The 121896-nt window shown below is 49.5% G+C and overlaps 5 protein-coding genes across 8 annotated transcripts; 4 read left to right on the forward strand and 1 right to left on the reverse strand.

Moving 5' to 3' along the window:
- Positions 1-28765: 28765 nt before the first annotated feature.
- EIF4B (eukaryotic translation initiation factor 4B) lies at positions 28766-58890 on the forward strand. Of its 2 annotated transcripts, none has more exons than XM_047065183.1 (15): positions 28766-28868; positions 37249-37386; positions 38430-38638; positions 42029-42145; positions 44241-44295; positions 44945-45079; positions 48320-48457; positions 48559-48732; positions 51690-51918; positions 53103-53215; positions 54432-54645; positions 55270-55325; positions 55886-55991; positions 56276-56348; positions 56743-58890. In XM_047065183.1, the coding sequence occupies exons 1-15, from the start codon at positions 28856-28858 to the stop codon at positions 56821-56823; spliced, it is 1851 nt and encodes a 616-aa protein (XP_046921139.1). In that variant the 5' UTR covers positions 28766-28855; the 3' UTR covers positions 56824-58890. The 2 variants fall into 2 exon arrangements, with proteins under 2 accessions (XP_046921139.1, XP_046921140.1); XM_047065184.1 differs by having other exon boundaries at positions 53103-53200.
- Positions 58891-65889: 6999 nt separating this feature from the next.
- Positions 65890-79157, forward strand: TNS2 (tensin 2). The gene is made up of 29 exons (XM_047065679.1): positions 65890-65964; positions 67574-67682; positions 68179-68216; positions 69101-69139; positions 69455-69493; positions 69647-69696; positions 69902-70073; positions 70357-70407; positions 70718-70840; positions 70928-70992; positions 71850-71933; positions 72395-72507; positions 72601-72661; positions 72930-73005; positions 73259-73388; positions 73469-73534; positions 73609-73722; positions 73909-75120; positions 75261-75411; positions 75528-76117; positions 76233-76322; positions 76666-76791; positions 77014-77106; positions 77209-77286; positions 77456-77533; positions 77936-78104; positions 78186-78254; positions 78402-78431; positions 78563-79157. The coding sequence occupies exons 1-29, from the start codon at positions 65890-65892 to the stop codon at positions 78699-78701; spliced, it is 4230 nt and encodes a 1409-aa protein (XP_046921635.1). The 3' UTR covers positions 78702-79157.
- A 259-nt stretch (positions 79158-79416) lies between these two features.
- SPRYD3 (SPRY domain containing 3) lies at positions 79417-94085 on the reverse strand. The gene is made up of 11 exons (XM_047065680.1): positions 94003-94085; positions 92365-92511; positions 91303-91378; positions 90670-90794; positions 90215-90350; positions 89193-89378; positions 82669-82818; positions 82155-82212; positions 81347-81466; positions 81090-81262; positions 79417-80753 (listed from the first exon to the last, which is right to left on the reverse strand). The coding sequence occupies exons 1-11, from the start codon at positions 94023-94025 to the stop codon at positions 80619-80621; spliced, it is 1329 nt and encodes a 442-aa protein (XP_046921636.1). The 5' UTR covers positions 94026-94085; the 3' UTR covers positions 79417-80618.
- A 12469-nt stretch (positions 94086-106554) lies between these two features.
- On the forward strand, positions 106555-110287 carry IGFBP6 (insulin like growth factor binding protein 6). Of its 2 annotated transcripts, none has more exons than XM_047067362.1 (4): positions 106555-106882; positions 108863-109002; positions 109188-109307; positions 110102-110287. In XM_047067362.1, the coding sequence occupies exons 1-4, from the start codon at positions 106555-106557 to the stop codon at positions 110222-110224; spliced, it is 711 nt and encodes a 236-aa protein (XP_046923318.1). In that variant the 3' UTR covers positions 110225-110287. The 2 variants fall into 2 exon arrangements, with proteins under 2 accessions (XP_046923318.1, XP_046923319.1); XM_047067363.1 differs by having other exon boundaries at positions 106555-106880; positions 108855-109002.
- Positions 110288-111516: 1229 nt separating this feature from the next.
- On the forward strand, positions 111517-121332 carry SOAT2 (sterol O-acyltransferase 2). 2 transcript variants are annotated; one of them, XM_047066190.1, is made up of 15 exons: positions 111519-111801; positions 112280-112335; positions 112860-112996; positions 113349-113408; positions 113691-113798; positions 115265-115541; positions 115974-116043; positions 116819-116903; positions 117409-117454; positions 117661-117790; positions 118771-118868; positions 119298-119396; positions 119903-120038; positions 120527-120672; positions 120875-121332. In XM_047066190.1, the coding sequence occupies exons 1-15, from the start codon at positions 111726-111728 to the stop codon at positions 120923-120925; spliced, it is 1575 nt and encodes a 524-aa protein (XP_046922146.1). In that variant the 5' UTR covers positions 111519-111725; the 3' UTR covers positions 120926-121332. The 2 variants fall into 2 exon arrangements, with proteins under 2 accessions (XP_046922147.1, XP_046922146.1); XM_047066191.1 differs by lacking the exon at positions 120875-121332 and having other exon boundaries at positions 111517-111801; positions 118771-118843; positions 120527-120620.
- Positions 121333-121896: the final 564 nt, after the last annotated feature.

Here is a 121896-nt window from a genome sequence, read left to right on the forward strand (position 1 = left end):
ATTTAACTCACCACAGTAGAGTCTAGTGGCTAATGGCTGCCATATTGCACCAGTGCCATTCTAGACTGTAAGCTCCCCATGGGCAAAGACAAGGCTGTTTTGTTCACTGTTATACTCCTAGGACTTAGCATGGTTCTAACATAGGCTAAGTCACCAATAAATGGGGGGGGGGGGAGGAAGAGGAGACACCAAAGAAAAATGTAGCCCAGCCCAGACCTATAGAATTTTCCAATCTCCATGGTATAAATACTCCCGTGGTGGTCAATTTCATGCTACTAGGGGATTCATTCTGGCAAGCAAAATTTCTGAACTTAGTGATCAGCTCTCGTTAGCCTTGGAATGAATGAACAACAGCAACAACAACAACAACAACAACAACAAAAATGAACAAACAAGCTACCAGGATGGAACTCTGCAGGCAGAACACCCCAGGGAAGGAGACATCAGGAGAGTGGATGGAACGGATATTTTAAGCAGTCAATAATCATCTTTCTCCCTTTGTGGCTCCTCTCTGTACCAAGAGATAGAACGTGGTGGGGGGATGGCTGACCTTCCTCATTCTGTGGCCCCACTCCACAAACCCCACAACTTTAAGAAACCCCAAGGACTCTCCAGCAGGCCTAACTAAGTCATTGTCGCCAGAGGAAAATCCTATATGCCACAAAAGCTATTGAATGAATATCAAAGCACGTGGAATGAACCCTACGCTTAGTGTGAGGTAGTCGCTACCATTTTTTTAAACATGCCCCAGGTCCAGAAGTTACACAGTCTCCCTTGGTCACTTGGACAGCCTCTGTAGTGGGGCGGGGGGGGGGGGTGCTAAAACTATAAATCTTGCTGTCATTTAGGAATGCTTAGTGCAAATGTTTATGGGCCCAAGTCACCTTTTTCCACCTCTCTTTTGAAGGGCGTTACAGTCCCCCCCTGGGGTCACGCCTGCATTCCACACATGTCCAAGGAAGGAGGGGCAGGTTGCCTACTTTGGGGATAGCCAGGACCCAGGTGGAGACCCTTGGTCTTAGCGTTCAATGATTCGGAACACAGAGCGTTCAAATAAAAATTCAAGTAACCAAACCGAAGACAAGGATGCAGGAAAGCTCGGGAGATGAATTCAGAGCAAAGGAACGGTGGGGCAGTAAACGCTACAGGCGTTCAGAGGAAGGATGGTGATCATGAGTCACGGCGGAGGCGGAATTCGAGGGAGGCTAGGGTTTGTGCAGTGGGAAAGGTGTGCATTCCAGATGAGAGAATGAGAACATAGCCCCCGAGGCCCAACTACCAGCCTCGCACATAATAGCGACTCCATAAACACGTGTTCATAGGGTCCCAGAAAATCTGAGTCTGCTCTTGGCCGTAGCCGTAGCAAGGGAGCACAGGTGGGCAAGTGCCAAGCCTCAGGCACTACATTACCAGGGAGATAACCTTGAGATGGCAGGAGCAGCAGAGGCATACAGGGAACGGAGCTGAGCCAAAAGCTCAGAACAAAAGGGTCTTGTCCCTGCAGCCACTCTCCAGGATTGCAACCCTCCGGCTGCCCCAAGGCTCCAGGCCTGAATAAGGAAGTAACACCCTGCCTGCAGAACGTTGCTCTGCCCAGCTGGGGTCTCAAAGGCCTGCTGCCCATCTTGGCACTGCCTTGAGCCCTGACTGGCACCAGGCCCAGCCACACTTCGCTCCTCAAAGCTATCAGATTCCTCTGTTGGCAGGGCTGAGGGGGGCTGGACGGTCGCAGCCCCGGTCTAATCAGAGCCTTCCCAGGGTTCCCTGGAGCTCTCTCATGTGCCACCACTTCCAGGCCTCGGTCACCCCACCCAGCCCTTCTCAGCAAGGTCTCTGGCTTATCCAAGCTCCCACCATATAACACAATCATCCTTAAAACACAGAATCTGGCTATTCAATTCCTATCCCAACAATTCCAAATTCTAGAAGCTCTGAAGACCAAAAGTTCTCTGTAATTCACTTACATGTTAAACCTGACATGGAGCTATTTAGTTTAGTTTTTTTTTTTTTTTTTTTTTTTTAATGCTTATTTACTTTTTGAGAAACAGAGAGACAGAGCATGAGCAGGGGAGGGGCAGAAAGAGAGGGAAACACGGAATCCGACGCAGGCTCCAGGCTCGGAGCCATCAGCACAGAGCCTGATGCGGGGCTCAAACTCACAAACCATGAGATCATGACCTGAGCCAAAGTCGGATACTTAACCGTCTGAGCCACCCAGGCACCCCGAGTTTTTACATATCCAATTTAGTGTGACTATTCCTGGATTTCACTGCAGAAATAAATGTTCAGTGTCTGATTCCATAATTCCAGGGGCCACCTCAAAGCCCACTGTGGTTTTCGTTATACATTATACATTTCATTATACATTATACGCACTACATTTCCTTTCTAAACTCTGAAAGTCAGAAAAAGAGTCATCTGGACCCAAGGCTTAGGTTAAGGGATTGTGTACTTGCAGCCTAAGCCCAGGCTTAAGCTCCTACTGAAAGGATTTTGAGCCTGGGTGCCTGCTCCTTAGAGTTGATGGTGGGGAGGAATCCCAGGAAGACAAGCCAGGGCAGGGGGCACTTCAACAGCTCAGGCAGTGACAATTTACCAACAGGGACACCAGTGCAGTGTTTTGATGCTTTAACAACACGTAGCAGCCCAGAGGCCTACTGGGAGCCATGCGGCCCGGAGCCATGGCTTCTCCCTTCCAGCCACCAGAGTTTGAGACAAACTCCTATCCTCACCTGGGTTTCTTCCTCATTTGAATGAACCCACCTCGGCGCCCTGGGTGGGGGTGAAAGGAACAGAAGCATGCGGCACACTTAAGGAACTCAGTGGGTATCAGCTACTTTGATTGTTCTTTCATCCAGTATTTCTTGACCTGCTAGGCCCCTCTGGGCAAGACAATGTGTAATTTACAGGGTGAACTCAAGGAGAGAAAGAATGTGCACGTACAAGTAAAAGCAAGATTGGACTGAGCAGATTAAAATCGGATTTCGGACGAGAGGAGAGTCTGGAGAAAAGGAAGTGGGAAAGGTAAGAAACATGTCCTGGGCAGTGGCAGGAGACCCGATCAGGTCAGGCTGATACACTGGACAACTTTCCCATGGTTCTTTCCTCCCTGGGCCCAGTTTCCCCCTACATTTAGCCTTCTATCTCCTCTGAGTTCCTTTCCACTTTTTGTGATGCCAAATACCTGAAGTAAAATTGGACCAAGTCTTTACGACCCCTAGGGGTACAACCAGACCCAAATGTGGAAGCCACGGGAGGCCGATTTCCACTCAAATGAGGTACTTTCCCCAGGCAGTCTCCTGCAGAAAGGAGGTCTGGAAGGCTGGTCACCTCATCCTCATCCCAGAAGAGGGCCTGGGTTTGGGCCTTGGGCAGAGTCAGAGCAGATGGCCACTCCCACCCAGAGGGACTGGGGTGCTGTAAGCTGAACCTCAAAAGGCCCCATGTTGGGGCCCCTGGGTGGCTCAGTCAGTTAAACGTCCGACTTCAGCTCAGGTCATCAGCTCATAGTTCGTGAGTTCAAGCCCCACGTCGGGCTCTGTGCTGACAGCTCAGAGCCCAGAGCCTTCTTTGGATTCTGTGTCTCCCTCTCTCTCTCTGCCCCTCTCCTACTCCTGCTCTGTCTCTCAAAAAAATAAATAAATAAATGTTAAAAAAATTTTTTTTTTAAAGAGGCCCCATGTTGGCAGAGCTTACCAAACGGGTCCATCTAATTCCATGCCTGCAGCAGGTCTGAAGATAGTGGGGGAGGAACTCAAGTCCCAGTCCTTGGGACTGGGGGTCTAGGACCCTGGGTGGAGAAAAGCAACATCCCCTGGGGTGCCGGATGTGATGTACATTGCACTTTTTTTTTTTAATTTTTTTTTCAACGTTTATTTATTTTTGGGACAGAGAGAGACAGAGCATGAACGGGGGAGGGGCAGAGAGAGAGGGAGACACAGAATCGGAAACAGGCTCCAGGCTCTGAGCCATCAGCCCAGAGCCCGACGCGGGGCTCGAACTCACGGACCGCGAGATCGTGACCTGGCTGAAGTCGGACGCTTAACCGACTGCGCCACCCAGGCGCCCCATGATGCACATTGCGCTTTAAGGGAGGGGAATCTATCTATGCACATAATATACAAAATGCAAATTATACATCAAAGAGCAGAATATAACTGGTAGGGGCTTAGCTGTGACAAGGGCTGGCAAGGGTTCAGGGGACAGTCTGTGTCCTCACAGCCTCTCCATTTGGGCATTCCTGCCCCTGCTCTCTTTGTCTTTCTCCGCCTCTCTGTCTCTGTCTCTGTCTCTCTCTCTCTGTCACACACACGCGCACACACACACACACACACACACACACACACCATACTTCTTTCCTCCCTCTGACCCCTCACCCCATCCTCTCTCCTACCCCATCCCCACCCGCCCACCCAGGAGGGGATGCAGCCATTGCTCTTGATGAATGTAAAGTGTGGCCAGACAAAGCAGACAAAGCCATCCTCAGGAAACCACAGGGGACCAAGGTCCAGCAGAGTCTGCCCTGCTTCATTACTGGAGAGTAGAGGCACACCCAGGACTACAGAAAAGGAGGCAGCCAGGGGGAGGGACTGAGGGAGAGGGGTTTCCTGGAGGTGGTGGGCATCTTGCTGATAGCTAAGGATGAGTGCAATGTAGGTGGAAAAAGGAGGGGGGCAGGGAGTGGTGACGGGAGCACCATAAGTCAGGGCTTGGAGAGTCATTTGCCTTGATCCATGGAAAATTCCCCTTCCGGAAGTAAAGGGGCCATTTTGGGAGAGGACCTAGGGATTGTGGAAGGGGGGACATTGACCTAATAATATGAAAATACCTCTTTCTCCTTGACATTAGGAAGCATAAGAGAGAGAGAGAGAGAGAGAGAGAGAGAGAGAGAGAGCGCTGGAGGCATCTCTGGTTCCAGAGCCATCCCGGGGCCAAATTACACCCCCACCCCAAGACTGAAGCACCTGCAGACAACACCCCGGCACCGAGCTCAGAGCTGAGCTGGCATCCCCCACCTTTCCAGCCCTGACCTGAAGGTGAAACAGATGGGTGGGGGGAACCAGGGCATGAAGAAAGGCAAGTGGCCTACGTTGGGACAAAGAGAGCCCTTCCTGTGAAAGCAGCCCCAAACAGCACGGTCCCAGATTCCCAGACAGGGAAGCCCAGGCTTCCCAGGCTATTAGCTCAGCCAATGCCCCTACAAGAACAATCCTAGGGAGGTCACTGCCCCCCTCCCCCTGTCTCTGGGACATTCTCCCAGACCCAAGGCTCAGCATGGCTCTCTATTCCAGTGGATTCTTGCCTAGATCTGACCCCTGAGAGAGGAGGGAAAGCAGTGGGGGGCAGCAAAGCTTGGGTCTGGGGATCACAAGGAGAGAGAGGGGACACTCTGGCACACCTCTGTAGGGGTCCCCAGAGACCCAGCGAGCTTGTTCCAAACCATCCCCCTTTGCTCTTGAGGCCTCGGTGAGAGAGCCCAGAGGCACACGGTCAACTGAACCCTTCCCTGGACAATGCCACGCCCTCAGGCCCAGAACAGTTCATCCTGTCCCATGCTACCAGAGATGCAGGGAAGGCTTTGAGGCCCAGGCTTTATTGTGGACAGAACCCCTAGCCAAGTGTGGACCCTGTGTCCGAGAGTCCCCAGACTGAGGCTTCTTCAGTTCCACTGATTCTAGATCTTCACTCCAGGGACTTCTGGGCTGGCTGAGACAAGGGTCCCAGCTGAGGGGAAGAAGTGGGGGAGATAAGAAAGCATGGGGCCTTTGCCTCTCTGCCCTGAACAACAGTCCAAACTTTGCTTCCAGAATTATCTTTAAATCTGCATCTGTCCCCCTATCACCAATCCCTCCCCAAATAGTAAACAACTTTAATGGCCTCCCATTGTTGAAGGTCTAAAATCCAGTCTCCTTAAGCCTGCATTCCCTCTCTCCCACCACCCCCTCACTCCTTAACTCTTTCTCCAAGCTCCTCCTTCTCTAAACCACCCCCTCCACCTGAGCTGATCCCAGACAATGTCTCCTACGCTGCCTCCGGCCCATGCCTTGTCTCCTACATCCCAAGGTTCCCTCCAAGAGGCAAACCACACCTCGTCCCTGAGGCCTTCCTTGTAACTATGGCACCGACTGGCTGCTGAGGCTCTCCTCCTCCTTAGCACCACCTGCCGAGACCATTCTTTCGGTACTTGGGGTGCCTGGCCCCATATGTGGGCTGGCCTTGGTTATTTGCATGGACATTGTATCGGTCCAGTGACAGCACCTGCTCCACCATCCCTGAAGAGACAGGGTAGAGAAGCCCACAGCAGGGGTCAAAACCCCACAGCACGAACCCAAGAGATATCCACATACTGATTAAAATCAGAGGGCTCCCAGGGCATCTGGGTGGCTCAGCTGATTGAGCATCCGACTTCGGCTCAGGTCATGATCTCGCCATTCATGAGGTCGAGCCCCACACGGGGCTCGCTGCTGCCAGCACGGAGCCCGCTTCGGATCCTCTGTCCCCCTCTCTCTGCCTCTCCCATCCCCTCTCTCTCTCAAAAATAAATAAACATTAAAAAACAAAAAAACAGAGGTCTCCCTCCAGTTTCAGAAGGCAGAACCCGGCCTGAGACTGCTAAGCCATTGGGGTTACAAAAAGACCCAAATATGGAGACCAAGCCTAAGGTAGGGGGCATGGAAAGCACTTGGGAGGTAGACTCCTTACCCCCAAGGAAGAAAATGAACAGCAGGAACTAGAGGGGGCAGAAACTAGCTCTTGGGAAAGAATGTTCTTGGGAAAGAACTAGCTCTTGGGAAAGAAGCTAAAAGAAAGAAAATGGAAGCTTTCCAGAGAGGAGGGGGGCCTGGTCTTATCTGATGTTTACATTCCAGAGGGCCCCTGTTGCTTTTCCTCGTGTTAATTAGAAAATACCTGAGGATCCATGTGTGCTGGGAGACAGGAATTCAGGCCCCTCCCCTGACCCCCACCCCATCCTGCTCCCCTCACCTCTGACCTCCCAGCTTGCTGTGTGGATGGACTGATTGGGGGTGGGGCCCTTCTCCACTTCTGTTTCTTCTTCTACATTGGGCAGATCCTCTAAGCTAGATTCCTTGGGTCAATTAATGTGAGAGAGTCTGGGAGCCATCAGGGCTCCGCTCCTGCAGGGGAAAAAAATTAGAAATAGCTGCTGAAATAGCCAGTTCTCTCAGTCAGCCTACCGTGACCCCCAGCGCCCTTACCCACCATCAGGATGGCCAGGGGGCTGACACTTCATCCATTCATCCATCCAACTGTTCATTCAAGATCACATATAAGGGCCTGCTATATATGTGTCAGATGCTGTGCTTGGGTACAGACACTTCTGTGGGAATCTCTGTGCTCAATAATATATGATAAAAGCTATAATCCAGGGGCGTCTGGGTGGCTTAGTGGGTTAAGCACCCAAATCTTGATTTCGGTTCAGGTCATGACCCCAGGGTTGTGAGATCAAGCCCCCACATCCAGCTCTGCACAGAGCTTAATATTCTCTCCCTCTCTCTCTCTCTCTCTCTCTCTGTCCCTCTCCCCTGCTCCTGCTCCTGCTCTCTGTCTCTCTCTCTCTCTTAAAGAAAAAAAGCTATACTCCAGCTATAAACATGCTGTGCAGGGTTGGAGACAAAGTTGTCTGGTAGGACTAGAGAAAGGTCCCAGAAGCAGTGACATCTAAGCTGGTTCTTGAAGGAACATACAAGGTGAGCCTGTGGTAAGGCAGGGAAGGCATCACAGGCAGAGGGAACAGCATGAGCAAAGTCTGGATCCCATCCTCCCTCCCTCCCCCTGACTCGCACACCTCGGCTGACCTTCTCTCTGCTACATCACCTTTCTCTCTCACTCTGCTAGATCCTTCCCGTTAGCATTCGAACATGTTCTAGTGTTGCCCACTTTAAAACAGGCTCCCCAGATCGCCTTGCCCTGCAGCTCCTCCCCTGGCTCTCCGTTCCTCTCCATAGGCTCTCCTCCTCCTCCCCCTCCTTCTCTCCTCAGGCCACACCAGGCTGGCCTGGGCTCCACTGCCCCATGGAAGCACTAGGCAAGGTTCCCAGAGACTCCACACTGTTAAAATCAGTGGACATTTGACATTCCCTATGTTCCTTGACCACTGAGCTCTCAGCAGCTGAATGCTCCCTACTTTTTTTTTTTTTTAAGTTTCTTTATTTTGAGAGAGAGAGAGAGAGAGCCGGGGAGGGGCAGAGAGAGGAGAGAGAATCCCAAGCAGGCCCTGCACTGTCGGCGCAGAGCCCAACGCGCGGCTGGAACTCACAAACCATGAGGTCATAACCTGAACCGAAGTCAGACGCTTAAATGACTGAGCCCCCTAGGCGCCCCTACCTCCTTCTTGAAACACTCTCCTTCCCTCCTCTCCTTGACACCTCACTTCAGGCTTTCCTCCGGGTGTAGCTCCTCAGTCGCTGTCTCCAGTGCACCCTCCTTTATCTGATCCATCAATATTAACATTCCCCAGGGCTGGGCCCTGAACGCTCCTCGACTACTACCATGCACTGTCTCTTTGAGTAATCCCATCCATTCCCAGGGCTTCAATAGCACCTTCTGTATGGCAAAGGCTTCCACATTTAGGTGTCCAACCCAGATCTTTCTTCTCAGCTCCTAAACAGCCTACGGAGCTTTTTACCTGCTGCCCGCTTTGGGATGTATCTTTTTTGGCATCTCATTTAAACCTGTTCAAAATAGGGGTACCTGGGTGGCTCAATCGGTTCAAGCGTCCCACTTTGGCTCAGGTCATGATCTCATGGTTCATGAGTTCGAGCCCCGCATCCGGCTCTGTGCTGACAGCGCGAAGCCTGCTTGGGATTCCCTGTCCCTCTCTTTCTGCCCCTCCCCCACTCGGGCTCTCTTGCTCTCTCTCTCTCTCTCTCTCTCTCTCTCTCTTTCTCAAAGATACATAAACATTTTTGGGCGCCTGGGTGGCTCAGTCGGTTAAGCGTCCGACTTCGGCTCAGGTCATGATCTCGCGGTCCGTGAGCTCGAGCCCCGCGTCGGGCTCTGTGCTGACAGCTTGAGCCTGGAGCCTGTTTCAGATTCTGTGTCTCCCTCTCTCTGACCCTCCCCCGTTCATACTCTGTCTCTCTCTGTCTCAAAAAAAAAAATTTTTTTTAAAGTTAAAAAAAAAGACAAATAAACATTTTTTAAAAAGATTAAACTGTTCAAAACAGAAAACAAACTTTTGACCTTAGCCCCCCACCAACTCCTTAATCATTGCTCATCTTAGTAAATGACACACCATCTATCTGCTTGCTCATATCAGAAACCAGGGACTCATATTTGACCCCTTGTTCTCTCTTACCCCACCCCTTCTGCATCTAAGGAATTACTAGGTCTACTTCCAAAATATAGCCAAACCTATCCTCTTCCCCCCGTCTACATGCCATGCACAGGCTGTGGTCATCCTTCCTCTGTACTCTTAACCCCTCCCCAGCAGAAAGTCCTTCTCTTGGCCACCTTAGCCTTTCTCCACACACCATCCAGTGAGGGCTTCTTTAAAAATCAATCTCATCATGGCCATCACCTACTTAGAATCCTTCCGTGGTCTCACAAAATGTCCAAACTGCACAGTCAGTCCCCTGACTCTCTCCAGCCCTATCTTTGTCAGTCTTCTCCTTCTTGACCAGCCTTCGGCCACACTAGGCTTCACTTGGTTCTTCTAACCAGTCCCATCTCTCCAGCGCAAGGACGTGGAAGCATGGTCCTCTCTGCCAGTCACACATGACGTGTCTACTCCATCCACATACATGGCCCTTTAGGTAGCTTCCTCCCACCTCATTCTCACGGGTCTTTCCCTTACCTTCCCAGGATCTGGTTAACTGCTCTGATGCCCAGAAGGTGCTCAGTGAATATGGGAAAGGAAGGGAAGACACAGGGAGGGAAGGAAAAAAGCATGGTAGGAGGGTGAGGCTCAGAGCAAGGAGGTGTTGGATGCGAGCCGGGGAGGGCTAAGGGAGGAACTTGGAGAGGCGCCCTGAGCTGATCCTTGGAGCGTTTGGTTCCAAGGTCCATGCCTGTTTGAGTGATTCTGTTTTGTTCCTGGCACTTCATTGTTATAATGATCCATTTTACTGAATGGCAGCTGAGGGCATTGTAGACTGGTGACTCCAGCTGGCCTTGCAGAAGCCGCCCTAACCCTCCTCTGCCCCCTGGTGGCCTCATACAAGCAGACGACTGACTGTTCCAGCCTAACCCAGGACGGCTAAGCTGTGCTCTGATCTCCTGCCTTTTAGCACCACCATTTGGCCAAAACTGCTAATAGCTTCTCCACCGGCACTCACTAGTTTCTTATCAAACTTCCTGCAGTTCAGAGTTCATATGGACAAAGTCCATCCAGAACTTCATCCCAGCTTGCCATTTATTCTGGAGGGCCATCTAGAGGTGAGGGTAGAGTGGCAAATGACCAGCAGTCAAGGAGCCAGCAAGATGAATGTCAGGTGTGGGGCCCCGACCCCTGCCATCTCCCCTGTGCCCAAGCTATCCCAGTTTTCCTGCCCTGCCCCCACCTGCCCATCGTCCCCCCCACTTACCTCTCTTTCTCCTTTCCCTTGCCAGGAAAGTCTCCGACCTCCTACCAGATGCTTCTCCAGATTAGCTAAGTCCTATTTACACAGTCTTTGATCTCTGTCCCTCTAACTGTCACCATGCTTTAAAACTAAATGCCAGTTTTCGGGGTACCTGGGTTGCTCAGTCGGTTAGGCGTCTGACTATGTCTCAGGTCATGATCTCCGGGCTCATGGGTTTGAGCCCCGCGTTGGGCTCGGTGCTGACAGCTCAGAGCCTGGAGCCTGCTTCGGATTCTGTGTCTCCCTCTCTCTCTGCTCCTTCCCCGCTCGGCTCTGTCACTCTCTTGGAAATAAACATTTAAAAAAATGTGTTTAATTAAAAAAAATAAATGCCATTTTTCCTCATTACAAAAGTGGAACACGTTCACTGTGGACAATCAGAAAACACAGATGAGCAGAAAAGAAAATTTTAAAGCCTCCCGAACACCACCACCTAGAGATAACCATTCCCAATACCTTGAGGTGTACCCTTCAGGATTTTTCTTTTCTTTTTTTTTTTTTTACATTTACTTATTTTTGAGAAACAGAGTGAGACAAAGTGTGGGTAGGGGAGGGGCAGAGAGAGAGGGAGACACAGAATCCGAAGTAGGCTCCAGGTTCTGAGCAAGCAGTCAGCACAGAGCCTGATGCGGGGCTCGAACCCACAAACTGTGAGATCATGACCTGAGCCAAAGTCGGACACTCAACCGACTGAGCCACCCAGGCGCCCCTTCGGGATCTTTTAACATGTACTTGTTTTCATTTCACAAAAGTGAGATTGCATTGTACCCACTGTTTTGCAGTCTCCTCTTTACACATAACCGGCATTTCTTTTTTTTTTTTTTAATTTTTTTTTTCAACGTTTATTTATTTTTGGGACAGAGAGAGACAGAGCATGAACGGGGGAGGGGCAGAGAGAGAGGGAGACACAGAATCGGAAACAGGCTCCAGGCTCTGAGCCATCAGCCCAGAGCCCGACGCGGGGCTCGAACTCACGGACCGCGAGATCATGACCTGGCTGAAGTCGGACGCTTAACCGACTGCGCCACCCAGGCGCCCCCATAACGGGCATTTCTGTCCTTGACAATTAATATCCATCTACATAGATTCTCATAATATTAGTTTTCAGGAGTGAATCGTATTCTCTCAAGGAATGGATATAGCATGATTTGTTTAACCAGTCCCCTTCTAGTTTTTTTTAAAGACATTTTTTTTACGTCTTTTTTAAGTTTATTTATTTATTTTGAGAGAGAGAGAGAGAGCAGGAGAGGGGCAGAGAGAGAGAGGGAGAGAGGGAGAATCTCAAGCAGGCTCCACACCGTCAGCGCAGAGCCCGATGCGGGGCTCCAACTCACCAAATGTGAGATCATGACCTGAGCATAAACCGAGTCAGATGCTTAACTGACTGAGTCACCAGCACACCCCCAGTCCCACTCTAGTTTTAAATATTTATGTTGGTTTTTGATGTCTGCTACCATAAATGGAACTGCAACGTACAGCCCTCTGGCTATGTTTTTTAAGTTGTTTCTTTTTTTTTTTTTTTTAATTTTATATATAGAGAGAGTGCGAGTGTGAGCTGGGAGAGGAGAGGAGGGAGAGAGAGAGAATCTCAAGCAGGTTCCACGCTCAGCACGGAGCCTGACACAGGGCTTGGTCCCACAGCCCTGGGATCATGACCTGAACCGAAATCAAAAGTTGGATACTGAAAGAAATGAGCCACCCAGGTGCCCCCCTCTAGATATTTTTAAATTATTTTTTTTATGTTTATTTATTTTTGAGACAGAGCATGAGTGGGGGAGGGACAGAGAGAGAGGGAGACACAGAAACCGAAGGAGGCTCCAGGCTTTGAGCCGTCAGCAGAGAGCCCGACGTGGGGCTCGAACCCACAAACCGTGAGATCATGACCTGAGCCGAAGTTGGTCACTCAACCGAGTCCCCCAGGGGCCCCAATTATTATTATTTCTTAATGTTTATTTATTTTTGAGACAGAGAGAGACAGAGTATGAACGGGGGAGGGTCAGAGAGAGAGGGAGACACAGAATCTGAAACAGGCTCCAGGCTCTGAGCTGTCAGCACAGAGCCCGACGCAGGGCTCAAACCCACAAACCACAAGACTGTGACCTGAGCCAAAGTCAGATGCTTAAGTGACTCAGCCACCCAGGTGCCCCTAAATTATTTCTTTAATTTTTGTTTGTTTTTTTTTTTTTTTTTTGTAGAGAGAGAGAGCATGAGCAGAGGAGAGGGGCAGAGGGAGAGAGAGAGAATCCCAAGCAGGCTCTACACTCAGCTCAGAGCCCAACACGGGACTCAGTCCCCAGACACTGGGATCTTGACCAGAGCCAAAATCAAAAGTCAGATGCCCAACACACTGAACCACCTAGGCGCCCCTGTTTTTAAAGTAATCTTGCATTGCAAGTGCTCCCGCAGGCAGCACACTTACCCTATTAAAATGTGAGGACCCTGCCCACCTCTTTCCCTCAAGCAGAGCCACATTGCCAACTGGACAGACATTCCGTCCCCTTCTCTCCCCCTGCACACAGGGCTATCAGACTCATTTCTCATCTGAACCCGCCCGCCTCACCTCTCAACTTCTCCAGGACGCCCAGGTACCTTACTCTCTTCTTACCTCAGACATAAATCTGTACCCATCTATGAATGCATCTAAAAGGTGGTATTTTCACCCTGCTGTTTATGTCCCTTATAATAATACCTACTATTTGTATAATGTTTTGAAGCTTATCAACTATTTTATTCAGAGCTACCACTCTTTGAGTGCTCACTGTGTGCCAGGTCCTGGGCGTGGAATTTGACCTAAACGCTCCCAGAGCTTCTCATGATAGGCAAGTATGAGTGGCCCTTTGTAACCGGAGAGGAGACGGGCTTAGGGCAAAGCCAAATGACATGGTGGAAAGGGGTTTGAAGGATTGTTTGGATTGTTAGCTGTGAGTGTCACAGGCTGTCAGGAAAATTGCTTGTGAACACCTCTAGGCAGGACATGCACTCTGTAACTTACACCACTTCGCAGGGTTCCTCTCGGAACCCTGACGGCTTTTGAATTTGAGACCCCTGAACATATCATCCCAGGTGATCTTTAACAAGGACCTTGTGAGGGACGCCTGGGTGGCTCAGTCGGGTAAGCGTCTGACTTCGGCTCAGGGCATGATCTCACGGTTTGTGAGATACATATAGTTTTAATCCCATTTTGCAAATGAGGAAACTGAGACTCGGCGAGGTTGCATGACTGCCTGAGATCACACAGCTCATGGAGCTAACTGATACTAGATCTTTTCCCTGATGCCACGCTGCTACCCAGGCATCATCCTGTGCTCATAGATATGTCCTTAGTGTGTATCCTGGATTGAGGACCCTTGAAGAGAAAGGGCTGCACACGGACGCTGCTCAGGGAAGTACCCAGCCCTGGACCAGTGGGCACTGCAGCAGGAGGCCTGGATTTGGCCCACAATTAGATGGCTGTGTGGTGCCGGGCAAATCTCTTGATTTCCTCACCTGGCCTCCTTACTCACTGCGCTATGCTGGGACTGAAACAAGCTAGGTGGAAAGAGGTTTGGGAAGTAAAAGCATCATAGAGATTCAAGGAAAGGAGGGGCGGATGTTGATGACAGGGTTAACTTTGTACTTTAATTTGGACATACCTGTCCTTGTTCAGATGTCAAGTCTGTAGAAGAGTGTTCTTTGCTGCCTCTCTTCTTTGAGTACCCAGCCCAGTGCAGATAATGAGCCGGTCAAGGGCCCTGCATGGGCACCTAGAAGGTTTGGAGCCACACCACATACCCAGGTAGTGACACTTCCTTCAAGGAGCAGCACAAGCATCCCAACCAGCTGGGGTGCAGGACAGCTGAGCCAGGAGATTCAACCATGGTGAGCAACCTATATCCCCAAAGAAGAATCATTTGTCCTCTGCCCCTGGCTGACATTCTATGAGCACACAGACAGGACTCTGCTAGTTGAGCCATTGCTGCATAACAAAACACACCAAGACTTAGAGGCTTAAGACAGTAACCATTTATACGGGTGTCTGGGTGGCTCAGTCGGTTAAGCATCCAGCTTCGGTTCAGGTCACGATCTCATGGTTCATGAGTTTGAGCCCTGCATCGGGCTCTGTGCTGATAGCTCAGAGCCTGGAGTCTGCTTTGGATTCTGTGTGTGTGTCTCTCTCTGCCCCGCCCCTGGATGTGCGCCCTCTCTCTCTCTGTGTCTCTCAAAAATAAACATTAAAACGCACGCACACACACACACACACACACACACACACACACACGGTAACCATTTATTAGCTCACAACTTTGCAATTTTAGCTGGGCTGAGCCAGACAGTCCTTCTGCTGGTCTCACCCAGAGTTGCTCGTGTGTCTGCAGTCACTGGGACCAGTATAGTCCAAGTTGGCCTCATTCACAAATGAGGTGGTTAGCCGGGGCAGTCAGCCAGGTGCCTTGGTTTTCCTCCATGTGGCTCTCCAGTCAAGATAACCTGGGTTTCTTACATGGTTACAGCAAGTCCCAAAAGGGTGCAAGTGGAAGTTTATGGAGGTCTCTGGAAGTCTGGGCTCCAGAAGTCATACGTTGTCATTTCTGACATACTTATCAGCCAAGGCAAGTCACTAGGCAGTTCCAGATTCGAGGAGTAGGAAAGTAGACTCCACCTTTGATGAAAGAGCTAATATTTTGGTCATGCTTTCCCATCTACCACAAGCTTTATATTTCATCATTCAGTAATTCTCATCAGTTCAACCAGCCTGCACTGATCAAACACCTGATATGCACTAGATATGCAGCTAGATGCTGAGGTATAAAAGAACTCTAAGACCAGGCTACGCAGGAAAAGTCGTGAAAGAATTTGAAATGAGCAAAAGTTTACTGGGTGCCTTTCAGTGGAATCCTGGGCTTTGTCTAGGAATCCTTGGGTGTTGTTTGATTCTGTAGGGGTCTGCGCCTTTGTTTATTTTTAATTGTAGAATAGTTTATTTTCAAGATTTTTAGAACTTCCACTTCTTTTTTTGATTTTTATATTTTAGAGAGAGAGAGAGAGAGAGAGCGAGAGCATGTGAGTGGGGGAGAGGGGCAGAGAGAGAGGGAGAGAGAATCTCAAGCAGGCTCCACACTCAGCGTGGAGCCCCATGCAGGGCTTAATCCCATGACCCTGGGATCATGACCTGAGCCAAAATCAAGAGTTGGACACTCAACTGACTGAGCCACCCAGGCTCCCCTAAAACAGGTTATTGGAGTCTGGAATAATCCAGGAAGGCTTCCCAGAGGAAGAGTGGTTTTAGCTGGCCCTCGAAGGCCAGGATTTGCAGAAGGAAAAAGACGGGGGAAGAGACCAACCCAGGCAAGGCAAGGTCATGGTGGGAAGAAGATAACTTAGCCAGGCTCTGTGGTGAGTTAATCCCTAGCTCCTTCCCTTTTTGCATTTAGCTTTACCTTTGATTTGTCTATTGGAGACTACTTCACTATTCATTTCTCATTTATCCACCAACATACAATAAAAACATTAAACGGGGCGCCTGGGTGGCTCAGTCAGTTAAGCGTCCAACTTCAGCTCAGGTCGTGATCTCACGGTCTGTGAGCTCGAGCCCCATGTGGGGCTCTGTGCTGACAGCTCAGAGCCTGGAGCCTGCTTCGGATTCTGTGTCTCCCTCCCTCTCTGCCCCTCCCCCACTTGTGCTCTGTCTCTCTCTTCTCAAAAATAAATAAACTCTGGAAAAAAATTTAAAAAAAAACATTAAACAGGTGAATTATTTCTTTGGCAATACTTGCCAAGAGCACACAATTAACCATAGATTTGTAAACTGCTGAGAGGCAGGGTTCTGGCTTTTAGTTGTTTCTTAAACACACCTCAGCATTAAAAAGTTTGACCTGCTAAGTGAGAAGGAAAGAGGGAGAACCTGAGCCTGCTGATGTCAAACCAGGCCGTCCTAGCAAACAACCCCAGACTGCCCTCCTGCCCAGCTCCACAGTTGGGTTCAGGTTTGAAACAGTACATGGCAAATTTTTAGCCAAAGTATTCACCCGTCCCTCTTCTGACTAATAATCACCAGCCCAGGAAGTGGTAACCATGGCATCTTTCATAGCGCAGGTTGGATTTGGGGAATAAAAATAAATAAATAAAATAATTTTTTTTTAAAAAAAAGACCACCTACACTCCTCAAGCAGAAATTCTCATCAAAAAGAATATTACAGGATACATGGCCTTGGAAGAGAGGAAAAACAAACATGTATAAAATACCTCCTGGAGTTTATAATCTAATTAGGAGGATAAAATAAACCAATTACAAAACTAAATAGGAGACCAAGCCAAGAGGATGTCTTAGGACACTGATTGGAATAGGTAGGCTTCTCCTGCAAAGGAGCTGGCAAGACTGAGAAGGTACAGGCTATTCAAGGCGAAGAGAATAGTAATACTGGGAAAACTCAGGGCAAGACAGAAGTTGGGAGTGACAGATAAGGTTAGAGAAGCAAGATGAAGGCAGATTACTAAGTGCTTTCAATGCTAGGGAGCAGTGCCTTGGAAAGAGATGGGATGTGTGTTAGAGTTCTCCAGAGAAAACAGAACCAACAGAAGAGAGAGATTCTTTTAGAAATTGGCTCACATGATGACGGACACTGAGAAGTCCCATGATTTGCCATGTGCATGCTAGAGAACCAGGAAAGCTAGTGGTATAATTCAGTTGAGCCCAAAGGCTGAGAAGCACAGATGTCTGAATTCAGGAGTAGATGAATAACTTAGTATAAGCAGAGAGAGCAAATCTGTCCTTCCAGCTGCATTTGTGGTCTATCCAAGTCCTCAGAGGATTGAAGGATGCCCACCAGCATCAGTGAAGGTGATCTCTATTCACCCTATCAATCTAAATGCTAATCTCTTCCAGAGATACCCTCACACAAGCACCCAGAAGGAGTACTTTACCAGCTCTCTGGGCATCCCTTATCCCAGTCAAGTGGACAGAATTAACCACCACAGAGCCCAGGAAGGTGTAGGCGTGTAGGAAGATTGCTTCAGACACCATGTGCTGGGTGGACAGGGGTAAACTGGGTGGAGATGAAGTGGAGATAGTCCAGAATGGAAAGGAGAATCATAACTAGAGCAGAGGTAGTGAGAACAGATTGGAAGGGAAGGATGAGCTAGGTGGGCAACGACCCCTACCACCCTCTCCCTTGCTCACCCAGTTCCAGCCACAGTGGTTTCCTTTTTGGACCCCAAACATTGCCATGCATGCCTTCACCTGAGGGTCTTGGGCTTTGCAGTGCTCATCCTGGATATCTGTCATCTCAGTTCCTCGTTTCCTTCATCTCTATTCCAGTCCCCACCACTGCCAAACACAAAATAACACCCTTCCCCTCCATGGAGCCCCCTAGCTCTTTTACCTGGCTTTGTTTGCCTCCATGGTACATATCACTACCTGAACTAACATATATTTATTCGCTGTCCGTCCATTCCCAATAGGATGTAACCTCCGTGAGGGCACAGATTTTCTTCAAGTTCACCATTGTATCCCCATTGCCCAGAACAAGGCACACAGTGTAAATACTAAATGAATATTTGGGTTGGTTCTGGGTGAGGAGGTTAATATGATACCAAGGGTTTAGACTGCGACTTGGAAGACAGTAGCACCGCTAACAGAGATAGGGAAGCTGGGATAGAAACATGAGTATGTTCAACTTGGAACAGTTTGAACTTAAGCTAAGAGATAACTGAAAACTCAGGACTAGTCAGAGCAAACCCACAGGGCCAAGGAAGGCAGAATCCAAATTTCTGGATCCAAAGAGAGAAGAAGAAGGAGAAGGAGAAGGAGAAGGAGAAGGAGAAGGAGAAGGAGAAGGAGAAGGAGAAGGAGAAGGAGAAGGAGAAGGAGAAGGAGAAGGAGAAGGAGAAGGAGAAGGAGAAGGAGAAGGAGAAGAAGAAGAAGAAGAAGAAGAAGAAGAAGAAGAAGAAAAAACTGAGAAAAAAAAAAGTTTAATGCCAAAGAAGTGTCCAGTATAAGGGGAACAATGTGAGGCCACAAAATAGGAAAGTAAATCACTAGGTTATAAATAATAAAGAAATGATTAGGTCGAATATGAAATATGTCAGAAAAAGGAGATGGGGTCAAGACCACGAGAAAGAACCATTAAGCCTTTTTACAAGGCTGCATTTGGGGGGTGCTGGCTATAGAGGGCCAGATGGGACAGATCATTTAAAGTACACATAGGAGCTGCCCTCCAGAATTTAGGCCAAGGTGAGAAACCCAAAACTGGAGGCATCTATTGAGCCCATTGGGAACTGTGATACAAAGATAATGGACTTTGCCCCATCTGAACAGGAGTGACAACAGAAGCTTTGGGAACTGGTGAGTCACTAGAAAGAAAATGTAGAGCACAAGTTGCAACGTGCCCTGGGGGCTACATTGGCCCCCAGATGGGTTTTATGTGGGCTTCACAGGGTTTTAATTTTCCAAATTAAGTCCACTTTTAAATGTTGAAATTTCTTTTTTTTAATATAATTTATTGTCAAATTGGCTTACATACGACGCCCAGTGCTCATTTAAACGTTGGAATTTTCACCCAAAAATCCTTACTTCTGGTATATCTCGTAAAAACTGCAAGATCTAGGGGTGCCTGGGTGGCTCAGTCGGTTGGGTGTCCGACTTCGGCTCAGGTCAGGATCTCACGGTTTGTGAGTTCGGGCCCCACGTCGGGCTCTGTGCTGACGACTCAGAGCCTGGAGCCTGCTTCGGATTCTGTGTCTCCCCCTCTCTCTGCCCCTCCCCTGCTCATGCTCAGTTTCTCTCTCTCTCTCAATAATGAATAAACGTTAAAAAAAATTTTTTTTAACAAAAAACTGGAAGATCTAGCTGACGTCAGGCCCCCATTTCACTTGTTAGTAGATGCCTGGGCTGAAGTGTGATTGCTGCCTATAAAGGCAGTATGTAGGGTAGCCTAGGCTACAGTACCAAAATAGAAGGGCCTCAACAGAATGAAGATTTGTTTCTTGTTCAAGCAAAGTCCAGGGTGAATTGGGCAACTCTCCAAGGTGGCTTTCCTCCTAGCAATGACTCAGGGTCCAGGCTGCGGACACCTGATGGCTCTATTTTACCTTGCATTCTTCACGATCAGCAGGGAACAAGAGCTGTTGAGATCAGGCTACTCAGTAGCTTTTACGTGCTTCCCACCTGATGTGACGTATATTACTTCCACTGACAGTCCATCTGCCTGATCTAGTCACATGCACCCCGGCAGGGGGCTGAGAAATGGGGAGCTCACGGGTATTGGGTAAGCAGTAAATGTCTCTGCCACAGGGATCATGTGCTTTGCATGTAATGCCTACATGCAAACGTAGTGCCTATATTAACCATTTCTTTATTATTTAAGGCAGGCTGCCTTAAATCATTCACTTCATCTTCCTGATTCCTGGGGGCATTTGCATTTGTAGCTTTTGCTGCAAAAAAGAGAGGAGGGCTTGGGAGAGAACCTTGTGGAATGCAATGAGGGAGTAGCTTCCCACAAAACCTGACATTGGCAGGTGTCTTCCTGTCTTTCCTCTCCTCCCCAAGGTAGCTGCTATAGACAGAAACTGGAGAGTGACCCAGCCATATTTTCCCCACTCTCCTGGGCACACCACTCTGGGATTGCCTGCTTCTTCCCCAAAGGTGAAGATTCTAAATGTTCTTGTGCTACAACCTTTTGCAGACATCAGATTCCTCATGGTCGAGAAGACTCTTCTATATTCGGTCCACTTCTCCCCACATTGTGTTTCTTCTATCTACCCTTGTTCTGCAGAGCTGACGAGGAACAGAGCTGCAATGAGAATCTGCCTTACTATGCTCCGGACAGTACCAATCCCAGTGCAAAATGTTTTTCAGGAAGACTCAGTTTATGTGTTGTCCCTTGAAAGTGCTTGTTTTATACATCGTATTTTTCCCCTGTGTTTTTCAAAATTATTACCATCATCTGTTCCTCCTTTTCTGCCTTCTTTTGGATTAAATATTTTTTTAGAATTTCACATTGACTCATTTATTGTATTTTTAGCTACACTTCTTTGCATCATTTTTAATTCTTGCTCTAAGGCTTAGAATATATACCCTTAACCTTTCATAGCCTACTTAGAGTTAATATTGTATCTCCCCAGTTGGAAGAACCATCATCTTTTATGCTATAGTTGTAATACACACATTACATCTAAAGACATAAATCCCACAAGATTCTAATATTTGCTTTCAATGGTCAAAAGTATTTTAAAGAAATTAAGAGGGAAAAACAGCCTTTTGTAGTCACACAGCAAGTTCCTATTTTTGATACCCTCTATTCTTTCCTGAAGATGTGAATTTCCCTCTGGTATCATTTCCCCTCAGCTTGAAGAACTTCCCTTGGCTTTCATTGTAATGTAGGTCGACCCACAATGAACTCTTAGTTTTCTCACATCTGAAAATGTATGCATTTGGCCTTCATTTTTTAATTTTTTTTTAATTTTAGAGAGAGAGAGAGTGCACAAGCAGGTGAAAGGAGCAGAGAGAGAGAGAGAGAGAGAGACCCAAGCAGGCTCCACGCTCAATATGGAGCCCAACGTGGGGCTCAATCTCATGACCCTGGAATCATGAGTCAGATGCTCAACCCACTAAGCCACCCAGGCACCTCTGGCCTTCGTTTTTTAAACAGCTTTGAGACATTACATACCGAACAATTCACCCATTTGAAGAATTCAATTCAGGAAACGCAATGGAGTTTAAAGTTCATAGTGGACCAAGCATCATACAATCACTTTTAGAACATTTCTGTCCCGCCCAGAGAAACGCCATACCTTTCAGCAGGCATCCTCCCATCCCTCTCATTCCCCACCCTGCCCCACCCCCACTAACCAACCACTTTCTGTCCGTATAGATTTACCTACTCTGATCGCTTCACAGAAAGGAAAGCACGCAATATGTTGTGTTTTGTGACTGGCTTCTTTCACTTAGAATAATGCTTCATCCGTGTTGGATAGCATGTATCAGCACAGTCTTTTTTAGTGTCAGATGATATTTTCTCTGGATACAGAATTTGAGAGTGACCCATTTTCTTCATTTGGCACTTTAAAAATCTTGTTTCTTTATCTTCTGGCCTCCATCGTTTATAAGGAGCCCATGCCCATTCAAATTGTTCTCCTGTAGGGGCACCTGGGTGGCTCAGTCGGTTGAGCGTTCGGCTCGGGTCATGATCTCATGGCTTGTGAGTTTGAGCCCCACGTCGGTCTCTGTGCTGACAGCTCAGAGCTTGGTGCCTGCTCTGGATTTTGCATCCCTCCCTCACTCTACCCCTCTCTCACTCGCTCACTCTCTCTCAAGGATAAATAAAACATTAAAAAAATTTTTTTTCAATTGTTCCCCTGTATATGATGGGTTACTTTATTCTGAATGTTTTCAAGACTTTCTTGTTATCATTGGCTTTCATCATTTCAACTATGTAATAAGCCAATGCAGTTTTCTTCATATTTATACTGTTCAGGGTTTGCCGAGCTTCTTGAATCTTAACCAAATGTGGAAAGTTTCTTCAAGTATTCCTCTGCCCCATCTTTCTCTCCTCTTCTGTTGAGATTTCAGTAGTATATCTTTTTATATTGTCTACAGGTTCCCTGAGGATCCGTTCACTTTTTTCCCCATCTTTTTTCCCTTCCCTTCACAGATGTAATCATTTCTATTGATCTACCTTCAAGTATAGAGACTCTTTCCTATTATCTGTATTCTGCTCTTAATCCCTTCTCATGAAATTTATTTCAGATACTGTATTTTTCAATTCTAACATTTCCATTTGGTTATTTTTTTAATGTTTATTTATTTATTTAGAGAGAGAGAGAGAGAGAGAGAGCAGCAAAGGGGCAGAGAAAATCCCAAGCAGGCTCTGCACCCTCAGCACGGAGCCCAACACGAGGCTCGATCCCACAAACTGTGAGATCATGACCTGAGGTCAAAATCAAGAGCCAGATGCTTAACCAAATGAGTCACCCAGGTGCCCCTCCATTTGATTCCTTTTATATTTTATATTTCTCTGCTGAAATTTCCTACCTTTTCATTCATTACAAGCATATCTTATTTTATCTCAATGAGCACGGTTATAACAGCTGCATTAAAGTCCCCCTCTGATCATTTCAACATCTGGGTCATTTTCAGATTGGCCCTTGTAATCTTACCCCTTGGGAATGGGTCACACTTTCCTTGTCCTTTATGTGCTGAATAATTTTGATTGTATCCTGTACATTGTAAATGACATGTTATAGGACTCTAGATTCTGTTTCACCTCTCTGTGGTAGGCAGAATAACGGCCCCTCAAAGACATCGACATCTGAACCCCCAGAACCTGTGAATGTGCTGTCACGTAGCAAAGGAGAAGTAAAGCTGCAGATGAAATTAAGGTTGCTAATTGGATGACCTTAAAATAGGAGGATTATAGCGGATTATCCAAGCGGACCCAATGTATCACAGGGGTCCTTAAAACGGAAAGAAGGAGGCAGTGCTTGGCTGGTTCAGTTGGTAAAGCATGCAACTCTTGATCTTGGGGTTGTGACTGCAAGCTCCATGTTGGGTATAGAGAATTACTCTTTTTTAAAAAGTGAAAGAGGGAGGCATAAGGTAAGTCATAATAGAGTGATCAATATAAGAAGGATTTAACCTGGTGTTTCTGGCTTTGAAAATGGAAGAAGGGGACCAGGAGTCAAGGCATTATACAGATTCTCCTGGAGAGCTTCCAGAAGGAAGGCAGTCCTGCCAACAGTGTGATTTTAGCCCAATGAAGCCCATTTCAGACTTCTGACCCAGAGCCACAACAGAATAAATCCATGTTGTCTGAAGTCACTAAGTTAGCGGTAATTTCTTAGAGCAGGAACAAGAAACAGATGTATCTTCCAAAGATGTTAATGTTTTATTTAAGCAAGCAATGAAATTGGTTAGACCCAAACTGCAAACTCTCTCTCTCACTTGAAATAGATAAGCAGCTTAGATCTTAGTTCAGTTCTCTTTTTTTTCCTTTCCTCAGCTGAACTGTTTACAGCCTGCTTTATGTATTCATGGTACAAGGACCAGCCAGAGACTTGGACAGAATCAACACCAGAACTCTGCTCTCTTCTTTATAAGATTCCTCCTCACTTTGTGACAGCAGAGACTGTCCTGGGCAATGCCTTCCTCATGGCAGAAATGTGGCAGGTTTCTTCAGTACCCTGGTCCACACCAGGCTGTAATATCCCATGTTGGTACCTTTTTTCCAAGTTTCAGCTCTCCTCCAAAATGTTTGCCTTTATTCCACAGCTTTCAGATAGTTGTGGGTTTTCTAAATTTTTGTCCAGAGTTTATCTATGAGAGAGTTGATCCTCTGCCATTTACCATGCCAGAAACAGAACCCTGTATAATGTTGATATATATATTTAAAGCTAACCTGGGGCGCCTGGATGGCTCAGTCGGTTAAGCGTCCGACTTCGGCTCGGGTCGTGATCTCGCAGTTCGTGGGTTTGAGCCCCGCATCAGGCTCTGTGCTGACAGCCTGGAGCCTGCTTCGGATTCTGTGTCTCCTTCTCTCTCTGTTCCTCCCGTGCTCACACTGTCTCTCTCTCTCTCAAAAATAAATAAAGATTTAAAAAGTAACTTAAAGCCAACCTGACACAGTCAACACTCAGTGATAAAAACTTTTATTTTGGAGAAATACATATCTTTAAAGCACTGATATATTTTGCTTAGATTGTGAGGACATAAAGCAGCAAACAACGATAATTTGATTATTTCAGCTACCCAAGATTAACAAAACAGAAGTAACTGGTATATGAACCATATTCCATTACTAATGGATTGGCTTAGTCCTGGTTATCTGAGGAATGTTTTTGCCAGTTTCCCTAGGAGGAAGATCATAATATCCACAATCAGCATCACAGATTCATAAAATGACAAAATTAAAAAAAAAAATCTTTGAAATCATCTAATTTAATGCCTTTGTTTTACAGATTAAAAAACTAAGGCTTGGAGAAGACAAAGGGAATGCTTTAACTAAAGCTTATTAGTGTAATTGAGATTTTAAAAAGGTCAAGCTTCTATATATAATTATTTATAAATATATATATTAGAAAAAGGGTAGTTTTCCAAAAAAAAAAAATGTAGACAATTTCAATGACAATTGTAAGGACAATCGTAAGAACCTCAAATACTAAATTAAGCCAACTAGTTTAGTGAATTCAGACTCCAGAAAACAAATATAAACTTACATGCATTTGCTTGTTTGTTTTATTTTTAACTTAGTCTCCAAACATTTTTCAGTTTCGACTAGTCAGTCTAAAGGGAGAAATCTTTTTTTGCTTTTTTCCTGTGGAAGAAGCCACTGCTTTTAAGGGCTATGTTTTCCAGTTCAGTGAACAATAAATATATCCAGGCATATAAGTGCATAATATGCATTATGAGAACTTCTTGAAATCTCCTGAATGAATGTAAATTTCTTGAAAATCTGACTTTAGCACCAGCAAATACATATTGAGCACCAAGAGCGTTCCAGAGGGGCGCCTGGGTGGCTGTCGGTTAAGCGTCTGATTTCAACTCAGGTCATGATCTCACTGTCTGTGAGTTCGAGCCCCACGTCGGGCTCTGTGCTGACAGCTCAGAGCCTGGAGCCTGTTTCAGATTCTGTGTCTCCCTCTCTCTCTGACCCTCCCCCGTTCATGCTCTGTCTCTCTCTGTCTCAAAAATAAACGTTAAAAAAATTTTTTTTTAAATTAAAAAAAATAAAATTGTTAAGGTGTGTTTAAAAAAAAAAAAAAAAGTGTTCCAGATGCTAATGCATGAAAATCGCAAAGATAATCAAAATGGATGCAACCTGGAGGAGTTGATAGACCAGGAGAGAAGGCAGTTCAAGAAGGAAGGTGACAAGTGTCAAAAGGAAGGTGCAGACAGTCCTGGTGGGGTTCTGAGAAAGGCTCAGGAAAGGCTTCCTAGAAAAGGTGACATTTGAAGAGCCCTTAAAGGATAGATTTTATTGGTGACCCATTTGGTAGTGAAAGAGGAAAGAGTATTCCAGGCAGAGAGAAGAGCAAAAAGACTCAACATTAGGAAAGCACTGGGTATCCACGACTGGAACATGACCTTAGACAAAGAAGGATAATAGAAAGTAAGTATGAACCAGGAATTTGTGACTGGAGTATATACAACCTTGCATGTCTGCCTCGGCTATAGAGTCATGGAAGGTAGTCAGCAGGGGAATGTTTTCAGACCAATGCTTTAGGAAAATAAATTTGGTAGCTACTTATCACATGGACTAAGGCAGGAATGTCTATAGTCAAGAAGACTCATTAAGAACTAATGTAGTGATCAGGGTGAGAAATGACAAGGGAAACAACAGGAATGTGGAAAAGAAGATACGAACATGAGACGCTGCAAATGTCAGGACTTGGCATTTTTGATATCAAAACAAGTGATTTCTGACCCACAGAAACTGAGACAATAAATGTTTATCATTTTATGCCAGTAAGTTTCAGAGTAATTCATTATAGAGCAATGGATAATTAACAGTTTATTCCTTCTGGATTTCTTCAGAACAAATGATACCAAGTGGTTGCCATAGACTTATTTTTTTTAACAGTTTTATTTTTTAAGAAGTCCTTGGGAAACTGGAAAGAACATGGACCTGAGAGACAGCTCTGGGTTTGCAGCTCTGCCACTTGTTGGCTGTGTGTACTTGGGTTAGGTACACATTGTTTCTGAGCTTCAGAGTCATTATCTAAAAACAGGATTAAGGGGCACCCGGGTGGCTCAATCAGTTAAGTATCTGACTCTTGGTTTCGGCTCAGGTCAGGATCTCCCGTTCGTGGGTTCGAGCCCCATGTCGGGCTCTGTGCTGATGGTATGGAGCCTGCTTGGGATTCTCTCTGCTCCTTCCCCAGCCAAAATAAATAAGTAAACTTAAAAAAATTAAAACAGGGTTAATATTTACCTTAAAGGGCCACCGTGAGGACTAAATAAGCTAGCCTGTTAACTGCTTGATATAACCCTAGGATATATTAGGTGCTTGGTAACAAAAAGTCTCTCCCTACCCCCCATGTCCCAACCTCATCTAGCTTTTCTGTGAACTTTCCGAAATCTACAATCCCCAATAGCCAAAGCATTTTTCCATAATTCCTGAATATCATTCCCTTTTAGTGATCCGAACCAGAAGAAATACAAAATCTCAGGCTTACCCCAGTCCTACTGAACTGGAATCTGACTTTTAACAAATTCCCCAGATGATATGTGTAAATTCATCAAAACATGAGAAGTACTGGACTAGTACATATCTCAAACTTAATATGGGCAAAACAGAGCCCACGCACCTCTCCAAACCTGCTTCACCACAGGCTTTGCCACCTAAGTAAATGGTATCATCCGGGTGTTCATGCCAAAAACATGAAGTCAGATTTGATAGTTCCTTCTCCTGTGCTCTTCACATCTAATCAATCCTCAAATCTAATTCCAAAATATATCTGCATCTGTCTCTTTCCATCCCCACACTCACATCTAAGGCACCAACTTCTGTCACCAGGATTACAGCAACCAGGTCAACTTATCCAGTAGGTACAGCAGGCACAGTGCCTGGGCTCTACTGTACTTTTAGGGGCCCTCAAACACATTTTATTGTAAAATTATAATAAAAAATAAATGTTTAGCTCAAAAAATGTTTCAACATATAATATTAGTATACTGGTCACTACCCCAACAGTCATAAAATGTAATTTTATCAATAATTCTGATAAGTTCTTACATATACACTCATGTAACTACCACCTACAGCAAGACACTAAGTAATCCTTTTCAAAATTTCATTTCAAGTCATGACATTCCTTTGCATACAGTCTTTCCATGCTTTCCCAACCCACCTGGAATAAGATCCAAACTCCTAAACCTCGTTTACAAAGGCTCACATGATTCAACCCCTAACACTGTCTCAACCTTCACCTTGTACCACTCTTCTCCTGCCCCTCTCATACCCCAGCCTTTAAATTCCTCAGCTTGCCAAGATGGTCGTGCCCTGGAGCTTATGACCTAGCTGTGCATCCTCTACCTTCTCCTAAAGCTCTTCCTAAAGACATACACAGGGCTGGCTATTTGTAATCCAGATGTTTAAATGTCAATTCCCCAGAGGCCTTTCCTGACCAGGCAATATAAAACTGTACCCAGGAGTGCCTGAACAGCTCAGTTGGTTGAGCATCTGACTCCCACTCAGGTCATGATCTCACAGGTCAAGTTCAAGCCCCACATTGGGCTCATTGCTGTCCGCACAGAGCCTGCTTCAGATCCTCTGTCCGCCTCTCTGCTCCTCTCGTGCTCATGCTCTATCAAAAATAAACATTAAAAAATAACAATAAAATTTTAAAAATTCAGTTGCACCCAATCATCTTTTAATAAAATCACCTTAATTATCTGCAGGGTGCTTATCATTTATAACATTTTTTCACTGCTTATTGTCTGTCTTTCCCTCAGTGGACCATTCATTACATCCTTTGGAGCTGTGCTTTCTGTTGTATCAAAAAATGCCAATAAACAGTGCCTGACAGAAGGTAGTCGCTCAATGATAATTCTCGTTGAATAAAATACTAATACAGCATATAAATAATATGTAATAAAACGTAGCATTAACTAGAGAAAGCACGGATAGCACTTGGCTGTGAAATCATAGCGCCTGGATTTGACTAAACCTAGCCCATAAAATGAAAGACTAAATGAGGTAAAAGTTCGTGGTACTTAAATGTTCGATATTTGTTATTCTTATTTCTTCTAAACATGCCCAATTAAAACCATCCTTATGCAAGATATTGGACTTGTTTTGCTTTACCAGAAAGTTACTTTTTTTAAAGCTCAGTAAATTAACCACATATGTCTTCACACGTGGAAAATAAAAAGAAAACAAACTTAGAATCTCCCCTTTCATAAAGTCAATTGTGGCACTCCCATTCCGGGTTCCAGCCCGCCTCCATTCGGTCCCAGACAACTGGGGCCCGGGGGCCCCGCCCCTTCCGCTTACCCGCCTGGCAGGAAGTCGGCCGATCGGGAAACCCGCCCCTTCGCGCGCAGTCCTACGTAAAGCGAGAGGGGTTTCGCGACAGCCCAGGCCCCCCCGCTTTGGCCACATGTCGCGAAGGTCTTCCCGTCGGACGTCGCACCACCTCCTCGCGCTGCTTTACGAACCTAGAGCAGCACCGCCCCGCCTCCTGTCTCCCTCCTCACTTCCCCGCCCCCTCCCAGTTTCGCGTCTCCCAGCCCGACGCTCCCGCTATAATCACGTGATTGCCTCATCCGGGTCCTTTGCGTTCTCTCTCCCTCTCCCAACATGGCGGCCTCAGGTGAGTGAGCGGCCGAGCGCGGCCAAGGACCAGGCTCATTAGCTACTCTCTGAGCCTGATCCACTGATTCCCTGGAGTCGGGGAGCGGGCGGCACCGCTTTCCTTCGGACTCTGGGGCTGCGGCAGGCTGGCGGCTTGGCCATGTTAGGTTATCGCCTCGGGATGTTTGGGGGGAGGGGAACGTGTCCTTCCCCTCCCCCCTCACACTCTTTTCACCCCGTCAGCGCGAGGTTGGAGCGGGGAGTCATGGCTTGAGTTGGAGTGATGAGGCGCAGAAAGATCTGTGGGAGGCGTGAGGCCTTCTCATAGACGTGAAGCACTGTGTCCGCGTGGAGGAAGGAAGGAGGCGGTTGGCGCGCGGACGGGTGCACACTAGACTACGTCTCCGAGGCGCGAGGCCGTAGCGGACGGGAGTGGGGGCAGGGGAATAAAGAGGGGGGGCAGTTAGAACACGAGCGCGAGTCGGTGGAGGGGCGGGGGAAGGCGACGACGCGCGTGCGCGGTGAGAGAGAGGAGGGTAGCGGCGACCGGCGCGCCTTAAAAGCACGCGCGAGAGTCCAGATGGGAAGGTTTTACGTGCATGTGTTGCCTTCCCTTATGTCCTTCCACTCTTCTGCTGTTCCCTTTTTAGAGTGTGGCCCGGCCCATGTATTCTTCTAAGGGTAAATCTGTAAGGCTTGGAGGTTGAAGCCGCTAGAGTTAGGTGGGGGTGGGGAACCCAGTGTGGCGCGCCCACGTGTTGGAGGAGAAAAAGCAAGGATGGAGACCTGTATTTCCTCTAGGGTTTTTTTCTTAGTACGTATTTACTGACCGCAAACTATAAGCTAGGCATAGTTCTAGCTTGGGGATGGATAAAATGGTGAACAAGGTTAGATCCCTTGACAGCTTCCATTTTGGTTTATTTGGATAGCTCCGACGGTAGAGTTCAGCTTTATTTATTTGTTTTAAAGATAACTGCACAACTCCTGGGGAGTAGTTTTAAAATAATAACTAGTGGATAGAGTAGGTTTCCTTTTTGGACGAGTTTGGAGTAAGGAATACCAGTGTCCTTCAAGTCCGCTTGCTTTTCTCATTGGCATTGGGGGATGTGGAGCATTTTCAGCATTCATTTTAGTTTGGGGGATAATATGGTTTCTTTCCCCCCCATGATCATATATTGTATGAAACATTGCTCGAACCCCTGCTATCTCTGGACACTCCTTTCTCACCAAGAATTTCTTCTCTATTAACCTAGGCTAAGAATTATGTGTGTTTTTGGAATATGTTGAGGGTATTGAAGTGCATTTGAACATAATGCCTTTTATTGATGTAGCACTTGACAGTTGACCAGGCATTTTTGTGTTGTGTTGTCTCATTTGATCCTCTGAGATAATGTAGGCAGATGGTGGTGTCTCCCAGCTGAGAGAAATGAAATTATTTGTTCAAGGTCACATGGCTGCAGGTAGCAGAGCAAGGTTGAAATCTTTGAGACTCCTGACTCTTATCTGCTGTCAACTTGGAAGTAACAAGATTGGCTTCTATGTCATCACATTTTGGGGATCTACCCAAAAACTTCATCTAAATTAGAGTACTTACTTGGCCTGAATTTGCCATCTTGGCAGCTGTCATAATTTAGTGAAAAACTTGTATTCCCTTTCACCATAACTTGTAGCACTTTTAGAGTTGGAAGACATATTAGCAATCTGTGCCCTTCATTTTACAGAATTGAGTGAAATCTGGACTGGTTAAAGGAATTTGCTTAGTGATGTCCCCTTCTCCTGTTCTTCCACATTTACTCTATCCCCTTTGAAGCCCTCATCTCCTGTCTTTAATTTGGTTCCGTAAATCTTTTTAGCTTTGTAGTATGCGTAAAGGGACACTATACTAGTATCTGAGAGAACAAGGTTACATCTGACAGTCTGCCCTTGAGGAATTTGGGATTTGTCAAATTTCTTTTCCAACTTTGAAACTTTTCCTGTCATTGATTTTGTTGAGTGGCCAATGTTCCCAGATATGGCTGTGTTAATGAGACTATTCTTGGGGCACCTGGGTGTCTCATTTGGTTGAAGCATCCAACTTCGCTTTAGGTCATGATCTCACAGCTCCTGGGTTCCAGCCCCACATCGGACTCTGCCGGCAGCTCAGAGCCTAGAGCCTGCTTCAGGTTCTGTGTCTCCCTTTCTTTCTGCCCTTCCCCAGCTCACGCTTTGTCTCTCTCTCAAAAGTAAATAAAAGTTCACAGTCCTCTTGTAAATGAGACGGAAAAATTCTTCACAGCAATACCAGTGTCCACTTGAACCATTATTGATTTTCAAGAGCTGAAAGTGCCCAGGAGCAGGTTACTGAAATGCTGTCTTTACTGACAGGGAATCAAATGTGTTTGATATAGGTTACCATTTTTTGAGACAAATGCTTTCAAATTGGAAATCGTGCTTGTATGCACAGAACACCTTTAATTTACCTAACTTAAAAATTCCATGTGTGTCATCTTGTTTATTTTCACAGGGAGAGGATGGTGTCCCAATAGTTTTTTCATACAGTGTTGGTCCTTATAGTTCAAAATAATTTCATTATATGCTGTTCACATACAGGTTTCCCTTGCTACCCAAAAGTAAAGTAGAGCATTTTGTGTTTTGTTTTAGTTTTATTTTTATTTGAGAGAGAGTTGGGAGGGAAAGGGGCAGAGGGAAGGGAATCCCAAGGAGGCTCCATGCTCAGTGCAGAGCCCAACACGGGGCTCGATCGTATGACTCTGGGATCTTGACCTGAGCTGAAATCAAGAGCCAGATACCCCAAAAGTAGAGCATTTTGTAAGTTGAAGTAAAATAAAGCAAAGAAGCAATTACCATTAGTTTTTAATGATTTTTTTTTTTTTTTAGCATTCCCGAACCCAAAAAATAATCTCAAGGTTTACTGATACCTTAGGACATGTCTTGCTAACAAAATAAAGCGCAGATGATCACAGACACAGTTCAAAGCTATGGTGGCTTGATGCTGAGTATAGTTCTGAGGGAACAAGCTTGGATGTGCCACTCTCAGTTGGAAGTGTGCTCTGCCTCTATAATGGCTCACTGGAAAACAAATCCTGAAAGCTATTTTCGCTTTTTTTTTTGTAAACAGGTTTAGGTTTTTGTTTTTTAAGTTGTTTTTTTTTAATGTTGAGAGAGTGTGCAGCACAAGAGGGGGAGGGGCAGAGAGGGCGGGGCCACAGAATCTAAAGCAGGTTCCAGGCTCTGAGTTGTCAGCACAGAGCCCAAAGCAAGGCTGGGTCTCAAACTCACAAAACGCGAGATCGTATCCCGAGCACTCAACCAACTGAGCCACCCAGGTGCCCCTTTGCTTTTTGGGTTTGTTTGTTTTGTTTTTGTAAGAGCAAAAATCCTCTTTGGATTTCTTTTGGTTACGGAAAACAGGTAACATTCTAAATCATAAAGGCAAAGTGACATAATGCAAACTTTTGAAAAGTGAGGGCTACCTGTATTACCTATCTTCAGATCCCATCCTCTACCATATATTTGTTATTCTGGGAGTAGGATACCCAGATTCAGAAGGCCAAGATTAAAACTCATAAAAATTCAAGGACAAAAACAGGAGGTAGTGTCAAAGTAATACATAGTGTTTCTTTCTAACTAATGTCATTTTAAAAATATATATATATACACATATAAATACATGTATATATATGTATACATATATAAAGCTTGAAACAGCTTTAAGGTATAATTCACATACCATATGTGTGGCTTGATAGACTACTCTGCCACTTTGTATTAGTCTCAGAACATCCTAGAATGCATTCACTTTTCATGATGGAGAAAGAATTGATGAGTATTATTTTTAAAAAACAAGTGCATGTTTCTAATTATGTGTAAGTACACTTAAAAGTGCACGCACCAAAGTCAATTTGAATTTTTATAGCTCTTCACTTACAGAAAGGTTCTAAGTTCTTTGTGTAGTGGTTAGCATGATGCGTATTGGGTGCTTGCTTTATATATTTTATGTAAATGACCAAATTTGAGTGTGGAAAAGTAAGGGGAAGATGATAGGGCATTTTGCTAGGATTGTGCCCATGTGAAGCAAGTTGAGTCATGTAACAACTGGTGGTTGAGGTGGTGAAGCTTATGAGTTCTGACTTGGTTTTTATTCTCTACTATGCTCAGCTATAGTGCAGTAAAGGTGAGGCTGCTTAACATCATGATATTGCATTGTATGAAACCTCTTGTCATGGGTGGGCTCTAAACAGCAGTGGAATTAGTCTAGTTCTAGGCACTCTGGTTTAGGTGTTCTGATTGCATTTGTACAGTATTGTTTCTTTAAGGAAACATTTGTTAGTCACTAATTCATTTTTAATTTTGGAGGGTTTGGCAAGACTCACTACCCAGAAAGAAATGCCTTGCCTATTAGAAGTCATTTCTCCCACCATCTGTTTCTTGGTATTTACAACTATTCTGAACATTTCATATAAATTAAGTCATATAATACAGGGACTTCTGTTACTAACTTCTTTCATTTAGCATATTTCCAGCATCTATCCATATTGGTGGATGTATGGGTACTCATTCCTTTCTGTTGCAAAATCTATTGTATGGACATCTACATTTTATTTATCCATTCATTGTTTGATACGAGTTTGGGCTATTTACAGGTTTTGCCTATTATGAATAATGCTGCTGTGATCTTGTACAGGTTTTTATGACACTTTCTGATTTCTTAGTCTGTAGCTACTAACATTCAGAATTGATAACCCTATAAAATAAGTGGGTTATAAAATTAGTCTGGCAAGATCTAAAATTAAGAAACTTAAGTTTTGACAGAGCCTTATCTGAACATTAAGAGCTTTCTGAATTCTCCTTCCTAAATAAGAAATAAGAGTTAAAGATGCAGAAGTAGGACTGCATTGTATAACAAATAAGCTTTATTGCTTATAGTGCTTTAAGGTGTCCTTTTTTGAAATAAAGATGTAGCAGCTAGTCAGTAATTTTGTCACTTCAGTATCTGTGAGTTGGTATTTTTAGTAAAAGAATGGAGTGATAGCAGGAAGACATTCTGAGAAAACTAAAGGAATCCTGTTTGTTTGGGTTTTTTTTTTAATGTTTTTATTTATTTTTGAGACAGAGACAGCATGAGCAGGGGAGGAGCAGAGAGAGAGGGAGACACAGAATCCGAAGCAGACTCCAGGCTCTGAGCTGTCAGTACAGAGCGTGACGCAGGACTCGAACTCACGGATCATGAGATCATGACCTGAGCCGAAGTCGGATGCCCAACTGACTGAGCCACCCAGGCGCCCCAAGGGATCCTGTTTTTTATATGGGGCTAACATTCCCTTTAGTTTGTCCTTTTATTTATTGATGTACAACCCACTTAACCCAGTGGTTCTCAATCAGGAGACAATTTTGTCTCACCCACGCAGGGGTAATTTGACAGTGTCTGAAGGCATTTTTGGTTGTCACAGCAGGGTGGGGGTTTTGGTACTGGCATCTGATGAGTAGAGGCTGGAGATGCTGTTAAACATCCTATAGTACACAGAACAGCCCCACCCCAAAGAATCACCTAGCCTAGAATGTCAATGGTGTAGAACTTGAGAAACTCTAAGAGTTAAGTTGATCAGTTGTATTATTTTTTTTATTAAGCAGGCTCCCCATCTAGTGCGGTGCTTGAACTCACAACCCTGAGATCAAGACCTGATCCAAAATCAGAAGTCGGATGCTTGACCGACTAAGGCACCCAGGCATCCCTAGTTGTATTTATTTATTATAAGAAACCCTGTTTATCAAGGAAACAAATGTTTGGTTTCTTGTTTAAGGACTTGTAGACTTAAACGTTTTTGAAAATGCTTTCTTCTAAGCTCTTTTATTTAATCTCTATGAGTATATAAAGTACCTAGTGCTTGTTCGGTAAATTGTAGTAGTAATTAAGTCAGCAGGCAGAGGATTTAATAACATTTTTGAGATGTGTGTTTTTCTCCCTTAATCCATGTAGGTTTGGCCTTAAATAATTGGGACACTTAATTGTCTATTACTTGAGGTGGTTGGTTTAACTTTTTAACCCAATTCACATCAGATTTAAAGGAAATTAAGAGTTGGACCAGTTCAATCATGTGGCAAGGGATTGATAAACCTGGAACATTAAACAATGCTTTACTTACACAGAGAATGCTGTTGAAATCCTAAACATGTCATGGGCCCAGGTATTGGATGAGCAAAGGGCATGGAGGATTTAGATAACATCGTTTCTCAGTTAGTGGAATAAAATAGTGGAACAAACATTGGCACCCACTTTAGTTGACTGATTTTACTTCTTAAGGGCCAGTTAATTCCTTTAAATCTGTTTATATTTTGACTAAGTCAGTGCTGCTACTAGATTTAAAGAAAGATGAATTACAGATCTTGTGAAAGAATTTTAGCCTGTCTTTAAATGAAGACCATCCATAATCTGGTGATTTCTCAACCAGAATTTTTTGGAGGGGACAGCAAAAGAACCCAAGGGAAAGAGAGATATGTGATTTAAAAAGACATTCTGAAATAAACAGTGCTTTAATTATTTTTAGTTGTGATGTTTATTTTGAAATTTCCAGTAACATTAAAGTAGAGTATGAGATGTGTTGGTCAAGAGTCACGGGTTTAAAAAAAAAAAGTCAAGGGGTAAAGTTGAGAAACTACGATCTAGAAAGTTGGTATAAGCCAAAATCAGACCAAAGAACAGGCTAATTCCAGATTTCTGCTGTTTTTGGTATTAGATATACATACAGAACAAAGGGGACAGAGATGCTTTAACCAAATTATTTTTATGTTGAACTTTACTTCATTGTATGGACTGACCATCAGTTCTATTTTTATTTCCCCAGTGACCAGTCAGATTAATAATTTGGTATTAGCTGATGATACTAGGTTAAACCCCATGAGAGTAACAAGGATCTCTAGCTAGCATCATATTAGTCCCCAACACTGTTTTGAATTACAGGATATGGAAAAGACAAAAATAAGCATTCCACCTCAGAGGTATGCTTTCTGTCTTGTTCAAATTTGCTTGTTAAAATTTTTCCTAGGCCTTTTGCATAAAGCTAGGGGCAATATCAATGCTATAGGACCCTTCTTAGTGCGTCCAGAGGCTGTTCATAACATTCATAGCAAACAGGTCATCTTTATTTCCTGAAAGTTGGATTTTAAAGAAAGGTGCTGGGTGAGAGCAACCTTCAGTTAAACAAATGGTTGCATCATGTTACAAATTTTTAGTCTTCTTGGACTGAAAATTAGATGAGAATTGGAACATGGAGGAGGAACTCATGATTATAAAAACCATGAAACTGATCTTTGTTACAACAAAAGCTGCTTGCTTTTTTCGGTATGTAGGGGCTACTCTCAGGAGCCAGTCTTAGAACTTTATTTAGTCCTTTTGGCTCTTCTGCATTAGCTGTTGATAGATGCCATCTCAGAAGAGGTTCTGAGAACTAGATGGAGAGCCAAGGTTAGTCCACTAAATAGAACCATTTGGAAATTCCTAAAGATTTCATAAACACAGAACATTCAAATGTGTTGGGTCTTAGGGGCTTCTTATGTTTTATCTTTAGTGCCCTATCTCATCTTCAATGTGGTGTTAGGGTAAAGAAGGAGAGAATTTTTTTTCCTAGAGGGCAGGGAGATCCAATTTTGTATAGTCTTAATCATACCCCCCCCCACCCCATTACACACACGCACACACAATAGAACTACTAACAGGCTTCTTAGAGGCTGGGGCTCCTGTGGGAAGAGCCCTAGATTTGGTATCCAAAGCCCTGGGTTTAATTCTAGCTCTGCTATCTAATATCTCTGTAACTGTAGGATAGTCATGTAACCTCTCTGAGACTTAGTTTTCTTTTTTGTAAATTGATAGCAATGATTCCTACTTTGTGTGGTTATTTTACAAGTATCAAACAATCCTCATAAATCCCATTCAGAATATGTTATTAGGGGTAGGAGTTTTGTTTTAGTTCTTTGTATACCAGAAGCTACAAATGTAGTTACCTGTCTTAAACCCAAGTAGTTACTAAATTAAAATTTTCAAATGATACACGAGTGAATATAGTAGAAAATAAAAGGTTGCCCCCATCCCAGTCTTAATGTTGAAAATCTTTTGTTGTTGTTGTTTTGTTTATTTTTGAGAGAGACAGTGCAAGCAGGGGAGGGGCAGAGAGAGAGAGGAAGACCCAGAACCCAAAGCAGGCTCCAGGCTCTGAGTTGTCAACACAGAGCTCTATGTAGGGCTCGAACTCACGAACTGCAAGATCATGACCTGAACCAAAGTACGATGTCTAACCGACTGAGCCACCCAAGGCGCCCCTATGTTGCTTTCTTTTCACAGCGCATTGTACAACTCTTTTAAATACCCAAGTAATGGTAAATAATCTTTTGCTTTTTTAAAACAGCAAAAAAGAAGAATAAGAAGGGGAAAACTATCTCCCTAACAGACTTCCTGGCTGAGGATGGAGGGACTGGGGGAGGAAGTACTTATGTCCCCAAACCAGTCAGCTGGGCTGATGAAACAGACGACCTGGAAGGAGATGGTAATTTTTTTAGTTTCCATCATGCTTGAAATTTTCATTCTCTTCTGAGACAAAACTCATTCCATAATAATGGTTCACACATGTAATCTGAAAGGAATTTAATCGTTTTGTAGAACCTTAGGTCTAAGTTTGTGTATTTCATAGAATTTTAGGTTTAGGCAATAAGAGTTCATGATGAGGGACTGAAATTGTGATTCAGGAGAACTTAGTACTAGTTCTCCCTCTTGTTAACATACTTTTCTCAAGGCTTTTAATCCTCATTTTCATTGGAAAAGTTAGGGACTAGATTACTAAAATTGTATGATATCCTGTTATTACAGCATAATCTATAAGCTGTTTATACCCAGAGTTAAGGAATAATTTGTTCTAGGAACTATTTTTATGAAGGCATGGGTAAACAAAATGGTCTGAGGAATAGGATGGAATTGAGTTGTTTTTTGTAAAGAGGGGGATCAACCATAAGGAAAACACTTTGTCCCCCCAAAAAGTTAGGAATATGAGAGTTGTCAATAATGTTTAAATACATTTGGAATGAGAGGGACCTTGGTTTGAGTCCTACCTATACTAGGATTACCATCTACTACTCTGCCATCTTTGTAATCTTGGGCACGTTACTAAATCTGAAATCTGAGTTTCCTTTTCTGTAGAATGGGAACAACCTCACAGGGTTGTTATAAAGATAAGATGGGATATAATGAATATAAAATACCTGCACACAGTAACATTCCATAAATAGTTGATACTTTTCTTTGCTGTATAAGGAATAAGAGTTACTATGATTCTGTTCATAAAAAGCCTGGGTCTTTAAAGGTCTCTAGAAACCAAGAGACAGTGAATACTGAGTTTTTTGCATTGCTAATCTGATACTGACATTTCAGAAGCATTTTCTCTGTGTAAAATGCATTTATTTAAGTGCCTTTTTATCTGTTTTTTTCCTGGTGTGGCTTATTTAATAGCGGGTACTTAGCATGGATCTTTTTATTCTCCAGCAGCAGTGAGGGGAGTTTGCTCTGATTTCTTAAACATCCACTTTTCTATCCTAGTTTCAACCACTTGGCACAGTAATGATGATGACGTGTATAGGGCACCTCCAATTGACCGTTCCATCCTGCCCACTGCTCCACGGGCTGCTCGGGAACCCAATATCGACCGGAGCCGTCTTCCAAAATCGCCACCCTATACTGCTTTTCTAGGGAACCTGCCCTATGATGTGACAGAAGATTCCATTAAGGAATTCTTTAGAGGATTAAATGTAAGTGTAAAGGTTTACAGCAATTAACTCAATATGGAGAGTAGCAAATTGGCAGTGACCAAGTCTGAATTTCTAAGCTGAGAAAGATTCTGAGGTTGTGTCTAGACTTGGAAGAAATGGGTATATAATTGACTAAGTGGTGTTTAGACCCTTTGGCTGAAAATATTCTCCTCCCACACCAATCATAATCTCAGTCTTATATCTTATTGATACAGAAAGAATCTCTCAGGAACCTATACCTCTTCTCATTAAGAATCTTAAAAGTGATGGGGGGTGGGTATTGAGGAGGGCACCTTTTGGGATGAGCGCTGGGTGTTGTATGGAAACCAATTGGACAATAAACTTCATATATTTGGAAAAAAAAAAATCTTAAAAGTGATATACCCAGAGGCACCTGGCTGGCTTAGGAGCGTGGGACTCTTCATCTTCAGGTTGTGAGTTCAAGCTCCACATTGGGCACATACATTACTTTTTTAAAAAATGATATACTCAGTTGTTTGGAAAGGTGGAAAGCTCCTCTGAACTCAGTCATTCTTCAGGCTTCTATCAAAATCCTTTTTTTAAAATTTTATTTTTAAGTAATTTTTCCACCCAACATGGGGCTCAAACTCACAACCCCAGAATCAAGAGTCACATGCTCTACTGACTGAGCTAGCCAGGTACCCCTCAAAATCACTTTTTTTTTTTTTAATTTTTTTTTTTCCACGTTTATTTATTTTTGGGACAGAGAGAGACAGAGCATGAACGGGGGAGGGGCAGAGAGAGAGGGAGACACAGCATCGGAAACAGGCTCCAGGCTCTGAGCCATCAGCCCAGAGCCCGACGCGGGGCTCGAACTCACGGACCGCGAGTGGTGACTGCCTGGGTGGCGCAGTCGGTTAAGCGTCCAACTTCAGCCAGGTCACGATCTCGCGGTCCGTGAGTTCGAGCCCCGCGTCGGGCTCTGGGCTGATGGCTCAGAGCCTGGAGCCTGTTTCCGATGCTGTGTCTCCCTCTCTCTCTGCCCCTCCCCCGTTCATGCTCTGTCTCTCTCTGTCCCAAAAATAAATAAACGTGGAAAAAAAAATTAAAAAATCACTTTTCAATGTTTGGTATGAATACTTGCAGCTAAGAAGGTGTGTAATTTTTATTTTTTTAAGTTTTAGTGTTTTTTTAACGTTTTTTAACTATTTTTGAGAGAGACAGAGACAGCGTGAGCGGGGAAGGGGCAGAGAGAGAGGAAGACCCAATCCTAAGCAGGCTCCAGACTCTGAGCTGTCAGCACAGAGCCTGATGTGGGGCTTGAACCCACAAACCACGAGATCGTGACCTGAGCCGAAGTTGGAGATGTGTAATTTATATTAATGATAGTGTGCTAAAATTATTAAGGGTTCTGTGAGCTTGGTGCCACATATAGTGGAATTCACAGTGATTATAGGCCATCTTAAAAAGCTTAAGAGAGGATGTTTGGAATGCTGATCTAGAAGATTTCAAAAAGATGGAAAAGTGAGTATAGAGGTGCTCAGGAGAAGTCCTTTTTCCAAACTTGGATTTAAAAATACTTAAGACTGGGGCACCTGGATGGCTTAGTCAGTTAAATGTCCAACTTGGATTTCGGCTCAGGTCATGATCTCGCAGTTCATGAGTTCCAGCCCCACATCGGGCTCCATGCTAACAGTGCACAGCCTGCTTGTGATTCTCTCCCTCTGTTTCTCTCTGCACCTCCCCCACTTGCTCGCTCTCAAAGTAAACTTTAAAAAAATAAAATATTTAGGACTTGGGGTACTTAGCTGGCTCAGTCAGAGCATGCGACTCTTGATCTCAGGATTGTGAGTTTGACACCCCACGTGGAGGGTAGGTTTTACCTTTGTTTGTTTGTTTGTTTGTTTGTTTGTTTGTTTTAAGGTGCATTTCCTTTAAAGATCTACTCTCTGCATGGGGCATCTGTGTGGCTCAGTCTATTAAGCATCCAATTCTTGATTTTGGCTGAGGTCATGATCTCATAGTTTGTGGGTTCAAGCCCCACATTGGGCTATGTGCTCGGAGCGTGAAGCCTGCTTGGGATTCTGTCTCTCCCTCTCTCTCTGCCCCTCCCCTGCTTGTACAAGCTCACTTGCTTGCTCTTTCTCTCAAAATAAATAAACTTTAAAAAAAAAAAAAAGATCTATTCTCTTCTTACTTTGTTTTTTGACTCCCTTCCTAGATCCTCTTCTCTGCAGTGGGCCACCAACTTCAATGGGTACTTTTTCTGATGTGATTTTTTTTTTTAAGAGTTTATTTTTAAGTAATCTCTACATCCAGTGTGGGGCTTGAACTCACAACCCTGAGATCAAGAGTTGTACACTCTACGAATTGAACCATCCAAGCACCCCACAATGTGATTATTTTTTTATTGCCCCTACAAATCATCTTCTCTGTACAAATACGTAGTACAGCTAGAAGGCTGACCTGTTTTTGATTTTACTTTCTTGGCCTCTTCTGTAGAATGCTGAATAATAACCTCTGACCCATTCAAGCTTTTCACTGAATGCTTTAGAACTGGTCTGGAGTTACTTCTCCCTTTCATATTTTGTTCTGCTGTATTCAGGAGTTGAGTTAAACTAGAATTTAAAGAGACTATAACAAAATGTGTATCTCAGGAGCCAGAGTAAAGTATCAGATCAGTGATGCAGAAGAATAACTTGAATATATGCGAAATACTAAAGAAAAAAGTTAAAGGGTGAGAAAATATGTGGAAGCCATCAAAAAGATGGTCAGAAGATAGAGGTGTTTGAAAATGGTTCTAAAATTGGAAATGAAGAGTACGTACCCTGTTGTAAATAATAAAAAAATTTGTGCCAGGTAAAATTCTATGAAACTTTAAAATGAGGAATTCTGCAAACCTACAATTAGAAAACACAAGGTAAACTCAAAATAAAACCAGGTCAATGTAAATTCTTCTTGTATTTCAAGAGTAAAAATTCAGTAGTTTGCCATCTCAGAATTCAATAGAGGGAGTGAGGCTGGTGGGAGTTTATAATCCAATGTTTGATTCAGCCAAGGATGGTTAGTATACGAAGACAGTAACATTTCTCAGATAATTAAGTCTTTAAAAAATAGACCACCTAGAAAACAACTAAAAATTAGACCTGTAGAATGAGACAGAAGTCAGGGATACAGGGACTACTCTGAACTCATGTTAATTTTTTTTTTTTTAAGGGTTAATTTCGTACTGTACTAATTGAAAAGGTCTGATGGCATATAGTGAAGTCTCTCTCCTATCCCTTTGCACCAGTTTTCCTCCTGGAAACCACCAGGTTCTTCTTTGTGAATTCTTCAGAGAAATTCATTGCATATGCAGTGATTGGGAGGGTGGGGGGAACAAATGAACGAGAACACTTAATTGGGAAATCTGTTTCTTTATTCCTTCAGATCAGTGCAGTGCGTTTACCACGTGAACCCAGCAATCCAGAGAGGTTGAAAGGTTTTGGTTACGCTGAGTTTGAGGACCTGGATTCTTTGCTCAGTGCCCTGAGCCTCAACGAAGAGGTAAAATAAATAAGGTGGGGAGTTTGAGGGTGGGAGCTAACCAGTCTTATACTTATCAATATATTTTTGGTCGGGTCACTGGCTGTTTCAAAGATTGTCATAGTATCTATGACAGAAAAGCACCGTGTGACACTTAACATTCAACATCTAGCAAGTCGTACTTCACTTGAGCAAACTCCGTAGGCCCCAATCATTCAGGGAGGTACTTAGGTGGAAAATTATAGAAGAAACCCACCACACCAACTCTTTTGTTGTTGTTGGTTTAATGTTTATTTATTTTGAGAGAGAGACAAAGCACCAGCAGGGGAGGGGCAGAGAGAGAGGGAGACACAGAATCCAAAGTAGGCTCCAGGCTCTGAGCTGTCAGCACAGAGCCGGACTCCATGCAGGGCTGGAACTAAAGAGCAGTGAGATCATGTATGACCTGAGGGAAAGTCAGACACTCAACCAACTGAGCCACCCAGGCATCTCCACCACACCAGGTCTAATAGAAGCTCTCATTTGTTGATTCAGAGCTTTGTCTCCGCTCTCATGGCTTTGCTTTTTCAATATAATCTGACCAGATCAAGGCAGATAGAAAAAATCATGTATATCAGTTTAGTGTTAAAAGGCATTATCTGGTTTTCAGGGAAGTTAATGTTTTTTTTATGGTTGTAAAGAGTTTGGAAACATTTCTCAGTGGAATGTCATTTGTAATACATGTTCCTAGGAGTCTCTTAAAGGAAAATGACAGTGAACACTCAGTTCTGCTTTTTAACGTTGCCCATAGATGTTTTTCTATCCAGATATGCCAGCAGTGTAGTAGAGGAGATGAGGGGGGTGTGGGGATTAAATCTAATTATAATTACAGTCATTTGAGTGATGGGTGCCATGTAGTGATTCTTAAGCTAGCACAAGCAGGATATTAAAGCATTTGGTTACCTGTTAGTAACAGAAGTTTCTAGTCTAGGACCTGCTTTTTTTTTTTTCCTCCTCTTTTTTACTTCTAGTGACTAGAAATCAAATTATATCTGGGAAGGAAAGGGGCTCTTTTTTCCATTTTAATGCCAGAAACCCCTCACTTCTTGAGAAGGTAGTTTGTCAAAGTGCAGATTTGGGCCATTTGTGCCATAATTCTATGGTCCAAACCTGCCACTTGGCACAATTGAAATCAACACCTCTCAAAATATTTTACCTGTGTCATAATTGAGTTACAGCCATGAAAATCTGAAGTAAATGTCAAATAGGAATAATAATCTAGGTATATAAGTTAAATATATATAAAGCTTAGTTCCAAAGTTTTTCTTTTCAGATCATTTTTAGGTTTTATTAACATTACTCCTTTTTAACTGTTCTATCTGGATAAGGGAAAGAATACCATACAGTTATCTGAAGTTTGTTGAATTATCTATTATGTAAAATGCTGTCATGGTCCAGACTTAGGGGTTTCTTTGTTTCTAGAGATTTCGTCATAGTAGTGTTTAATATAATTCTGGGTGTTTGTAACTAAAATTCACTGTTATCCTTCTTCAACTGTAGATTCTACTGGGAAATGAGGAAAAATCAGCAGTAGAATTTATTGGGTTCAAAGTGTATAAATAAATAATGATGTGGGAAAGGGAAGTCAGAGGGTATCCTGGAGGAACTGATTTACCAAAGGTAATATTGAGTGAAAGAACTTGAGATAATAGAGACAATGCTTTATGTACTGTTGCTGGTGCATATTAGGGGCTCTATAAATGCCTGAGTGAATAGTTGCTCTGGACCCAAATATGCCTTTTATTTAGTTAGTTGCCTGGGAATTATTTCTTGATAAATTGCCTTTGATAGTTAAAAGGCTCATTTTATAAAGTATATATATCTTTATAAAAATGGCTAATTGATGTGGCATTGATACAAGCCCAACTTAAATCTGTTAATTCTAAGGGATTATTTCAGTTTTCAAGTCTTTGTAAAGGATTCTTTAGCCAACAAATTGGAATGTTGGCTAGATTACAGTGTTTTTCCTTTATCTTCCTTCCCCCAGTGCTTCTGCTATGCCCAGACGTTCAAGGTCACTCATGGGATTTGTGCATAATGGGGCAAAAGGTTGGTTAATGTGGTCCTATCCTCTCAGTCTCTAGGTAACAGGAGAATTCGAGTGGACGTTGCTGATCAAGCACAAGATAAAGGTAAGAAATCTGATAGAAATCTTCCTGTTTTGTTTTGGTCCTAGGATGACAAAGCAGAGGTGCCTGTTCCCAGAAAATTTTAATAGAGATGCAGAGCAGTAGGCCTGCCTGAATCTGGAGCACTAGTTGCCAGTTAAGGATGATTTTGCTCAAGGGGGCATTTGTCAATGTGTGAAGACCTCTAGAGTTGTCAGAACTGGGAAGTGCTACTGACTCCTAATGGGTAGAATCCAGGGATTGCCGCATAAGACACAGCAAAGAATTACCCACCCCAAAATGATGGAAAGACCCTGATTGATCTAGAGGAACGTTAAATATGTAATAAATAGATTAGGTGTGCCTAGCAGCACAAGAGGGGCCTCATTCATATGTATTTCAGAGGTTCCTGGCCTGTACACAGAATGAGACCTATAGGCATTAAACTTCTTGGTTAATTAAATAAACCATGAGGTTTAATACTTACCATGAGGAAGTGAATCACTCAGTTAAGTTGAAGAGTGTGCTTTACGATGATGGGGCATCAAAGTTGGGACAACTTTGTGATGATATGAGGAAAAAATACAGTATGTTGGGGGAAGGCTCTGTGCATGTGACAAATAATCAGGCAAAAGTTTTTGTGGGCTAACTTGTTTTTATTTTATCTCTATAGACCGGGATGATCGTTCTTTTGGCCGAGATAGAAATCGGGATTCTGACAAAACAGATACAGACTGGAGGGCACGTCCTGCCACAGACAGCTTCGATGACTACCCGCCTAGGAGAGGCGATGATAGCTTTGGAGACAGTAAGTTCATTTTTATCGAGTGAGTTTCTTCTGTGTTCTGAGAACTGTTTTGTAATAGGACAGATATGTCAATGTAAACGATCACATTAGCAGAAAGGGAGTAGGAGATACAGAAAAAAATTTTATGATCTTCAAAAGAATTGATAGATGCAGAAAAAGAATTTGATAAATTTATAATTAAAAAAAACAGAATTTTGGGGTGCCTGGGTGACTCAGTGGGTTGAGCGTCTGACTTCAGGTCAGCTCATGATCTCACAGTTCGTGAGTTCGAGCCCCATGTCAGGCTCTGTGCTGACAGCTTGGAGCCTGGAGCCTGCTTCAGATTCCCTGTGTGTGTGAGACACACACACACACACACACACACACTCTCTCTCTCTCTCTCTCTCTCTCTCTCTCTCTCTCTCTCTCTCTGCCCTTCCCCCACTCACACTCAGTCTCTCTCAAAAATATACTAACATTAAAAAAATTTTTTTTTAAACCTTGCCAAAGATTAGGCAGGAGATTTCGCTCTCTTTAGGAAATAGTTGTTTATAAAGAAACCCAATAGATCTTACAAAGTAAGGAACTATAAAAAAGTTCGGCAAGATTGCTGGGGTAAGAACATTACACAAAAATTGGTTGCATTACTAGCAGCCAGCAGTCAAAATGGAATTTTTTAAGACACCTTTCAAAATAACAAAATTCGTTCTCTTCAAAGATACTAAATGTTTACCCTGTACCTGATAGTGTTGAAAGCTCAGGATATAGCAGTGAACAAAACAGACGAGGGGTGCCTGTGGGTGGCTCAGTCTGTTAAGCATCCAGCTCTTAATCTTTGCTACAGGCATGATCTCACGGTTCATAAGTTTGAGCCCCACATCAGGCTCTGCACAGACGGCAAAGAGACTGCTTTGGATTCTGTCTCTCCTCTCTGCCCCTCACCTGTTTGTGCTCTCTCTTTCAAAATAAATAAATAGACTTAAAATTCTATCCTCATTGGACATTGCTTATACTAGGGGAGAGAAACTGTGTGCAAATAAATAATTCAAAGAAAGGAAATAGAGAATATCATGGGGTAAGAGTTGGGGTGAATTACAACGTTTACACAAAGTACCTAAATCTAACAAAAAATATGCAAACCTTTATGGAGAAAGTGAGGCAACTTTATTGAAATATGTGAGGAAAGAATACTAATTCGATGAAGAAATGACGAGATAGCGGTTTGTCCATATAAAAAAATATATGTGTAATGATAGGGATAAAGTTTAAAACCTATAATGTTGAGTGGGGGGTATAAACATTTGAACAACACTATCATATAGTAGTGTTCATGCATAAATTATAAAAACGTGTGCAGGGTAACATAACCACCTTCGTGACTGGGTGAAGGTAGAAGGAATCCTTTAGCTATATTTGTGACATACTACTTTGAATCTAGTTTATATCTGACTTTTCTATCAAGTCTTTGTGACCAGACAAGCCTTGGGGAGAACTACCTGAGGTATTGCACGTCAACATTTATGCAAGAGGTTCTGCTGTTAACAGAAAGAAATGGCTCTTGAAAGAAAAAGCAGTCAGACCAAGGGTCCTGTTTTGAATCCAGGGACATGACTATTTCCTCACTTGAAACCTTGAGTTTGGAACAAGCAAGATGGATAACAAGAATGAATGTGCTGTTGTTATCCAAAGCTGCCAAGTTGTTAGAGATTCCTATTCCAAGCTTTGGGCCCATAAAAGACACGGGGAAAGGTATAGTTGTACTAAATATTATTGTAAAATCTTAGCAAACATTTGTATATTTCTCGGCCAGGTGTTTCAGTGAGTACAAGCTTATTATCATTTTAATATTACCTAAATAAAATTAAGTATACAGTTTATATGTCTCTCTAGAAATCAAATACATATTTCAGAATAAACACGTGGCTGATTTTTTGTGTTTTGAATTCTTCAGATTCTCTCCCGTGTGTAATTGTTTTACCAACATTAGCATGTCCTTTAACTTACCAATTTAAACTACCAGGGAATGTGGACAAAATGATGTTGTTTCCAAAATTAAATCATGGTTTAAAAGGAAGAAGTCATAAAAATAAAATCCTTGTTTGACCTGTGTGCATGAATTATTAAACTCAAAATGTTTTTAAGTTTGTTTGTTGTAATTGTTTCGTTCATCTCTGGAAGATGAAGTTTTCATATAAACGTTGGGGCTCCCGGGTTTCTTAGAAAATTGGAAGATCTAGCAAGTTAGCCAAAGCTAAATAGCTGCTACCTCCTTTTATAAATGCCTCACACCGTTGTAGTTTGCCGCCTGAGCTCTGCAACATTCTTAGATACAAATTTCTGGAATTTAGGCACCTCTGATACTGATATTCATGCATGTGTGTAAAATACAGTTTTCAAGTGTCATAGTAAATACATCTCTTAACTCCGTTTTTAGTGGTTGCTTTTTATAGATGCCCCCTGACTTAACCCATAGCTTGTGCACTCGACAATTTTTTAATATTATACACAACATTCCTGTGAATCTCCTTGTACATGTCTTTATTAAATGTCCTGTTATTTTCTCAGGATAAATTCCTTGAAGTTGAACTGTTGCCCCAGAGGGTACAAGTGATTTTAAAGTTTTTAATGCATAGTTCTGAATCCAGTTTCAGAGTGGTTGTGCTGTTTTAGACTCCTCAGCAGTGTGGGAATTCACTTACTCCCCCAAACTTGGCCAACACCAGAGGTAGCTCTTACTTACATCTTCACCATTTTGGTGGTAGAAAATGTTCTGTTAATTTTAGTTTCTGTTACTTAAGTAATAGCCAATCACTGTCCTGTGTCACATCTATTTTTCTCTTTTTGTTTGCCTTCCCAGACTTAGGGCTTGTGTATTTTCCCATGCGAAAGTTTTTAAGTGTTCTTTGATTGGTTCTTTGGAACCAATCAAAACTATAGATTTCAATTATATTTCCTACTATATTTGTCTTTAATGCTGAAAATTCATTATGGGCTGTATAGAGATTTTATTCTTCCTTAACTCCCTCATAAATTGTTGACTTAGCATTTATTGAATCAAAAATTTTTAAATCAAATAACCAATAAAAGTTATTTCAGTACACGTTTCCACTTTGCATTTAAAGTGATTTGTTTTTATAAAAACAGACCTAGCAGTGGCTGTGAACTCATGAAACCAAGCTGACCTTGTGGTCTTTCATGCTTCTTCCTATTAATGGTGTCAAAGAAAAGGGAATGACGTTGTTTTGTCTGTTTTCTGTCCAGAGTATCGAGATCGTTATGATTCAGACCGATACCGTGATGGGTATCGGGATGGATACCGGGATGGCCCACGCCGAGATATGGATCGATACGGGGGCCGGGATCGCTATGATGACCGAGGCAGCAGAGACTATGATAGAGGTCATTAAAAAACAACTGCGTTAAATTTCTTTCTTTCAAGAACGTCTTGCTTGCCTTTATTTCCTCTGGTGTGATGATCATAATTTGGGATATATTTATAGGTTACGATTCCAGGATAGGCAGTGGCAGAAGAGCATTTGGTAGCGGGTACCGTAGGGATGATGACTACAGAGGAGGCGGGGACCGCTATGAAGACAGATACGACAGACGAGATGATCGGTCATGGAGTTCCAGAGATGATTACTCTCGGGATGATTATAGGCGTGATGATAGAGGTAATCATTTTCTTTTATTTACATAATAGGGAAGACCACTGGAGAAACTGATTGAAAAATTATCAGTTCTGTCTCATACCCCTGAAGTGGGTTTTGAAACAGGGTAGAATTTACACGTTGTAAGAGATAAAGCAGAGCCTAGTAGAAAGAGCATTGGACGAGGATGACAGAATGGAGATAAAGCAAAGGCTAATTCTTTTTAGTTGCCTTAGCATATAGATTTTTCAGTTAAAATTTATTGAATATACAAAGGAGAAAAGGAAAACATTTGCCACGCAGTCTCCTAGCCAGTGATTGGCACTGTGGGGTTAAAAACCAAGTGTTGGTGATTTCAGTGCCATTATGCCACAGTAATTGACAGTCAATTAATGGTAAGATGTAAGTGCACCTATTCTAAAATTATGCCCCTAATGTTAATAACACTTAAGTAAAAACATACTGTGTTACAAATCTGACCTCTCACAACGTATTAATAAATGGCCAGCATCTGTGTTCTGACTTCATTGATATCAAAAAAAAACTGGTCTAGAATTTCTCCAATTATTTTTAGACAGCTTGTCTACTACTCTTTTTAACATCCCCGTGTTAGCCCTGACTTTGTGCCAAGTGCTTTTTTTAAAAACATTGCTATTAACCATTTCCTCTATTTCCATTCATGAAACCTAGAAATAACAACTAACATTTATTGAGCATTTACTCTGCACCAACGGTGAGCGGAGTACACTTACAGGTAGTATATGATCTTAAGCATTCTATCTAGTATAGGTACAATTATCATCTCCACTTCACTAGTGAGAAAAGTGGAGGCTTGATATGCGCTTTGAATCTCAACTCCTGAGCTTTTTCCTCTCTCATGCCATTGTTGCCTCCCTCAGTAACTGCACACCTGATCTTTTTTTCTGGTGATCTTGTCTACAGCTCCCTCTAAGATCTGCCCCCTTATCTCCAGAGTAGCTGCCACTGGCTTTGTTCATACTTCATTGCTGTGCTCACATTACTAACAAATTTCCCTGCCTTGTTCCATTCTTTACACTGGCCCAAATTGTCTTTCTGGAACAAGAGCTAATTAGATTATTCTTTCATGGCTTTTTTTTTTTTTTTATAGCACAAGTTGGGGAGGGGCAGAGAGTGGCTGGGACAGAGGATCTGAGGTGGACTCTGCAGCAACAGCAGGGAGCCCAATGCAGGGCTCAAACTCAGAAACTGCGAGCTCATGACCTGAGCCAAAATCAGGTGCTTAACTGACTGAGCCACTCAGGCCCCCCATTAGATTCTTTTAAAAGCCTTCCTAGTCTCTCCATGGCCTGAAAGATAGCCTTTCTTCTGTTCCTCTGACATACAAGGGTCTTTAGTGCTGTCTCCCATCCCTTGGACATCTACCATTAAGCTGCTCGCTCAGTTTTCTAGACTTTCAGGAGTCACCACTTGGAAGCCTTCACAGGTTTCCCCAAACATAGCCCCAGTCTAAGAACTTCCATATGGATAAATCTGTTTTGTCCAGTTTAGCATACCGTATTCTTTTTTTTTTTTTATTCTTTGCTGAATTGCGCTCCTTGCAGGCAGGAACTAAATACTACCCCCAACTGTCATATTCGTGGCCTTAGAATGATACCTAAAATATAGGTGCTCAGATTATATGTTGAGTTGGTAAAATAAATGGAAATTATCAGACGGAGAAGAAAAGGATGTTATTGTGTACTATAGTGAAAGGAGCATAAAGTTGCTTTGATTTTATGCTTTGATCCACAAAGTACTAACTGTAGGGCTTAAATGAGTTAACTCTTTCTGACCCCCAGTATTACCCTATAAAAGGGAAGTTAATGAGCCCTTCACAAAGTTATACATATTAAAACTGTATCAGTTAGAGGTACCTGGCTGGCTTAGAGGGTATGACTGGACCTTGGGGTCATGAGTTCAGGCCCCATGTTGGGTACAGAGATTACTTAAAGATCAGATCTTTTTGAAAAACTGTATCTTGGAAGTTTATATAAATTGGCAGTTAAAAACCCGTCTAGAAAATTTAAATCTTGGGGTGCGTGGGTGACTCAGGTAAGCCTCTGACTCTTGGTCTCAGGGCCATGAGTTTAAGCCCTACATTGGGCTCTGCTCTGAGCATGAAGCCTGCTTAAAAGGAAAAAAAATTAACATTGCCAAATGATACCCTTTTTTTGTAGATACATACATATGTTCTGTAGTGAGAGTATAAAGACCTGCACGGGGATGATAAAACCCGAATTCAGTGTAATGGTTGTGAGAAGACCGAACACAGTTAGGCGTGTCATCAGAGGAATGCTACTCAGGAACCTTCAGTGGGTATTGTAGTGTTTTATTACTGAAGCCAGGTGGCTGACACATAGGCCTTATACCTTCTTTATCTTTGGTATGTTGGAAATACTTAAGATAAATACTAATTTTGAGAAATAGGATTTCCTTGAAACGTTCTGACAACCTGGATCCAAAACGAAATCAAATTCCTTTAGACTTTGTAATCAGCTATTCAGTGTTCTATACTGTACTCTGTGAATCGCTATAAGTTTATACTACACAGAGAGACAAGAGTATAGGCAGTAGAGTCTTACTGTTACAAGCTCTTAATGAAGTAATCCATCATCCAGACCACATTTTTGACCAAGATACTCTTCCATCCAATAGTCTATCATAGACAGTTCTTCCCAGGTAATCAGTAATCGTGATGACTTACCATTTAAATTTTTACCCTTTTTTAGTCTTTCCCTCAGTCTGGCACTGCATCATCGGCACTGTAGTGGAAAGATTGATTGGATTTGGTTATTTAAGCCACGCATTTTCTAATGATCTCCCTTCCCTGCTGGATTGGTTAGGCCACTACTCTGAATCCCTTAGAGCGTTTTAGAAGAGCTGCATCTGGGAATCTGGCTTTCAGCCATCAGCTTCTGGTGATTTTGAAGAACTATTACTTAGAGTTTTATTTAACTTAGGTCCCCCCCAAAGACCCAAACTGAATCTAAAGCCTCGGAGTACTCCTAAGGAAGATGATTCCTCTGCTAGCACCTCCCAGTCCAGTCGAGCAGCCTCTATCTTTGGAGGGGCGAAGCCCGTTGACACAGCTGCTAGAGAGCGAGAAGTAGAGGAGCGGCTACAGAAGGAGCAGGAGAAACTGCAGCGCCAGCTGGATGAGCCCAAGCTAGAGCGACGGCCTCGGGAGCGGTGAGCTTCCCCTCGACTGTGGGCTTCCTGTCCACAAGTCTAGTGGCTCCGGGGCGGGGGAGGGGGGGGTGCATCCCTAGGGCACACTTGGGAAATTTTGACCTTGTTGGTTCTCACTAGCATTTAGTGGACGTGGGCTGGGACTGCTAGGCATGCTGGAGCGTATGGGACACTTTTCATCCAGTGAAGAGTTGCCTGTTGCTCACAATTTGTAAAAGGGCTTAACCAGGCTTAAACTGTGACAAATATAAATTGGTGGTAATTGGTGCTAATTTAATATAGGAGTTGTCAAATTATGGCCTGCTCCTTTTTTTATAAGTAAAATTGATCAGGGGCGCCCTGGTGGCTCAGTCGGTTAAGCATCTGACTCTCTTGTTTCAGATCAGGTCATGATCTCACAGTTCATGAGTTTGGGCCCCCATGTCGGGCCTCTGTGCTGACAGCCCAGAGCCTGCTTGGGATTCTCTGTTTCCCTCTCTCTCTGCCTCTCCCCCACTCACATTCTCTCTCTCTCTCTCTCTCTCTCTCCCTCCTCCTCCTCCTCCCTCCCCCAAAATAAACATTTTTTAAAAAATAAATAAAAATAAAGTTTATTTGACCCAGTAAGGAAAATTGCCAAACCTTGCTTTAGTATATGAAGTAAAGCCCCACCTTGGTGAGGCAAGTGGTTGAACCTCTTTCCAAGTTACTGGGGATAAAGTAGAGAGAAAATGTTTTTGCCTATATTAGACGTAAGTTGTAAGTTATTTTCCATTTATTTTTACTTGTGTGTATGTTACTTACTTTATCCAAGGGTATTTCAGGATCGTAAAGGAGTCGTTGCTTAAAATGTTTATTATTGAAAGGTGGCACTGGATCTAATAGGGTAGAAACGTTCTGAAAAATGGCCTAGTTTTGAATGACTTGTTGAATTGTGTTACCAGTAAGGGAGGAGGGCTGGAGATTATGTAGGAGAATGTTCTTAACCCTAGTTGGTGCTTGCTGAAGTATTTAGAGCCAAAGTATCTTCATGTCTGCAGCTTTCAGATGGTTTGAGAGACAAGATGCACGCACGCACCCCCAAGTAAAGCAAGCATCATAAAATATCAATAAGTGATGGTTCTTGAAGGGGCAGCATGGGTCCATAATGGCCTTCATTTAGCTGGACATATGTTTTGTTTTGTTTTTTTAATCTCTTTATACAGACACCCAAGCTGGCGAAGTGAAGAAACTCAGGAACGGGAACGGTCCAGGACAGGAAGTGAGTCATCACAGACTGGGACCTCAGCCACATCTGGCAGAAGTAAGTCAGACCAGGGTGGGTATCATGTTATCGCCCTTTTCCATAAAGTAGCCATAACCAAACTATGCAGAGCCTTTAGGGTGTTAAATTCAGTCATGGACATTTTATTTGGGTTAGCATAGATTGATTGGAGTGTCACATCTCATGGTTTGAAAAATCTGAGAAATAGGTGCCAGAAGCGACGTAGGTGACCTGTCTAATAAGCTTCCACTAAAGAGTATACTTGACTGCTGGATTTTCTCTTCCTTTTGCGGACATTCCAGAGTTTTCCTTTACTTAGAGCAGTCACGGTCCTACAGCTCTCTCTGAGCTGCTCCCAGGGCCAGCCTTTTTGGATGTCCTGTGCGACCGGAGCAGTGTCTCAAGCAATGATCTTCTGCTCTTCATCCATCCTTCCTTCCTGCCTTGAATTTATTGATTCGTCACACATGTTTAGTGTTTTGGAAACAGCAGTTCAATTATAACACCTCCCTTACCTTATTACTGTGAGCCAGTGTTTTTTTGTTTTCTCCTCTCACCTCCAAACTGATTTGTGCTTGAGCACTTCAAAGTATGGCTCAAGGATGAATTTCCAAATCACCTCAGCCAAGTGTTGCAGAAGTTTTCTGTCAGACATTCATACTGGAGTAGCCTTTTAGTGACAGGACAATAATGCCTCTCTTTGTAGCGAGGTGGGAGTATGATGGTTGGGTTGATTATATACCTCCTGAGGAGATTGCACTTAATGTAGGAAGAATCTAACAAAATAAACTTTTAGTTTTGAGGAGATATTTAGTGCCTTTAAGAAAAAAAAAACATAATGTAGGTTTTGTTTTTCATAAATGTATATCCCATTTTGTTCTATGTATGTGGATTTGAGGCTGCATCAGGGTCCTCTTCACACATGTATGTGTATCCTTCTCCAAGTACAAACATTTTAACACAAAATGTAGCAAGGCTATAATCCCGAAGTAAAGAGTACTAGTTCCTAGGAAAGGAGGTGGCTGTCCTTGAGAAGCTGTTGTATTTCCTATTTTTCTTGGATCCGTAAAACATTTTCTCAGAGTAACATTTGGTAACCACTAGTTCGGGGATAACTTATCTGTTGGGAGTCGGATGGGGTCTATATTTAAGAATAATGATGAAAAACAGTAAACTTGGGTGTGGACCATTTTCTATTCTGTCTGATTGTAATAGATGGTTGTATAATAATTTCTCTCAATAATTTAACCTTCCTACTCTGACTTAACAGATGCACGAAGGAGAGAGAGTGAGAAGTCTCTAGAAAATGAAACACTCAATAAGGAGGAAGACTGTCACTCTCCAACTTCTAAGCCTCCCAAACCTGAACAACCTCTAAAGGTAATGCCAGCCCCTCCACCAAAGGAGAATGCTTGGGTGAAGCGAAGTTCTAACCCTCCTGCTCGATCTCAGAGCTCAGACACAGAGCAGCAGTCCCCTACAAGGTGAGTCCGCTTAGAAGCACAGCAGCTGCTTAGCTGTAGAATCTTAAACATTGTGGTATCATAGTAGAAAGTGCCCTGGATGGGGTATCTGGGCAGCCCAGTCAGTTGAGCCACTGACACTTGGATTCAGCTCAGGGATTTTAAAAAATTATAAAGAAAAAGAAAGTGCCTTACATAGCAGCTTTTAAGTTACGCTCTTTGCTCTCAATTCAAATTCAGTGGTGTGCTGGAGCTGGCTCATTAAAGCTAATTGTTCAGCTTTCTAGAGTTTTGATAACTGGTTGGCATCACTTTGGCTGCTTGAAACCTGCAACCTGGTCATCAGAACCTGCTGCAACCACATTTGGCAGCGTGGCTTTGGGGGTCGATTCACTTCCCTAAGTCTTAGGATCCTCATGTGTAAAATAGAGAATTGTATTCACCTTGTGTGATCGTGATGATTCTACAGGACATGGTACTTAGTGAGTGTTCATATAATTGCTTTCATTGTTGTCTTTTCTATACTTTAATGTTCCACAGTGTTAAGTCTGTATTTTTGGTTCTCTGTAAAGCTTACTACTTTATAAGTTTCTTACCGGTTCTTTCCCTAAGACTGATAAACTTGATTACATGTTTTCCTTCCAGTGGTGGGGGGAAAGTAGTTCCGGCTCAACCATCTGAGGAAGGACCAGCAAGGAAAGGTAAGACCAAAAGGAAGTTGGTTTTTCACATAGATAAGAGGCCTAAATAAAAAGCCTATAAAGATAAAGGAGTCCCTAAATAATTGAACTTAAATGTAATTTTGCACCTGTTTTTGTATTAAAGGTTCTTAGATTATCTGCCTTTTCTTGCCAGTAGAGGGCAAAAGTGGTCTCTTTGGAAAAAGCATGGAGTCCTGCCCTTTCCTGGTAGAACATTTCTTTGAAAGGGGAAAAAAAGAATCGGAAGGAAATTAACATGCTCAGTCCAGATTAGAAATGTCACCATCTGCAAGGCCAAGGTCACTACAACAGCGTCATAGTCCTTATTTCCAGTTTGCTCCTCATGATGGCGTAACCCTAAAGTGGAATTTTTTATTGGGTCTTATTTGGGGGCGAAAGGAATGTGGAAAGAAGGGTTTAGGAGAGAAATCTGGGTTGGGGTGAGGTTGAGTTTCCCTCAGTGCACATGGGCACACTTTTCTGCAGCTGAAAGGAAACTTAGGGACAGTACTTAATATTTTACTTGCCTTCAATTTATTTTTGCATCTTCACACAAACAGATGAAAACAAAGTAGATGGGGTGAGTGTCCCAAAAGGCCAAAGTGGGAACTCCAGCCGTGGTCCAGGAGACGGAGGGAACAAAGACCACTGGAAGGAGTCAGATAGGTATGCGTGTTCTCTCTTGCCATTTGTAATCTTTCATCTGATGCTGGATACATGTGTCCCTGTAGTTAAGAAGTTCTTGGTTCTCCAAGTGTTGCCATATCTCCTATGGTAAACAAAGGAAAGTCAACCAGTGTGGACAGTTAACAGTTCCAAGGATCTGGAAGCAAAATGTCCAGATAGCAAGCACTGTTGGCTGGAGGGGCCCGTTCAGTGCCTCCCACCTGCTTGTGGGTGTTGAGAGAGTCCTCTCCTAAAGACATGGTTTTACACTTACATCTCTGCAGGAAAGATGGCAAAAAGGATCAAGACTCCCGATCTGCACCTGAGCCAAAGAAACCTGAAGAAAATCCAGCTTCCGTAAGTGTTAGATGCTAATGGATTTCTCTCAGCTCACGTTTGCCATTGAACTCCTTCATGCTTGGGGCTGGAATCCGAGTGGTTGGAAATTGTCAATCAGGCATCGTTGCTTGTTTGAAATTGTAAAAGAAACTTAGTTTTTTCCAGTTTTCTGCCTTTAAGTCTCACTACTCTTACTCCCCCTCCAAGATAAAAGGAGGTGGAGGTCTCCTGTAAGAACACCTGGGCCTCTGGCCTAGCCTCCCTAGCTACTCCTGGCCAGCGTAAAATGCTAATGAACAAGGAGGTGGGCTTGACCTGGCCCCTCCCTTTTGCCCAAGTATCATTGTCCTGTTTCTTGGGTTTTGATGTGCGAGTTCAAGGCTTTGGTGATTTTCTCACTCGTCTATTCCAGAAGTTCAGTTCTGCAAGCAAGTATGCTGCTCTCTCCGTTGATGGCGAAGATGAGAACGAGGGAGAAGATTACACCGAATAGACCTCTGCATCCTGTGCTTTCTCCTAGTCTCTCCACCCTGGAACATTCGAGAGCAAATCAAACCTCTATCCAGACAATAAAACTCACCATCTCCTGGAGACCTTTCTTAACTTTTTTTTAAAAAAACAAAAAACAAAAAAACAAAATGAAATGAAATTCTTTTGCATGCTGCTGCAGCCTTTAAAGTATTGAACTAACTGGAGAATCGCCAATGTAGCCAGAGAGAAAGAGACGTACAGCTTTTAATGGAAAAGTTGTGCATTTTTACGACACATGCAGTTGCCTGTGTGATTAGTGCCTGGGGGCCTCCGTTTAGCAAAATGGCAGTGACAGTGATGCAGTGTCTGGATCTGGTTGGGCAGTAGGACAGGTTTAAGGAAGAGTGAGAGTTCTATCTTTTCATTCTTAATATCCTATTGTGGCACATATGAATTCTCAAACATTACCTGAATAAATTTTCCATCCTCGGAAAGGTAGGCTTAGTCTCTCAAGTTGTTTTTTAGTCTCCAGGAGGCTGCCAGCCCCTCTTAATTCTGAGTTACTGGGGCCAGCCTAGGGGGAATTCCTTCATTTTTACCCCCCAGGGGGGTAGTGGAGAGTGAGTCTATAGGCCACAAAAGAATAAGGACTGCTCAGTGACCAAAATAAGTGGGAAAAGTTGTGGTTTGAAAAGAAGCTGCGGGGAGGTGATGGATTATTTTGCACCAGTAATAAGGGGAAATGGTATGACCTCCAGTAAACACCAAGTGGTTACTTCCTGGAGCAGGAAGCACTTATGGGTCATGGGAATTCCCAAGTCTTGTATGTCCTGGTTTTGCCCTTCCTTAAACGCCATCCTTCCTGAAAGTTCACATCCATCTACATTCTGCTGAAATCTTGAAGCTTTAAAAATGTAGACTCTTGTACTGGGCTTCTGATCTTAATGCTACTTTTTGCTATCACCTCCCAGAAAGCAGCTTCTATTTAAATCACATACCTGATCTAGGCATTCTAGACCCGCCCCAGGGAGCAGAAGCTAATGAGGAATCACTGCTTTTCTCAAGCAAATCTTGGCTCCTTCATGTCTTTTGACTCTCACTCCTTCCCTCCTCCATTCCTGCTCCTACTTCTTTGACTCCTTTTACACCTCAGAAGATTATAGAATTAATGGTCTTAGGTGGTGAGTGAGGGTGGATAAATAGGGTCAAATTGTGAGCCGTTCTTATGACCTTGATTGGGGCTTTTTTTGTTTTTACAAGTTTCCTTCTCTCCATTGAAATCCCACACCAATGTTTGGATTGATAATGTGGCCTCAACCAATGTGTGGTTTTTTGGTGGGTTTGTGTTTCTTTGTTGTTTTGTTTTTGTTTTTTTAGCTTCCCTTGAGAGAATAAATGATAATGGAGAGAACTGTGTGACAAGGTCCTGGTTTCTCTTGCAACACAATAGCTTAACTTGCCTGCTTTTATGTGCACCTTTGTACCGTCAGCCCGGTAGACGGCATCCTTCGGGGTGATCTCAGTCTCTCGTTCACAAGCCCTTCACCCATCGGTCCTAGATTAGACCCTGTCTGGCCACGCAGACCTGTTGGTTTAGGAGTGCTGCAGCAGTGGGCATAATGAATGAATCGTTTAGCCAGTGGACATAGAGAGGCTTACCAAGTGAAGTAACTAAATAATTGGCTTGGATTGGCCAGTAGCCGGGAAGTGGCTTTTAGAGATACCCAAGGCTGAAAGGAGTTTGTTTGGTTGGGGTTTTTTTGTTTTTTGGTTTTTTTTGGTTGAAAAAAAGAAACCATTTGCTGTAGATGATGAAAAGGTAGGGTTTGCCCTCTACAAGTCTACTTCCAAATAGTTGTCTCCAAAACTTTTTTTTCCCATTCCCCTCTCCTGCCCCCGTTATAACAGAAACGGGTTATGTCCCGCTCCTTAATACGTGTAAAATTTGTACAAAATATCTTCTATGAAAATGATTTGTAATCTGTAGACTTAATACCTGGGAGATGTCTTGAGATGTAAAATCCCATCCTTTGGGTTGTGGGGTTTTTTTTGTTTGTTTTCTCCAAATAAATCTGATCTTTAAAGTTCACTTCAATGCTGAAATTCTTTTGACCATATACTCCACTCCTGTGCCTTTACAGGCTCCCCACCCCTGTCTCTGAAGTCCTCTGGGCGTTAGAGACTGTCCTGGGCTAGGGGTGGGGTTACCAGGGGAATCTTTACTGAGGCCCAAGAACTGGGAATTAGCATCCACTCCCCTCCAGCATTTTGGCCTGGTGGTAACCTTTAATATTTGAAAGTACCTGCAGTCCATTTCCTACTTCATGGCCTGGAGGCCGTGCCTCCACCCTCCACTCAGCAGTCTGCACAGGCACTGCCTCCACATTCCGTGCTACATGGCACAGGCAGGCTGGGTTCTTGTTGATGAGCTGGTCTGGGTTACAACGGAGGCCCCAGATGCGGTGGGAAGTTTCCAAATGGCTAGAGATGGGCTGTTCCGTGTTGCAAGGCAGGAAAGAGGTTAGGACCGTGGCAGAGAATCCTTAAGGTCACAATGGGGTGAAGCAGAGAAAGCCCAGGAAAGCTCAGTCAACAATTTGGGGGAAGATTGGGCGGGGGGGGGGGTGCTGGCACGGGAGCCCAGCTACACAAGTGGCTTTCCTAGGCCCATCGCAGCAACTGCAGTTGTGGTTCTTGACGGTGCACTGATCTCTTCAGATGTGGAGGGGTAAGAGGCTCAGCATGCTGTGCTGCCTCAGCTTTCCGTGTGGGAAAGGAAGCTTTTAGGTGGGAAGGAAATAGGCCGCTGCCCAGGCTGCCTGTGGAACCCACCTCCACTGCCCGCATCGGTCTGCCACTTTCTCCAAGCCTTCATTTCCAGCCACTCGCCAGAGGCTGGGTAAATGACGATGGAAAGGAGACTAGGGGCGCCTGGGTGGCCCAGTCCGGCTTTCGGCTCAGGTCATGATCTCATGATTTGTGGGGTGGAGCACAGAGCCTGCTTGGGATTCTCTCCGTCTGCCCCTCCCCAGCTGGCACGCTCTCTCCCTCCTCTCCCCACCTCAAAAAATAAAAGAATACGAGTGGGAAAGGCTAACTTCAGAGAGATTCATGTTGGTTGGGCACAGGAAGGGTAAAGAAGGAGCTCCCTGTACTGTGTCCCAAGAGGGTACTTGAAATCCAAGGGAAAGGTAGGCGCTGGTAACAACCCCCATCTTCAGAAGTAGATCCCAGGACCGGTGCGCCCTGTCAACCTGCCGTAAATCTTGAATGACCAGAAGGGTACAGGTATAGCATCCGACTTTACAAGGGTCACTTCTAGGCTGCTCGGATCCTGAGTTAAGTCCACATAGCTTAGATTCTTCTAAACAGAATAAAGCACCAGGCTCTGGATCCCAAGGCAATGAGGGTCCCAGTTAGTGCCAAAGGCGTCCCCTGAAGTGCTAAGCAAGCTCACAGCATCTGGTTTCTCAGGAAGTGGGAGAGCTACACATCTGCTCCTGGGAAGCATTATTTCTCAAATAAAACCTTGTTTCCTGGCAACCGTCATAGCCCCCAGGGCCACAAGTGAAGGGGGGGACTCGACTTCCCTCACCCTCCCGCCTCCCCAGAAAGGAGTTTGGAAGAGGCGAGCTGTGCTGCTCCACACCCAGCTGCAGCAACCTCCCGGTTGGACAATACACCCTCTGTCCTCTGTCCTGGCCAGCAGATCCGCCTCTGGAGTGAGCTCTGCCCCTTCCCCCGCTCTTCCTGGTTCCCAGTGCCCAAACCCTCCACTCAAATCCTCCTGACCCAGTGCTCTCCCAGCCAGGATAGCCCATGCCCCTCAAAGCCCTCCCACCCCAAGGATCTGAGCTGAGCACACTCAGTCGCAGGCATGGGATCGCCCCAGACCTTGGAAGAGGGGGTCCAGCCTTCAGTCCCAAGATGGGCTGCCCTCTGCATAGTCAAGGTAAGAAAACCTGCATGGAGGGAGGGGTCAGAAGGGGTCATGATACTGTTCCTGAAATGCTGTTTCACCTTTGCTAACATCATCCTGTCTTCCTTCTCCCTTTCCCCTCCCTTCTGAAGCTTCTGTTGCTCTGAACTGGTAGTCAGGATGTCTGGCTGGCTCCATATGCCACCCGTGTTTACAGCACTCCCAGCAAGCCACCTCCTGTGGATAATTTTTCACTCTCAACCTTCCTCATCAGCTTCCCTCCTGCAGCCCCCTCAGCCCCTGGTCCCCAGGTTGACAGCAGGAATCAAGTCTGAGCTGAAAGTTCAGCTGCCCATCTTATGACTCTCCCAATTCCTTGAAACCTCAAAAGTTCCTCATAGGGACAACCACACCAGCATGAGTGTGAGGCTGAAGCCCTGCCTACCTCTCTGAGATCCAATCAGGTGCCTCTTCTCTGAGCACCAGTCTCTCCTTGGTACCTTTAAACATTAGAACTTGGGGTATCTGGCTAGCTCAGTAGGAAGAGCATGCAACTCTTGATCTCAAGGTAGTGAGTTCGAGCCCTACGCAGGGTGTAGAGATTACTTAAAAAAAAAAAAAATAGAACCTACTAACCCCCTTCGGCAGGGCAGGCATCCCAGGCACCCAGCCAAAGACCCTAATGAACTCTGGAAAGGACACGATTTTTAAAAAACTAGCTAAGACTCCGAAGAAATGAGCAAATGTTCATGCCTCATGTGTCTCGGTTACATAATCAAATCTTAACCAAAATACACACAATGACCTTCAACCCTGCCCCCTTCCCGCTAGCCTCTGATCCCAGTCACTCTCCTTGGGGCTTACCCAAAACTCCTGCCTCTCCCCTCCTCCCAGTGCCTCCCCACCTCTTCCCTCCTGCACCCCATTCCAACCCCCCCAGCCCTCCCTCCAGCTCCCAGCAGTTCCCACTGCTCTAACCTCTGAGATTGAGACGACCTACTGGACACCAACTCAGCCAAGAGCAGTAAGCTCTAGGCTCCCCAGTCCCAGCCACACCCACCCCTTCCAAATGCCAGTCTCTGAGGGACCGCATTGTCACCGTGCCTCTCCCCCCAGCCGCCAGATTGGAATCAGAACCAGACTTCCCAGCCTTTGCCAAAGACAAGATGAGCAGAGACGACCCAGTTGGGAGCTGAGACAGGGAGGGACAGAGGGCTTTGCAGCTGGTGGTACTGGCTGCCTTGAGCAGGCACTGGACATTGAGCCCTGGGCACTGGCTTCTCAGAATCCACACCCCCAACACACACCAGTTTTCATCATGGAAAATTCAGTGGGGAGGGTGAGGGAGGGCAGGAGGGAGTTCCAGGAAGTACTCAATACTAGAGAACACCGGTGAATCTGAGAATGGGAGCAGATTCAGTTTCTGAAAAGACATCCCTTCCCTCTATCTTCTCCTCCAGGGTGACCCAACTCAAATCACCCCCAGGGCCCATTAGTTTTTAACCAGTATCAGATCCCGACCCTGGAAAAGAAGGGAATGAGATGAGAACACAGACTGAATGAACTTCCATCTCCACTGGGAAACCTGTGACTTGAGTTATACAGGAGGAGGGAGGACTTTCTTTATAAGCAGAGTCAGGGAGTGGGAATGACGGTCCAGGTCCAGTTCCAAAGCAGAGCGATGGATGATGGGCTGACTGGAGCTGCTTAGGGGGTGGGAGCTTGAACTTGATGTGGAGGTCCTCAGCTTCGAGTCCTTTGGAGATAAGAGGTGGCCTAGACGTCTCCCCTGTGGCAGAGGACTAGGGAAGAGTGTCCAGCGACTGGGGACACAGGGGCAGCAGGTATCTTTGTCTGAATCTGGCGCCCCTTGAGTAGGTGGGTCCTGACTTTGGGGTCAGGCTCAATCCCAAATACTCCCCGCGGAGGGGGCGGATGAGAGGCTGTTTCTAACGCCTTCTGGACCCATGGCCGCTTTTCTTCTACGTCTGTCTGGTTCCTGTGTTTTGTTTTGCTTCTTGCTCTGTCCTGCCGGTTAGTCTCCCCGGGGCTCGGAGAGTTTCTCGGCTCTGCGTCCTGCGCGTCCGCCTCCTCACACTCTCCCCATCCCGGTCTCTTCCTGTCCCCGAGCGCCCCTCCGCCAGTCTCCGCGTCCCTCCTCGCCCCGGGGAGCGTGGGCCCGCAGGAGAAGGTGGGGACGACGAGAGGGAGAAGGAGGAGGCCGAGGGGCGGGGAGCGGGGGAACGTGGGGATTGGAGCCGGGAAGGAGGGAGGAGAGCAGCGCGGGAGGGAGCGAGGGCGGGCGCGGGGCGCGGCGGGCGCGGGAGGGAGCCCGGGCGAGCGCGGCGCCCGCTCCCGCCTCCTCCGCCTCCTCCGCGGCCGCTCGGCGCGGGCCCGGCAGGATGGGCCGGTCCGGGGGCTCCCCCTGCTGCTGCCCCGCCCCGGCGCGCCCCCGCCCCGCCGGGCGCCCCCCGCAGGTGAGTGGCCGCGCGGCGCGGGGCGGGAGGGCGGCGGCCTGTGCGTCACGGCGGCCGGGCGGGGCCGGGGCCAGTCGCCAGGGGGCGCGGGGCCGCCCGGAGGCGCTGGGGCGCGGGGCGGCCGCCGGGGTGGGGGGCGGTGGGGGACTGGGGCCGGGGCCGGGGGCCGCGGGAAGCCGGGAAAGGGAGCAGGGGGCGGGGCGGGGCCCGCGGTCACACGGCCGTCCCGCCCTCGCGCGTCTCCGGCGCACTCGCCGCCACGGGGCGCACGTTGCCCCCACACGCGGGGCCCCGGACCTGGGTGGGAGCTGCCGGCCCGGCCCCGGGAGCGTGCGTCGCGAGGGTTTTCTTTTTCTACTTCATTTCTGGGACACTGAGGCCCATTTCGCTTTTCCAGCCCCACTCGTCCGCCCCCCTTCTGCTTCTCCCCTCAATTCTCTAGATCCCTCAGGGCACACTCATATATCCCGCCTCTCCCTCTCTCCTTCTCCGGGCCTCACCCCTCCTCCGCGGCTGGGCTCCCAGCCTCTCATCCAACCACAGCTATTTTCCAGGAAGGGGGAGTGTGGGTGGAGGGGTTTCTCCAAACAAACCCAAGGCTTCGGAGTGAGAGGGGGCCAGGCTGGGGGAGAGACTGACAGGCTCTGGAATGTTCCAGGCAGGAGTAGGGTGAGGGTCCTACCGGGGTCTGGCCATGCCTTCCCAGCCGTGCCCTGGTGAGAGCCTTTTCCTCTCAACCCTGTTTCCCCCCTCTCCATCTCACTACAGAGGTGCCCCCCACAGAGTGGGGAGAGACTCAAAGGCATTCTTCCCTGGCCACCCAACACGGGTTAATGAGTCCCACGAAGGAACTACCAGGTGAGGGGACTTTTCAGCCCCTGTGGAGGCAGCAGGTGTAGAAAGAAGCATGCTGAAGGGGCATGAAGGGGCAGAGAAAAGGCACCCCAACCCACACACCCACCATAGTGCTTCTCCTACAGCAAGGCTCTGAACTGGACCAGGCCAGGCCCAGTTGCCCACACTGGCCAGGGGCCTGGAATGTCCTGGGACCCAGCCAGGGTTGGTGGGATAGGAGTGGGTTGCAGAGCCAGTGCCCCCTCTCCAGTTACACGCTAGGGGCCCAAGCCTGGCCACGGAGATACCTCCCTCTGGCCAAGGTACCCCGGGGACAGACTTCCTGACTTGGAAGGAGAATTAAATCTTCAAGGGCAAAGCCTCAGGCCAGGCCCATGCCAGGCAAGTCCAAAGAAGTGTCCTGAGTGGGCTCTCCTAAGGGGGCTCATCCCAGAGAAGGCAGGATTAGACCAGTCCCTTGGGCCTGAAGGAGGGAGAGGGAGGTCTAAGGACCAAGTGGGAGAAGGCTGAGCACCGGTACATTCAGTAAATACCATGCAAATGAGGGGAGGCATATTTGCGCGTTCTTTCAAGTGACAGCTCCAGCCGGTCAAAGGGCTGCTGTCCAAGGCTTGGGGCTGAGGACCCCTGGCCCTTAACCCCATTTATTTTTGGAAGATTACTGCCCCCCCCACCCCCCACTTCCAAGGCTCCAGTCCACCTCCTTCCCTTGACTCTTGGGACAGGAAGTTGGCCATGTTCCCAGGAGGGAGGTAGGAGGCCCACAGAGAGGGGTGGAGTATGTGTTGGGAGGTGGTGGTGGGGGGGGGGGGCCCTGTCCAGTCCTTAGGACCTGGGACAGCTGCTGAGGAAGGAGAGCAGAGCTAGGAGAGCCATGAAGGTAGTACTCAGGCTTTGGGGGGCAGGGGGCATAGGGCCCAGCCCTAGGGTCTGGGTGAAGGGCCTACACAGCAGGGCTGGAAAGAGGGGCTAGGGACTGGGAGTTCTAGCACGAACAAGCCATGGAATGGGGGGACAGAGGGGATGACTGTCAGGAGCAGAGCGGGTGGGGTGCTCTCAGGAGAAGAGCCTCAAATGCCTTGGGCTGGAGCAGGAGAATGGCTCACTCCTGTGGGCAGAACAATCTTGTGGCTGGAAGCAGGCCTTCCAGTGCGTATGGGGGCGGCAGGAGAGAAGCAGTGAATGCTTTCCTTTTCCTATACTTCACAACCAGTGAAACTGAGGCAGGAAGCTGGCCCTCAGTCCTATTTTCCCCGGCCCCTCAGGATGCACCCCGATTCTGAGCTGGCTGGGGTAGTGATTCCCAGCTCCCCCTTCCTCCCCACCAGAAGTCCCCTGAGAACCTGAGAGTTCAGGCTGGGAGACTGGCCTGACCTGGCCTGGGACACAGTGTTCCCCACTGGCCCTTGAGCCCTGCAGGAGACCTAAATTCCCACCCTGCCCCCACCCCACTCCACTGGGGGCTGGATCTCAGGATCCTTGCAGATCCCTGGATAGGGTGGATCCCCTGGGCAAGGGGCAGCTCCACAGCAAGGGGCTGGGGGGCAAAAGATCCTGGGCTGACACTCCCAGCAGGGTAGATCCTGGGAATCTGATCTCCTGGCCTCCCCCACATCCTCCCTCCCCCCCCCCCACTTCCTGGAGCAGCGACCTGCCCCTTTCCCGCCTGCACTCCCCTCCACTTCCAGGGCCGGGCTTCTCCTCACACCAGCCAGACAGCCTACCCTCCACCCAGGGGAAGCGGCTGCCTCCGCCAGGCCGCTTCCAGGAAGCCCCGGGCCGGGCCCCAGCATTGTTCAGGCCCGCAGTCGGCACCCCAGCCAGCCGCCCGGACATCATGAAGTCCAGCGGCCCCGTGGAGAGGCTGCTCAGAGCCCTGGGGAGGAGGGACAGCAGCCGGGCCACCAGCAGGGTAGGAGTGCCCGCTGGCTGGGCAGAGGAGGGGCAGGGGTGGAGGGGTGGGCAGTGGGGGAGGGGACCAGGACTCAGGCCAGAACCTTTTCCCCTTGCCCCGAATCCCCTCACTAGTATGCCCCTTTGGAATAGCCAGAGCTGTGGTGTGAGCAGCAGAAGTTTGGATTAAAGCAGAACCTGGTGTCCACTTTCCCTCCTCCAACTTCCCTGCTCTAATTCAGGCCAACCCTGGGGATCCTGGCCCCCTAAACCTGCATTCAGGTATACTTCATTGTAGGACTTTTCCAGGTACTACCGGGGAGCCCCAGGGCAGGGCCGAGATCAGGCCCCTTCCCTGAGCTCAGAAGTTTGGGAGAAATGGGGTGGAGGTGGCGAAGGGAGAGGGGTGGCCAGGTCTCAGAAGTGCTTTAGACACTGGGACTTTCCCCTGACATCATCAGTGCATGCCGTTAATGTCAGAATGCACCCAAGTTTCCTAACGGGTCCAGCAAGGCTGGCCCATAAGAGTTCAGGTTGGGTTTAATCCAGGTTCTTGGGGGACAGCCAAGAGACCAAAAGTGCTGCCTGGGTCCCCAGGATGGGGGGCCTGGATGCCTATGACTCCATTTCCCCATATTTTATCAGCCATACCCCAAAAGAAGCAGCTCAGGGCAACATGAGATAATATTATGGGGGGGGGGAGCTTGAACACTTGAGGGAAGAGAAAAATGGGTAGAAGGGAGAGGAGGCATATGGACAGAAGATGAGTGGAGTGAACCCACAGTGGGAGGGAGGGGGATGAGGGCCATAACGGGGCATCCCTGCCTCACTGCACTCTGGGTGGGGAGAGGCCCAACAGGGCATCTAGCCCACCCCTTCCCCCATTCCATGCTGGAATCCCACTTGAACCTCAAGTGACAGGGTGCTCACTATATCCAGAAGTAGCAAGGCAGCTGAACATTTCCCCCAATGTCATGCCTCTGTCTGCCTGTCTCTCCAGCATTACCACCCCCTCCTTACACAATTGCTGCCTGCCGCCTCAATGCACAATGAGTAAACATGTTGTTCTGACAGTAGGGGGAGGAGGGCATGTCAGCTGTCTGGAGCACGGGGACAGCGGGAGCCAGGGGAGTAGGACTGGCTCAGGCCACTCCCCGCCAGGTCAGTCTGGGTGCTGCGTGACTGACATTCTACGTTCATTTCTGGACCCCCTCCTGCTCACTCTCCACAGGGACCTCCATCTGGGGAAGGCAAAATGGGAGGAGAAATGGGGAACCCTCATAGAAGAAAGTAAGAGAGCACTCTCCCACCTCCCAGATCAGGAGGAAAGCTCTAGCACCTGGTGTGGCAGTGACTGCGAGGGTTTCACACACCATACGAGGGTCCCGAGTGACCCTCAGAGAGGGGGTGACCCGTCTGGGGTGATGCAAGGGGGCAGATTCCACACACCATCAAGGACAGGCCCCATAAAAGCCAAGAAACAGCTGTGACCAAGTGTGTCTTAGGAGTTTAGGGGCTTTATCAGGATGGAGGAGAAAGAAACCAGGGTAGTGCTAAGACCCCAGCTAGTCCCAGAGATGGGTCCACTGAGAACTGACACTTCTGCCTGTGTGTCCTTCCGTTCCTAGCCTAGGAAAGCCGAGCCACACAGCTTCCGGGAGAAGGTCTTCCGGAAGAAACCACCAGTCTGTGCAGTGTGTAAGGTGACCATCGATGGAACTGGAGTCTCATGCAGAGGTGAGGTGCCTGTCCTGTGACCTTGAGAGCCTCTAACCCAGCACCATTGTGTGCACAACTCCAGTGGGTAGACTCACAAAGAGTTTAAACCGTAATGTGCACACTGCCCCCTGGACAGCATGGGAACCAAGAGGGTGTCCGTCACGGGGAGCTGCCTCCCCTCCAAACAGCCCTTGTCCCCATGACGGACACTCCCGCCCCAACCAAGGAGACCCAGTCCTCTCCATTGCCTCCCCAGTGGACCTGTGATGGGGACTTCCCTCCCTCCCCCTCACCCCCAGTCACCCTGGAACATTAGCCCTTGCCCCCTCCCTCCCTGGCCTGAGCGTACTACCCCACTGCCTGACACTTCCCTTGAACTCTGCCCCTGCTCCCCCATTCCATCTCAACAGTCTTGGAAGTCCCAGGATCTGGTTCCAGGGCCTGGGGAGATGGGGGAGGGCTACCCCAGTATGTGCCTGCTAACCCCTCTCTTCTCCCCACCATCCCTCTCTAGTTTGCAAGGTGGCAACACACAGAAAATGTGAAGCAAAGGTGGGTACTTGACTGGGGGAGGAGGACTAGAGTCTCTTCCTCTGAAACAGGCTTCTCCAGCCACATCGGCATCAACCGCAGCCCCTCTCATCATGGGGGAACCCCTGCCGGAGTGGGAGAGGGTGCTGTACTGGGCCCTTTAAGAACCACCCTACTCCACCCCCTGGAGGGCTGGCCCAGGCGGGTGGACAGGAGACAGGGTTTGTCTTGGTGCTGTGCCCAGGCTGCAGCTGGCGAGAGGATGGGGGTGGGGAAGAGGAGGAGAATGAGGACGAGGAAGGGTGGGGTGGGTGGGTGGGGGAGCAGGATTTCAAAGACTGGGTAGCCGGATGGGCTGTGCCTTCCCTCTGGGGAAGGGTCCTCAGGATGCCTGGGTGGGTCTCGTCCTGGGCCCTGGAAAGGCCGGGCGGAAGGTACAAGCTGTAGATAGCACCACTGTCCACTGGGGACCTGAGGCAGCCCCATCTCTGAGGAGGTTCCCTCGTCCTCCTCCTGCAGTGCGGGGGGTCCCAGGGCCTTGGAGTTGGCCTGGGGGAGCTGTGTGCCCAGGGGCGGGGTCTCCCGGTGAAAGAGGCCAGTGTCCGTCCCTGGCCATGGCCTGCCTACATGGCTCTATATATAACTCCTGCCCCGCAGCTGGATGAATGGGGGTCTGTGTGGGCAGGGGGCTGGGAGCCAAGAGCAACAAGTGGGGGGCCTAGGGGTGGGGGACCAGAGAGGCCAGAGGGGAGGCTCCCTTAAATAGAGGAACCTCAGCTGGAGTGTGTGCCCATCTGCTGACAGCCCCTCCACCTTCTTGCTGAAGCTGAGGGGTAGCCCCATCGTCAAGCCCAGGAGACCCCATTTCAGCAGGAGCTCAGCCCCTCACTCGGGTCTCCTTCCAGGTGACTTCGTCCTGTCAGGCTTTGCCTCCGGCGGAGCTGGTGAGTGTGCTCTGAGATGGGGTGGGAGTGGCAAGGAACCTGGCTGAGGTGTCCAAAGGTCTGGTGGCCACAGAGAGGGCCCCCAGGAGGTTAGCTTGAATGGACTGCTGTGGGTGCCGGTCATCCTGAGGGACAGGAAAAAAATGAGCCCTCTGATCTTCTTGCCCTTGGGCCTGCTGGGGGTTAGGACTCCTCTCCCTTGGCCCGGTGCAGCCCCCACAGGAAGCCCCGCGTGCCCTCTCCACCATCCCCAGGCGCAGACTGGTTCCTACCCCCGCCCTAACCGCCCCCTTTTCCGCCTCCGTCTCCCTCTAGCGGAGAAACACGGCCCCCGTGAGGCGCATAGAGCACCTGGTAAGTGATGCTGGCGGAGGGGGCGGAAGCAGGTAGCTCTGGGAGTACGGACCTAGGTATCTTGCGAGAACGAAAGTTCACGGGACTCTGGAGCGGGGAGCCTAGAGTGGGGGGCACCCAAAGAGATGTGCACCGTCTCATCTCATCCACCAGGGATCCACCAAGTCTCTAAACCACTCAAAGCAGCGCAACACTCTGCCCAGGTAAGTGAGGGCGCCGGGGTGGTCCCATACCTCAGCCCGGCGCAGCGCCGCACCCCCCCGCCCCGGCAAAGCTCTCCTAGGCAGCCCCCCACCCCGCCCCCGAGCGGCCCCACCTACCCTCGGGACCCCGAGGCCTCGCCCTCCCCTCCCATCTGCCCCCGGAGCCTCGCCCTCGTGCCTGACGCAGGCTTTGCCCCCTCCCCAGGAGCTTCAGCCTGGACCCGCTTATGGAGCGCCGCTGGGACTTGGACCTCACTTACGTGACGGAGCGGATCCTGGCTGCCGCCTTCCCCGCGCGGCCCGACGAGCAGCGACACCGGGGCCACCTGCGCGAGCTGGCTCACGTGCTGCAATCCAAGCACCGCGACAAGTACCTGGTGAGGGCGGGGCCTTCCGCAGTCAGCCAATGAGAGGACTGGGAGGCCCAGGTGGGCGGAGCTGCTGCCTGACGACAAACTCGCGGAGGCGCCGGCCTAGGGGGCGGGGCCTCGGGGCCGCCGGAGCCGATAGGGAACGCCCCCGCTGGGCGGTCGTAGCTAGGCCGGGCCTTAGCGCCGTCCTCGTTTGGGAGAAAGACTGCCTAGGGTCGCAGCAGGGGACCGCGCCTCGCCGCCCGCTGCCCAAGGTCACTTCCGTCTAAAGTCCCCTCTTTACTTGCAGCTCTTCAACCTTTCAGAGAAAAGACATGACCTGACCCGCTTAAACCCCAAGGTAGGAGGGGATTAAAGCCATTAAACTCAACTCCCACCCCAACGAGCCCCCAGCTCCTCCTTATTAATAATAGCAGTTGGCACCTTCCCAGGTGACTTCTTACTTGAGACACTCCAAAGCATGGTGCAGCGGGTATCAACCCCATTGTACCCATGAGGAAAGTGTTGAGCCTGTCGTGGACAACCAACAGTCTCTTGACTTTGGTTGGCCCCCACCGACCCCTACACCTGGTCCCTTTCCCATCCCCACCCATGTCTCTTTGCTTGTGGCCCCCACAATCAGTTGTACCCCTGCGCCCCCCCCCCCCCAGGTCCAGGACTTTGGTTGGCCTGAGCTGCACGCGCCCCCCCTGGACAAGCTGTGTTCCATCTGCAAAGCCATGGAGACGTGGCTCAGTGCTGACCCACAGCACGTGGTTGTACTGTACTGCAAGGTGAGCTGGGACCTGGGGTTCACAGGGCCGGGGTGACCTCAGCCTGAGGCCTCAGCAGGCCCTGCATCCCTATCTTTCTACCCTCAGGGGAGCAAGGGCAAGCTCGGGGTCATCGTCTCTGCCTACATGCACTACAGCAAGATCTCTGCAGGGTGAGACTCCCTGACCCCTGACTGGCCCCTCCCCAGTGACCTGCCTCCCCCAGTTGGCCAAGATGAGCCCTTCTCCTTGGAAGCCCGCCTCTGTGTTCGGAGAGCCATTTACCATAAACTTGGCCTTTCCACCTCCTTTTTCTCACTTGTACCTCCTCCACCGTTCCCAGCAGAGGATTTTTATCAGTTTCCTAGGGCTGCTGTAACAAAGTATCACAAACTAAGTGGCTAGAGACAACATAAATGTGTTGTCTCCCTTCTGGAGGCTGGGAGTCTAAAATCCAAGTGTCAGCAGCACTGCACTCCCGTGGAGACTCTGGGTAGAGCCCTTCCTTGCCTCTTTCTAGCTTCTGGTGGTGACCAGCAGTCCCTGGTGTTCCTTAGCCTGCAGCTGCGTCACTCCACTCTCTGCCTTGGTCGTCACATGGCTTTCTTCCTGTGTGTGTGTCTGTCTGTCTGTCTCTTCTCTTCTTCTAAGGACACCAATCATATTGGATTAAGGGCTCATTTCTCCTCCAGTATAACATCTTAACTAATTCCATCTGCAGCGACCCTATTTCCAAATAAGATCACATTCAGAGGTACATATCTTTTGGGGAGCCAAAAACCCAACCTATAGCATGGTCTTGTTTCCCCATTTTACAGAGGAGGAAACTAAAACTCAGGGAGCACTTGCCTGAGGCCCAACAACTAGTAAAGTGACTGTCTGTGGGGTTTCTAGTCCTCTTCACCACCACTCTGGGCTTCCTCTAGCCTTGGGGGGAATCACACGTCTCCTCCCTATCCTGGGGCTTAGGGTTGAGAGGCCAGCTTGGATACCGGCCCCTAATCCCCCACGCTGGTCCTGCTGTCCCCAGGGCGGACCAGGCATTGGCTACGCTTACCATGAGGAAGTTCTGTGAGGACAAGGTGGCCGCAGAGCTCCAGCCCTCCCAGCGCCGGTGAGCAGCCCGGGTAGGGATGGGTTGGAGGAGCAGGCTCCCTCCATGGCTGCCAAGGCCGAGATTCTCTCGCTCATACAGCATACCTTAATGGAGCGCCTTCCGTGTACCAGGCACTGTCAGGTGCTGAGAATTCAGAACAAACACGGTCCTTGCTCTCATGGAGCTTGTGGTAAAGAGAGACTTGCGGGACAGTCAGAACCCATCTCTGTGACGGGAAGCAGAGATCTGGGGGAAGAGCATTCTAGCCAGAGGGGCCAGCAAGTACAAACCTTTGGGACAGCAAGGATTGAGGTTAGATGCAAGGAAGAACTTTCTGGTGAGCTGGAAGATGTGAGGGAAGTACTAAGAAGGGCAGACTTTCCAAATGGGGGGGGAGGCGGGTGGTGGTGAGCATAGCTGAAATGATACCAAGGGGCCTCCAGAGGAAGGGGCTTATGTTCTGACACACCCCCTGCCAGGTATATCAGCTACTTCAGCGGCCTCCTGTCCGGCTCCATCAGAATGAACAGCAGCCCTCTCTTCCTGCACTATGTGCTTGTGCCCGTGCTGCCAGCCTTTGAACCTGGCACAGGTGAGTCTGCCTGGGGTGTGCTCCACAAGGAGGGCCGTCCCCACCCCCTCCATTCAGCAAGCCCCACATGCCTTCTCCTTCCTGTCCCTCCAGGCTTCCAGCCCTTCCTCAAGATCTACCAGTCCATGCAGCTCGTCTATACATCTGGAATCTAGTGAGTGCTCTCTTCCCAGGCCCCTGCTGCCCGCATTCCTGTTCCTCCAGCCTCCCCAGACACAGGGTCCTCCGGTTCCTGCCACTGCACCTAAAAACGTTGGCCATCATGGAACCCATTTTACAGTTGGAGAGGCTGATGTTCAGGCTAAAGGTCTCTCGCTCAGGGCTCGGACTCCAATCTCCCAAGTCCCTCCTGACTCTTCATAGCTCCCCACCCCAGCCCGAGTGCCTCTGACTCAGCCTGTGCCTCGTCCTTCCTTCCTCAGTCACGTTGCAGGCCCTGGGCCGCAACAGCTCTGCATCAGCCTGGAGCCAGCCCTCCTCCTCAAAGGCGATGTCATGGTGAGGGGACCATCCTGGGAAGGGGCAGGGGTGCAAGGGGTGGTGGTGTATCCTGCCTGCTGCACAGTCTCTGGGGAGTCATCAATTCAAGACAGATTGGAGGGTGGAAAGCTAGTCCCCTAGATGGGGGGAGGGGCCACCTTGAGGTTGAGGCCCGGGCAGAGCTGCGGCCAGACAGTCCCCAGGGCGGAAGCACAGAGGAGACGCAAGTGGACAGGAGGGCCTGACCCCTAGTCTCTCTTCCCTCATCCAGGTGACCTGCTATCACAAGGGTGGCCGGGGGACAGACCGGACCCTCGTGTTCCGAGTCCAGTTCCACACATGCACCATCCACGGACCACGGCTCACCTTCCCCAAGGACCAGCTGGACGAGGCCTGGGCTGGTGAGTTGGAGATGGATGTGGGGGCTGGAGCCCAGGTGAGGGTGGGCAGGGGCCCGGCTCCTCACGGCCACTCCCCGCAGATGAGAGGTTCCCCTTCCAAGCCTCGGTGGAGTTCGTCTTCTCCTCCAGCCCTGAAAAGATCAAAGGTAAGAGCCAAGCCTTGGGTCAGGGCTAAAGGCTGTCTGCCCGTATCTCAACACCTGGGCGGCCCGTTCCACAGGCAACACCCCACGGAACGACCCCTCGGTCTCTGTTGACTACAACACGGCAGAGCCTGCCGTGCGCTGGGACTCCTACGAGAACTTCAATCAGCACCACGAGGACAGCGTGGACGGTGTGTGGGGCAGGCCCAGGGGCGGTGGGAGGTGGAGGTTTGAGGGGCACACTCCTTCCTCCCAGGCAGATCCCCCTCCCGAGGGACACCCCTGAAGTGGAGTCCCCTGCACTGTTCCCTCTCTTTGACTCCCTCTCTCTCCTTTCTTCCTGCTTGCCCTCCCTCCCTGGTCCTGTCCCCACTCAGGCTCCCCGACACACACCCGGGGACCCCTGGATGGCAGTCCTTACGCCCAGGTGCAGCGGGCCCCCCGCCAGAGCCCACCGGCGCCCTCTCCAGAGCCACCTCCACCCCCCATGCTCTCTGTCAGCAGCGACTCCGGCCATTCGTCCACACTGACCACGGAGCCGGCTGCCGAGTCCCCTGGCCGGCCACCCCCAACGGCTGCGGAACGACAGGAGCTAGACCGCCTCCTGGGAGGCTGCGGAGTGGCCGGTGGGGGCCGGGGAGCCGGGCGCGAGACGGCCATCCTGGATGACGAAGAGCAGCCGCCCGTGGGCGGAGGCCCCCACCTCGGAGTGTATTCAGGCCACAGACCCAGCCTCAGCCGCCACTGCTCCTGCCGCCAGGGCTACCGGGAGCCCTGCGGGGTCCCCAATGGGGGCTACTACCGGCCGGAGGGAACCCTGGACAGGCGGCGGCTGGCCTATGGGGGCTACGAGGGGCACCCCCAGGGCTACGCCGAGGCCTCTGTGGAGAAGAGGCGCCTCTGCCGATCCCTGTCTGAGGGGCCGTATCCCTACCCCCCTGAGCTGGGGAAACCAGCCAACGGGGACTTCGGCTACCGTTCCCCAGGCTACCGGGAGGTGGTGATCGTGGAGGACCCTGGGATGCCTGCCCTGTGCTCCTGCCCCGCGTGTGAGGAGAAGCTGGCGCTGCCCACTGCAGCCCTATATGGGCTGAGGCTGGAGAGGGAGGCTGGAGAGGGGTGGGCGGGCGAGGCTGGCAAGGCTCTCCTGCACCCGGTGCGGTCCGGGCACCCACTGCCCCTGCTGGTGCCTGCCTGCGGGCATCACCACGCCCCGATGCCCGACTACAGCTGCCTGAAGCCACCCAAGGCAGGCGAGGAAGGGCATGAGGGCTGCTCCTACGCCCTGTGCCCTGAAGGCAGGTATGGGCATCCAGGGTATCCTGCCCTGGTGACATATGGCTATGGAGGAGCCGTTCCCAGTTACTGCCCAGCATATGGCCGGGTGCCTCATAGCTGTGGCTCTCCAGGTGAGGGCAGAGGGTATTCCAGTTCCGGTGCCCACTCCCCACGGGCTGGCTCCATTTCCCCGGGCAGCCCGCCCTACCCACAATCCAGGAAGCTGAGCTACGAGATCCCTGCAGAGGAGGGAGGGGACAGGTACCCCATGCCTGGGCACCTGGCCCCCGCAGGAGCCTTGGCATCTGCAGGTGAGGGCACTGGGGTGGGGAGTGCCCGGGGAAGAGGAGGGTTCTGGAAGATGGTGGGGGAAGGTGCAGAATGAGAAAGAGCTAAGCCAGACAAAAGAGACTTTTCCGGCTCACGGCCGCTTCTCCCACCTTCCCTACAGAATCACCTGAGCCAGCATCCTGGAGGGAGGGCCCCAGCGGGCACAGCACCCTGCCTCGGTCTCCCTGTGATGCTCAGTGCAGTGCCTCTTCTGAGCTGTCTGGTCCCTCCACGCCCCTGCACACCAGCAGCCCAGTCCAGGGCAAGGAAAGGTATACAGAGGGGCCGGGGCTGTTCGGGCACTGAAGCTGGGGGTGGGGGCAGCTCACACGGGGGCTCCGCAGCCCTACCAATGTACTGACCACCTGCCCGCCCTCCCAAACTGCAGCACCCGACGGCAGGACACCACATCCCCCACCTTGGTGCCCACTCAGAGACTAAGTCCTGGCGAGGCTTTGCCGTCCATTCCCCAGGGAAGCGCTGAAAAGGCTCCCGAGCTGCCAGCGAGAAGCGGGCTTGAGCTTCCAGCCCCTGGCCCCTTCTCCCCCACCTCCCCGCCCAGCTCGCCCAAGGACTGGCCTCAGGAGAAGAGCCCGGGGAGCCGCTCAGACAGCGCCAGTCCGAGGGGCCCTGTGCCCACCACACTGCCTGGCCTCCGCCATGCCCCCTGGCAGGGACTTCGAGACCCCCCAGATAGCCCGGATGGGTCCCCCCTCACCCCTGTGCCTACCCAGATGCCCTGGCTTGTGGCCAGCCCAGAGCCGCCTCAGAGCTCACCCACGCCTGCCTTCCCCCTGGCTGCATCCTATGACGTCAACGGCCCCACCCAGCCCCCACTTCCCGAGAAACGCCATTTGCTGGGACCTGGGCAACAGCCAGGACCCTGGGGCCCAGAGCAGGCATCACCACCAGCCAGAGGCACCAGTCACCATGTCACCTTTGCACCTCTGCTCCCGGATAATGTCCCCCAACCCCCAGGTATAAAGGCCTTGGGGAGGGTGGGGCCCCCTTGGGAGAACCCTGTCTGCCAAGGAGGGGCATGGCACGGGCACTGGGAAGCACTGGGGCCAAGCTCGGTCCCTCCCTGTCCTAGAGCCCCCTATGCAAGAGAGCCAGAGCAATGTCAAGTTCGTCCAGGATACATCCAAGTTCTGGTACAAACCACACCTGTCCCGTGACCAAGGTGAGAAGGCAGCCTGCCCCACCCCTCCCGTTTTATGGCCCTTCTGGGGCTCTGTCTTGGCTTAAGGACCCATCCTTCAGTTAACACCCTTGGTGCCTCCTCCCTGTCTCAGCAGGTTTACCCCAGGCAGTCTCTCACTAGCAGGTGGTTCTGGGCTCTGGGCCCACGGAGGTTTCAACTCAACACTGTCAATACCCTTTTAACTCTGAAGTTCCATCCCCAGGTGCCCCAAAACACCACGGCTGTTAGGGTGAAAGGCCTAGAAAGCTTGGGTAGCAGAGGGAGAGAGGGGCTACGTGGGGCTCAATCCACCACTGTGAAAACTTCTCCCACCTCCCCCCAGCCATTGCTCTGCTGAAGGACAAGGACCCTGGGGCCTTCCTGATCAGGGACAGTCATTCATTCCAAGGAGCCTACGGGCTGGCCCTCAAAGTGGCCACACCTCCACCCAGCGCCCAACCCTGGAAAGGTAAAGAATGCCCACACCTGGGGGAGAAGGGGAGTGGAGTCGGGGGGAGGCACCAGAGACAAGACAAGGCAGGGTAGGCCATGCCACTTCTTGGTGGGGAGAGGCAGGAAGTGACCTCTCCGGCGCTGGAAAGAATCCCAGCACAGGAGAAAACTGGAATCTGGAATCTGATAAAGTCTATTTCTTCTCTCCTCTCCACCCGGCCTCCTCCCCTCCCCTCAGGGGACCCCTTGGAACAGCTGGTCCGTCATTTTCTCATTGAGACTGGGCCCAAAGGGGTGAAGATCAAAGGCTGTCCCAGTGAGCCCTACTTTGGTGAGGCGCAGGGGCCAAGGGGGTCTCAGGAGGGCGGAGGGAGAGCTGGGGAGGGGGGGATACCTGTGGGCACCTCAGGGCTTCTGTCACCTCCCCCTGCAGGCAGCCTGTCGGCCCTGGTGTCCCAGCACTCCATCTCCCCACTGTCCCTGCCCTGCTGCCTGCGCATCCCCAGCAAAGGTGGGTGCTTGTGATCTGCCCTCCCGCCTCTCCTCACCCGCTGCAGCCCAAGGCAGCGTCCCCAGGTCCTGGCTCCCAGCCTGCCTTTCCCTTGGGACAACAGAGTTCTCCAGCTCCTAGGGAACATGACTCCCTGCTGACCTTCCCTGTTGGCCCTCATTGCCCCCAGATCCTCTAGAGGAGACTCCAGAGACCCCAGTGCCGGCCAACATGAGCACGGCAGCCGACCTCCTACGTCAGGGTGCCGGTAGGACCTCTCCCTCCCTTCTCTCCCTGGGTGCCAAGTGGGGTCCTACGTATGCAGGCACGGGGCACTGAAAGGCCCTGAGGTGGGTGGGCCCCTATATTTGCAGTGGGGGTGGGAAAGGGGGTCCTCAGTCTAGGACCTCAAATTCATGAACTTGAAAATCTTTGGAGGGAGGCTTGTTAGAATGCAGATTGTCAGGCCTCTTTCGAGCATTTCCGACTGTAGATCTGGCAGAGTTGCAGAATCTGCCTTTTTAACAAGTGACCCGGATTCTAACAAATTTTGAGCAGCACTAGCTGGGGAAGGCGCAAGAAAGAGCTGGCGGTGTGGGGCGATAGGGGAAGACAGACTTGGGTGCTGGCAGAGCCGGCGCTCCCCTGCAGCCCTCTCTTGCCCTCATAGCCTGCAGTGTGCTCTACCTGACCTCAGTGGAGACAGAGTCACTGACGGGCCCCCAAGCGGTGGCCCGGGCCAGCTCTGCAGCTCTGGGTTGCAGCCCCCGGCCAACCCCAGCCATCGTCCACTTCAAGGTCTCAGCCCAGGGCATTACGCTGACGGACAACCAAAGGAAGTGAGTGTGTGCGCCCAGCCTCTGGGGGACCCTAGGGACCCCCGGTTCCGGTTGTGACTTTCCCCACGATCCTCCTTGCAGGCTCTTCTTTCGCCGCCATTATCCAGTGAACAGCATCACCTTCTGCAGCACTGATCCTCAGGACCGGAGGTGAGCCCCCCTCTCGACCCTTTCTTTGCTCCCATAGCCCCACGCTCCCATCAGGTTCCCCCAGACCAGAAAGTCCCCTGCCCCAGCCCTCCTCCTCGGGTAGGCAGACCCTGGGTGCATTCCGTCACGGTTCTTCTTTTTCTGCAGATGGACCAACCCGGACGGGACCACCTCCAAGTAAGCCTCCCCACGGGTGCATCTCTTCCCTCCCCGGGACAGAGGCGCTGCCTTCCTGCCCACTCCTGGCTTTGCAGTCCTTTGTGGAAGGCATGCTGAACCCCCTCCCCACCCTGCCTCTGTGCTCCTAGGATCTTTGGTTTCGTGGCCAAGAAGCCGGGAAGTCCCTGGGAGAACGTGTGTCACCTCTTTGCAGAGCTTGACCCAGATCAGCCTGCCGGCGCCATTGTCACCTTCATCACCAAAGTCCTACTGGGTCAGAGAAAGTGAAGGAAGGCCACAAGCTCAGAGCCCACTTCAACACCGCACACCTCTCAGCACCCCACAGTCCTCACTTCCCCTGGCCTGGGCCCAGGAGACCCAGGAGCCAGCCCCTCCCTTAGGAATGGGGAGTGGGCATCAGCCTGGGACACTGCTCTCCTTCCCTGCCCCCAGCCTGCTAAGCCAAGTGGATGGGCCTGTGAGATGACCTTGCACGTGAGCAGATGGCAGAGATGGGTGTGTGAAGGGTGAGGAGGCATGAGCGGTTGAGCCCTGGAGGGGATCTGGACAGCCCCACCTGCACGAGAAGAGAACATCAGCCCAGAGGGGAAAGCCGGCCTGCCAGCTCCACCCAGCTGCAGGTCCCAGCCTGGCAGGGAGAGGGGGAAGAGGTGTGGGGAGCAAGGCATGCCCTCCTCCGCCTCCCCCTCTGAGCAGAGAGATCAGAGTGGGATCACATGAAAAGGGGGGGAAAGAGTCTATTTTTGTCTAATAAAGAAATTCTATAACATTTACTCAGAATTGGAGTTGTACCTTGTTCATGGGAAGGTCAAAGCATCTCCTCGGGGCACTTGGGGGCTTCTTGGGGGCATCCCAGGTCCACGAAATGTACACAATCCCCACCCTTGGCCTCACATGGGTCCAAGTCCCCCTCAGCAGTCCCCAACTCTAGCCCTGGCCCTGGCCCTACGGACGGGAAAGGATTCCCTTGTCCAGGCCATCCTGATAAATACAGAAACTCCATCTTTATTGGCTGTATAAACATCTCTGGGCTGTACATACATTTCATACATCGTAGTGGAGGGCCGAAGGGGGGACACCAGCAACACAGCAGCTCACCCCCTTTCCCCAAGGCCCACCCACTCTGTGCAAACCAAGGCTAACAGCTCCCGCTCCCTCTTCCTCCCAGGAGAAGTCACTGTATGGGAAGGGGGTCAGGGGTCGTGGCGGCGGGAGACAGGAGGGCTTGGTAGGGGAGGACGTATGTAAGTGCTAGAATCAAACACTGAAGCAAAACAGGCAACTGGCACGGGCAGCAAGCTGGGACACGGGTGCAGCAGGGAAGGGGAGTGAGGGGCCGAGCCACCTTCTGCGCTTGCGACCACGGCTCCGGGTCTTGCCTTCACCGTGCATCCCAGGGAACTAGGGACAAGGGTACCACGGGTGTCCCAAGGAGGGGATGGGAGAAGAGGCCCCAGGCCCCCTCACTTGGCAGCCCCTCTCTCACTCCATTCAACACATAACAGGCACCCGACTGTGTGTACAGTTGCGGGGAGCCAGAGACTCAGATTCTCTGCGGGACTACGGTGCCTAAGCAGGCAGTGAAGGAGAAAGCGGGCTCTCAAGGGAAAGAACAGAGACCCTAGAGTAGTCTTCCTGGGACAGCAGTCAGTGGAAGGAGAGAGAGGGCCCAACAGAGCCCCCCGAGCCCAGCCAGGGGGATAACAGCAGCAACTGGTTCACAATGAGGACAGGGAACAAAAAAGGGAGATGCAACGGGAAATACTGTGATAAATAGAGGAGGGGGATGTCTCTACTCCACCCCCTGCAAAGCCTCATGCCCAAATAGCAGCTGAGACAGGGTGCTCACTCCTCTCCACTCCTATGGCCGGTGGGGAAAGAAAAGGTGCGGGAGTCCACCAGCCAAAGCAAGCGGGACCCACCAGTATACCAATTCCATTCTTAGGGCCTGTTCCTGTCCAACCAGGGACTCAGGTCCAGGACTGACTGATGATCGAGGTAGCACCAGGTCAGAAACATGGGCACACAGGAGCTCGGCAGGGGCCTGATCTGGGGGGAGGCGGAGGGACTAAGAACTCCCTGGGGCCTGCTGGGTAAGCAAATCCTTGGGGAAGGCAGGAACTGGGCACCCGGTTCTGCAAAGGGTGAGGAAAAGGAGACGGGGCAGGTCTAGGGAAGAAGCCCCTAGCCACTCAAGGGATGCAGATCCACTTTGACTTTCTCCCCACAGCTCAGCATTCCAATGGTGGGGAAGAAGCCGCCAGAAGGTACAACAGCATCCTTCTTCCCGATGATCTTGCCGTTCCGAGTGAAGAAAACCTGGGGGTGGAGGCATGTAGAGGAGTGGAGCAGGTGGGCTCTAGCCTCTTCTGATGATGCTACTAGAGCCACACAGGCCTGAACCCCAAGCACTGCCAACTCCCAGAAGCCCTCGGGGGGAGAGACTTAGGGTGATGTGGGAAGTGACCACAAGGGGGCGTCTGGAAACCAGCTCCCCACCAGAGTCTGGGCAACGTCCAGCACCTCAGAACAGAACACGCCCACGGCCAGGCCTTCCCCTCTTCCCTGCGTTGGCTGGGGGTCCTATTCCCCAATGATGCCAGCCCCTGCCCAGGCCCAAGAACCCTAGTCCAACGCCACCCTGTCCCCACTCACCACCACCTTCTTGCCCTCATGCTCCTGCTCAATCTCTTCCCCATCTTCTTCTTCTTCCTCTTCCTCTTCTTCCTCTTCTCCCTCCTGGTGCAGGTACATGACATTCCGGACATTCCGGACGGCTCGGGCAGTTGGGGACAGGATCACTGTGTCACAACTGTCATCACTGTCACCTAGGAGGCCAGGAAACTGAGCTCCCGTGGTACTGCCCCCACCATCTGCCTGACCAGCCTGGTCAGCCACCCCCACCTACTCACCCTCACTGTCCAGAATGTAGTCCCGGGGGAACATGATTCCACAGCCCATAATGTCCCCTTTGTAACAGCGTGGCCCGAAGGGGTCCCCCACACCGCTGCCGTGGAAGATCTTCCCATCATCTATGGGTGGGGGGGGGGGGGGAGAGGGGGAGGAGGGGAGGGAGAAGACACACACTTGAAGAAAGGGCTGATCCTCTACCCTCCACCGGGCGAGAGAGAGGTCCCTGCTTGAAGTTGAATGCTTGCTCCTCTCCCTCTCTGGCACTGAGGAAGGGAAGGGGTCAAGGTGAAACAAAGATGGAAAGACAGGAGTAGAAAGAGGGCACCATATTAAAAAAAGGAGACACAATATTCGCTCAAGATGCTAAGGGGCAGCAGACTCCCTCAGGATGCTGGCAGGAGAAGGGAGAGGGGACAGGGGCTGAGGAGGGGATGGGGATGGCACTGGGAGCTCATGGCAACTCCTTTCTAAAGAAAGCCCTAAAGGAAATGAAGCAGACCAAAAAAAGAAACTGCAGAATCTGCAAGAAGGGCGCAGAGGGAGCCAACTCAGAGGCCTGGAATGTCCAGTTTGGGCCCAGATCTCCCGCCCCTGTTTCGGCTCCCCTCGCTTTTCAGGCCGGGAGGAAAAACACAGACAAAGAGAAAGCACTAGCAGCTTGGGAAGGGGAGATGAGACAGCAGCAGGGGAAAGTCTCACCAGCCAGACGCTGGAGGGGAGGCCTTTCGCTGGGGGTCAGGAAAATGGATGTCCCTGTGCCTCTACAGCCCCCACGGCCTCAGCCGCCCCGGGGCAGCCCCTACCCACCTGCATGGTAAGCCACAGAGCCTCTGCTCCAGCCAGGGTGCCTGTTCTTGGGATAATCCTGCACCAAGAAGGAAAGAGAAAACCTATGGTCCCATGCACAGAAAAAGAACAGGAGAGAGGGCATCTGCACGTTCAACCTTCTGAAACAGGCTACAACCCCAGAGGGCTGCTCACTCCCCTGCAGCCTCCCACCCCCTTCAGGCACTTGAGGTTGCAGGGGACGCAGGGAAGGTAACAAGGGTGTTTGGCTTTCACAGCCAGGGCTGCAGGCTGCCCCCACCCCACCTTGCAGGCCCATTTGAGTGCTGCAGTCAGGACCCTCTATCTGGTTGTGGGTCATGGGGGGTGCGTACCCTCCCACAGCGAACACACACAACCATGCTCGGGTAAAGACCCTTCTCCCTCCACAGCCTGCCCCCCCTGCTCCCCGATTTCCCCAAGAGCTTCTGGGCCCCATTCCAACAGCCCCAGAGCTGAGCAGCTCTCCAGGTAAAAAGCCAGCACGAGTCCCCACCTTCCGGGCCAGCCCCAAGGCGATGTAGCATTTCTCTCCAGGGTCCACGATCTCCACCTCAAAGTAATGGCTCCGGGTGCTCAGCGGGTGCCGGGCCTGGGCCAGCCCCACGTCAACGATGCTCTTGCCCTTGCCCAAGTACTCCAGCAGCTGTGGGGGAAGAGCCAGGGGCAGCAGGTGGTACAGAGGGCAGACTGACACCTGCCCTAGAAACCTGGTCCAGAGGCACTCAGGACCAGTTTCCTGAGCGTGACAAACCCTTGGCTGGAAGGGAAAGGATCCTAGAAGAAACTGGGCCCCAACGTTCTGGGCAGGCATGGGAGAATGGGGCGGAGGGGGGGAAGCAAAGGAGGCAGCACAGGCAGGAGGGCTGAGCCCCGCACCCATCTACCTACTGAGCCAAAGCCCCTCTCCTTGCTTTGGGGGAGAGGCGGGCAGCAGCACAGCACCCCAGCTGGCTGAGCACCCAGGACCACACTAGGGGTCTCCAGGCTGTCACCTCCCTGCCCTGAAAGACCCTGCTAGAAGAGGTCTACCCAGGGGCCCTGGACAGGAGAAAAAGAGATGTGAGGACGTGAAGCCTGCGCTGAGAGGAGACATGAGGGGGCCTAATGGGGACAGGGAGGATGCAGAGGTTAGGTGCCAACTCCAGATGTCTGAGGGAGGGGAGACAGCTCAGAAACCACTTCTGCCTAGGATGGGACGGACGTGATTTCTCAAGGGCTGTTTGACTTGGCTGTGGACAGAGCTGGGTCAGGGGGGTGCTGCGGAGAATCAGGGAACCCAGAATGACCAGCTCCACTCTTTACTTAATGTGAAGGAGGGGAGCAGGCAGGCCGGAGACATGAAGGCAGGCTTTCCTGTTCACAGCCCCTCTCGGCCCTTTCACAGCAGGGGTGTGGAGGTGGAGGGAGAGGGGAGGCGACTGACGGACTCTTGGGGCTCTTCAATTCCACAATGGTCCTGCCTGGGCATGATGGGGCAGCCACCCCCAAGCTGGGAGGATTTATTTATCAGTTGTCATGGTAATGGTGGGGTTATGACTCAACCCCATCCCCTCTTTCCTCACCCTCAGCATCACCTGGGAGTCCTTAATCCCTTTTTAATTAGCCAAACTGCCCCTCAAGACTTTAGTCTACTCTCCCACCCTCCAGCCCAGAAGAAAACACTGCCTGGGGACCTCCTCCACTCATCCCTGGCAAGCCTTGGGATGCTGGCCTCTCACCCCCCAAGAACTCCTGCCTGAACAGGAAAGGAATTATGCTGGCCTGCACCAGTGCAAAAGCCTAGTGTCTGTGGCAGAGGCAGGGCCTGCACCCTCACCACCCCTTCAGACAGAACACTTGAGGGACAGGGTCCCCTTCTCAGCCCTCGATCCCCAAAGCCCTGCCACCTCAAGTCCATCCTCTCCTCTTCTCCAAAAGAGAACTGAGGTGGGAGAGGCAACCAGAGGAAAAGCCAGAGCTGCATGGGAAGCCTCCTACATCCACACCCAGGCTTTTTTTCAAATTCCTCCAGCCATGACCTTCTGTGTTTCAGGTTATGCTCACCCTATTTTATTTACACCCCTAGCCCAGGTCTTCTCGGTTAGCTCACACTGCTTTCTTTCACCACAAGGGGGTCCCCCCACAGGCCACGTTCTGATTTACCGGGTACTAATTAAAGGCCCACACTGCTGGACTTCCCCTCACGGTCCTGTATCCTCTGCTGGGCCTGGGTTCCTCCTCGGCATCTCCCCACAAGCTGGGAGGGGTAGAGCCTGGTGTGCATTAACTGGCTTAACGCTCCACCCAGTGCGAGGAGCCCCCCAGCCCACCCTCTCCGGTCAGCATTGCAGAACTGGGTGGGGGATCCCACAGCTGCCCTCGACCCACTCCATCCAACTGGCCTCGGCGTAGGAAACACAGTGTTCTCCACTTCCAGAGCCAAGAGGCAGCGGCTCCAGATCCTGATCCTTGGGAAAAACCCGCCCAACCATTCCCTCTGCCTCAACACTGAGGACTGCGGCCACTGCAGTCTTGTCTGTGGACAGGGTGGGGACGCTTCCTCCAGCTAAAAGGTCAGGAGGACGAAACCCACTAATGTGGGACTCTGAAACCCACTCCCCACCCGGCACAGCATTTCAGACTGACTGCCGACAGCTGGAAGACTAGGTCCCAGCAAATGCCACCCTCTGCAAGAGAGGAACCACCCACCCCTTAGGGCGTAAACTGCCCCAATTCATCTGATCCTCTCTCAGCATTTACAGGGGCAGGTGGGGAGTGTGGCCTCCCTGACAGATCCTAGCTTGAGTTCACTCCTCCCCTCCTGAGACTAGGGCTTTAGCAACCTAGTGGAGATGGGAGGTTTAGCCCCTAGGGTCTGAGTTGCTAGAATCTCAATGCTGGTCCCTCATCTGTGCCTCAAATGCCTTTCAGTTTGGAAAGAGAATCACACAGCCCTGGGTTCAAATCCTAACTCCTCTTAGTCACTAGAAGCTAACTTCGAGAAAGCGACTTTTGCTCCTTTAAGCCACAGTTTCTTCCTCAGTAAAAGGAATTTTCCTAAAATGGGCGAGAGAAGACTAAATGAAGTGTGTCAAGTGCTCGGCATGGAGCCTGCCCCCAGGTGATCAACACATGTTCCGCCTTTCCCTAAATCAGGAAGGGGGGGGGGGTGTACCAGAACATACCCACGTATCAATGCTCCGTGAACATGAACGGTCACCCCAAAGCTACAACAGACTATAACTTCGCATCACAGTCAGAAATGACCCTTCATCTCAGCCCTTACCTCCAACTCCAGCAGCCCCATAGGCCCCAGAACTGGTCACCATTCCCCTAGGACAGATGAGCACGCCCCAGATTACTCTGTCCCCACTGACCAGCTGCCCTCCTCTTAGTACTTCTCAAATAATGCCCAAGCAGCAGGAATATTCCCCCACATCTTTGGTGGGGTAAGGGCATCCTTTCCTCAGTGCTTTCAAGCCCCCCAACTCCTGAGCCTCCCTCCCCACACCACCAAAGCCCTGAGAGGCCAAACAGGTGGACTCGAAGCCACAGAATGGAAGCTGCGGGCCAGATTGCAGAGAGCCTCCTGCACTCCAACCCCCCACCTCCCAGTAGCGCCTTCCCAGTCACTTCTCTCTGGCTGGTATCCGCCCTCCTCCTCTTGCCAGCAGAGACCCTAATCCCTCTTGACAGGAGCAAGGGAGGGCTCAGTGCCCTGAGGGCCTAGAAGCAGCTGAAACAGGCACCAAGAACGTGCTCCACACTCCCCACCGGCCAGCTCAGGCCCCAACATGGTCTCCTCCTGGGTTGGGTTGGGTTGGGTCCGGGAGGACCCCTGGAGGGTGAGGCCTTATTCACCCCTCTCTGTGTACCAAAGCCGTTGCTCCATCACTAAGGAGTTGTCAGAGGAGCTATGAGCAGGAAACAAAGACAGAATGAGTCTAATCCCCCAGCTTTACCTACTGCCCCCCACCCTCCACACATTACCTCACTTTGCAAAGCCTGGGGGCAGGGATGAGGTGAGGGGTAACACCCCCATCCCTGAGCAAACACAGCAGCGGTTCCTCAACACCCTCAGAGCTCTGCAAAGGAGGGACTCTTCAGGAGGGGAAACTGAGGCCACAGGATGCAGGGGGAAGGATTCCACTCAAGAAAGAGCCAGGTCTGTCTATATACAGGTGCTCAGATCAAACAGACACAACTAAATATCAACTGTTGAAGCTAGGTAGCAGGTAAATGGGTACACACTGTACCATTTTTTCAATTTTTCCATATGTTTGAAATTGTTCATAATTTAATGTTGGAGGGAAAAAAGAGGGTCAGGAATTCGTTCTTCTCTGTAGGAAGAACCAGTGAGAAGGGAAGAGAGAAGATAACAGAGACTCCAAACTGAGAGAAAGGCCCAGGAGGCAAAGGGTCCCAGACAGCAAGGTAAGCTCACCCAAAAGGGCCGTGGCTAAGAGCTAGTCAGGAGACTGACAGGGGAGGTGGGGACTTAAAGCCCAGGAACCCCGATTCACCTTACAAGAAGGGCCAGGAGGAGAGATGACGGGCTACAGAAGAAGGGTTGGGGAGAAGGGCACAGCATGTGTCTGGCAGTGGACAGAGTGGTGGCAAGGGATCAAAGAATAAATATCTGGACTTAGTTTCACTACTAATTCACTGTTTGACGTTTGAACAAGTCTCTTCACTTCTGTCTGGTGCTGTTTTCACTTCTGTCTGTGTTTTTTCATCAACCGCACAAGAGATCTGGGAGCATGAGGGCTGTCACAAAGACTAGGGGAGGGAGCTCCCAGCACCCTGGGTCTGGGTGCCTAGGATGCTAAACATCCTGCATGTCAAGGTGAACGGTCTTCGGCTCCGCACTGGGAAGCCCCGGACTGGATGGCATCAGAGCCTCCCCCAGACCTTTATGGTTCTAAAGGGCGCTCTACCGGGAACGTCACTCAAGGCGGGAGAAACAGGGCCCATCCAACAGCGGAGGTCTTGAGGCTCCAGGGAAAGGCTCCCCACAGAGGGGACAGGAAAACAGGAAGGGCAAAATGGAGAAACAGCTGAGCTATACATCTTTAGAAGTGGGAGGCACAGGCCTCCAATAGCCCAAATGACCTCTCCCAGGCTCCTCCAGGAGATACAACTCCCATCCCCAGATCACAAACACAATGGATGGTCAAAAGGGACAAGAAGGAGCAGGGCAAGAGACAAGCAGGGATAGGGTCCGAGGGGATGGAAGGAAGAAACCGGATATGTCACCCTCATTTGAAAGATGGAGTCGCTGGCAAGAGAAGAAGAAAGGCATGTATCTCTCAAGAGGCTCATGCTCCAGTCTGCCCCAGAGGAGCAGGTGCTCAGGGAACAGTGTGTCCACCCTGCCAGCTGTCCCCAGCTGGGGTGAGGGTCTGAGAGAAGAGCCAAACAGCTTATGTCTAAGAAAGAAAAAATTCTCAAATGTGTGACCTGAGGGCATTGGGGAAGGGCAGAGAGGAAGGAAGGCTATTTATAAATGTCTACAGGATTCTACATCAATTAGAAAAGATTGCCTGGGAGGAGCTGGGGCCAGAGTGGGGACAGGTCCAGGCAGGGAAAAGATGCCAGGAAAACAGTCTTGAGGAGAGGTCAGGGATGAGAGCTGGAACATCGCCCTGGCTCAGTCCCAAGTTCAACTCTGTAGATGTTGTCAAGATGATGGTGGAAGGGGGAAAGAAAGAGATGAGGATCAAAGAGTGGGCATCTGAAGCCTCCCGGCTTGCCGCCATTGCGGCCCTCAGACCCCACTGCCAGAGGGGGTGCAGAGTTGTCAGGAGCAGCAGGAGGGCACACGTTCTGCCATTTTCCTTGAGTCTGACTCACCTTGAACTCCAGAAATGGGGGGAGCCTTGCTCATAATCCACTCCCACCCCCCACTGCTTCTGTTTTGCTATCAAAGGCTAAGCTGAAAACAGCCTGGGTTGGGGTGAGAAGGCCAGAGGGTGGAGAAAAAGGTTGAGCCGGGAGCAAGAGGGCGGCAGAGGGACAATTCGAAGTGGGAGGCCGGAGCAGCCCACTGGAGGCCAGGGCCAGACCCCTGACTCAGCATCCATTCACTCCCAGCCCAGCATGAGGCATCGAGGGTAGATGTGAAGAATTTCCCTCTCCTAAGGTCCATACACTCCCCAAGAAAGTTTCAAATCCAGGGAGAGACCAAAGCAGGTATGAGGAGACGGTGTATTAAAAAAGCAGACTCGGGGCGCCTGGGTGGCACAGTCGGTTAAGCGTCCGACTTCAGCCAGGTCACGATCTCGCGGTCCGTGAGTTCGAGCCCCGCGTCGGGCTCTGGGCTGATGGCTCAGAGCCTGGAGCCTGTTTCCGATTCTGTGTCTCCCTCTCTCTCTGCCCCTCGCCCGTTCATGCTCTGTCTCTCTCTGTCCCAAAAATAAATAAACGTTGAAAAAAAAAAAAATTAAAAAAAAAAAAAAAAAAGCAGACTCTGGAGGGTCAAGGAGTCTCAATGAACCTTCAGTTGCCTTCATTCGCATTCCTCTATCAAAATGTAGGGGGAAGACAGAAGACATTGACATTGACACTTACTCAAGACAGATCTCAGAACCTTCCCCCACAGGAGCAGGGCTTGTGACCACACATAACCTGCAGCACAGTGAGTGGAGAGCTTGGGCCAGCTGAGCTAAGACTGGGCTTTTGAAAAGAGGATCCAGGCATCCCGCCTCCAAATGAGCCCGGATGTGCAGGGCAGCAGAGGCCACCAGATGCAAAAAGAACCAAAGAAGGCAAAGGAGAACTACTGCTGTTCTCAGAGTAAAGCAACTAACCTGAGCTCTCAGTGACACAGAAGGAAGACAGCCAATCAGCACTAAGGAGAACACAGATCTGGATTCAAGAAGTCGCGTCAAGGCCCCAAGTTCCCGTTTCCCAAAACCCTATAAAAGACACTGTCCTCACTCCCCATTCTAAGCAATTCAGACACGCGTATGTGGCCCACAGAGTTCAGCCCAGGCCTCCCGGTCCAACCCCCACCACTCCACCCCCTCCTCCACTTACAGTTCCGCACACTCTGACATCATGCAGCCGACCCCACTCGTCCTCGTAACTGTCCACCATCATGACGCTGTCGTCCTCGCGGCCCAGCTCAGCGTTGAGGTGCAGCCTCACCTCTTCACCCAGAGAGTGCATGCCCACTGCTGGGAACAGTCCATCTGGGGACATGGGCATGATGGTGGAGCCCACCTGCAGCGGAGGGAGGGAGGAAGGGAGCTGCCGCCTGGCTCACTTTTCCACAGCTCACCTAATTCTCACAAGGGTACTTTTGAGATGATGCAACAAATAACTACCACACACGCTGACGGCAAAACAGAGGTACGGAAAAGTTTAAAAAGTTGCTAAGCACGCCTGGCCAAGCAAGGTATCCACAAAGCTAGAGGGCAGACAAAAATCTCTTGACTTGCTGCCAAATGCTTTTGGCACGTGTGTGTTCTAGAGGCACAGACGCTAAGGAGGGCCCCCCACCCCCCACCAAGGCCTGAGAGAGCAATCTTCCCAGGGTGGGAGATGGAGCAGGACAGGAGACGAAAGACAGCTGAGGGTCTCTCTTCCATCGCTCTTACCCATCTCTTCACCGCTACTAGCCTGTCTCCAAAGAGGGAAGGAAAGGAGAAGCGAAACAAGAAAAATAAACACAGAACGGACATATCCCTCAAAAGCATTCAAGTCAAATCTCCGAAGAGGACCTCCAGCTTATGCAGCCAGGCTGTAACCTCTTCCTCTCCTTTTCTGCTCAAAACTTTCCCCCAAATAACCCAATTCGGTCCCCTACAATCTCTGCCCATCCTCCACTGCACTAACCCACCCCTGTGCACATATCATCTAGCCAATGTCCTGGCTTCCCCTGGGCAGGGAAAGTGTCTTGTCCCGTACACAGACTTCAGAAGAACCTGAGGCTGGCCTGAAGGAGGTGGAACTAAAGCCTATGGGTCCCTGAGCAAGCCCAGCCAGATGATTTCCACTCCCACAGATCCTCGGATGGCTTCAACCCGCTTAAATCCCACCTGGGATTTCCCACTCACCCGCTTCCCATTTTTGGTGAAGAAGATCTGGGCAGTCTGTACATCAAAGGACACGGGCTCAATGCCGCAGCCAATCCGGTCCCCGGAGTTGCACTTTGACCCAAACTGGCGGCCCTTGGCTCGGCCATTGTACAGCCTGCAAACAGAGCGGCACAGACACAGGACCTGAGCCTGGCCTCCCAACTTCTCCACGGCACTGACCCCTGGGGCCTACCTTGCTGCTCCCAGTCACCCTGCAATGGCATCTGTGTCCACGCATAAGCTCCACCCTCCCCTCCAAGTCTACAAACCTCCAAGGGTAGCTATCAGGCCACCTTCCCATCCTGATCAGAAAAGTCTATGAAAATACCCCAAGACGGGTGAAGGAATGGCAAAAACCACGTCCAGGTAGTCCTTTATATCTAAGGTTCCCGAATCCACAGGAAAGGGACAAGGTTCCACAGGAGGCAACTCACTTGCCATCATCAGCGTGGTAGGCTACAGAGTCGGGCAACCAGCCAGGCTGGTGATCCAAGCTGTAGTACTGAGGGACCAGCCCCACAGCAATGGTGCCCCGCACCCCGCTGTCCACAATCGACACCTACAAGGAAGAGTGCAGGGGGAAGGATTAGCAGGCATCGGGATGAATTTCTGCCGGGGTGGGGAAGGGGAGTCAGACATCAAAAGCTCAAAGAGCCTCAAAGAGACAAAAAAACATGGTAATCAAAGAAAAAGAAAGGACACTGAGGGGAGAACTGGGGAGACCAGGGGCCTACTTTGTCATCATTACTCAGAAAATCATTTGGACGCTATGGAAAATGATAGGAAAATGAGCAGATGCTGGGCTCTGGTTAGGAAGTGGGAAAGGACATGGGTCCGAGTCTGGGGTGTGGGTCATAGCTCCTCCCCTAGCTGAGGGACAGGAGAACAGAAGAGACAGGGTGACAGCACTGGGGCATCTATCTCTCAGCTGAGGCACCATGGTATTCTGTGCCCTTTTCTCAGCCAAGAAGACAGCCCTGATGGCAAATTAAAAGGAAGAAAGCAAGAATCTCCTTGGAGCTTAACAATCTCACCCCCTGCTCTCCCCCCCCCACTGCCTTGATCACCTCAAAATAATTGCTGTCCTTGGTCAGGGGTCGAGAAGCCACGTAGCAGCCAACTTCACCGGAGTTTCCATGGTAACTAACAGAAGAATGGGGGGGGGGTTCATTAGCAGCCTAGCCCAGGAGTAGGGGGTAGGGCCTCAGCATCCTCACCGCTGCCCCATCCCCCGGTAAGGGCCAACACAGAGGAGAATCTATCAGGCCACACTTCGGGACATCTGCACAGACACCGTAACAAGATACTTGAGGTCACCCACCCCTCCTGCTGCCTCCAGCCAAGGTCCAACCCACATCAGACCAACAAGAGCGTGGCTCCTTCATTTCTAGGAGGAAAAGAATGCGGAACCTCCCTTAATTGCCTAGCCGGGGTCTCACAACCCTGTCTAACCTCAATCCCTCATGCTGCAGCTTTGGCCTTTTTCTCTGGCTCTGTCTTCAGTGGAGCTGAAGCACAGCTGGTCTCTATCCTCTGCACCAAAGCCCTTCGTAGACTGGAAGACGGTTATTCAGTCCCCACTCCTCAACTTTTTTGCCTTCAGGCTAAACAGCACTACTTCCTTCCCCCCCCTTCAGGGACAACTTTGTGACAGAATTAGGCTCAGAAGGAGTCAGGGAAGGGGTTCAAGCCAGAAGAGAGAGAAAACAAACACAAACACACAAGCCAAAGGGCTGGAAACTGGTGGGCAGGACGCACTGTGGGACTGTCCTCCCAAAACAGGAAATCCACTGCCTCTGAAACGGCTACTCTCCACCAAACCCCACCCCCTGAGATGCAGGCAGAAGGAGACCCAGACAAGCCACACACCCACTGGAGTCCCCTCAACGAGGCACTTGGGCGACTCGACACACCAGCAGCTTCCTCTCTCTTACACGACTGCTTCTAATGTGGACCAGGACAGAGTGACCCAGAGACACAGCTCCACCCCGCTCCACTCAGAAAGGCCTCCAGGGTCAAAGGCCCTCGCAGGGCAGGTGCCAACAGTCGTCTGCCTCTGAAAAGGCCCCTTTTCATCTCTAAGACCTGGCAGAGCAAGGAAAATGTGGAAGCACTCCCCCTAAACTCACCTCAAAGTGTCTCCGTCTACAAGAATGTGCTTGAACCTCTCCTGGTATCGGAAAGCCCGGACCTCCCGAATTTCCCGGATCCTCCGGCGCCAATTCAGAAACCGGTAGTGCAGGTTGAGGTCATCCATCTTGTTCATGAGAACAAACCTGCCATGGGGAGAAGGAGACTGAGAAGGAGACTGAGAAGGAGGCAGGGCCCAGAGCACACCAGAACGTGGAGAGGGCACTGGACTCAAAGTCAGTCAACAATCCCCAACCTCGTCCTTAACATTCAGCATTTCCTGAGCTCCTACTATGTGCACTGTTCTTGGTGTTAGGAGTACCGCTGTGAACAAGATGGGTGGGATTCCTATTCTCACAGCACTTCCGTTCCAGTGCGGGAGGCGTGACAGGGAAGACACGGACCTGACGACGTCGGACAGTAGAGGAGAAAAGTAGAGTGGGGTGATGCAGAATAAAGGCGTAAAGTCTAAAGACTACTTTGGATACAGCGGACAGAGGAAGTCTCTCTAAGGTGACACTTGAGTTAAGAAGAAGCCAGGCGTGGGACAAGCTCAAGAAAGAGTATTTCAGGCAGAGGGGCCAGCCAGGACACAGGTCGTGGGGTGGAAGGCAGGTACGGTAGAGGAATACAAAGGCCAGGGTGGCTGGTGTGTAGGGAATGCGTGTGGGAGAGTGTTCAAGAAGAAGATGGGAAGAAGCCAGGAGCCAGAGCAGACCACAGGTTAAGGAATCTGGATTTTATCCCAAGCGGGACAGGAAACCTCTGGAGGGTTTTAAGCAAGGAAATGACGGGATTTTTAAGGTTTATCAGATGTTAAAGATCATTCAGGCTGTTGGCTGGAGAACTGATCACAGATATACAAGAGCAGAAGGGGCGAACAAGTAAGAAGCTGTTGGAGCAGCTCCAATGAGAGATGGCATCCACTAGGAGGGTAGCAGTGAAGATGGAGAGGAGTAGCATGACCTGGATATTTAAATCACCAACGGTGCTAATATATGAATGAATGAATGAATGAATGAACGAACGAATGAATTTTTCCTGGAAGCCAAAAGTAACGAAAATGGGAGGTACTTTTCTCTTCCCATCGCCCAAACATTGGGACAGAGGTTCCATCAAGGCCTGACAGTACCCTGCATACAGTAGGTGCTTAAATGAGCCTTAGCTGGGCTGAATTCGATCCCAAAGCGCTTGTTACACCCTTCTGCGGTAGCCACAGGCACCACGTGGCCCAGAAGGGTTGGCACCGGCGGGGCTGCCCTCCTCACTCGCCGCCTGGGCTCCACCCCAGACAGATAGTGGCCCCCAGACCTAAGGACGTCCGCTCGCCCAGAACCGCACAGCCTTGGCACCCGCGAGCGGTGGCCGCACCGGGTCCCGCCTCCAGCCCGGACACCGCCTGGCCCTCAGACGAGATCCGGGGGCAGGAGGGCCGGGCTCGTCAGCGCGACTACACCCAGTCTCCCCAGGCCCGGCACGGGGCCGAGGAGGGTCCCGAGGCAGGAAGCCCAGGGACCGGGGCGCAGGCCCCGCCTCTGACCCCGAAGCCTCCGCCCAGGACCCCCGCCTCCCGCCTCAGGCTCCGGGGGGGGGGACCCGAAGCCTCCGGGACCCCGCCCCCCCCGATCCCCGCCTACCGGGGCCGCCGCGTTCTCCTCATCCATAGGCCTCTCAGCTCCTCACACTAGCTCTTCGGCCGCCACCACCACACACATCCGGGTCCCCGCCCTTCCTACGCTCTCCGAGGCCCGCCCATCCCCACACTCCCCGGCCAATCTGCAGCGCCCCAGGATGACAGGCATCTGCAAGAACCAATGGGAGGACGCAGGCAGGCTCGGGCGCGGCCCGGTGAACTGGCTACCTAGCGCAGGGTAGGGGCTGGTAACCCGAGGGTGGGAGGGTGGAGGCAGCGACGTGGCGGCGCGGACGCCGCGCCGGGCGCCGTGGGCGCGGACTGGGCGGTCAAGGGGCGGCTCCCGCGCCGGGCGGGGCGGGCGTGGAAGGTCCCTGCGCACCTACAGCTGCTGCCAGTCTTGCCTGCGCGCTCGTTCTGTGGCACAGACGACGCTGAAAGCAAGCTTCGTAGGAATGTCCTCTTAAGCCACCCAGCAACCTTATGAAATGACCTTATGAAATGAATCTTATCATTATCTCCTTTTTGCAGATGCAGATCTTGAGGCTGGTCTCCATAGCTTGTGCGCCTGTTACCATGTGCTTTATATTTATTCTCCAGAGCTATGCTATTACCATGTGCTCTTTATTCCCCCCGAGCTCCACGTCTTGTCACCTTCCGCTCATTCTGGGAAGGACAGTTCATTGCAGGAAGAGAGAACTTCCGATGCAAAACCACGATGGCGTGAAACCTCTGGCTGTTTCGGAAGGGAAGCTTTGGGTGTGACGTAAGGAAAGTTAGGCCCGAGTCATTATATGAAGGGAAGGATACTCATATTTATTGAGCACCTACTAAAGGGTGTTTATTACCACTCTCGGGAGGGCTGCGCAGGTCGCCTCCCATCACCAGATGTCCCTTCCAGATCAGAGGGTTTTCCCTCCTCTGCGTTCTCATACCATTTCATTTGCGCCTCATCTAAGCACTTTTTACAATCTTTCATTACCTAAAAGTCACTTCTGTATATAGGTCTGTCTCTGCTAGATATACAGTGGCCACTTGGCATGATGGAAATCGGTGATGGGAGAAAATATAGATGGGAAATTAGGAAATCTGGATTAGAGCCCCAGTTCTATGCTTGAGGTCAAGGTCTTGGTGTTCTTACCCATAAACAAAAATTTTGAAGCATGTGGTCTCTTAGCGCCATTCCAGCCCCTGGATTCCATGAATCTGGAATTACCCTCCCCAACTCATCTCCAGCTCCTGTTTCCTTTATTGCTTTCTTCAACCTCCCCTTCCTAAACTATAAAAAATACCCCAAGCCTCAACTCAGCTGTTCCCAAAGGCAACCAGAAAGCAACAGCCCAGGGGGCTCTCAGAGTCACAACCATCCCACACAGGGTCTCCTGGCTCCTTCCAGAAACTAGTTAGCTAGTTAGGGCCTCAAATGGTGAAAGGGCAGAAGAAGGTGTTTCCAAAGTGTTACTAATGGTTGGTGATTCCACTCAAGAATTCCTCATCTTTGGGTTCCAGGTGTGGGGCTGGCCCTTTTGGTGAATCATCAATCTGTTAACATTCTCAGGATTTGATTGACAATTTGTGTTTGATATCTAACTGTATTTGATTAAACAACTTTATTGAGATATAATTGACGTAGGATAAGCCCTACATATTTAAGGTGCACAATTTGATAGATTATGTATACACCCATGAAAATTTCACCACAGTCAAAGCAATGAACATACATAATATCACTTCCAAAAGTTTCTTTGGCGATGGCTGGGTGGCTCAGTCGGTTGAGCATTGGACTTCGGCTCAGGTCATGATCTCACGGGTCATGAGTTCAAGCTCCCCAATGGGCCGGTTGCTGTCAGCGAGTAGCCCATGTCCAGTCCCCTGTCTCCCTCTCTCTCTGCCCCTCCCCCGCTCATGCTCGCTTGCTCGCTTGCACTCTCTCTCTCAAAAATAAGTAAAACATTTTTTAAAAAGTTTCTTTGTGCTCTTTTTGTAATCCCTCCCTCCCACCCTCTCATCCCCAGGAAACTAATCTGCTTTTTGTCACTAGTTTAGTTTACATATTCTAAAACTTTACTTAAGTGAAATCACAGATTTCATACACACACACACACACACACACACACACACACACACACACGTTCTTGTGGGGGAGGGATGTCTGGCTTCTTTTATTCAGAATAAATATTTTGAGATCCGTCTGTGTTGCTGCTGCGTGTGTCATTAGTTCATTCTGTTTTATTGCTGAGTTGTATGCTACTATGTGGATATACCACAATTTGTTAATGATTCATCTGTTGATGGATGGACATTTAGTTGTTTCTGATTTTTGGCTTTTACAAATAAAGCTGCTATGAACGTTCACGCACCAATCTTTGTATGGACATACATTTTATTTTCTCTTAGGTAAGCCCCTCGCAGTGACTGGCTGGGTCACATGGTAGATGAATGCTTAACTTTTTGAGAAATTGCCAAACTTTTCCAAAATAGTTGTATCAGGGCGCCTGGGTAGCTCAGTCGGTTAAGCATCCAACTCTTGATTTCGGCTCAGGTCATAATCTCATGGTTCATGAAGCCATGAAGGTTCATCAAGGGGTTCATCAAACCCCAAGTCCGGCTCTGTGCTGACAGTGCCGAACCTGCTTGGGATTCTCTCTCTCCCTCTCTGTCTCTCAATAAATAAATAAACATTAAAAAAAATAGTTGTGTCAGTTAAAAAAATTTTTTTTAATGTTTATTTATTTTTGAGAGAGACACACAGAGCGTGATCAGAGTAGGAGCAGAGAAAGAGAGGGAGACACAGAATCTGAAGCGGGTTCCTGGCTCTGAGCTGTCAGCACAGAACCACAAGCTGTGAGATCATGACCTGAACGGAAGTCGAACGCTTAACCTTAACCGACTGAGCCACCCAGGCGCCACAGTTGTATCCTTTTAAATTCCTGTCAGCAGTGGATGAATGTTCCAGCTGTTCCACATCCTCTCCAACACTGGCATTGTCATTCTTTTTAATTGTAGCTATTCTAGTAGATATGTAGTGGTATTTCATTGTGATTTTAATTTGCATTTCCATAATGACTAACGATATCGAATATCTTTTCACATGCTTATTTGCTATCCGTCTATCTTCTTTGGTGACTCTTATTATTATCTCCTTTTTGCAGATGAAGATCCTGAGGCTGGCCTCCATAGCTAATCCTAATAGGTCCACAATAAAGATAGTGACCATGTCTGTTCAAGTCATTTGCCCAGTCTTAAAACTTGAGTTGCTTTACTTAATATTGCATTTTGAAAGTTCTTTATATATTCTGAATTCAAATCCTTTATCAGATATGTGATTTACAAATATTGTCTTCCAGTCTGTGTCTTGTCTTCTCAGGTTTGAACTGTGCGAGTTCACTTGTACGTGGGCTTTTTTTCCTGATAAATACAGCATATCTGCATGTATAACTTTTGACTCCCCCAAAACTTAACTGCTAATAGCCCATTGTTGACCAGAAGACTTAGCAATGACGTAAACAGTCAGTTAACACAGGGGCGCCTGGGTGGCGCAGTCGGTTAAGCGTCCGACTTCAGCCAGGTCACGATCTCGCGGTCCGTGAGTTCGAGCCCCGCGTCGGGCTCTGGGCTGATGGCTCGGAGCCTGGAGCCTGTTTCCGATTCTGTGTCTCCCTCTGTCTCTGCCCCTCCCCCGTTCATGCTCTGTCTCTCTCTCTGTCCCAAAAATAAATAAATGTTGAAAAAAAAAAAATTTAAAAAAAAAAAAAAAAACAGTCAGTTAACACATATTTCGTATGTTATGTATATTGTATACTGTATTCTTACAACAAAGTAAGCTAGAGAAAAGAAAATATTCCTAAGAAAATAACAAAGAAGAGAAAATACAGTGCTATATCGTGTTGATCGGGAAAAAAATCCACCTATAAGTGAACCAGGTCAAACCCATGTTGTTCAAGGGTCAGCTGTATTCGAGTGTGATGTATGAGATTTAATTGCTATCTCCCTAAACTTACTCTGGTTGTTTAATACTAAATTCTAGGCCCTCAGGCCAAAATTTTAGGGAGGAAAAAAAGAAATATTTACTATGACCAATGTTTTGTTACAGCCTAGGATACTTTCTTCAACAGCTCTGCCAGAGACAGGTAATAAAGAGGGCACAGCTGGCCTGCCCAGAAGGGTAGGAACCCAGACCTCGAACAACTCCAGGTTGCCTTTGGAAAGAGGCCAGATTTAGGCTGAGGGTGTTCTCATAGCTCAAGAAGAAGTAAAAGAGGAGGTCTAGTCTTTTCATGACTTGCCAGGGATCTTATACCTATGATCTTATTAATTCTTTTCTAATTTCTTTCTTTTTCAGTTTGTCCTGCTTATCATAATAATACATTTCTTGTGTTTCTTCCTACCCTACCCCGAACATAAGTCTACCCTTCCTTTTATTTGCCTTAAAACAACTTCTCTCTAGCTCTAGAAATTACATGTGGTTTGAGTATTTAGACAGTTTAGCAAACAAGTCTGTATTTAACTTATCCAAAGTCTTAATGTTTTTCTACATCATGAAAGTTTTTATGTTGAAGTGTAAAAAGCATTGAACTTGGAATCCAGTGGATCCCACCGTCCAGCTGTGTGGCCTTCAGCCAGGAATTTGGTGTCTCTAAATATGCCTTCTTATTTGCAAAGTGGAGATGGTAATAGAACATTGTGAAATTATGCAAAATATAAATAAGCATTCAGTGAACTTGAGTTGAATCTCAACATCTTTGCCTCCTCTTCAGACTGGACGGCCCTCATCTGGTTAGCTCTCACAGGCAGGTATCCTCACCCTACTGAAATATTGCGTCTCTCTGGATCTTTTCCCATCCAACGAGGCCTTCCAAAGCAGAGTTCAGATGTGAACACAACGATTTTGAACCAGGGTAGGATCATTCATTCATTAAGTGCTGAGTATATTATGTGGGCCAGGAACTGAGTTAGACACTTCATTCCATTCATTATAGGAAAACAAAAACACTGGATGCCTACCATGTACATCACATGAATTTCCCCTAACCTAACAATTCTACAAAGTGGATATCGAAACAAGCATTTTATGGATGGGGGAATAGAGGATATGGCCCCTAATCTAAGGGCATTTATAAGCCAGTTATAAGAAGAAAAGATCTGGTATATGAAAGTGTGCTAGAAATACAAGACAAACTATCAGAAATGTTAACAGAAGACACATGATGGACAGCCACATGATTGGTAAAGACAGGTGTTGCTCCCTCTGCCTAGAAGCCTTCCCCTTACTCCTTCCCTAATAAGTTTCTACTCCAACAATCAGCCAAAGCATCATCTCCCCTGTGAAGCCTTCTCTGATTCTCCCAGGCAAGCTTAAGTTTTTCTCCCTCTGTGTCACTTAGTCTTTGATCCCTCCTATCCTTACATAGTGTCATTGTTGATTTCCTTGTCTATTTTCCCCAGAGACTGTGAGTTTCTTGGGATCAGGGTGAAAAGACTTATTCAATTTCACCCAGAACTTGATCATAAAAACTAGAGAATACAAGGCTAGAGAAGAAGGGCAAGGTTAGGAGTGTAATTACGAATAAAAGCTCCAAAGTATGAATTCAAAGAGCATATTTGGTCAGGGTGGGTGGTTCTTGAAAGGTAATAATAGGGGTTATAGAACAAGAGGATTGAAAACCAAGGATTTGGACTTGATCCTGGAGTTAATAGGGAGTCATTGAAGGTTTCTAAGCAGAGGAATTATATGCTCTATTTTCATTTCAGAAAGAATAGTCTGGGTACAGAGTAGATAATGTCTGAAAACTGGACAGTCCATAGGAAACTGTTGTCATGGTCCAGGTGAAAGACAATGAGACCCCAAATAATCAAGGTGGCCACAGAAATGGAAACACTTTAAGACCAGATGGGGGAAAGCAACAGGAATAGGTAATTTCAGGAGAAAAGAGAAAAGCATGGAAGATGATTGGGAAATTGGGAGAGTGCTGAGACCACGCCCAAAATAGGAAAGTTAAGGAATGGTTCGTGGGAGGAGAAAATAAGTGTGATTTTAGACGTGTTGGGTTTGAAATAGGGACAGGTGGAAAATTCCATTAAGATCCTAGGTAATCCTTCTGATGCCTAATGTTCTGATAGTCATGTTGGCCATGGCTCAGAATTAAAGGCTCAGAATTTAACCACAGACGCTCTGTGGAATGGCCCTTTTCCCAGTCCAAGTGATCATGTTTAAAGAGGTCTTTTGGAGATGGATTTTCCCAGCAGATGGTTCTGAACAAAACCCTCCAGCAACACCGTCAAAGATGACTAGGAGGTTGACAACACTGAAGCAGCTCACAGAGGGCTCAAGTGAAATCTGAGTTCAAACCCTGCTCTGTCACTTCTCTATTTGAAGACTTACTGTTCCCCTATAGGAAGAACAATGCAAATAATAACATCACCCATCTTAATAACTTACAGTGAGAATTATATGTAAAGTGCTTGGTGCAGTTCTCAGCATATAGAAAGTATTAGATAATGTAAGCTATTATTTTTATTGACCATTACCATTATTATTATTATTATCATTGTCAGTAATTCACGTGGCCATCCTCTATAGACTGTGATCTCCTCGGAAGCAGGGGGCCATCTTACTTATTTCTCTATCTTCAGCTCAGGGCATGGGACATACAAAATTTTTGTTTGTTTGTTTAGAAACTGAGGTGAAACCATTACTGTGATATATATTTTTAATAAGCTCTTTATTTGGCAATAATTTTAGATTTATAGCAAAGTTGCAAAGATAGTGTGGAGAGTTGCCCAATATCTCTTACCCAGTTCCTCCCACTGATAATATTTTATATGGCCATGGTATATTTGCCAAAACTAAGAAGACAACATTGGTACGTTGCTATTAACTACACTCCAGACTTTATTTGTATTTTTTAAAGAATTTTTTAAAGTTTACTAATTTTTGAGAAAGAGAGAGAGAGACAGAGCATGAGCAGAGAGAGAGGGAGATACAGAACTCAAAGCAGGCTCCAGGCTCCGTGCTGTCAGCATAGAGCCCAATGCGGGGTTTGAACTCATGAACCGAACCATGAGATCATGACCTGAGCCAAAGTCAGATGCTTAACAAGCTGAGCCACCCAGGCATCCCTTAAGATTGTATTTTTATGTAATCTCTACATCCAATGTGGAGCTGGAACTTACAACCCTGAGATCAAGTCACATGATCTTCCAACTGAGACAGCCAGGTGCCCCTCCCCCCCTTTAATTAATATATATATTAATTAAATATTTTAATGTTTATTTATTTTTGAGAGTAGGGGGACAGTGGATCCAAACCAGGCTCCATGCTGTCAGCACAGAGCCTGATGCGGGGCTCAAACTCACAAACGGTGAGATCATGACCTGAGCCGAAGTCAGATGCTCAACCAACTGAGCCACCCAGGTGCGCCCCTCCCCCTTTTAAAAGATTATTTGGATTTGATCAAAATCTGGGATTCAATCCACAGTACCACACTGTCTTCATTGTCATCTCTCCCCAGTCTCTCTTGGTTGGAGGCAGTTTCTCAGTCCTTCTTTGGTTTTCATAACCTTGACAGTCTTGAGGAAAATGGGCCAGGTATCCTGTAAAATGTCCCCCAACCTGGATTTGTTTGATGTTTTTCTTGCAGTTGGATTGGGTTATGGATATGTGGAAAGAAATTCATAGAGGTGAAGTACTTCCCATGTCATATATGGGGGAGGGGGGATACATGAATACCCATTTGACAATCACTGGTGAGGTTAACCTTGATCACAAGGTTAAGGTAGTGTTTGCCACGTGTCTCCCCTATGAAGTTACTATTTTTCCTTCCCCTTTAGAAGCATGATCACCAAGTCTAACCCAAGGTGGGAGAGTTGTTAAGCTCTACCTTCTGGAGGTCAGAGTATCTACATACATTGGAAGTCTTCTGGAAGGAAGATCTGTCTCCTCTTCCCCACTTATTTGTTAATTTATTTGTTTAATCACTTATTTGTATCGGTGATATAGATTGAATTGTGTCCCTCAAAACAAGAAATGTTGAAATCTTAGCCCCAACACTTCAGAGTGTGACCTTATTTGAAAATAGGGTCTTTGCAGATTTAACTAAGTCAAGATCACTAGGGTGGGCCCCAATTCAATATGACTGGTGTTTATATAAAAAGGGGAAATTTGGACAGATACCCACAGAGAGAAGCCAATGTAAAGATGACCATGTGATTACAGAGGCAGAGATTAGCCTGATGTATCTGCAAGCCAAGGAATGCCAAGGATCGATGGCCACCACTAGAAGCTAGGAAAAGGCGAGAAAGGATTCTACCTAGAGTCTCAGAAAGACCATGGCCCTGCCAACACTTTAACTTTGGACTTCTAGCCTCCAAAACCGTGAAACAATAAATTTCTGATGTTTTGAGCCACCTGATTTATGGTACCTGGTTACAGCAGCCCTAACAAATTAATACAATCAGTATGCACTTGGATTTTTATTTTCTACTTTATTCCCCTTACTTATCTGTAGCTTCTCCCACCAGCAATGAGAAACCTGCTCCCAATATCCGTAACTTATTTGTTCAACACTGCTCTACATCTAAAGCAGTTTCTAAAGTTTGTAACCTATAAGCCCAGGAGAAAATGTATCAACTAGAGCACAGTGTTTATATAGATTATGCTGTGCCTTTTATCTTTAGCCTTACAGTTTCCAGTCAAAACACTGTTTTCTAGAGTTACTGAGGTCAGCACCTTTTTTCCCCTCACCACCTTCAGTGTGCTTATGTCATAGATCTGTAATACAGTTAGATTCGTTTGCAACAGTCTACATTCTATCCTGGAATACCCTAGCAGCCTTGTTGATTTTTTTAAGTGTTTATGAAGTATGTGTTGGATGAAGAGATATAAAGTCTAAGCTCTCAGAGAGCACCAGGTCTCCCTATTACGTCCATCTAAGCTAGTTATATCCACATAAATAAAGGCTCTATGAATCTATTGAATACGCTTTGTTCATTTAATTACAAAGAAGCAAATCTCAGATCCCCAGTTGCTGCTTCTTGTCCACTAATGATTCCCCGTTCCCAACTGTCTGGCCGACTCCAGCCCAGTCTAGAAAAATGCCCTGCTGCCTTCCCATCTCTTCTCCCAAGCTCTGTTATAAAGCCTCATTCTCTAGGATGCCCTCTTTAACTTATTCTGGAGCCAGATGTCCCTCTCTTATTGCACCCTACCATACTCTGGGCCTCTTAGACTCTTCGGCCTTTACTCTGAATGCAAGAGGAGGAAGAAGAAGAGAGAGAGAACGGCTGAAGTGGTGGGAGGGCCAGGAGACCTTCTGGGGTGGGTTGGGCTAGCCCAGAAGCACAGGAGTGATGGTGGAGCCTCCAGAAGTGGTACAGTGTGCCCCTTACCTCTCAATGCTCTCCCCCAGGACTATCTCTGCTCCCACCCAAAACACCAACTTTTACTTGCATCAATTCCAAACTCCTTATACAGTAGCTGGGGGCCCAGAGATGAAGAGGGTGTGGGGCTCCTGTTCTCAAAGCACCAACAGTCTAACAGGAAAAGTAAGACACACGAAAAGATAAACAAAAATTGACAATAGCAGCACAATAATGTGGATGAATTCAAAGGAAGGCACAGAGCTGGCCTGCCTGCTGAGCAGGTGAGGACGAAGTGATGGGATTTGGTTTGTGTTGAAGGGAATAAAGGTTCTGTCCCTGTGAGATGAATGCTTGGAATCCAGAGGAAGAATTGCCCTCTGAGCCCCGATTAGGCCACACCTTCATTTCCCCTAATCTCAGTTCAGCTCCAGAGATGGGAGACTGCCACGGGGTTCTGGGAAAGGTGACCCAACCAGCTGGCTGAACCAGAGTGTGCTCCCAGGGTCACTGTCCCAGAGCCATGGATGGTAGATGGGAGCACAGATTTTTCGGGGTGAGGGGCAGGGGACATGGAGCACCACCAGAGGCCTTCGAGAAGGAGAGAGTCCCATGGTCAGGACTGTGTGCACCAACTGGAAGGCTCTGTGGAGACTGCAGGGACCGAAAGCTGGAGGCCAGCTGAGGTTATCAGAAGAGTCCCCGTCTAGCCCATGCTAGACTTTGGCCATGTCGTGATGTGATCATTGATCTGCATCCCCGGAGCTTTCTGCCTGTGAAATGGGCCACCACTTGTCTTTCCTCAGACTCAAAGCTCTAGGCAGGCCCTTTCCTTTACTGGGTGTGAGAGTCACAGGGCATAAGGGATCCAAAGAAGACAGTGTCCCGTACAGGAGGAGGAGGAGGCTCAGCAGAGTTTACCTCTGGAAAAGCCGAAGCAATAGCCCAAGCTGTTTTCACAGCCTTGGAAAAGCTTTCAGCAAACTCTTCTCTCTCAAGGAGGGCAGAGTCCCAAAGGACTGCATCTTGGCCCACACTCCATCCTGAGCACTCACCACGTGCTTCAGATCCCACGGCTCCCGGCGCTGTGGTGAAGGGCATCCCCAAGGGAGGAAAAGCAGAGTCCAAGAGTCTCAGTCTGCAAGGAAGACACTGGTTAGACTCCAGCACCCACCGTGTACAGCTCTGGACACCCACACTGGAGGGGTGGAGAAAGGGCAGTACTGTGCAACAGTACCGTGGTGGTGCTGAACTGCTCAGCCCAGCTTGCACTGCAGGGAGGAAGCAAGCTGGGCAGGTGGGAGCAGTAAACCTGGGGGAATCTGTTTGAGAAGGGAGTGGCGGATATGAGAGGCTAGCCAAGTGTTGGGCTTTCCTGCAATATAACCTACAAAGGAGAAGCAAGATCCTGCAGGGAGCACGCGGATCCTGCAGGGAGCATGACCATCTCTTCCCCATCCCAAACTTCCCAGGGCCTTCCTGTTTTATGCAGGAGCAACAAGCTGGAACCCATGTGCAAGGCATAATAAATAGTGGTAGGGATTTGGGGACAGGACAGAGCTCTCCACCCTGGGGTCAGAGCTTGGGGCAGGAAGTCACAGAGTCTTCACACAGTGGAGGACAGTTGCCCCCTCCCACTCCCCCAACCCCCCTCCTCCCAGCCTGTCCAAACTGCGTCCGTGTCTCAGAGCCACTGCAAGGCACTGTTCCCCAAATTCATGTTCTAGGGTCCCAGGGTAGCCAACGAAGGGGGCAAAGGGCTGCTGGGAATGAAGTTCTTTTTTTTTTTTTTTTTTTTTTGTATTTACCTAAAAGTTCAGGAAGCCCTTGCTGACGTTATTGCTTGGGGGCCCAGAATTTAAACTTAGCCACTGCCCAGAGCTCTTGTTTTAGGAAAGAATGAGATGGCCCTTGTTGCGTAATCCGGAGCGGGTGTGAGTTGCCAAAGGAAGCGGTCCTTCTTCCTGCCTCTAGGAAGGCCGGCTCCGCTAGGAGGCTGGGGATGGGTGGGGCACTGTCCCAGAGAGCCGCTGTGGGCGGTGGGGGTGGAGTAGACAGACAGCCGGAAGAAATACCCAGACTCTCCAGGTCCAGTGCCCCCCTGGGCAAAGCAAAACCTGATGAATCCAGAAAACCCAATGAGTGATGCCCGGGGTGGGGGAGGGGGAGGGGGGCAGATGCTAAGAAAGGAAAGGAATGGAGGAGTGGGCTAACCTGGATGAATGACAGAAGGGGGGGGGCTGTTTTCTGTCCACTGTTCCCAAGAGCCCCCAGAGTATGGGTTCATGCTAACTTGTGCTTCACCCACCCACCCCCATACACCACCACCTCCATAATTCAATGGGCTAATCCCTCACCACTACCCTGTCCCTTCCTGCCAGGTGTTCAGCGAGCGCATTGTCGCCCTTGCACACTGGACCCTCTGGGATACTCCCATGAGCCCACCGCGATCCTAGGGTTAAAGCCTGTTCATTCAGGGTGTGACTCCCCACCCTCTCCCCATCTCTCCCCTTGCTTCCCCCAACCGTTCTATCCCCCAGTCTGGCCCCCTGGCCCGTGTTTTCCCACACTAACATCTCAGGCCCTGCTCTTCCTTGCCTCTCCCTTGGGCTACTTTCTCCCATCAGCAGTGGGCTATCCCAAGACCCCATTACCCATCATCCCTGCCTTCTCTCTTTCCCTTGGCACACATCTCCCTGGTGACTCCCACACACCATCCCTTCCCCATCCCTCTCAGACAACAGTCCCCTCTCCACCAGAGTCCCCGTGGCGGCTTCATCCCCGACAGGACACAGACACCCGCGCTGGATTCCAGGTTTTCCCCTTCATCCCAATTCCCGTCCTCTCCTTCTTCCACCCCTCCCCACTCTCCAGTGCCTCCAGCCAGCTGTCCAGCTCCCAAATTCCAGCCAAGAGTCCCGGGAACAAAGCAAGAAAAATCAGAGTAATTTGGGAAGTAAACAGAAACTGGGAAGGGAGTGGGCAGAGAAAAGTGGGGAGGACCAGGTGGGGGCGGGGGGAGCCTCTTCAGTCCCACCCAGTTTAGGGAATGCCCCTGCCTTCTCCCCCCACCCCCCTTCACCTGGCTCTTAAAGGGCCCGGCCCCTGACCGGCGGCTACTTAAGGCGGAGGGGCGGCGGCGGGCAGCAGCTGTGCTACGACTGCGCTGGGAGGAGTGGACGGGGCAAAAATCCTGACCATGACCCCCCACAGGCTGCTGCCGCTCCTGCTGCTGCTAACTCTGCTGCTCGCTGCCCGCTCAGGAGCCGCCTTGGCACGGTGCCCAGGCTGCGGGCAGGGGGTGCAGGCGGGTTGTCCAGGGGGCTGCGTGGAGGAGGAGGGGGGGCCGCCGGCGGAGGGCTGTAAGGAAGCTGGGGGCTGTCTCAGGAGGGAGGGGCAGCAGTGCGGGGTCTACACCCCTAACTGCGCCCCAGGACTGCAGTGCCAGCCGCCCGAGGAAGACGAGGCGCCTTTGCGGGCGCTGCTGCTGGGCCGGGGCCGCTGCCGCCGGGCGCGCGCGCCCTCGGGTGAGTCCGCGCCCCGCCCCTGCTCCGCCCACGTGAGACCCGCAAAGCGGCCGGCAGGGTCCTGGAAAGGACGCGGGCAGCCCTGCGAGCCCTGCGATGGGTTCTGCCATTGATGCTTCCCCTTCCTAACCCTGGGCGTCACGTTTGCGGGCGGGGGGGGGGGGGGGATGAAGGGACAAGGGCGGGGAGCCGCTAGAAGGCCAGGGTGCAGCTAGGGGCCCCTGGGGATAAAGCAGGGACATGTCCCAGCGGTCAACCTTTTTGGCCCCTTCTATTTCCTCTTGAGGGGAAAGGTGAGGGTGGAGGGTTTAGGGCCATGCCCTCTGCCACAGCATCCCAGCTCCTTCCCTGGACCCCGGAGCTGGAGAAAGGACCCAGGTGTTGTTCTCAGCTTCCATTTGGAGAAAGAGGGAAGGGAACCCCAACTCCCAAATTCTGCACACACACTGAGAAATATCCCCTCCTCTCCTCTTAATATCAGGGTGTCCAAAGCACGTGAACATAGGGCCTAGAACAGAAGATGTCCCAAATCCTGAATTGTGTCAGACTACACTGGGGTCAGGGGGTGGACTCTGGGGCCTGAAAAGGATGGGATAGAGGTGGGAAAAGAAGGAATCTGCCAAATCAGGGTTATGATTTAAAGCTGCTCAGAACCCTCCACCCACCCTACCCCACCCTACCCTAGGGAGGAAAATAGAAGGCTGAGTCATTGGGTGGATGGGACAGAAGTGAGTCAGAACCCAAAAGATGGGGGGCAGCAGGGACAGATAGGGCAGGAAATAAAAGCAGCGCACTCCCTCCCCCCAACCAGGCATCTGATCTCCTGGTTTCTTCCACGGAAAGGGATGAGAAATTAACTTGGAATTTCTTTCAGTCCCAAACGCCTGGGTCCAAGCTGCTAGAGGGTCCTCATAGGAAGGGGTGTGTAGGTGGGTCAGAGGAGGCAGTGGGAGCATGGTCGTGGAGGGAATGAGAGGCAAGGTCTGAGAAAGGTGGAGGAAGAAGGATGCGAGTCAGGATTGCAGAGGAAATTGCTCTTGGGTTGCAGGTAGTAGGCAGATGGGAGCAAATGTCTAGGTCTGAGGACTGGGGACTTGAGCAGAGCTTGTCTTTGGGCATGGAAAGGGAGAGACGATCCCTTTAGGGGCCATAATATCTCATTTTACACCTGGGGCGATTTCCAGGCAGTGCACACTCTCCTCCCTGCCTTTCCCTTGCCCTGACGCCCTGATTTATTTCCTCACTTCCTCCCATCCTGAGCTCTCCCTAGGCCCCCCAGACACCACGTGTGACATTTTCTCCAGAGCCAAGAGCAGCCTGTAGGTCAGAAGCCCTTCATTCCCTGCATCTTTGCAACCTGCCCTCCGCCTGTCCTGGTTAAGGGCTGAATCGTACCTGCTCCTGGGACCACTGGGGTTGAGCTAGGCTGAGCTATGGGAGACCAGAAGGGAGAGGCCCCCAGTGCAAGCGCCCCTAAAGTAACCATGTCTACAGCCTGGGAGGGGGTGGGCTGAGTCACCGCAGGGTCACAGCGGGGACACACATTCCACTTGGGTCCCTGCTAACCCCCTCCCATACCCCTTGTTCTTCTGCTTCATCTCCCTGGCTTGGTGCACCCCCTGCTGGCTTCAGGGGGAACAGCCAGGTCTTTTCTCCCCAAGCCCAAGGCCTCCCAATGTACTTGTACTCGTCCTAGGTTTTTGCTTTCCAAAGTGCTTCTCCCTTATAAGCCTTAAAACTAGTCTGGGTTTTTTTTTGTCAGGAAAGCTAATATCACCATTTGTCGGAGAAAGTAACTGAAGCCAAGAGAAGGTAACGGAGCCAGGTTCTAAGCACCCTCATTTCTCCTACTTGGAAAGCCCCTCCTTTCCTCCCGCTTCAGGGAGTCAAGGTGAACAGGGCTCTCTTCCGTTTGGTTCTGGTCTTTGACATCTGGCTGATTTCTGGACTCTTCTTCCCTCATTTCCCTTGTGGCTGTAGGGGAGAATCCTAAGGAGGGTAAATCCCAGGCAGGGACCACTCGTCCACAGGATGTGAACCGCAGAGACCAACAGAGGAATCCGGGCACCTCGACCACTCCTGCCCGGCCCAGTCCAGGGGGTGCCCAAGACACCGAGATGGTGCGTTTGTGAATGGCAGGGAGCAGGCAGGGTGGGGAGTCCTACACACTCCCGTCCGAGGCTATCCCCTTGGACCTGGAGAAGTCTCCCACATGCATCCTGGGAACCTGGCTGGTGGTGGGAGGGGGGTGGACAGTGGAGGTAGGCTGGATGGGTTCTGAGCTGCCTGCGCTCTCTTCCCCCAGGGCCCGTGCCGCAGACATCTGGACTCGGTGCTGCAGCAACTCCAGACCGAGGTGTACCGAGGGGCTCAGACCCTCTACGTGCCTAACTGTGACCATCGGGGCTTCTACCGGAAGCGGCAGGTGAGGCCCCCACCTCTCCTCCCCTGGGTCCTGTGGCACAAGGCTCCTACCAGGGATGGGGTGGGGGAGTTTACAAAGGGGCACAAAGAGGGGCGCCTGGGTGGCTCAGTCGGTTAAGCATCTGACTTCGGTTCAGGTTGTGATCTCACCGTTCGTGGGTGCAAGCCCCACCCTGTGCTCTCTGCTGTCAGCTCAGAGCCTGCTTCGGATCCTCTGTCCCCCTGTCTCTCTGCCCTGATCTCTCTCTGCCCCTCCCCAGCTCGTGCTCACTCTCTCTCTCAAAACAAAGAAACAAACAAACATTAAAAACAACAACAAAGGGGGCACAAAGAAGACACTGCCGCTGCCTTTAATGATCCCCCAACTTTTAGGGCCCACAGAAACCTAGAGAATAGCCCCACGCTGTGGCAGAGGAGCCAGACTGCCTGACTCAGAGGTTCACATCTTCGAGGCGGCTCAGAGTCATGGAAGGCTGGGAACGCCCGGGTGGCTGAGCCCCTCTCAGCCCAAGAATTCGCATTTCTAACACAGTGCCCGCTGCTGCTGCAGCTGTTGGTTTGGGAACCACGCTTTGAGAACTACTGTTCTGCCTAGAAGAATGGGCACCGTTTGGTGGGTGGAGAAGAGGAGAGCAAGAGAAAGGGACCCAGGTTGTCTCCTTGTCCTGAGAGTTCTCAGAGGTCTCTGCACACTCAGACTTGGGGCCCACAGCCCATCCCCCACCCACGGGCCCTCCCATCCCTCCTGCGGGAGCCTCAGTGCCGCACCTCTGATCCGTGTGCCTCTCTCCCCAGTGCCGCTCCTCCCAGGGCCAGCGCAGAGGTCCTTGCTGGTGTGTGGATCGGATGGGCCAGCCCCTGCCGGGGTCCCCAGAAGGCGAAGGAGGTTCCTCCTGTCCCACCGGGAGCAGCGGCTAAGGCTGGGCAGGGGGCGGGGAGGGGGAGGCTGCAGGACCATTGGCAGGAGCACGGAGCTATCATCTTGGGTCATTTGTTGAGTGACGAGTAATTCGGGAGCCCTGAGCCCCACACTCCACCGTCAGGCCCTTTCCCAGTGTCCCCCTCACCCCTGGGACCCCACACATGGAAAGATGGTTGGTGTTGGCTTGGGATGTTAATAAAGCTGTGTTGGGGGTCTCTGGCCTACGTCTCCGGGTCCACTTCTCACATTTATGGAGCCCCTGCCCTTCTCTCTACCCGTCCCCCATAGCAGCTCTCCTTTCCCATGGACTACCTTCTGTCTCTCCTGCTGCACTTGGGATGCAGGAGACAGCCATTGGCGGAGGTTTCCAGCCCTCAGCCCTCACCCCAGTACCCACCAGGGAGCGAGAGCAGGGGAGACACTGAGGCCATGACCTTGGCCTGAAGTTGTGACCTTGTTTCCAACACTCATCTTTGGACACAATGGGAGAAGGGAGAGAAAGGATTAATAGCTAATCCCCAGCAGAAGCCCAACAAAGAGGAAACTCTCGAAGCACTTATCCTTCTATTACATCCTACTAAAAAAGGGAAGGAAATTCTTATTTACTAAGCCCTTCCCATGGGCCAGACCCTGGATCCTGTGTTTTTACCTGCACTACCTCATTCTGAGCTTACAATAACCTTGTGAGGGAGGAACTTTGGCCCCTGTTTTTCAGAGGAGGAAACTGTGGCTTAAAATATCTGGGTCGTTCGCCTGAAGTCACACAGCTGGTAAATGACAGAGGGAGGATTCAAATCTCGCTCTTCCTTCAGAGTGGTCTGTGACGATACCTGGTGTACCCTAGGTGCTGAATAAGTGTTTGTTTTGCCCCCTTTCTGCCCACATGCTAATCCAAGCAGGTGTAGGGAAGAGCTGATTTGGGGGGAGGGGGTCCTGGCACCCAACACTTCCTGGGGGGGGCCAGAACGCCACCTTGTCACAGAACATTAGTCACATCAGAACATTAATCACTTGCACACAGTGCTTTTGAGCTGACAAGGTTCTTTCCCACACCTTATCTCCTGGTCTAAGGGAGCCGAGTGCACTGATACCTAAAGATCCTTCAGGCTGCTGGGAAAGAGATCGGCAGGCAAGTCATCCTACGTGATAAGCCTCAGAGAGGCAAAGTCCCCCTCCCCATGGACATACATAGGTACACAGTGCATGGCCACTGTTCCGGTGGGAGGGATAGCTCGCTCAGCTGGGCATCTGGGCAGCGGGTAGGGCTGTTGGGGTGTTGCAACCCTCCCTGGGACAGCCAGCTGAGCCGAGCCTGTAGCTGAGAAGTGTTACCCTCTAGACCTGATAACCTATTGTGCTCCTGGAGGTCTCCTCCTCCTGAAAGGACTTTAGTCTTTGGAGCTGTCAGATGAACCGAGTGAGATAAGAGCTTGGCAGGCTGTGAAGGAAGGGAGGGAACACTCCATAGCCGCCTACTGCCCGGTCGAGACTCACACCATGGAGCCAAGGGCAGCCCGATCGCGGAAGGGAGAAGGGCCGAGAGGAGAGCAAGAGCGCCAACGCTCCGGAGGTGGTGAGGCACCCTCTGGGGGTGCAGAAAGCTCAGGGGACGTTGGAGGTGGAGACGCATTGCTGCGGGGGAGGCTCCTACTCTCTTGGGAGGCTAGGGGAGGCAGCCCCTGCCTCTGTCCCTCACTGCCCAGCCGGGAAAGGGAAGTGAAAGGGACATTCGGAGCGGGGGGGCCTTGCCTTATCTTGCAGACTCTTTCACCCCAGAGGGTGAATGGAGTAGCTTCCCAGTCCCGGGTATTGTCATCAGGCTCCCAGTGGCCTCACCCCCTGCAAAAATGACTTCCCCTTCTGATCGCCTCCCATAACTTCCTCTTCTGATCGCCTCACTGTGATACTGCATATCGACTGGTTGGGGGCAGGGAGGCTGCGGAGCTTGCAGAAAGCATTTCCTGGAAAGAGGATGTTTCTGGGTCCGTACAAGGTCACAGAACCCTAACTCCCCCTCCCCCTTGGGTGTGCCCTTTGACCCCGCCCCCTAGGAAACATTGAGAAGGACAGAGGCCTGGACTTGGTGCAATGGACCCGACATATGGAGGTGAGGGAGGTCAGGGGTCAGACGTCAAGATGGACAGGTCTTGGGAGTGGAAGGAGGCAGGGATGAAGACCAGCCTGGTGATAAAGACAATTTGTTCTTGGGTTCAAAACCTTTCAGATCAGGTTGGAGCCAACGGCTAAGATGGAGGGGGTTGGAATACAGGTCAGCAGGGCAGGGGCCAAGAGTCAGCCAGTGAACAGTCTTCTGTTAGTCGGGCTAAAGGTCAGCAGAGGGAAGGCTGGGGACAGGGGGAAGGGAGTAGGGTCAGAGACGACAAGGTGGTTGAGATCCAGGCCCTGGCGCTGGAAATGTCTTTCCTTGGTCCTCACTGCTGGTCTGGGAAGCCAGAGAGAGAGAAATTTGGGGGGAGCCTCTCAGCAGGAACCGTGCCTGTTCATGTTTCTATCCCCAGCGCTTAGCAATGCGCCTGGTTCAGAGAGAAGAAGCTCAGTAGATATATGGGGAACCAGAGGATGGCTGCCCGGGGGGAGGGACAGTGGGCCTTGCCCTGCTTTGCCCTGCAGGCTGTGAAGACACAGTTGCTGGAGCAAGCACAGGGACAGCTGATAGAACTGCTGGATCGGGCCGTGCAGGAAGCCATCCAATGCTACCCACCACAAGGCGGACCCCTGTCCTCCATTCCTCCAGATTCCTTGAGCAAGTAAGAGTCTGAGGACCTGGGGGCTGGGGGATGGCTAGAGCGGGCTCCTCTAGCATAAGGGTCATGAGCCCTAAATATCGTCTCATACTTCCTTTGCCAGCACTGGCATGACCCCGACTTCAACCTTCCCTCTTTTGCTCGTATTGCCTCTGCCTGCCCAACACTGACCTCCACCTTTGGGGCCTTTTTCTGCCCTGGCCCTGACCTTCCACCTGCTCCTGCCCTCTGGCCCTGACCCTGACCTACCTACTATTGCCTTTGGCTCCCAAGTATTGACCTTCTGCAAGGCCCTGCTCTCTACCCAGGGCCTTCTTCCTCTGGGTCCTGATCCAGAACAACTGTCTTCATTTAGGGCCCGGGAGCCATCCCTGGGGAAGCGGAAAATTTTCATCATCCGAAAGTCCCTGCTTGAGTAAGTCCACGTAAAGGGCAGGGGATGGAGGAAAAGAAAGGGATTCAGCGAGGGTCCCAGGACACCTCATTTCTCATCCTCGGGTTCTAGGTGTTTGGAGGGAAGACTTGGAGAGGGTTTCTAAAGTTTAGTCTCCCCATTTGCCCTGGGTGTGATCGGCCCAGCCTTTAGCTGGAAGTTCCCAGTCACTAGTCCCCACCCCACCCCCACCTGCGTACAGTGCCTGAGCGGGTCCTCGTCGAGGACCCTCCCACACTGACATTCGGGCCCCTGTCCCCCCAGCGAGCTGATGGAAGTACAGCATTTCCGCACCATCTACCACATGTTCATCGCCGGCTTGTGCGTCTTCATCATCAGCACCCTGGCCATCGACTTCATTGATGAGGGCAGGTAGGCGCCCCCCCCCCCCTGCATGCCTGGGACAGGCATGCAGATCACACCCCCTAGGTCTCTAGTGTTCCACTTGCCACTGGCTTAAGACAGCACAAGCCCTCCTTTGATCCTGTGATTCCTGGACCCACATCAACATTGCTTCCAGCAACATTCCCACCTAAAACGCACCTTGACTTCTTCCTTCCACAGCCTTTGGATGGCCCTTGCTCTGACCTTCCAGGTCAGCCACTCTGGGGACACTCTGTCGCCTGCTCAAATACTTCTCAGTAGGAAACTTGCCCCAAGGCAGATCCATGTAAGCTAGCAGGCTCGCTTCACACCACTCTCTCAAGTTCTTCCCAAGTTCAATCCAAGCAACCTTCATGGAGCACTTCCCAAGGACCCGCCCTGGGAGCCAGAGAGATGACGGCCAGACCCCCTCCCTGTCTATGAGGCACTACCAGTCTTGGGGAGGGGGGAGACAGACACGCATGCAAACGCCCCCAAAGAGCACCCCCCCACACGCTGGGGTTGAGCCTCAGAGGGCTCTGTAGCCCCAGGGGGTCTGTATTTGCATGTCCCCTACCTCACCCTAAGTAGGGCTTAGGAAGCAGTAAAAAGAAAAGGATCAAAGATCTGCAGGTTCTGCAACAGTATTTCCTTCTGGTAAAACTGTTGTTAATTCTATGAGTGGTATAAGGATCAAATCTCAGTAAAAAGTCCAAATGCGTGTCAAGGGACCGTCCTTCCCGACTACTCCCTCAACCCCAGACCGGACGTAAGGGTTTTCACAGGTTTGAGAGAGTCCCTCTAGAGCATTTGCCACGCATTCACCCCCACGTGTCTATAAGAACCAAGAAGCGGTGTGTAGAAAGTTTATATAAATAAGATATTCACTGTACTTCTTGATTTCATTCCTTAACAACCTATCTTCCTATCTCAGAGATCTTTCCAGGTCAGCCCACTGTTCTTAACGACTGTGGTCTGGAGGTGCCAGTCTTTTGCTCATTTGGTCCTTTACCAAGGGACACTTAGGTTGTTTCCAACTTTTCACCATTACAAGCCAAACACTCTTAACCTAAGCAAACAAAACACCTAACGACCTGCTTTCCACTAACTTGCGTCTGCAGCGACAGACGTTCCAAAAGAACAAAACTGACAAAAATCAAAGTTAAACTCTGAAAACCTCATATTCTAATGCCCACGGCATACAAAGTTCTGAGCCCTTCTGCAACACCGCAAAATTCAGAGGGCTCTAAAGGTCATTTGTAAGCAAACCCGTCCCACAATCCAGTCTTTTCCAGCGACGCCCTGTGTTAGAAGTTTGGGACAATAGAGGTGCCATCTTGAACACCTTCAGATATGGGCAGCTGGAAACTCGGGCAAAATGCCTCAGTTTATTTTCCAAGAGTTCTGACTGCACAGGGAGGGGACAAAGTCGGGCCACACATTTGTCTACCTTGTCTCTTCCTCTCTACTCCAAGGTTGATGCTGGAGTTTGACCTACTGATCTTCAGCTTTGGACAGCTGCCCTTGGCGCTGATGACGTGGGTCCCCATGTTCCTGTCCACTCTGCTGGTGCCCTACCAGGCCCTGAGGCTGTGGGCGAGGCCCCGGGCAAGAGGGGCCTGGATGCTGGGGGTGGGCCTGGGCTTCATGATGCTGGCTGTCCACACCACCGTGCTCTGGGTCCTCCCCGTCCACGTGGCGTTCAAGTATCAGCTCCCGCCTGCCTCCCGCTGTATCCTGGTCTTTGAGCAGGTAGGTGATGGGGTGATGGGCAGGCGAGGCTGGGGTAGGGCCCCTGTGGGGAAGGGGACTTGATACTACAGTATTGGTGGAGGCGGAGCTAGTTACTAGGGGCGGAGTCCATCTGGAAGGATTTGAGGGCACCAGCAGGAACCAAGGATATTTGCTGTTATGCAAAAGTAATCGGATTTTGCAAGGAGTCAGGGGGGTTGGCTGGTTGGAGGCTCCGCCCTGGCGTTTCCTGTACGTCTTTACTCCTGATTCATCCCAGCAGCTACCTGTGTTAGGTTAAAAGACTACCCGACAAAAAAATAAAGTATGGGCTTTGATCGTACAGATTTTGCAATCCGCCGGCCTCTCTCTTCGGTAAACAAGTGCACAGAGATTTTAAGTGATTTGCTCAAAGCCACACAGCAACTTAACCTCCCTTCCATTCCTTCTCAGGTCAGGCTCCTGATGAAGAGCTACTCCTTCTTGAGAGAGGCTGTGCCTGGAACCCTTTGTGCCAGAGGAGGTGAGGCACTGCTTTGAACTCAGTCATTTTGGCTGTTTGAATGAAGCCAGCCATACCAGGATTCTCATAAAAGCTCTGACTTCCTAAGCCTGTGTTGCTCCCAGGGCAGAATTCTGACCTCCAACTAGACTCTGTGCGCTTTAGTCATTAGGCATCCTCTGGTCCCACCTCTGAGATATGGTACCTCTGTGGCCCAGGACTCCTGGCGCTTTCCAATTTCCAGGCTTAGCCTGGAAAGACCCAGAGTATGAGAGCCTCATATTAGCAAGTCAGGAGGTACCAGGATGACCGAGTGGTTAAGTGTTGGACTTAAGATCTGATGGACGTATATCCTGGCTCTGTCGGCAGAGCATGTGACTCTTGATCTCAGGGTCATGGGTTCGAGCCCCACGTTGGGTGTACAAATTACTTAAAAATAAAATCTTTTTTAAAACGTGGTGGGGGAGTCAGAGCAGAAGGAGAGAAAGAATGGGTGGTGGAGCTTATAAATGCCAAATGAAACTCTGGCCACAGCAGGTGCTGCACCAGAAAGTAGGGTGCCTAGAATGGAAGCAAAAGAAGGGCAACCAAAGAGCAGCTTCAGCTCCTGCCTAGTCTCACCTTCCCGACTGCACCTCCAGACCCAATGTCGGGTCCCTCCCACTCCACCCCCCCCCCCCCCCCGCCACCGCACCTCTGCCCCATCCAGGCCTCCACCCACCAGTCCCAGCCTCCACTCCCCCTGCCCTCTCTCCTTCCCCACTTCACTGATCCAAGCCCTCTCCTTCCTCCCCAGGTGAGGGCATGCGGGCCCCCAGTTTCTCCAGCTACCTCTACTTCCTCTTCTGCCCCACACTAATCTACAGGGAGACTTACCCCAGGTAAGACCCTGCTCCTCTTTCCCAAATGCCCAGACCCATCAGGGACCTTGCCTTCTACTTTCCATTCTCTGAGGCCTTTAGCCTCAGGCACTGACCACATTCTCAGGAAGCATCCCATAATAAAAATGGGAAATAGGTGTCAGACAGACTACGCCTTCTCCAAGCCTTCTCGAAGCACAACCCACAAGGGTGGCGAACTGTCCTGGGTTGGCCCTGGGCTGTCCCAGTGTTAGCACTGAAAATCCTGCACCCTGGGAAACCCATGGGTCTGGAGCAACCTCCCGATGGTTGCACTTTAGTTGACCTTCAAGTTAAAAATCCATTTGCCATGTCTATTGGGGAAGGTCCAAAGTGTTCTAGACCCTTACCTGCCTAGATAATCCTCCCAGGCCCGAGCAATTGAGGGAGCTTCGGAGAGAGGGCCCTAGAACCTGTGTACCAGTGGGTATGGAACAAGCTAAAAGATAAAAAGACTAAAAACATATTGTCCCCATTGCTGCTGCAGGACACCCAACGTCAGGTGGAATTACGTGGCCAAGAACTTTGCCCAGGTCAGAAGATGGGGTAGAAGTGTGACTTGTGGTGACTGAGTGGGGCATTTCTGGAAGTGGGGTCCAGGAGGCCTGGGGAGGAGGTCAAAGGGTGGGGCTAAGGTAAGAGGAGGCAGGTGCTGGGCCAGAATCCAATTCCAGAGTTGAGGGGGCAGCTGCTAGTGACCCCTGTCAAAGTTATGTACCCCCCACCCACCGCCCCCCAGGCTCTGGGCTGCGTACTCTATGCCTGCTTCATCCTGGGCCGCCTCTGTGTTCCCGTCTTTGCCAACATGAGCCGGGAGCCCTTCAGTACCCGGGCTCTGGTGCTGTCTATCATGCACGCCACCTTGCCAGGTATGCCCACCGAAGGCAGGGCTGGGGAGGGCTGCACCCTGGGAAGGCTTAGCGGGGGGCTCCTCCCTCCCCTCACTCCTTTCCTTCAGTCAGATTCAACACCTCCTGCCTCAGAAACCTCTCCTACATGTGTCCCCTGCCTCCTCATTGCTCCATTGCCAGGGTCTCAGTTCATTCAGATGGCCACTCCACTCCCTCTTTCCACATTGGCCTCCTCGCCTGCCTGCTTTCCCTCTCAATCTTCCCACCTTCCCCTGACACTGCTGCCCAGATGAACTTCCCTCCTACAGGTTAATCATTCCCTACTCTGCTTCCAAAACTCCAGTCACTCCCCATTGCTGGCATCTCCAGATAAGATTTGACCCCCTGGCCTGGCATTCAAGACCCCTTCCCCGACAGCCTAGCCTATCTTCTCGTCCTGCCACAAGCTCAGCCATTCCTTGAAAGACATGTACTTTCATGCCTCCGGGCTTTTGCTCATACTGGTGTCTCAGCTTGGAATGACCTTTCCCCATTTTCCAGCTGTGAACTCCAGTCTGTTTCTGGAGGCCCATAACAAAAATGCCCCCTCCTCTAGGAAGCCTGTCAGTTTTAGCCATCAGTCACTATGACCCACTCCTTGCTCTGCATTCCCAAGCACCTCAATAGCCACCCGTGCTTAGCTCCCAGCACATTTGACCTTGACACATGGTTGGACATGTCTCTGTCCCGATCTCTGCCTCTGTCTCTCTCTCTCTTTCTCTCTCTCCAACCACTCTGTGAACTGCCAATGGCCAGGGCTTTGAGATTCATCTGTGCATCCCCGACATGTGGCTTGGAGTTCATGAGCAGATGGATGGATTAATGAATGTAAGAATTTGTGAGTGACAAATAATTGGCTGGAAGGAGTTGGGGCCCTGGTTGCTGATGAGGGCCCCTCAGGGCTTCCCAAGGGAGCCAGGTGGGCAGTCTGACATGCAGCCCTTGTCCCCACTCACCAGGCATCTTCATGTTGCTGCTCATCTTCTTTGCCTTCCTCCACTGCTGGCTCAACGCCTTCGCAGAGATGCTACGGTTTGGAGACAGAATGTTCTATCGGGTGGGGCCTGGACCTGGCCACTTGGGAGCTGGGTGTAGGGAGGTCTGGGGAGCGATCTGGGGAGGATGATGGCTCCATTGGGTGTTACCTCAGCTATGCTGTCAAGCTCTCACGTGAGAAATGCGCTCCTCTGGGTGTGGTTCTAATGCCACCTGTCCACCTCTTGACTAGCCAGGGCTAACTGCTTCTGTGCGCATGGTACACTGGAACCATCTTCTCCTGAGAGGGGATGAAGGAGGGAGCGTGGGCCTCAGGTCCTGAAGAGACTGCAGGGAAAGTTCTTGCTGTCCCTCTTCAGCCAGGGCCCAGCCCCTTGTGGAAGAACATTGGGATAGGGTGCAGGGAGCAAGGGGGAGCCACTGGGGCCTGGGAAGAGTCAGGGCCCTGATGCTCACCTCCTTCCCCTAACCCTGACCCACTCTTCCCCAGGACTGGTGGAATTCAACGTCCTTCTCCAACTACTACCGCACTTGGAACGTGGTGGTCCATGACTGGCTGTACAGCTACGTCTATCAAGATGGGCTGTGGGTATGGGCTCTGCAGACCCCCTCAGCTCCCACAGCTAATGTAGCCTCCCCAGAACATTCTCCTTCCCTTCCTCTGCATCATCCTCCTTTTCCAGACCTAGGGGCCCCCTGGACTTTCATCTGCTCCTTTCTACCCAACCCAGTGGGCAGAAAATCCTTCTTAGGATCTAACTTCCTTCCCTCTTTACTCTTAACCCCACCCCTCCACAGAGCATTTCTCTCCTCCTTAAACTTCTAAGAAACATGCATGTAGCAATTCTCAGTTACCAAGGCTTTTCACATACATAATCTGCACTGTAATCCTGAGAAGTAAGTATTATTATGTCCCCTTTAAAAAATTGCATGTAAGGCCCAAAGAACTTAAGTAGGACGTATCACCCCTTGAGACCCCCAAATCTCATATTCTTTCCATTGTACTGTATACTTTCTGGCTTCCTTAACAAGGGGACTTTTTGTGGAAGAGTCTTAGAGAGACTCATTCCACCCTTCTCCCCCGTCCCCTGCCAGCTTCTCGGTGGCCGGGCCCGAGGGGCAGCCATGTTGGGTGTGTTCCTGGTTTCTGCAGTGGTCCATGAGTACATCTTCTGCTTTGTCCTGGGATTCTTCTACCCGGTCATGCTCATGCTCTTCCTTGTCTTTGGAGGTGAGCTTGGCCTCTGTGTGCCACTGGAGGGGGAGCCATCCAGAGGGAGGAAGCCAGGAGTCCTGCTCCTGCAGATTCCAGATGGATGGGGGAGGCCACATACCCTTCTGGGCATGAAAGTTGGGGTGGGGAGGAACTTGGGAACAGGGAGGGAAGCAGCAGGAGGTATGCTGGGGGATGTGAGAGAAGAATTCTGGCTGGAGTGGAGCATCTGAGCAGGGCACACATAGAGGGAGACAAAGGAGAGAAAACTGGCATGAGGCTGGGAGGTTTAGTATGAGATCCAGGATATTGATGTGTAAACTGAGGAATCTTGGTTTTACATGAGCCGCTTGAGACCTCCATGGGTTGCCGGAGCTGGGCTCAAGATCTTCCTCAATGATGCTTTCCTGTTCCATCTCTTCCCAGTACCCTGGGATGGGGGGATGGGGGGCATCCAGGGAGACAAGGCACTGGAATTGGGGTAACAACCTTTCCTCCTGCATCAGGGCTGCTGAACTTCATGATGCATGACCGGCACACAGGCCCAGCATGGAATGTGCTAATGTGGACCTTGCTCTTTCTGGGCCAAGGCATCCAAGTCAGCCTGTACTGCCAGGAATGGTATGCACGGCGACACTGCCCCCTACCCCAGGTAAGGGACCACCGCCCTCCCTCAGCTCCCCATCCAGAAGGACACACCTCCCCTCTCCAAGAGCCAGCCCCCTGTTCTTGCCCAATTCAATAGCCATGGTCAGGGGCTAGGCCTGGTTTGGGGGTGATGGGCTCCCATGTCTTGGACGCGTAGGGTGGGGACAGGAGGGAACTCATGCATAACTCACCTTTCTCTGGCACAGACAACCTTCTGGGGGCTGGTGACACCTCGATCTTGGTCCTGCCATACCTAGAAGTCAGAGCACCGTCACTGCCCAGAGGATGCCACCAAGTCCTTCTCTGCCTGCAAAACCTCGGACCAGAGCACCTCTCCCTGCATTCCTAGATCTAGCTCCAAGTCAAGGGGGCCTGGCAGGCATGACCCCAGCAGGGAATGCCAGGGACTGAGATCTGAGGACCTGTAGAACCGCTAAGCACAAACTCACTGTGGTGGTGGCTCTTGAGCCGCCAAGCCCCACGGATTGGGCACAGAGCCCCCTCCTACCTCATCACTGTCCAGACTTGGGGATACTTGAAGGATCTTATAGATTTGGTGAATGTGGGGTGACTTAGAGAAATGAGGGCCATCAAGGTCTGAGAAAGGTTTGACTCTTTGTACTGCTTCCAATACAATAATAAAGTTTGTATCCCTTTTTATTCATTCATTTGTTTATTCCTCCCTTCGTTATTTGTTGAAGGCCCACAGTGGACACGCATGATTGAAGAGTTGTGTCTACAGCAGCAAGACTTTGTGCTGTCAGGGGCTGAGGGTCTTAGGTGGCATCTTGCCTCGCCTTTCCGGTGCCTTGCCCCTCCCCAAAACCCAACCTCGCCTTCCTCCCACCTCTTCCTTCCGCAGTTCATGTTTCCACACCCCTTAATCCTTCTACTCCTGGCAAGCTCTAGCACATTTGGAAAGGGCACATAGCAGGCCTCCTTTCCCTCCACAGACCCAGGAGAGGAACTGTCCGTATAGACCTTACACAAGTATTTTCATTTCGTGAGCCACAGTATCCACCGCTATAAAGTGGACCTTAAAATGAAGAGTGTCCTGACTGTATGGGTTCAGAAGGTCAAAATATTCACGTTCACAACCATCCCAGAAGCCAGACTTTGTAGTCACTCTAAGGAGAGGATCTTTTTTTCTAATTTTTAAATTAAATTTAATTTTTAAAATGATAGCCTGAGGGTTTTTTTTTTAATGCTTATTTACTTATTTTAGAGA

The sequence above is a fragment of the Lynx rufus genome, unplaced genomic scaffold (genome assembly GCF_022079265.1).
Source record: "Lynx rufus isolate CCGP_SWC_20201006 ecotype Redwood Valley unplaced genomic scaffold, mLynRuf1.p SCAF_7, whole genome shotgun sequence".
Classification (NCBI taxonomy): Eukaryota; Metazoa; Chordata; class Mammalia; order Carnivora; family Felidae; genus Lynx; species Lynx rufus.

Coding starts and splice junctions, on each gene's coding strand:
- TNS2 (XM_047065679.1), top strand. CDS start 65,890: ATGAAGTCCAGCGGCCCCGTGGAGAGGCTGCTCAGAGCCCTGGGGAGG. Junction 77,534..77,935: donor CCTCCTACGTCAGGGTGCCG/GTAGGACCTCTC, acceptor TTGCCCTCATAG/CCTGCAGTGTGCTCTACCTG. Junction 78,255..78,401: donor ACTGATCCTCAGGACCGGAG/GTGAGCCCCCCT, acceptor CTTTTTCTGCAG/ATGGACCAACCCGGACGGGA.
- EIF4B (XM_047065183.1), top strand. Junction 38,639..42,028: donor AATTCTTTAGAGGATTAAAT/GTAAGTGTAAAG, acceptor TTATTCCTTCAG/ATCAGTGCAGTGCGTTTACC. Junction 42,146..44,240: donor CCCTGAGCCTCAACGAAGAG/GTAAAATAAATA, acceptor CTATCCTCTCAG/TCTCTAGGTAACAGGAGAAT.
- SOAT2 (XM_047066190.1), top strand. CDS start 111,726: ATGGAGCCAAGGGCAGCCCGATCGCGGAAGGGAGAAGGGCCGAGAGGA. Junction 115,542..115,973: donor GTATCCTGGTCTTTGAGCAG/GTAGGTGATGGG, acceptor ATTCCTTCTCAG/GTCAGGCTCCTGATGAAGAG. Junction 120,673..120,874: donor GACACTGCCCCCTACCCCAG/GTAAGGGACCAC, acceptor TCTCTGGCACAG/ACAACCTTCTGGGGGCTGGT.
- IGFBP6 (XM_047067363.1), top strand. CDS start 106,555: ATGACCCCCCACAGGCTGCTGCCGCTCCTGCTGCTGCTAACTCTGCTG. Junction 106,881..108,854: donor CGCCGGGCGCGCGCGCCCTC/GGGTGAGTCCGC, acceptor CATTTCCCTTGT/GGCTGTAGGGGAGAATCCTA. Junction 109,003..109,187: donor GTGCCCAAGACACCGAGATG/GTGCGTTTGTGA, acceptor CTCTTCCCCCAG/GGCCCGTGCCGCAGACATCT.
- SPRYD3 (XM_047065680.1), bottom strand. CDS start 94,025: ATGAGGAGAACGCGGCGGCCCCG. Junction 82,819..89,192: donor ATGTCAGAGTGTGCGGAACT/GTAAGTGGAGGA, acceptor CTTCCCCCACAG/CTGCTGGAGTACTTGGGCAA. Junction 80,754..81,089: donor ATGAGGGCAAGAAGGTGGTG/GTGAGTGGGGAC, acceptor CTCCACCCCCAG/GTTTTCTTCACTCGGAACGG.